This window comes from Lissotriton helveticus, chromosome 1_2, assembly GCF_964261635.1.
Source record: "Lissotriton helveticus chromosome 1_2, aLisHel1.1, whole genome shotgun sequence".
NCBI classification, from domain to species: Eukaryota; Metazoa; Chordata; class Amphibia; order Caudata; family Salamandridae; genus Lissotriton; species Lissotriton helveticus.
In genome coordinates, this window is record NC_136058.1 from 24598929 (window position 1) to 24743107 (window position 144179).

Sequence of the window (144179 nt, forward strand, 5' to 3'; positions counted from 1 at the left end):
CAAGCACACCTCCTTCTGATGATACGGATCAAAATTGGGAACCAGCACCACTGCCGTCTAAGAGTGAGGCACAATCAATCAATCAATCAATCACAGACATTTATAAAGCGCACTACTCACCCGGAGGGTCTCAAGGCACTTGGGGGGAGGGGGTCCGCTACTGCTCGAACAGCCAGGTCTTGAGCTTCTTCCTGAAGGAGAGGTGGTCCTGGGTCAGGCGCAGGTCAGTCGGGAGGGAGTTCCAGGTCTTGGCGGCCAGGTAGGAGAAGGACCTTCCTCCTGTTGTCGCTCTTCGGATGCGGGGGACGGCGACGAGGGCGTGACTGGTTGATCGGAGATGGCGTTTGGGAGCGTAGAAGTTGAGGCGGTTGTTGAGGTAACTCGGGCCTTGGTCGTGTAGGGCTTTGTGCGCGTGGGTGAGGAGACGGAAGGTGATTCTCTTGTTGACGGGGAGCCAGTGCAGGTCTCTCAGATGTCCGTAGATGTGGCTGCGTCGGGGGATGTCGAGGACGAGTCTGGCTGAGGCGTTCTGGATCCGCTGGAGTCTCTTCTGGAGCTTGGCGGTGGTTCCGGCGTAGAGGGCGTTGCCGTAGTCCAGTCGGCTGGTGACGAGGGCCTGGGTGACCGTCTTCCTGGTCTCGATGGGGATCCACCGGAAGATCTTCCGTAGCATGCGCTGGATGTTGAAGCACGACGAGGAGACGGCGTTGACTTGTCTGGTCATGGAGAGGGAGGAGTCCAGGATGAGGCCCAGGTTGCGTGCGTGGTCTGTAGGTTTGGGTGCGGTGCCCAAGGCGGGGGGCCACCAGGAGTCGTCCCAGGCGGAGGGCGAGGAGCCCAGGATGAGGACTTCCGTCTTGTCTGAGTTCAGTTTCAGGCGGCTGGTCGTCATCCACTCGGCTACGTCTTTCATCCCTTCGTGTAGGTTGGCTCTGGCGGCGTCGGGGTCGTTGGTCAGGGAGAGGATCAGCTGGGCGTCGTCGGCATAGGAGATGATGTTGAGGTTGTGTTGGCGTGCGATGGCCGCAAGAGGGCTCATGTAGACGTTTAAGAGGGTGGGGCTGAGCGAGGACCCTTGAGGGACGCCGCAGATGACTTTGGTGGCCTCTGACTTGTACGGTGGTAGGCAGACTCTCTGTGTCCTTCCGTCGAGGAAGGAGATGATCCATTCCAGTGCCTTCTCCTGGATTTTGACGTTGCTGAGGCGCTGCACTAGGGTGCGGTGGCAGACAGTGTCAAATGCTGCGGAGAGGTCTAGGAGGATGAGGGCCGCTGTTTCTCCGTTGTCCAGCAGGGCTCGGATGTCATCGGTGGCAGCGATGAGGGTGGTCTCGGTGCTGTGGTTGGCTCGGAAGCCAGACTGAGAGGGGTCGAGGGATCCATTCGTCTCGAGGAAGGCGGCCAGCTGCTTGTTGACGGTCTTCTCGATGACTTTGGCTGGAAACGGGAGGAGCGAGATGGGGCGGTAGTTCTTGAGTTCGGTGGGGTCCGCTGTTGGTTTCTTTAGTAGAGCGCTGAGTTCGGCGTTCTTCCAGCTCTCCGGGAAGGTGGCGGTGTCGAAGGAGGTGTTGATGATGTCCCGCAGGTGGGGAGCGATGACGGCGTCGGCCTTGTTGAAGACGTGGTGAGGGCAGGGGTCGGTCGGAGATCCGGAGTGGATAGAGTTCATCGTGCGGATGATGTCTTCTGTGTTGATCGGGGTCCAGGCGCTGAGGGTGGTGGTGGGGGGCGTTGGTGCGGTCGTGGGGAGCGTTGGTTGTGTGCTGAAGCTGTTGTGTATGTCGGCGCTCTTGTTGTGGAAGTAGGAGGCGAGGGAGTTGCAGAGGTCTTGCGATGGGGTGATGTCGTTGGATCCGGCGTTGGGGTTGGAGAGCTCTTTCACGATGTTGAAGAGTTCCTTGCAGTTGTGTGCGTTGTTGTCCAGCCGGTCCTTGAATGCTGTTTTCTTGGTGGCTTGGATCAGTTGATGGTGCTTTCGGGTGGCGATCTTGAGGGTGGTCATGTTGTCCGGTGTTGGCTCCCTTCTCCCGGCTTTCTCGAGGGCTCGGCAGTTCTTCTTGGAGCTCTTGAGTTCGTCTGTGAACCATGGGGCCTTCATGCTGCCGGGTCTGCTGGGCGGGGTCTTCAGTGGGGCGAGTTCGTCCGCGCAGTTGCTGATCCACTTCGTGAGGTTGTCGGCGGCCTGGCTTGGGTTCGCCGAGCTGGCGGGAGGGTGCTGGCTCAGGGAAGCGGCGAGCTGGTCGGCTGTGATCTTGTTCCAGCTTCTTCGTGCAGCCTGTTGCTGGTGGTGGTGGATCGTGGTTCTTCTGAAGGTGAAGTGGATGCAGCTGTGGTCCGTCCAGTGGAGTCCGGTGGCATGGCTGAAGGCGATGTGTTTGCTGGATGAGAAGACGGCGTCGAGTGTGTGTCCGGCGAGGTGGGTGGGGGTGGTCACCAGCTGCTTGAGTCCGAGGTTGGCGAGGTTGTCAAGCAGGGTGGTGGTGTTGCGGTCGTTGTCGTTCTCCAGGTGGAAGTTGATGTCCCCCAGGAGGATGTAGTCGGCGGAGGGGAGGGCGTGCGGGCTGATGAAGTCGGCGATGTCTTCGCTGAATGGTGTGCGTGGTCCCGGGGGTCGGTAGATCAGGGTGCCTCTGAGGGTGGTCTTGGGGTCGGTGTGGATCTGGAAGTGCAGGTGTTCGGCGATTGTCAGGGTGTCGTCTGTGTTGGTCGTGATGCGGATGGTGTCCCTGTGGATGATGGCGATGCCTCCTCCAGTCTGGTTGTCGCGGTCTTTCCGGGTGATCTTGTAGCCCTCTGGGATGGCGATGGCGATGTCGGGCGCTGAGGAGTCGTTCATCCAGGTTTCCATGAGGAAGGCAACGTCAGGAACTGTGGTGTCGAGGAGGTTCCAGAGTTCGATGGCGTGTCTGTGGACGAAGCGGGTGTTGAGCAGGATGCACTTGAGGTGGTTGCTGCTGGTGTTCGGCTTGGTGGGTGTAGGTCCGGATGCAGGTGAACTTGCAGGCGTGGCAGCTGAAGGGTCCGTGGGTGCGTCTTGGGGTGGCTCGGTAGCATCCCGGGATTCGGCCGGTGTTGAGTGCGTTGAGGGTGGCGGCGTCGTACGTCCGGTGGGTGGGGTGGCCTCCGCGGGGGCCAGGGGTCTTGACACTGGGCGCGATCCAGGCGCGGACATGCGCAGACGGGCTTACCTTTGGCGCGCCTTCGGCGCACAATCGTCGCGCCCGCTGCGCGTGCACGCTGCGCGTTCGCCACTCTGCCATATGAGGGGAGTGGGGGGGGGCGGAGCGAGAGAGGGGCAGCTGGGAGGGGGAGCGGGGTGGCGAATGGGGAGGGCGAGCGAGGGAAGGGGGCAGGGCCGCACGGGGGCAGCGGCGGGGAGGTGGCGGGAAACGTGGCCGGGGCTGGGCGAGAAAGAGGGGGGGAGCCCAGGGGGCAAGGGCAAACGGCGGGAAAAAGACGAAAAGGCACATGATCTGACAAAGGTAGTTAAGCGTAAAAGGAAGCTCGTCCAAAGTCTCAGAGTTATGGAGTGTGATGATGAGGCTCAACAAGAAGTGGCGGATACTGCTGCTGATGAAGACTCTGCCAACGACGACCCAGTCATCATAAAGGTCACTGCAGCCCCAGCAGGTATGCAGCAAACAAACATTTTGACCCTAGCCCGAAAAGCTGCTGAGCGTGATGATGATGATGTTGTCGACGAGGAGGCAGTGGAAACACCACAATCATTGGAGTTAAGTACACCAACTCGTACCGCTTCCATATTTCTTTCTCACAAGAAGGGACCTCCATCCACCTCGACCTTAATTAGTGGCGGTGAAAGTGCACAACGTACAAAAGTTGGGCAATCCAGATCCTCCTCTTCATCTGGCATTAGCAGCATGACCACCACCACCAGTATCGCCGCCTCCTCCAGGCCCCACAGACACTTCAAGTCCCCAGTTTGGGACTTCTTTACTGTTTGCCCAAAAAGGGAAAAGTTCGCCATTTGTACCCTTTGTAAGCTTGCAGTTAGTCTTGTTAAGTCAGGTACCAACTATGGTACCGGAGGCCAGAGAGGTCATCTTGAGAGACAGCACACTGTCCTATGGTTTGCGCACCTAAATGCGATCAAGGAAGCCCGAATTGGAAGTCAAGAAAACGTTGATGTTGCATCTGATGATGACAAGGAGGAAGAAGACGTGTCAAAAACTTCACTTACACCCAGTACCCCTGTCAGCAGCACACCCCATGTGAGGCACACTAAGAGTGTTGGAGCGAGTGAGACACCAACGCGCAAAAGTTCACCAGCGAGCATAATTGGGTCAACGAAGTCATTATCATCCCGTAAATGCTTGGTCCAGGGCAACATTAGAACCATGTTTTCTTCAGACGCGCCATATGAACGCAACCACCCACTGACGCGTCTGTATAACACTAAGCTGGCTAAAATGCTAGCTGTGGACCTTCTCCCTTTTTCTTTTGTAGAAGCGGTAGGTTTTCTAGAATTAGTGGCAACGCTCTGCCCTAAATGGAAGGTTCCTAGCCGGTTCTATTTTGCCAGAGTTGCGGTTCCAGCACTACATGAAGATGTGCTGGAGGCGATTGGGGCAGCTTTGCAGAAGAGTGCTGTTCACACAATACATCTGACAACAGACATGTGGACCAGTGGCGCAGGCGCTGATTACATGTGCATCACTGCACACTGGGTCTCTTTTTCAGGTGTTAAAGCAAAGCTAAACGCAGGTGTTGACCCGGACCAAGTTTTTAAAGCTGCTCGTAAACATGCAAAACTAGCCATGTTTGGCTTGGAGAAAAGTCACACATCACAAAACATTTTGGACGAGTTTAACAAAAAGGTCTTTCACTGGCTGTCCCCAAAAAAACGCAAGATTGGTTATGTTTCCACAGATAATGGCGCCAATGTAGTTAAGGCCATGGCGCTGGGTGACTATTTCAGAGTGCCGTGTTTGGCGTACTGTATCAACCTGGTAGTTCAAAAATTCTTGAGTGATAGAGACAGTCCAGCGTGCGAGGTAGTGGCCACCTGCCGCAAAATGTTCAACCATTTCAGCCATTCTTTTAAGGCCCGGAAGCATCTGAGGAGCCTGCTACTTGAACGTCGAATGCCAGTGAAAGCACTCATCCAGGAGGTGGCAACACGTTGGAACTCAACCTTCTACATGCTTGAGCATCTGTATGAGCAGTATACGGTACTCGATCACTATTTCTTAAAAGAGGGTCCAGCTCAGAAGGACCTGCGGATGGGTGCGGCGCAATGGGATATAGTTAAAAGCCTGACAGACATGCTTCGTCCTTTTGAGTTCTTCACGCGTGCAGTCAGCCAGGAGGACTGTAATTTGGGAAAAGCTATCCCATTGTTGTGCATGCTGGAGCACCAACTGAAGGCGGTGTCTTCTGAGTTAGAAAAAGATGAAAAAAACAAAGACCCTTTTCTTTTGTCGGAGAAATTATTAGAGCGCCTACGTGGTGATGAACGTCTTAAAAAGATCAACTCAGAACAGCATTACATTTGTGCTACTATTCTGGATCCACGCTACAAACAGGCGCTGACAGGCCAAGCATTCTTTCCTTTTGCTGATGAAGATGTTAAAAAGTACAAACGTTGGCTAGCCTGGTCAGCCAAGAGGTTTGAAAAAGAACGGCAGGATATTGAAGGAGAAGGCAGTACATCAGCATCAGCATCAGCAGGCCATCCCCAGTCAAAAGAATCCACTTCTGCACCTGTGGCTGTGGCACAAGTGACCTCTCAGCCATTAAAGACACGGCAACCGGATCATCTGCACCACACACAAGAGTAACAGAGGCTGCTGAAGCGGATTGGCTAACTTTGCTTGGGTATGGTTCTCAAAAAAAGGTCACAGGCACAGCAAAAAGTAAAGTAAGCAAAGTGGAGGAACCGTTGAGGACCTTGAGTCGATGGTGCAGGACTATCTGAATGACTCAACAGAGGTCTTTCTTAATGATGAGCCATTGCAGTATTGGCATGGGAAAAAACAATTGTGGCCACAGCTCTCCAACCTGGCTATAAACTATTTGTCTTGCCCACTCGCAAGTGTGTCTTCTGAACGTGTTTTCAGTGCTGCTGGTGGCATTGTAACTCCCAAACGGAGCCGCCTCTCGCCCAAAAATGTGGAGAGGCTAACAATGATCAAGATGAATCAGCACCTCATACCACCAGATTACAAAGTACGAGAAAGCACGCCGCATGAAGACGAGGAGGACGGCAACGTAGATGAGGGGATTTGTTATCTGTTCGGTGACGCTGACCTCATCCTGCCTGAATTCGCAGAGTATGATGACGAAATCTTCTTCTTATTCCCTGACACCGAGCCCTGACAATGAATCAATAACTTTCTTTTTTGTCCTTATTCACTTTTATTCCTGTGTGTCTGTCTTTCTTTGTTTTGCACAGTTAATTTAATTCAAACTTTAATCACCTAATCCCAAAAACAATCCCATCAGCAGAACTGTCTTCACTTGTTTGCTTATTGATTTGAAGGTGCCGCAGTCTACATTCCTCAGGTTCACAAGTTCAGAAGAACATGCTCCTCTATCCTCCTCCTCCTATTTCCCTCAAAGCAGAGTGCTGGATTACTCCCAATGAAGAAAGCCTCAGCACTTGTGGGGGTGTTCTACTTCTTTGCGGGTGAGTTGACGGCTCTGGGCCCATTGCTGTGAAGCTCTAATAACGGATAAAAGTGTTTTGGACCAAATATGAGGCGGAAATTTCTTGCCGTTTTTGCTGACTTGCTTGCCTTTGAAGTGCTCTTTGGTGGGGTTCCGGGTGTTTGTGGGTGACTTTTGGGGTCTGGGAGCACTGCTGCGACGGTCTAATCTTGATTGCATTTGCTTTTCAGGAAATCCGTGGTGGAAAACAGGAGTTATGATGATGACCTAGCTGCACAGCGCGTTTGGACCAAAGGCCGAGAGATATTGTAAGTATGAGATTTTGCTTTTTGGCTGTTTGGGGGTGTTGTCGCGTGCTTTTTTGCGGGTGGGTTGGCGGGTCTCTTGGGGCATTCCTGGGAAGGTCTAATACCGGATATAAGTGGTTTGGACAAAATCCATAAGGAAAAGCCTTTTGGCACTTTTTGTAACTTAGGGTTCGTTAGGGTTAGCCCTAGCAGCAGGATTGCATGTGTTTCGGGGTGTTCTAGATTTTTGCAACTGAGTTCTGGGGTCTTAGAGCACTCTTGGAGCGATGCTGGCTATGGATACTTTTGCTTGCTTGCAAGTGGTTTGAATACAATCCACGGTGGGTAAGGGTGTATTTGGGCCTACTTTTACTTTCAAAGTACGTTTGTCACCATTTTTCTGCTAGGCCTCGTTTTTTGAGATCTGATTGGGGGTCTTCTACATTTTTGCGACTGGCTTTAGTAAGGGTCTTGGTGGGAGCATTGCTGGGAAGGTCTAATTTTGTTCTAAAACACAGTTTACAGTACACCTAGCTTGAGGGGAAAGATCCGCTAAATTAATTTGGCCATACTTATTTATCCTTAAAAAGGTGACTCAGACAGATTACGCAATTTCAAAAATATTGTACTGTCTATTAGGAAAATCAAAGTGTGACTTTTTGCACCACACAGCGTACATACCTTATATTTATTTATCAGTGGTATTGTAATAGCACTTCCTGTTTTCCGTTCAATAATTACAGGCCGGGTTTCTGTCAACATCCGCCAGGCAGGCAGTGGACAGGATGTCTTCTGTCAGTGGTCACTGGTCACCGCCATTGATGGACGAAGCGTCAGCTGGAATGGAGGAGTGCCGCTAATAAGAGGAATTGTTTGCTGCATGCAACTTACTTACCAAATTCAACAGGACAACTCCAACAACATACAGAATACAGATACAGTATCCATTGTTTTCTTCTATGAGTGTGACTGCATCTGGTTAGCTTTAGTTTGTACCCAAAGATTTCTTTATCTTCAATTATTGTTTGTCCATGCTGTGCTTTTTTTTTTTCTTCTCTCAACAAAACCTACCCAAAAAGAAACCCCCATTCCCATCTATTTTCCAAACCCTAACCCTCTTCCCCCGGGCTGTGTGGTTTTGCTTGATGTCTGACTAAATGACATCAATAATTCCACACACTTGCAGGGGAGGATAAGGTCATAGCAACAGGCTGGTGAAGGAATACGAGGATATATTCTAGACTTACTCAGCTTCAGTACTATTTCTTGTAGTAGTAGGAGCCAATGTCAAATAAATTCAACGCAAGTACTAGTTATACTTGCAATACTTTACCATTTGTTAGGCTACATTGTGGCACTGTTCTAGTGTACTGTCACCTGCTATATTCTCTATCGTACCGTAACCATTGTAATGCTACAGTAAGGACAAACCAGGTTTCGTTTTGTTTTTTTCCATAGGCATGCAACTGCCACTGTGTCACACCACTAGTACCACCGCAACGAGGAAATTTCATCCGCCCAGGATTGCCAACCTTAATCCCCATTTCCCGTGGAGCCAGCCCTGGGCCTAGCCCTAATTTCTAACACAAATTACAGGTAAGATAAGCGTTTGGTGGGAGGTAGTATAATGGAGTATTAGGACTAGACGAGAGATTGACGGTAGTACTACTAAAGTCCTAGGACTCTTCAGGAAAACAAACTTACTGTTAAACCCCCACCCACCAGACTGAAAAGCAGTAAAAAACAGGTATGGTCAGATAAAGTTTAAAAAAGTATATTTATGTAGCCCTAACAAAATAATCTCCCTCAAGACCCTCCCTAACCCCAACGATTGTCTTTCAAAAGTCCCAAAAAGAACCCAACTCCCAAATCCCACCCCCCCCAAAAGTCTCTAAAAAAAGGGCAAGGGACACTCCACTACTGGAGGGTGCTGGTGAATTTTGCGGCCAGGGCATCATACTCCATGCGGAGGGTGGCATGGTCGAAGCGGAGGCCCTCCACCAAGTTCTTATAGTTATGGACCTCCTGCTCCAGGTACGACACTCTGAGTCCTAAGCGGCACTGGCATGCCTTGCAACTCCTGTGGGGGGCAGCTGGTCTTTTTGCTGCTTGGCGGTGGCGGTTGGCTTTGTTAGCCCGGCTCCATACCGCTGGAGCACTGCGCTGGCTGGCAGCCCGTGGGGGCACGGAGGAAGATGCAGCTGTCCCAGTGGAGGATGTTGTGGTTCCACCGGTTGACTGCGTGTCCTCCTCCTCCAGGGCCACCAGCCGCCGATATTTGGAGACAGTGGCATCCAGCCTCCGTTGCCGGGCCATTCGAGCCTGCTCCCTTCGTGATGTCGATTTGGAAGGAGCAACTATATGAAGAAAGAAAGACATAGTCTGTAACCAATGCTCCTTAACATTAATAAAACAAAGTGATTGAGCCGAAAGTTGTGTCACAGTACAAGTAGCAAATTGAAAGCACAGTACATAACTATTGAGGACAGTATCTATCTAACCTCCCACTTCTGCATCCTTGCTCTAACATTAGTGGGAGTTTAATGAACAAATTCTATGACCACTATGGACTTCCATTACAGTCGACTATGACAGTACACCAGTCTTCTTCTTCTTCTCTCTTGTTTAGGAAAATTGGTACGTTATCTTATGCAAGCCGGCAGAATGCCAGCGCAGTGAACTTGCACCCGAGAAAAACAGACGCACACCATGATGAGTGAGACAGACTTGCGTTACTGTACCGGTCCAGTACATGCAGGTGGTGAAGCTATTACTTTTCTATTACGGGTGGCACTGAGAATACTCTGTTACAAGGGCTACTGCTTAATTAATTTACCTTTCACCCTACAGTGCAAATGAGTACTAGAAAAGGAAAATGAAGAAGCTAAATAATTTGATTATCTATCACTTCACATGGGATGTATATGATGACATATGGGATGACTTTAGGTGCTTTGCTTATTATTGAGTGAACAGTGATACACCCACACATGAATGACGTACTACTACTAAACTAAAGTTATTACGAGAGGTACGGAGTGTCCACCGTAATAACCGGATATATGCTGTGCTTGCAGTTGCAATACAAACTACTGCTACTATTCATGGTAGTATTGGACAAATTTACAATTTCTTTTCCTTGCCTTCCCTACACTGGAACGGACGTGCGGGTGCGGTGTTACATGCTCTTCAAGGTAACACTTAGTTCATCCAGTGACCATCTACTCTCTCTAGATACACATGTGCTATCTAAGAGTCAGATAATACCATGCTCCAGGCATCCATCCATTCAAAGTATATGCACACATACAGTTTCTGTTTCACCCACCCAGGCTGTTGTCCTTCCACCCATCCTTGCTTCATCATTGACCCAGCCATGCACCATACCATATTCTTTCCTTCCCAGCCACCTCGGGGGCCAAGCAAACACATATCATTCTTCTTTGCCAGCCATCATAAAATTTCTCGTCCTTCCACACTTACTTACACCCTTCTTTCGCTTTTCGTTCATCCCATCCATCAAGTTCATCTAAGATCTTATTGGGATTCTTCTCACCAAAAACTTCACAGCTAAGTCGTAGTACATTTAGAGGAGGCTACTACCTGGTTGATTTATAATACACCCATGCGGAAAGCACACTATGCAGTCTTCAATCTCAATAAGTAAGGAATATATAGCTTACCTCTTCCCGCCACCACCGCGCGAACCCTCACAGGAACGTACGGCACTTGCACCGCCTCCTCCCCAGAGTCCTCGCCCAACACCACCACCTCCGCGCTGGCCCCGCCACCAGATGTTCCACCTACAAAGTACATTTAAGAATGTTAGAATACACCACTCACTACTATATAATATTTGGTCTAGGAGGAATAAACAAATGTTAAAAAAACGAAATACAATGTAATAATTTGTAACTGTCTACTCTACAGTAAAAATGTCCCTTTTTCCACAAGAAATATGTCCAATTAATCGTTAGCACTAAGCACTTTTCCATTTTCAGTTAAACGTTTACTTTTATGACAAATTTGATTTTAATAAATGTGTTTACTTTTAATAAAGCTTTTAAACTTAAATAGACTCTGTGGTTTTTGGTCCTCCAGACTAGAGTGGATGAGCTAAAGGTTTTGGAATTTTTGCAAGCATGAGTGCCTCTGGCACTTCTTGACTCTGACTCCGTACTCTTGTCCTGCGTTGGATAATCTAATGATCATTGGGGATCAATCATCGGTGACTTTGGGAGCTAAATGACTCTGCCACACTATCTAGTCAGTAAGGAGATTGGGGGTTCTTCAAAGTCTGATATCACTGAGGTATGTGGAAAGAAAGTCTACCTGCGCCTATTATAATTGATAAACAATGCACTATTTAGTGTTCATAGTTCAGTTTGTGCAGATTTGTCCCTGCAACAGTAGTAGAATGGATTGTCCTCCTATCCAAACCAAAAGTAAAGTAGTATCTTATTCATTCTTGGTGGTCATTCACCTTTTTATTGTTGGCAATTGTCAAAGCATAAACATTTAGAAGACTTGAAAAGACATTATGGACAATCCCAGAGGACTGCACTCAGTGCATAGAGCTATTGCTGACTAGAATGGGAGTCCAATGGAATTGCCAAATGTGCAATCTTAGTTAGCTACACAGACAGACTAATAAGAATAATCTAGTAATACCACAGGGAGTCATAGTCGAGGCAGGATAAGAATTTAGATCCAGTCTACAAGAAGATCAAAGACGATTTAGAAAAAAAAATCGAATGAGGAACGCAAGGAAAAAATAGGTACTCTATATTAAAATTAAAACTTACTGGGGCCAGCAAAGGAGCCCTTGCCTGCCCGATCCTGGCCTGCATCCTCCTGAACAGCACCCTCCTCCTCCTCCTGTGTCCTCTTGCCCTTGGGGGGAGCTGATGTACAACATGAAAGAAAGAAAGACCAGAAAACATGGATGAGATTTGTCAACCAAATCAAACATTTCAAAAGAACAATAACAAAATATTTTGGAAAAATAGCAAATAGATAGACAACTATTCCACGGGATATATTGACCTATCTCATGTGGTATACTACGTTATTCGTATTGCCTGATTTGCGGACCATTGACTTTGAAAGTTCCTATGTAACTCACTAAACAGACTACTAAAAAGGTTTGCCTAGGCCTGGCAGGCAGCAGTCCGCAGCACGCGAAGTGACAGACAAAGTCCATCCTGCTTGCAGATCAGTGAATACTCAAACTATCAATCCACCGACCACCACCACTATTTCTTCTTATAGCCATGTGTCTAAAGGAAGGACTGGACTTCAGTCTGTTGGGGCTGATTTAGAAGTCCCTTGCGGCTCATTTTCCTCCATTGTTGGTTGACTTTTGTGACGCAGCGGCAGAACAAAAGAGTCGCCATGGTGCGGCGTATATATAAAAAAAAACGCATATGGGAGATGCATCACGTTGTAAAGCCCTGCGCCATCAGGGGGCGTTCCGGCGCAAGGGAGGGCGTTCCTGCGCAGGAACGAATCCTAAAAGTGGCTGAGGGAAATCTACAAGATGTCAATCAGTCACTTTTAGGACAATGATGCGTGACTCAAACCCTGCGCCTGCTTGAAGCCGACGTACGGCTTGATGCAGCATTGGGGAGATAGGGCACCCCAGAGCATTGCTGGAGCTGCGCCATCGTTGGCACGCAACTCCAGCAATGCGCCGCCTTTACGGCACAGATGCGTAAGGCTTCTGTGATGTTTTGGGCCAATGGGTGGTGGTGGCATGGCGCACAATTACTGCTGCATCCCTGCTACTTTGCAGGGATGCGCCGGTAATTGAAAATATGACCCTTAGTGTCGAGCATTACGCAGTTCTTTACACTACACTCATACATAATTTCTCAGACCAATGAAATGAACACAAAATACAAACAAATAAGCATAGTGGCAAGCAAGGCTACTGAGAAGGAGAGCAGTGCACCTGAAATGCATAGAAGATTTTGAAATATAATTTACCTACAATGTAATCGGCAGCATTATTGCTCTTGGTAAAGAACAAAGATTTGCAAATAACAGAGCCGGATAAAACAGATTAGTGATGAAATAGCTACTACTACTCACCAAGCCCGGGGACCTCTACGCCGAGCGTGTACAGCAAGTCCCGTTCCCGGTCCATGACATCCGTCCAGCGGTGGGTGGCCTGGTTATAGGTGCGCCGGACCCCAGAGAGCTTAAACATGGCCCGGCACACCTTCTCCCACCGCTTCCGGCGCTCCCGGATGCCATAGCCGGTTGCGATCTTGCCGCCTCCCAGGATGGTCTCGGGGAGGCGGCCCTGGACGTGGAAGATGAGTGCGGCCACCTCCTCCGCGCTAAAGATCTCCCGTGGCATCACTAGCTCCCCCCTCAAACGCCCGCACAGGAGCCGGGCACGGGGTGCGGGACCCTTCCCCTTCTCAGGGTGCTTCCCGGCTCCCTTTAACATGGTCTGGGCAGAAATGAGTTAAATAATAAAGAAGAAATAGAATAGGGAAGAAGAAAAGAAAAGAGTTTAAAAAAGTAGTTTAAAAGTAACTAAAAGTAGCAGAAAACACAAAAATATAGAGCTAGAAAAATAGAGGGATAGATAATAAGTAAAATAGATCAAATAAACTTCAAACAAGCAAAGGATGGCAGAGAGTCACAGAGGATACAGAAAGCATGCCCAGAACCATAGCAATGAATGAGAAACAAGATGGCCGCGCCCATTCACGACCGCGTGGGTAAGTTCGCGCGAGATTTTCCTCGCGATCACACTAGCGAAATTGTACTAGCGAGCAGCACACTTTGCGAGATTACACATAGCGGCCGGAAACGGAATTACGTCACGCAAACAAGATGGCCGCGCCCGTGTATGACCGCTAGGGTAACTTCGCAAACGTATAGCTACAAGCGCCTTGCGAATACGCAACAAATCACGCGAACATACACGCCGCAAAAAAAAATAGTGTATTCGCACGCATTCGCGGCTTCCGAAATCGATCTCGCACGGATTCGCGCCCCGCAAATCGCGCGAAATTGCAGAAAAACGATTTTTGCTAAACTGAAAGCAATCAGCAGGTGCAAAAGTTCAAACTTAACATTAGTAACCATTCACTCTAGTGCTTTCTGAGGGGCCCCTCCAGAGTTCAGTTGCCTATTTGCAACTATTCCATGACCCTGCTATGACCCAAACAGCAGGCTCATAGAATAGCTACAAGTAGACCATAAAGGTCCTGTGAAAAAAAATTGCACTGCAACAGAAAGCAAATTACAGATAAGGAAGGAAGCAGGTGCCAGCCAGACTGGAAGTTTCAAAATTACTGACACATTAATCACCCCCTAATTAATTCATGGCAGTTGAAGAAGGGCAGGTGTGCTTGCTTTCACTGCAACAGAAAGCAAATTACAGATAAGGAAGGAAGCAGGTGCCAGCCAGACTGGAAGTTTAAAAATAAGTGACACATTAATCAACCCCAAATTAATTCATGGCAGTTGAAGCAGGGCAGGTGTGCTTGCTTTTTTTCACCCCCATAATCTACAGTGATAAACAAACATAATGGGTGGCAGTGAGGATGTACCAGAGGGTGGCATGGGTGTACCAGAGGGTGGGAGTGGTGAAACAGAGGGTGCTGTGAACCTGTGATGATAAACGAGACGTAGAAACAACATAGTCGCGGCCGCTGCGAGCCGAAAAGTAAGTTCGCAATTGCGAAATGGTCCACAAATCCTCGCGAACGCTCGCCAACACAAAAAACTTAAAAATCCGCTAATCCGCGAGAGTTTGCGGATTTTGCGGATTGCGAATTGCGAATCCGTAAATACGCAAATTCGCGTACGCGAGATCCGCTAGATCCGCCCATGCTTAACCGCCACCCCTCCTGCAGTGTCCCGGGATGACCACCCCTGGGACACTGTAGTTTGCTATGGCAGGGCAGGAGCCTCGCGGCTCCCGCTCTGCCATAGCAAACTTGGTTTGTAGTTTGAAAAAGAAAGCAAGGAAACCTGCTTTCTCAAAATTCAAACCAAATTGCTTTTCCACACGGGGAGCTGCATCTTAGCAGCTCCCCGTGTGGAAAAGCAATGCCGGCTCCCGAGGGAGGAGGGGAGCCGGCGGGACCGTGGGGGGTTTGGGGACCCCCCCACGGTCCCCAATGGAGAGGGCCAGCCCTGGGGGATGGGGTCCCTTGACTACAAGAGGGCCCCGGGGGCCACGTGTCAACACTCATCAAAATTTAATAAATACATACAAATTAAAATAAATAAAAAGCATTCCCCGGGGGATGGGGTCCCCAGGGCTATAAGTAGCCTGAGGAGGGGCAACGCAGCCCCCCTCCAAAAGATTAACAACAAAAAAGGCCATGCTCCAGGGGATGGGGTCCCTGGTGCAGATTAAAGCCTCTGGAGGGGGGCAACGTGGCCCCCTTCCATATTTCTTTGATTTAAAAAAAAATTGTGGGAAGGCCCTGGGGGATGGGGTCCCCAGGCCAATGAATTAGCAAAAGAAGGGGGACACAAGCCCCCTTCTTAAAAAATAAACAAATTAAAAGACCAGCATCACGCCGGAGGCCATGCCCCCTCCTTGGCGTCTTTGTAGATGGGGAATGAATTCCCCTTGAATACTGGGGGTCCCTGTGGGCCAACTAGCCCACCAGGAACCTCCAGTATGCACCAGGGGGTTGCAGAGAGGGGTTCTGAGGCCATGCCTCTTTTTACACCTCTCTGCAATGCAGCTCTGTGGCGCTTAATGGAGGTAGCTGGTGGGCTAGTTGTGCCCCAGGGACCCTCAGGATTTAAGGGGAGTTAATCCCCCAACTTAAAATGCGCCATGGGGCGCATTTGCACAGTGGTGAAGGGAGGGAGCGGGCCTGAGGTGACTTGTGTGCAAATACGCCCTGTGGCGCGTTCTAAGTTGAGGAATTAATACCTTGTCAATCCTGAGGGTCCCTGGTGGCAAACTAGCCTACCAAGTACCTTCAGTAAGCCCTACAGAGCTGTGATGCAGAGTATCATAAAAAGGGGCGTGGTGTTGGAACACCTCTCTGCAACTCTGGGTCCCTGGGGCCAACAAGCCCACCAGGTACCTCCAGTAAGCACTACAGAGCTGCATTTAAGAGAGGTGTAAAAAGGAGTGTGGCCTCTGAACACCTCTCTGCATTGCAGCTCTCTGGTGCATACTGGAGGTACCTGGTGGGCTAGTTGGACTCCGATTGACTCCAATGATCAAAAACACAGGCTCGTATGGGGAAAATGGGCGTCTGCAGAAAACCTTGCTCCCTGTGGCAGGCACCACACAATGGGTGGTTTTACAAGTGGGGTCCCTTAGGTAACCCCAAAGCCCCTAACCAGAGTCTCAGGATGAAGAGGAGAACCAGAACAAGGGGACCCTACTCACTAAGGATCCAGGGTAGTTAAATTATTATCAGAAAAAGTGGTTCCTGTGGAATAATACTGTCTATCTTGATAATAAGACGCGCAATCGCAATATAAAGGGTTAAAATATATACAATACCAAAAGGAAGTGAAACACAATTGAGCATAGTGTCCCCAGTAAAAACAGGATCCTAAAGTATTGGTGCTCAATTTGTGACAGTTTTTGTACAAGGTTTACCAAATTCTATGAAAAAGTCGGCCATTAAATGTATACAGGGTAAACAGCAGCTATATAAAGTGATATGCGCATGTTAATGGTTACCTTTTTCTTTGTGTGGATGACGTTTCGACCCTCTGTGCAGTGCCTGGTCTCATCAGGACCTAAGGATGTAGGGACATCTAGGAAGAAAAGAATAATATCATCAAAGGGCCCATTTACCAGCACAAATGCGACAGAAAAGAGATAATGTGGGAATAGAAAGTACCTGGTGATTTGACTGCGAAGCCCCCACACATGAGTGAAGGAAGAAAAAAGAAGATACTCACAATGAGACCCAGCCGGGTACTAATTGTGGGAGAAGGAGAAAGAAATGCATCAGTTGGAAAAGTGATGTTATAGCCTGTCCTAGATAAACTGTGGTGTTATCGGTAGTGGCAGCTAATTGGGATGAGTCACTTACCCCAAGAGTGAGTGGGGTAAGGGGCTGCCAGTCAAAGGATAGCACAACACTGGGATGCAGGTAATGATACACTACAGCATGTGTACACTGCTAGTGTAGTGGGGAACTCTGTTGAACAAGGGGAATTCATTAGGAACATATCTAAATGGTGTTGAATTATATAAAGAAACACAAGGCCTGTCTTTAGTACCAGAATGAAGGTGTTCGTGGGCCTAGAGAAACTCCAGTGTCCTCAATAATAAGGTTCATCAATTTCTATAACCTGAGAGAGTCAAGAAGTGCACAATTACTCTCTGTCATGCAGCTTGCCTTCTGCTCCATATGGACCGCCTATGTAGGGAATTCTTCTCTTACCTAATTGTATTTAGCATTCAGGATGGTCTGGCCGTAACCGTCATTGTTGCTGACTAATCGCTGAAGAACCATGTACTGTAGATAGCAGAAAATGTGATTAATTATGTGTGCCCACATGTGAGCGAGTTAGGGCAGTCATCTAGCTAATTCTCACCTGGTATGCAGATGCAAGAGTTCCATGCTAGAGTCTCCTAAGTCAGTTTCTGACAGCCTTTTTGTGTGGGACAGAATGAGTCGGAACGTCTGTCAGAATCCAACATCGTAATTGGTTGGTCGGAAATGCTGTCCGTAGAGCTGTACAAATTGCCTACGACTGATTCGGACTCTCTGAGTGCCGGTTGGAACCAATTCGGAATGACAGAATGGTTCCCCTTCCGACCGCGAGCATCGTAATTGGTCAGTCGGAACTGTTTCCTACCAAGTTGGGCAGATGGGTTCCGCCGCGGTCTAGGAGAATCTGACTGTCGGTTGGAAGCTTTCGGACCAACATCGTAATCAACCCCTAAGTGCTGCTACACCAAAGTCAACTGTATGAGTTAAGAATGTACCTACATAAAACGGGTGTGTTCTGTTATGGACCATTAGCTCACTGTGAATAATTTGCATTCTTTTTACTTTACTTTATTCATCTTTACTGTGGACCATAGAGCCATAGAAGTACATTAAAGCCATTATATTAAGTGCAAACATAATAAATTTGAAACCATTGTCCATTACAATGATATAAAATGATTAAGACATGCCTCGTTTTTTCCATGCTTTAATCATTTTAGCAACAGTAAATTCTACAAATTATTTCATTCTAGACTAAAAACAGATAAAATTAAGGTAATAAAATTGAAGCACATCAATTCATTATAATTGAAAATGGAACACAGTGTCATAACAATCTGCGGTGTGGCTAAATAGGCCAAGTACTGAATGAAAAACAATCACAAAAAACCTTTTCCATAAATACCACATTGACAATAAATATCTAGAGACACCAAAAACTAGTGGCTGTTGTGTATCAGTTTTCATAATCCTAAGTGCCTCCAAACAATGCAATGTACCTAAATTCCTGCAAAGTAGGACTAGTCATTTAGACCTGAATTTCTTATGAACTGGGCACAAATATAGAGCATAGGCTTCTATTTCCGCAGCTGTACCACAAGATTGATATTTCTAAACCAGTGCATGACCCACACCTCTCCAGCAGCTGTTGAATGTGCGCAGATGAATTGATCCATCCCTAAACTGAGTGTAGTTCTTCCTTGCTAGGGCCAATGGTACTTCATTCAAAAAATCCTCCAATCTGTAAGTGTCTTTATGCCCAATAAATCTTACTGTCAAAGATCCTGGAGAAGAACTAATAAAGAGGGGTGACAACTTAAGCCCCTTGTAGTATCTAGCAAGTTCCTATTTTGACACATACAAGCTGGCCTCAGCAGAATTTACCCATAAACGTGCTTTGCCTATGCTTTTTAGCGTTGCCCTAATGTGATGGAGCTAGGACAAATTGCCTAACCCATAGCATAACCCTAAAATCTCATCCGGTGCCAACCGATAAGGGATCAGCTAGGGGATGAGCCACATTCTCCTCCAAAATAGAAGGGGCCTAAAACCAATTCCCTCAGAGATAGGTCTAACACCTAGATCTAATCAATGCGGGACTGATGGGGTGGTGGAGGGGAGGTTCAACAATTGCCTGATTACACTATTCTAAATCTTCATAATGGCACTTACAGGTTTATGAACCCAAAGCTCAGCCCCATACATAGTAGTAACTAAAGGTTGTGATTTATAGATCTCAATGATGGGACTGATTAATTCAAAAAAGGACCCCCTATATACCCTGGAAAGCCTGCCTCTGAGCTTTATCAGTTCAAGCCTTTCCTTGGCAATATACGACTTCCAGTCCACATGTTCACTGAGGCTTATCCTTAGATAATCAAACATAGATACTCTCTGCAGAGGAATACCATTCAAACTAGGGTTTGGGCATGTATAGGGGGATGGATTCAAGACCAAAATGTTGGTCTTTGCAATGTTAATTTCAAAACCCCTTGACTTACAGAAAGCATTGAAATTATCCAGAATCCTTTGAATACCTTTTTGAGTTTTTGAAGAAGGAGGGTATCATCAGCAAACATCAATGTAGGCACCTTCTCAGAGGTAAGTCTAGGTGCATCATTATTAGTAGTATTCAGTGTGTCCATGAGGCCATTGATGTAGAAACTAAATAGTATTGCGCCAGCATGCAGCCCTGTGTGACCCCCCTGCTTACAATGAAGTTTCAGAAAGTTCCCTCAATTTGCCACCACAAACCTGTGCAAAATTCTTCTTGCGGATTCTCTTAAATATATGGTACAGGTACAACGCTACCCCCATATCGGCCAAAACTAAGCAAAGTCAATTTCTCTGGACCAAGTCAAAAGCTGACTTTAATTAAAAAAATACCAATTAGAGGCTACCACCCTCAAAAACAACAGTTATCCAATATAAAAGTTGTAATCTAAAGACATGGTCTATCATAGATGTGCGCTGCCTAAAACCTGCTTGAAAGGGGCTAAGAACCGATGTATGACGTTACAGCGCAAACTATTACAACGCATACTTTTACAACATGGTTTTTACAATGCAACTTCTATTACAACACATGCTATTACAAAACAAACCATTAAAATGCATGTACCATATAAATTACTATTGTAACTCTGCCAGGTGCTTGTCTCAGGGAAGGTGCTGGTCAGTGAGACATATGCGTTGTAATGGCAAGCATTGTAATAGCACGAGTTGTAATGGAACTTGCATTGTATTGGCTGCTTTGTAAAGGCATTGCCTTGTAATGCCTGTGTTGTAATGGATGTTTCCCACTAAGAACATTATTTTCCTGTATCCAGTCCTGTAGTCTCTCTAATATTACTCAAGAGAATATGTTTGCATCATAACTATCAGACTAATGGGTCTGTAGTTTCGAGGCAACAATGGGGAACCTGTCTTATAAATAGGGATGATTTCAACCCCTGCCCAAGAATAGGAGATGGGCATCCCCTCCATGATAGCGCTGAAGACTCCCCAAAAATAGGGGACACGGATGCCAGGTTCTGAAAGATAAAGGTCTCCAGGCATTTTATCAATGTCAGGGGCCCAGTGAGGGGGGCTTATTAATGGCTCTAAGCACTTTCAGGAGATTTATCACACAGTAATCCTTCCAAGCAAGCAAAAGCAACTCCCTTGTAAGCAGACCCTTGCCACTCGTTCCTGCCAAATGATCACCTTGTTCCTTTGGGGAACCATATAGGGACCGGTAGTGTTCATTCCATATACTCCAGAATGCCTTAGAATCCTTACAATAAGTGGTGCGCAGGAAAGAGTCCCGTTTTGCTAGTTCCCAATCTTTTTGGGCAGAGTTAATGGCATTTTGTAAGTGATTCTCGCAGTTCATATTAAATTACTGCCTTTTGTTTTTAGTGCCTCGAATAAAGCTAATTTATCAACTCTGCACTATTTATTAAAACATAAGGTTGGGGCCCCTAGAATGTACTTCTACATAGAATAGATCCTAAAGTGTGACAGCTAACATTGAATGTATCTCGGCCACCCTGCCTAATTGGGAGACTTTGCCATCAGATGTAATACCTTTGCTCAAATCTATAAGAGAAGAACTCACTGCATTATAGAGAGCTTCAATTGAATCAGAAGACTGCTCCAATGCACCCGTTGTATTCTACGTTTGGAGGAAGTCATTCTAAGTCCACCATCCAGCTGATCAATTCATGTCACCTGTGGGCTTCTATGGGCAGAGGTAAACTGAGGGACAGAGCGTTAGGATCGCTTTCATGTTCTTGACCTAATACTATGGGCCACAACCTTACATCAAAAAGGTTGTAATCTATTATGGATGAGCACCCTACCCGAGTAAACATATGGGCCCCCTGGCTGTCTGACTTAGTGGGCCCATTGCAAGCCTATAAAGATTAATTAAAAGTAACTGTGGTAATTTGAAGTGCCAGGGGGGACCATTTCTTAATGAGTGCTATAGACAACACTGGAGTAGCCCACAGCCTATCCTCGTCATACAAGGTATCATCATAGTTAGCATCAAGGCGCATAAAAGGATAGTTAAAATTGGTGTTGACAAAAGGTACATTAATTCCTCTACGGCCGTGGATTCATCGCCAATGCCCCTAGTCTACAGTAGATATTGACCAAATACACATCAACTCTGGGGATGAATGTTAATAAGACAAACAAAATGTCACCGGAGAAGGTCTCTATAATTTTTGCAGAGCATTCCAGGTGCGTGGCGACCCATGTAAACAACTCCCCTGATGGTCTGTCCCTCCCTTCTCTGATGCCTGCCTTAAAGACGGCTGATTAGCCTGAATGCTGGGCTCCCTCGGTCAGCCAGGTTTCTTGAAACAAGCAGATATCATACTGTTCTATGATTGACCCCCAATTACCACAATTCAATTTGCCCTTCAGCCCCGCAGTATTCCACAACACCACTTTAATAGGCTTTGTAAAAGGCAAGGGGCCAGATGTAGGTAATTCTATTTTACCGATTCATAAATACCGAATTTTACCGATTCGGTATTTATGAATCGGTAAAATAGGAGGGGGGAGATTTGGGTAAAATCGGTAATTGAATTACCGATTCTGTAAAAATCTGTATTTACCGAATCGGTAAATAACGATTCGGCACTGCCCATTGATTCCTATGGGCCTTGAAGCCCATAGGAATCAATGGGCAATACCCTTAGGGCATGTCTGTGTGCCACATGGCACACATGCCTGTATTCGGGGTGCTAGAGGGTGTCAAAGTGACACCCCCTGCACCCTTGCTGGATTCGGTATTTACCGAATCGGTAAATACCGAATCCAGCAAGGGTGCAGGGGGTGTCACTTTGACACCCTCTAGCACCCCGAATACAGGCATGTGTGCCATGTGGCACACAGACATGCCCTAAGGGCAAGTCTGGCTGTCACATGGCATAGGTGTGCATGCACACATGTGCATGCACACCTGGATTCGGTATTCTACCACCCAATTGGATTGGGTGGTAAAATACCGAATCTGAAAGGCCTTTGGGACTCAGAAGAGTCCCACCTACATCTGGAAGGTACCGAATGGGTAAAAATACCGATTCGGTATTTTACTGATTCTGTAAATTTACTGGATTCGGTAAAATTGGCCCCCTACATGCCAATTCCTAAATACCGGTCGGTAACGGCCGAAATCGGCCGTTACCGACCGGTATTTGGGTTCCTACATCTGGCTCAAGGTGCCTAGAGTTACCATAATACTCTCCAGAGCATTGGACTCAACCCATTGTATGGACACTTGACTTGTCCCCCCAAGTTATTTACAATACGGAGGGGCTCGCAAAAACCTGATTAACAACCCATCGCACTATTACCCCTTTTTCGGAGCAACCATCTCAATTAATGAAATCCTGGCAAGATGTAGGGGAATCTAAGGAGGTGTCTCACCCTCAGGATCTGATCAACAACTAAGGGCTCGTTTAGGATCGCGGTGAATCCGCATCCTCCGGGCCAGCGGAAGCCACCGCCGGCCCGGAGGATACGGATTCACCGCGGCGGACACATAAAAGACCCCCGGCCAGATTAGGATGGCTGGGGGTCATTTTTCCGTCCGCCGCTTTTCCGCCGCGGTCGCCTTCCGACCACGGCGGAAATGCTCTAATATGGTGGCGGTGTCTATCAGACACCGCCAGCCATATTAGGATGCCGGTGGAGACATGCTTTTCCACAGCGGGTTTTCCGCCATAGAAAAGCATGTAGAGTCTGAGTATGGGGGCCCATTGCGGGCCCCCAGGGGTGTTGGGGGGTGGGGGGTGCACATGGGGGTACCTATGGTACCCCCCTGCCTTTGCATGCATGAGCGGCAGGCACCACGCGGTGCCTGTCGTTTCGTGCATGCAAAGGAAAACATGCACATTTAGCAGCACCCGCCGCAATGTTAAATATAGGGGATGTGACCGCCAGGGTGGCGGTCACATCCTAATTCCGAGGGAGGGAACGCCACAGCCCCTGCAGACGGTCCCTCCACCTCGGGGGTGGCGGACGGACGCTGGTCCGTCCGCCATCCTAATCGGGCCCTTAGTTAGGATAAGCTGTTATGTGATCATGGCCCCACATATTGTCGTGCAAATGTGGAGTTCTAACCAAATGGGGTGAATTCTTGCATTTAGTACTTTTAAAACTTAACTTCGACCCCCCAATACAGTATTCTGACTCACCCAGAATAGACGTCCTGGGAGCATGGCCCGCTCTAGTGTTGCTAAGTCAGTCCATCCCCTCCAACACATCAAGTCTATTGGCCACAGGTACCTTAAAGTCAGGGCACCTGAGGAGCAGTAGAGCCATATTTGGGATGAAAACTCCAGGAATTAGAGGCCTGCTGGTGGAGTTTACCAGTAGAGGGAGGTCTATAAAAATGATCAAGAGGTAAGAGTGTTATGGTCAAACCTGGCTCCTGCATGGAAAGTTCACCGGTTAGAATACTGTACGCCCACTGTGGACTCCTATAGTTAAGCCTTATCGATGGGACCCTTTCCAATCCAGCTCACCCTACGAGTTAAACGAATACTGCCGGCCATATGAGGGGAAACGTTTCTCTATGTTGTAAGCCAATGCAGACATTTGTTAGTTAAATCCTTATGGGATTCCCTAGGTCGCGTTTTTAATCTGGAACCCATGATAAAAATCACAACACAGGGGCTAATGCCATGCAAAGATAGAATTGCTTGGCAGATCAGCAGATGCGAGACAGATATGCATTTGGCATTTACTCCTTATATATTGGGCAGAAAAAGGCAATAAATAATGGAATTCAGCCCAGGGGACTTTCAATTCATAAGTAATTAATCAAATGATAAAGCATTTCTCCTCCGTTTCACGAGTCTTAAAGCCAGAGGGTTATAACACCCATGCACATTGAATTCTTTAATGGTTCATTCTTCTTGCCCTTGGAGTTAAAACTGAGAGACTTGTACTACCACAGTATGAAAATATTGCCCATTGTTCACAATGTAATTACATTTTATGAAACGTCTAAAATTGTAAGTCATGTTAATAGCTTCCAATCTCTGGCTATGAATTTTGGAACAATATGCCATTCTAACTTTCTTTAATAGTTTCCCCGGAGTTCTTCGTTTGACTAAGAATAACATTCAGGCTAATAATGGCTATTAAGAATAATCTATAACGCAGATCAATAAAGTAAGCTTGAAATGGACAAGACGCACTTTGCATTTTAGAGCTATTTTAGCAAGATTTCCACGTGTTTTTTTCAAATCTCCGCCTGCAGAGGAAGAATGTATCTCTGCGTATTGAAATTCAAAACTCCGAAGTCTTTAGTGACAGAAAACTACTCTCTATGTGAAATTTGACCCCAGATGCAATCCTTTAATTGTTTAGAGGTATACCATGTCATTTGATATGTAAGAAAAACATAGTTTAACCTCAAATTCCTAACGCATACACATTAAGAACAAATTATGACTATTGAATGGAACCGGAGAAAATAATTTTTTCAGCCTGAGTGTGCTTGTGTGTGTACGTGTGTGTGTTTTCAATCACAAAGTGATATATTTTAAGAGGCATACTCAGTGTAACCAAGAAGTTTCCACTTCATATGCCTCTCCCTGCAGCGTCACACTGACAGACACAATTACGTTATCATGTCCCCCAATTTCTCTGTTCATTAATTTAAGTAGCAAATTTACTGAATGTATGTAACACTCCATAAACTTTCTACAACTCTAAGTTAATAACACCTTGAAAACAACTCAAACAATGATTGTCTCCGCCCGCGTACTGCAGACTTTTCATACTGTAAAACAATACATAATATCTATAGATTATTGCAACTAGTTAAATTCAATCGTGTCAGATCTTCCTATATTTAAGGTCTACCAGCGAACTGTCTCAGCATCCTCTCACTACCACTTTTATCCAAAACCTTCATGTGTCCTTTCCTGCATTGCCACATCAACCCCATGCCAACGTGGCAGACAGTACCAGGACATTGACAGACTGCACACGAAAGCAAAAAGGAAAAATATAGAAATGGGAATTTTCCATCCATATATTACGATAAGGCTCCTATCCGTATCGGAATCATCTGCTTCATTTAAATGATCGTGAATTGTACCTTTCTCACCATGTTTAGCGTTCCACCGCTTTCAAACTAACCTTGTGAGCTACTAATAGTTTTTCATATACACATTAATAAATAAATACATGCATACAGAAAATGAAAATGAAACAAAATAAAAATAAACTCTAACCCAATACCTTTACTACCCTCTAAAGATTTAAATATTTAAATAAATATATGGAAAACCATGTGCCCCCCACTCAACATTGGAAGTTCCATTACGAAATTAAAAGACAGAACCAGGCACTTGCAGTCCGATATTCTTTTAATGCCTGACGCGTTTCAGAGCCTTGTGTGCTCCTTCCTCTTAGGCTTCACTATGATGTAACAGACTTGCACACATACGTTTTCTCTCCTTTACCTCGTGAGAACTAATTGACCTCCAGTGGGCCTCAGGTGAGTTAAACATTTGTGCATCCTGGGAGCTGTAGTGAGTGCCTGCACATTAATCACTTTAGTAGGTTCTGTCTCCTCATTGTATTTGTAGTATTTTCCAGCCCTTCAGTGGACCTCAGACCGATCATCCTGTTCCTCAATCAGTCTTTCCAATGATCAGCTTCAGGCTCAGCTCAGATCCATGACTTCTGCCCCCTTTATTTTCTCGGGCGGGGCTATCTCTCACGGTGGAAACCCCGTGAAAATTTGGGGAAACAATGTGCCCTGCAGCAGAGACGCACTCAGCATTGGAAGTTCCATTAGGAAATTAAAAGACAGAACCAGGCACTTGCAGTCCTAAATTCTTTTAATGCCTGATGCGTTTCAGAACCTTGTGTGCGCCTTCCTCATAGGTTTCACTTTGAGGAAACAGAATTGCATGCACACGTTTTCTCTCCTCTGCCTCGTGACAACTAATTACCCTACAGTGGGCCTCAGGTGAGTTAAACCTTTGTGCATCCTGGGAGCTGTAGTGCGTGTCACGAGGCAGAGGAGAGAAAATGCATTCCTAATGGAACTTCCAATGCTGAGTCTGTCTCTGCTGCAGGGCACATTGTTTTCCAAACTTTTCATGGAAGACTCTCCAGAGTTGAAACGCGTAATGCATGTTACCTGTCATTGCCTGAATATATAACGTCTTTGGAGTATTTGGGGAAATAACGTGTCCCAACAAGCCCCAGTCTGATAGGCTGGGGCATCCTGCAGCATTGCCTTTTCATTTGGAATTAATGTACAGGATGCCAGCCAGCTGAACACAAACAATGTAGACAAAAAACGATGGAAGCAGGGCCAGCAAGGAATGCAGGCCAGCATGATTGAATTTTGGAAACTAGCAAATGGCAGCTAGGATCCGCAGGGGGTATTTTATCCTTGCACACTGTGCCTTTGAGAAAAGGAGTGAAAGGCAAAAGGATTTTAAATCAAGTAGACAGTTTTACAATGAGTGGCAAGACCGAAGCTTGTTTGCAATTCGACTCAGCCATGTATGCAATGCAATCCTTTAACAGGAAGAACGAGGAACAGCAAGTAAGGTCACATTAAATTCCTTTAATTAAGAACTGCAATTGAGGGAGATGAGAAAACACGGACTTGTATAACACCACTGATGCTTTATGGATAGTGTGGTCCCTTAATATTATGGAACGAATGTCAGTGCAAGTAATCATGAAGATAATTAAATGAACTGTTTAAAGATGTATATAAGGACAGTAAAAGATAAATTATGCACTGAATCCAAACATATTATGAGACATTTGTCAGAAAGGGACCACTACCATAAACACTGTTTCTTTAAAAATGTGATGAACTGAGTTAGTGTCACGTGACCCTCATTACTGCATTCTATCTGCCTTTACAAAGAAACTTAGAGGCTGCCACTTTGTTGAATGCATCTGAGGAAGACTCCCCAGAGCTGAAACGCGTAATGCATGTTACCTGTCATCGCCTGAATATAGTTGGTCACGAAGGACGGTGGTGTGGCTTGGTTGCTGAATCCTGAAGGGGAGAGCAACGTCTTTGGAGTATTTGGGGAAACAATATGTCCCAACAAGCCCAGGTCCGATAGGCTGAGGCATCCTGCAGCGTTGCCTTTTCAGTTGGAATATATATATATTTATATTTTACCTACTGGCAGTTGTCAGTAGGTAGCTACAGTTAGGACCTAGTTTCTATAGGAAAAGCGTTTTTTGTTTTCCCAATAACTTTGGCTCTGGTTGATGAATCTTCGCGCATTTTTCAAAACTAGTGATCAGCTGCCCGGTCAGCTCCTGTCTTGAAAGTTTTGGGGTGATTTGCCAAGCGGGGGCTGAGAAAAAAGGGGGGTTCAAAGACGTGTTTTCCCAATGTTTTTTTCTACAGGAAACTTTAGAAACGGCTACAGCCCGAACTGCTGAACGGAATTACACCAAAAAGGTAGCCATTGGTTTAGAAAGAGTCCTGTTTGTTAAACGGTGTAAATCCATTCAGTCGTTGCTGTGAAATTAAAAAAATAAAAGTCTGAACGTCAATTTCCCATAGGACACTTTAGCCAAGGCTACAGCCAGAACTGCTCAACGGAATTACACCAAATTTGGCAAAAAGGTAGGGCTTGATTCAGAAAGAGACCTTTTTCATAGCTGATGTAAATCCATTCAGTAGTTGCTGAGAAATTAAAAAAATAAAAGTTTCGAAATCTAGGGCAGCGGTGGAATTGCAAACCCTCCTGAGCACGAGCTTCACTGTGATTGGCTGCCAACGCTCCAAACCAGGAAGTGTTGGCAGCCATCTTGTGACACTGAAGAACCCAGTCACAAGAAAACAGTGAAACAAAGGTGAAAAAGAAAAAAAGGGGGCAAGGTAGAAACACCCTGAACCCCACAGTCCCCAACCATGAGGCCAGGTCCCAGGGGATGGGGTCCCCTGGGTCCAAAATGGCCGGGGAGGAGGGTGGTAGTCCCCTTCCTCCATTAAAAAAATGTATATATATATATATATATATATATATATATATATATATATATATATATATATATTTGCTCATGCATGGGGGATGGGGGCCCGGGGTGAATGGAAATGAATGAAAGTGGACATTTAAAAAAAAAAATTGGAGTTGAGAACCTAGCACGGTGCTCATCGCGGCCCCATAGTGTGTGAACGTTAGGTGCCCAGCTCTCAGCGTTACCCCTGGTGTGAACGCAATGGGTGCGCAGCTCTAAGGTGCGCTGGGTGCGCAAGTCCAAGCAAAAATATATTTTGTTATATAAACCTAGGTAATATGTTGTGTTATTGGGTGCTTCTAAAAAGAGCCCTTGTGTTTATTATGAGTTTCTTGCAGCTGCATGTAAGTGCGGATGCAGAGCTTTAGGTTGCTGAGAAACACTCTGTTCCCTTCATCAGTGAAGTGTACTCCGTCACTCCTGTAGAAGCCCTCCATACGAAAACATAGATTGTTGTTATACATGGAGCACATTCTATGGTCTCTGAGGTAAGCAGAAACAGCTTTATTGATATTTTTTCTAGCTTTCCCAATCTGAGGACAAAATTGATTAGACCACTTCAATTTCTGTCTTTGGCATATGCTAGAGTATACAAAGTCAGTTTGGGAGAAAAGCAACATCAATTCTGTAAAGGTGTCCTTCATAAGCATTTCCAGATCTACCCCAGTCAAAGTGCCTAGGTCATTGCCACCACAGTGCACAATCATGAGGTCAGGGGTTTGGAGATGCAAAAAGGTTTTAACAAAAGGCATCAATCGATGTCACTGTAATCCTCTCTGTTAATTTCATTTAATGTCTACATTTTGCAAAGCTAGGTTTTTGTCAATATCTCTGTGTTCAGCATACCCTTTGCACCAGAAAACATAGCTATGCCCAACAAGCCACACTGAAAGCATCTTGAAGTGATGACTGTAGGTAATGAAAATATGTCTGTAGCTGAGATAATCAGTTGGTAGAATGAGAGATATCTAAAATGGTGGACACAATTCTGTTTTAAAGAAATTAGAGATTTGATTGGCCATTTAAGAACATTTACATTCAAAAGTAGAGTTCATTTTACTTTGTTTAAAAAGCAAGTGTCCTATTGGTTAGTAACAAATGTTTGAAAGGTACAGCAGAAAGGATAAGATCATGTTTTGCAAAGCCAACCACACCAGCTGTTTGCATTTGCAACATTGTGGGGTGAACTTGAGAATATGGTGAACTTGTTACCTGTCAGTTAAGTTGAATGTTGCATGACCTGTTGCTATGGAAACTGCCATTATGCAGAAGGGGCGAAGAAGTCAGCTGAAAAGGGTTATTATCTATAACCTTTGATAATGTGTTTTTCAATTTGAAATTCTCTGGGAAGCAATGTCATTTATTGCTTATGTCTATTTGCATGGAGAAAAAAGAGAGGGAAACCTTGCCATTACTGGTTTCACCATGCAGAGGCTGGTGATTTATATTGACTGTGTGTAAAAGAAAATCCTATCTGAGTGTGAGATTTTTCATTCAACAGATTTATTTGCAAGGTGAGTTATATATTTTTGAATTTTTATTTAAAAAAGATTTGACATTATTCGAAAACTGTGTTGTTTGAATATATTATTAAATGTAGAGATGTATATTGGAATTAGTTTCATTGTACTTGAAGTTTGTTTAAAAAAACAGTCTGTACAGTAATATGTATAATATTAAGTCTGTTCAAAGGTATAGTTGAATGATGCCTCATATTTTTAGATGTTTGGTTAAAGATGCAGTACACGTGTACTTTGAAAGATGTTTATATAAGGTGTAGTGTATTAGGCTTTCTTTTTACTTCTCTCTACATAGTTTAATGATACTGCATAAGTATAGATAGTTTGGTAAAATGCAGCACAACTGTGCTGTTTCAAAGATGATCAGATAAGGGGTTTATAATTAATTTTCTGTTATTAGTGAGTACACCTGTAAGTGCTACCTATACAGTTTAGTAACCTCCCTGTTACTAGTTATGCTCTCTTCCAAATACCCAGGCAGTCCCATGTCATTATCCAATCACTCTGCCAAACATAAGTACTTATAAATTCCCAATGCACTCTCTTTGCATTTCATGTACTCATGCAATGACCCAAGCACTTACACATGCAGTGCTACAATCACATGTGCACTATCCATGCAGTCCTCTATCCAACAACTGATTCACTCCTCCAATGACCCAGGGAGTACCCATGCAGTCCAGCAATCACACTGCCACTCTCAATGCACTCCTCCAATCACTAAGCCAGTAGCATGTCCTAATCCAATCACTCTGCCAAAACACAAGCACTTATAAATTCACCATGGACTCTTCTAGCAGCACTCTAATCTTCCAGCCAGGACCAATGTACTCATGCAATTACCCAGGCACTAACTCATGCACTTCTACAATCCTTTGAGTGCTGCCTATACAGTTTAGTAATCTCCCTGTTTACTTAGCCAGTCCCATGTTCTTATCCAATCACTCTGCCACAATTCAAGCATTCATAAATTCACAATGTACTCTCCTTGCAGCATTGTAAGTATCCTTTCTCTATCCTTGTACTCATGCAATGACCCAGGTATTAACACAAGCAGTGCTACAATCACATGTGCACTATCAAGGCAGTCATTTAACCAACTATTGATTAATTCTTCCAAATACCCAAGTAGTACCCATGCAGTCCAGCAATCACACTGTCACTCCCTGTGCACTCCTAAAATCCGCCAGCCACTGCCATATACTAATCCAATCACTCCGCTAAAACACAAGCAGTTAGAAATTCACCACGCACTGTCCTTGTAGTACTCTAATCATCCAGTCAGTACCCATGCACTTGTGCAATTACCCAGGCACTAACTCATGCACTTCTACAAACCTTGAAGTGATACCTATACAGTTTAGTAATCTCCCTGGTACTAGTTATGCTCTTCTCCAATTACCCAGGCAGTCCCAAGTCTTTATAAAAACGTAAGTACCTATAAATTCACCATGCACTCTCTTTGTAGCACTCTAAGTATCCTGTTGCTATCCATGTACTCATGCCATGACCCAGGCACTTACACGTGCAGTGCTACAATAACATGTGCACTATCCATGCAGTCCTGTAAGCAACTATTGATTCACTCTTCCACTTAACCAGGGAGTACCCATGCAGTCCAGCAATCACACTGTCACTCCCTGTGCACTCCTCCAATCCCCCAGCCACTACAATGTACTAATCCAATCACTCCACCAAAACACAAGCAGTTCGAAATTCACCATGCACTCTCCTTGCAGTACTCTAATCATCGAGTCAGTACTCATGCAATTACCAAGGCACTAACTCACGCACTTCTACAATCCTTTGAGTGCTACCTATACAGCTTAGTAACCTCCCTGTTACTACCTATGCACTCCTGCAATTACTTAGCCAGTTCCTCTTCCTTATCTAATCACTCTGCCACAATCCAAGCACTTATAAATTCACCATTCACTCTCCTTGCAGCACTCTAAGTGTCCTGTCGCTATCCATGTACTCATGCAATGACCCAGGCACTAATGCATGCAGTGCTACAATCACATATTGTGAGACGTTGGCCTGGCATATGCTGCCCACTAGTTATAGTGGGCCCCTTGCACCACTCCAAACAACCCCATAGAGGTGATATGTTAAAGACAACCTTTATTGAAAGCTATCCTAGTGGTAGCTATGGAGAGTAGCCTTCAGACTAAGTCTTGGAGGAATGTTAAGCAGTTGTTTTACCAGTCTATAAACTTTTGAATGACCAAATGTAAGGAGAACCACACCAGGTATATATTTAAAATATGTGTATTTATTCTAAACACACCCTACTAGTCTCCTTATGAGACTAGAGGTAAAAGCACATACGTTACACTTAATATCACACAGTAAATAGGCACAATATATGTGGAGCACTACTACATTAGGAAAGTGGTATAAGAACAACAACTTGACTAGACACAAGGCCTAGAGCCTGTAGAATCACACTATCCCTGAGTCCTGTAAGCACCTACACATTACTCATTCACTCCTACAATTATCTAGTTAGTACCAGTGTACTGCAGTAAATGCATTGTGATTTCAAAACAAAGCGTTTACATGTTTTTTATGTAGAATGTATTTGTTTAGTAATAGAATGGTATATTTTATAGATTTCTATGAATAATTTTTCATTTTCATTTTTTTACCAGATATTCTTCATCATCATTAAAAAGGACTTATGCTGACTTAAAAAATCAGTAAAAAGGAAACAACAAAAGAAAAAGTTTTATATAAAGAAAAGACAATAGCAGGAATTAGTTGAACTACAGCATGTGGGAAAAAAGAAAAAGTCTTGCGGTAAGAGAACAAAAGAATTGATTAAAAGACTTTCAAAGGTTAGACACAGTTTGCACATTGTGGACAGTAGAAAGAATACCTCAACAACAAAAAAGAATAACAAGAAAAAAGGAGAAATTAATGGGAAATTACGTTTTCAAATAACAATCAATGGTAAAAGGAGAAAGAATCAATTTGATGAAATAAGGAAAACAATGTTTCACAATATAATAGTATTTAATTTATTAAAAGATGCCAAGAAATATAAAAAAAGATCAGCATTTTATAAAAAGAAGAAACAGTTTAAAACTATTGTTGAAAAAGCTTTTGAATTAAAAAGGAAATTATTTATTTTAGTTTTAACCAGAATTCGATCCTTAGATAAACCAATACATTTTATGAAGGCCAAAAGTAAAAATTAGAGAGTAATTAACAGAACTAACTTTTGTGATATTTTTTGGAGTGAATGGACACACAGTTCAAGTTCAGAGCCTTTTTTTAATTAAGAGAGATATTTTTAAACCAATACATTGATATATGCAGTTGAAACCAGTGGTCGTGCTTTTGAAGTGAAGAACAGTTGTCCAATTGAAAAAGAAAAGATGGTTCCTAGCAATGTCGAAGAAGTGATAGGTGATGAAGTTCTAGGGATATGTGGTAAAGCCCCAGTGTATACTTTGGATTGTAGTAGTATTTGTAATATACAAAAGGAGTCTATTGATATTTTACGAACTTACTTATGCGCATACAGTAACAAAAGTGTTAAAAGTTTAAGATGCTGCAAGGACTAGATCCTTGCAAAGTGAGAAAAAATATCGGATGGTAAGGTCATTCTCTGGAACGTCTTTCTAGAAAAGTCTGTGAAAGTGTTTTTCATCATTTCAGAATGTTAGCAGTACACCTCTCTCAAATGCGGAAGTTAGTCAGAAGATTGTATTACGCAAAAAGTCAAGCAATCATTTTAAGTGACTTAAACAGTGCTCTTTTGCATTGGTCAGTATCAGATGTAACAAAACTGATGAAATAGAGTTTTGTTACTTTGGTCCCGAATAAGAGTGTAGACAAAGTGAGACATTGATAGAAGTAGGTACTTAAGAAGATGTGGACTATAGCAATACTGAGAAGTTTGAAGAAGAAATTACGAAGTTTAAGGTAATTTTTTGTGAAAGACCAAATAATGGGGCCGATTAGGATGGCGGTTTTTCCGCATCCTCCGGGCCGGTGGAAGTGTCCGCCGGCCTGGAGGATGCGGAAAAACCGCGGCGGAGACTCCAAAGACCCACCGCCAAATTAGGATGGCTGGTGGGTCTGGAATTCCGTCCGCCGCTTTTCCGCCGCGGTCGGCTTCCGACCGCGGCGGAAAAGCTATAACATGGCAGGCGGTGTCAATGAGACACCGTCCGCCATATTATGATGTTGGTGTAAATATGCTTTTCCACGGCGGCTTTTCCGCCATGGAAAAGCATACGGACATTCACTTTGGGGGCCCGTTGCGGGCCCCCTGGGTGAATGGGGGGTGGGGGGTGCACATGGGGGGTACCTATGGTACCCCCCTGCATTTGCGTACACAAAGCAGCAGGCACCGTGCGGTGCCTGCCGCTTTGTGCATGTAAATGCAACACATGCATTTTTAACATTGTGGCGGGTGCAGCTTGAAGCTGCACCCACCGCAATGTTAAAAATAGAGGATGTGACCGCCACCCTGGCGGTCACATCCTAATTGCCATGGAGGGACCGCCGCTGCCCATGCGGACGGTCCCTCCTACTCAGGGGTGGCGGACGGACGCAAGTCCGTCCGCCATCCTAATCGGCCCCAATGTTTGTATTTGTTGTCGCCAAAATCACTATAAAAATCAGACTAAGAATGTTGATCTGTACTTAAAAAGTGAAAAAGAAAACAATAATAAGTGGAAGGAATTTGCAACTTAGTTGATTGTAGAAGATTGCTTTGATTTGGGTACTGATAAACATATTTGTAAATATTGCCATAACAAATTAGAGGACAACAAAATGCCAGCTAGAGCTGTATATAATAACCTAGAGTTGGTAGCCATTCCTCCAGAACTGGTAGATTTAAAAACATATGAGTCTTTTCTGATTTAATCTGTGCACCTGTTTCCGGCTATTGTTCGTATGGAGCCTAAAACAGGTAACTTGCCTCGCACATATTTACAGAGAGGATTAAAAGGAAGAGTTGGATATTTATCTTTAGATTTAAAGAAAAATATTGAATCTATTGGTGTAGAGAAAGAGGAAACTGAACTAGTAGTTATTCTAGTTAAAGGTGTTCCAATGAAGAGTCAGAAAATATGGCAAGAATTAGTAGATGTCATTAAAGTGCAAAAGGCAACGTTATATCTCATAAAAAACAATAATTACTACAAAGATTTGTATGTGGAAGAAGAAGAAATAGTTTTGGGAGATGTTAGCGAAAGGTCAAGTGGCCAAATTGAAAAAGTGGACATGTCCAAAAGTGAAAAAATGTATGAACATTATAGTGTACATCCTTTACATTCCAAAGAAGTGATGGGAAATACTATTTAATTATTCCAAATGAAGAAAGCGAAGAGGACATCTATGAGTGTTAGGGAAAAAAGTTTGGAAGCTCATTGTTATCCACAGCTCCTCCCCACTGGAAATAACGAACGACCAGTACAGATTCCCGCATCAGAATATCGGACATCAAGATTGTACTCAGAGGACCAAGATTTCGACTATGTATCCCATATATATTTCGTCTTTGGACTTTCATATGCAGTCAACCATATATCAAAAACAGGAGTTCATCTTCAAAATGTTTCTATAAAGGAACATATGGATAAAGTACATTAGAGAGATGATCATTTAGAATCTCAATTGATTAATTTGATGGCGAGTCAGCATGGTACTAATGAGTATTGGTATCGTCATCATGGAGAACTTAAATGCATGTTAAGGAACTTAGGATCTCCTACATGGTTTGTTACGCTAAGCTGTGCTGAATATGCATGGGACAATTTACTTAAATTTCTTCGAGAAGCAAATCCAAATATTAAAAACATTGAACTCAAGATACCTCGAGAACTGTGATCCTTGGATCCTGTAAACGTGTGCAGATATTTTAATCATAGGTTTCAAGCTATGATGTCTTTTATCTGCAATAAAAACAATCCTCCTCTTGGAGAATTTATTGATTTCTTTTGGAGAAAGGAGTATCAAGCTAGAGGTTCTCCTCATATACATATGGTTTTATGGATCCACCCACATTTGGAACTGATTCAGATGAGACTGTTTTATCTTTTATTGCAGACTATGTTACATGTGCTATAACAAAAACAAGAGAAGAAAACATCTTAAGGCAACAAGTTTTACGGTGTCAAACTCATCGATGTGGCAAATACTGTCGACGGAAATTTAAGTTTAAAGAAAAGTTTTATACCAAATGTCGTATTGGATTTCCACATCCAGTGTTTCATGTCAGAAGTGAGAAATACCATCACTAGAAAATCTCCTAAAAATACTTACAATTTAAAAAGACGTGAGCAATCAAAGTATATTAATGATTATAATCCAGTCATTTTGTCGAAGTGGAATGCTAATATGTAAATCAAGTATGTTGCAGATAATTCCATTGCTGTTTCATGGTTTGTAATGTCATACATAACAAAATCAGAAAAGACGGAGTTGAAAGAAATGTGGGAAGAAATTTACCATGTGAAGAGTCTTAGTAAGAATTGGTACAACTTTAATTTGAAGATGCTGTTCCATCGAGAGATTGGATCCTATGAATGTTCGGATTGGTTGTCCTCTGCAAGTTTATATTCAAAGTCAAGAGGAATCATTTGGGTTAGTCTAGGTCTTCCTGCAACACGAAATCAAATACTTAAATCTATACAAAAAATCGAATATTTTGCATTAAATGAACTGGAAAGCACATATATTGTTAAAACAAACATGTTGGATACGTACTATCCACATAGAAGTTCAAATCTTAAAAACATATGTCTCTATGACGTGCTGCAATTTTACAGTTGTAAGAGAAATATGACAGAGAACATAAATAAAGAAAAATATGCAGTGATTGGTTCAGAAAGATGTTTGGTGAAACATAGTAAAGGAAATCTGATTAATCATTGACAACTGACTTGCAATACTCCTCATAAAAGAGAATTTTACTATTTAGCACTTCTGCAACTCTTCAAGCCTTGGCGTACAGAACTGGAATTACTTGGAGATTTTCAGTGTTATGAAAATTCTTTTAATACATGTAAAGATAGCATTAAATGCTGTTTATCAAAATTATCTTAAAATGTTGAATGAAGAAATTGATAAAGAAGCTACTATTGCAGTTGAGATTGCTAGAGGCAGTTCTCAAGACAGTCAAAGATCTGCTCCACTGAGTCAAGATCCACTAGGACAACCAATTGTTGAAAATGAAGCAGAAATCGCCATGAATGAGGTGGAAACAACAATGCATCAAGCTCAAGAAGATATTATGGACTTAGCCAACTTGGAAGCACAACTAAATGTTGAACATAAAGAAATTTATCAGCAAGTGAGACAACAGATTGACCATGGATTTCTTCATGAAAAGAAAAAATGCACATGCACATCATTTCAACCTATCCGAATGTATGTGAGTGGACAAACTGGAACAGGAAATCACCAGTTATCTGCAGAAAACTACTGGCTCACATTTGTCTTGTGTTGTAACTACTCCAACTGGGTTGGCAGCACACAAAATTAAAGGAATTACATTGCATTGTTTACTTATGCTACCTATGGAGCATGAAAACAAATTTGAATATCACAAGCTATCTGGAGAAGCTTGTAATGAAGTTTCAAGAGTACTAAAGAAAATGAAATTTCTGATTATTGATGAGGTAAGGCAAACGTAATGCCTGCCTTTGTGTATTTAAGAATGCAGCACATTTTAAAAACAGAATACGATGTCTTATTTGGAGGAAACATGTGATAGTTTTTGGCGATCTACTGCAACTTACTCCTGTAAAAGGGCAACCAGGGTTTAAAACACTTGTGCATGAAGACACCAGAAAGTGTTTGGGAAGTATTGGCAATGTGAAAATGTGATCAAATTTTGAATACAAAGAACTTATTAAAAATATGCTACAGGCAAGTGATGAAGACTGTGGGAGTATTCTTCAAGATATAAGAATTGGTGTATTGACAGAACATGATAAAGAAGCTTTGCAAATTCGGCTACTTACGAACTTGTTTTCAAATGAAGATGTTGCTCCAGAAATAATATACAAAATAATTGGAGAAAATAAATCTATAATCTGCCTAATGCCAACACTGTGAGAGTGTTCTCCATTCAATGAAGAACTTTTAAAGTTGGAAAAACAAGATATAATACAAATGGAAGCCATTGATAAAATAGAGCATGAAGGTATTACTATTATTTTGTCAGACAAATTAAAAACCAAATTGGATTCATTGGAATTTTTTTTATCTAGGACTGCTGGTTTAGAAAAGAATTTATATGTATGTGAAAACTGTCGGGTAATTTTAAGGCGTAATTTGGATATGGAAAAAGGTTTAGAAAACGGATCAATGGGAAAAGTTGTTGATTTTGTTAATTATCAAAATAGAGATGGAATTTAATTTTTAAAGATTAAATTTGATCAGATTGCAGAAGTAAAACAGATTGGACGTTGTTTTGTTCGTTTTTTGCTTTTTAAAGGGTTCTATGTTCGTAGATAACCGTTTCCTCTTTCTTTTGCATATGCGGTGACCGTTCATAAATCTCAAGGTTTAAGTGTAGACAGCGCTTTGGTAAACATTGGAAATACAGTGTTTAAAGAGAGAATGCCGTATGTTGCATTGTCTCGAGTCAGAACTTTATATGGGTTGTATTTGATTGGTTTTGATAAGAGGAAGATCAGTGCAAATGCAAATTGTGTAAGAGAGTATAATAGGTTAAGAAGACTGTATGCTCCCAATTCAGGTGAATATCCTGTATATGAAAAGTGTGTAGTAGGTCGAAAACGAATATATGAGAATCTCTGTAGTGAAGTTGAAAAGAAGAAAAAAAAAATCAAGACAATGTTGAGATTCTAAAGAAAAAGGACACTGTTGAAGTGATTGTAGGATATCAGTTAGAAAATAGTACAGATATCAACTGTATGCTAATGTAGTGGTGAATGTAGTATTTTTTCTAAAACAATCTCCAATGGTAAATTACGGAGAATAATGAAAAAAGGTTATGTTCTGGTTCGTCACAATTTACACTGAATGTACAACAATATGCTCAGAAATGTTTTATGCTTATCCTAGCAGTATTTGGAAGATGAAGGAATACAAATTGAAAATCTGGTTGGACTTTATTATAGAAAGGAACATGAATGTGAAAATTGTACATTTACTTGTACCACTAACATAGACACTGAAAGATTCATATATTTGGCAATACCAGATTGTAAAACAGTGTATTTTAACACATTAGTTAAATCATCTAATCAATATATGGAGTGTAGTCACTGCAAATCAGAAATGTTAGCAACATAATTTATAGAATGATTTGGACAATATACTATTTAATACTACAACGTTGTAGAGCAGATGGAAGAAAATTGGTACCAAGTCAACTATCAATATCAGGAAGAACTTTCATAGCAGTAACAATCATTTTTCATGGTGGACCATCTACAACATCTGGACACTACACTGTCTATTTAAAGGTGCAATAAAGGATGGACAGATTGTAATTATGTCCATTTGGTTTTCAAATATCTGTTGCCTAATGAATCACCAAATTCATACCTAATATTTTTAATGTCAAAGTTCTGAGAACATCGTTTGGCCTATTGGGAAAATGTTAATATGAATTAATGACAATATTTTGGATAATTTCAATACAACGGATTTTAGAAATATCATTCGGCCTAGTGGAAAGATTTAAATATGAATTAACAAGTGTCTTTTAGATATCCTCACTGCAAATGTTTTAAAGAACATCATTTAGACTATAGGGAAGATATGAAGAACTGCTGATTCAATTTTCTTTTCTGATCTTTGATATTGTATTTAGAAAATTGCCTTAGACAGAAGCATTTCATATATTTGATATTTGTATTATATACAATGTTATTGAGATTTTTTTTTAGGAAATGTGATAACATAGTTGACTTTGACCCCGGGGCTGCGGGGGGCCGTGTGTCCCTGCAAATAATTAATGAAAACCCTGGGGTGGCAGTCCCTGGGTTTGGGGGGGCCTTGGAGGCTCCCACATGCATTTTCAAATTAGCTCCGGGGGTGGCGGTCCCTGGGGCAGTGTGGAGGGAACTGTCCCCCCCACATTTTTATTTTTCACTGACTCTGGGACCTGGCCCACCCGTGGGCTTCAATCCAAGAAAGCGCGGGAGCCCGGGCTGTGTTTTTTTTATATTCTGGGCCGTATTCACGCACCCAGCATGAATTCGGCAGAATTTCTTTTTTAAATGTTTTTTTGGGCCCTGGGGGTCCTTGTGGGACCCCCTGAACATGCTCAGGGAGTCAGGGTGTTTCTACCTTGCCACCTTTTCTTGTTTTTCTGTTTTCTTGTTTTTCTGTTTTCTTGTGCCTCGGTTATCAAGTCAAAAGTTTCCTATGGGAAAATTGAAATTCTGACCTCTATTTTTTTAATTTCTCAGGAACTACTATACGGATTAACTTCATTTAAAAAAATGGTCTCTTTCTGAAACAAGGCCTACCTTTTTGCCAAATTTGGTGTATTTCTGTTCAGCAGTTCGAGTTGTAGCCGTGTCTAAAGTTTTCTATGGGAATCAACATGGAGAAAACACATTTGGGACCCCTCTTTTATCTCAGCCCCCCTTGCCGAATCCCCCAAAAACTTTTATGACAGGAGCTGACCGGAGCAGGCCTCAAGTTTTGAAAATTTCATGAAGATTCGTCATCCGGCGCCAAAGATATCAAGATTATGTCCTAACTATAACTACCTACTTGCGACCGCCAGTAGGTTATATTGATTGTAGGACTAGATGCAACAATATGCGCCGCATGATAAATTGGCTTGATGAAATTTGGTACTGAAGGTATTGACAGTACTGTGAATACGATTATGATAATAGCCCATCCAGGGCTCAATTATGTTCTCAAAAAAGTGCAAACAATATGTGATTAATTAATTTTTTTAAAATTCAGATGAATTCTTCTCTGATTTAATTAAGAGAATCACGAGGAGTATTGTAAATATGCACTCCATCATGGCGCCTAAAATGATGGTGAAGACGTAGTCCACTTTCTATGTTAATGGTGGCGCGGGAAATAATGTGAAGATTGTAAATAAAATGGCGCTTATTCATTTTGTACAATGATACAGCAGGAAGAAGGCGCGTATGCCGAAACGCGTTCTGTGTGAATTATTTGCTAAATAAAAATGTATTTGAATTGACACGACCACGCGAGTGCGGCCATTCCTTCCTTGGCCGTATTCGGGCACCCAGCATGAATTCGGCAGAATTTCTTTTTTAAATGCTTTTTTTTGGCCCTTGGGGTCCTTTTGGGACCCCCTGAGCAGGCCCAGGGGGTCAGGGTGTTTCTACCTTTCCCCCTTTTCTTGTTTTTCTGTTTTCTTGTGCCTCGGTTATCGAGGCACAAGATGGCTGCCAACGCTTCCTGGTTTGGAGTGTTGCGCAGATTCACTGCGCCTCTATATATTGAATCTTTTATTTTTCGATTTTCTCAGCAACTACTGAATGGATTTACACCATTTATATAACAGTCTCTTTCTGAACCAAGGGCTACCTTTTTGCCAATTTCGGTGTAATTCTGTTCAGCAGTTCAAGCTGTAACCGCGCCCTCCATCGTGGCGCCTAAAATGATGGTGAAGACGTAGTCCGCATTCTATGTTAAAGGTGGCGCTGGAAATAATGTGAAGATTGTAAATAAAATGGCGCTTATTCATTTTGCACAATGATACAGCAGGAAGAAGGCGAGTATGCCGAAACCCGTCCTGTGTCAATTATTTGCTAAATAAAAATTAATTTGAATTGACATGACCACGTGAGTGTGGCCATTCCTTCCTTGGTGGGGAGGAAGTATTGAGCAGATATATATATATATATATATATATATATTCACTGAAAAAACCATAGGTTTGACACCAGGTATAGTTAGCTGGAAATTTTACTGACATGAAACCATTGAAATTCCCACGTTATAGTTAGTTGGACTCACTATAACTTGCGCACCTGCAATGCACTGCTGATGACGTCACATATTACATCACTCATGACATGGTCAGTGACATCACTCATGACATCACTGATGTCACCATCCAGTGAATATGTGTCTTTCTGAAAAATAAATATGTTTTATATATGTATATGTAAAGGTCTGTATGGTTTGGTGGGGTATTACTTAACACATAGATGCATCAATGACTGACTCACTGTATGTGTTTTGAAGACAGAATATGTGCAGGACTGTATGGGTGGATGAGTGTGTATATGTGTGTGTTAGTGAGTGAATGACTGTCTCACTAGTGTCTTTATCAGTAACTACATATGTTTTAATCTAGTATATGTGAGTATTGATGTATATAAGTGAGCATATGTGAGAGTGAGAGATTGTAAGAGTTCCTGTTTAAATAAGTATGTGTTTCTATAAGTGATTGTTTAAGAGAGTAAGTATGTGTAAGTTTCCTTAGAAGTAAGGTGGTAGTGTGTGCATAGCTGTATATGCAAATAAATGGATGTTCAATAGTTTATTTGCATGTGTGAGTATGTATGTGAGTAACTTTTGGATGACTGTCGGTGTGTAACAGGATGTATAGGTGTATCACTACATATGATGAGTGAGTATATGTATGAGTGATTATATAAAACAGTTGGTGAATGAGTGGATGTGTATATAGATGGTGGAATTACTGAATTGGTTGTTGTAACTGGTATGGGTATCTCCATTTTTTTGAAAATTTTAGTTTCTATTTTTGAATATGTGTTTCAAGGGTTACATTACACTGAAAGGAGGTCTGTCACTCCGTCACAAGGATGCTGTCATCAGTGATGTCATGAGTGATGTCACTGACCATGTCATGAGTGATGTAATATGTGACGTCATCAGCAGTGCATTGCAGGCGCGCAAGTTATAGTGAATCCAACTAACTATAATGTGGGAATTTCAATGGTTTTATGTCAGTAAAATTTCCAGCTAACTATAACTGGTGTCAAACCTATGGTTTTTTCAATGAATTTAATAGGTTTTTTAAATGCTAATTCCTAACTATAACTGGTGTGAAACCTATGTTTTTTTCAGTGAATTTCATAGGTTTTGTAAATGCTAATTCCTAACTATATATAGGGCCTCTAACCTATGTTTTTTTCAGTGAATTTCAAAGGTTTTTTAATAGCAAATCTCTATAGCTATGAAATATAATATAATGAATTTTATATTGTATATTTATGTAATACTATTTTTTATGTATATTTTTCCTTTTTTTTTGCCCTGGAGCGCTCCCGGTGCGCGTACCGGTGAGCGCACCGGTAAGCGCAGTGTTGCGGCGCGCCCCGGTGCGCATACCGGTGAGTGTCCCGTTAGCGCCATTGCCGCGAACGAAAACATTATCGTGACGTATCGCGTAGCCGCGTGATGCGTCTTATGACGCACGGCGTAAGCGCACCCGGAAGCGCCCGAGCACATACGATCGTGCAACGTAAGCGCCCCCGGGCGCGCCCCGGGGCGCGTAGCGTAAGCGCGTCGGGTCATGTGACCTGAAAATAACACTTTTCATTGGTTCAGAACAGTTTTTTTTCCAAATGATGAAAGCCCCCACCTTTTTTCCTCATTCTCACTTTGTACTTTGACTGAGGAAGACCTGTTTCTAGTAAGTGAGAAATGGCTACAGTAGCAGCAGCAGCAGGAGCATCTCAACCACCACCACCACCACAAGGACCACCACAACACCACAGTGGTGGTGAAGAAGAAGAGGAGGAGAAGGAGGAGGAGGAGGAGGAGGAGGAGAGGCAGTTCCTGCCTGAAGATAATCCCCCCTATAAACCGAAGGTGCACATTGTGTGGGAGTTTTTTAAAATTCCAAGGGGACTAAAGAAAGTCAATGCGCCAAAAGTGACATGTCTGATCTGTGGCACTGTACTTTCCAGGGGGAACCCTGCAAAAAATATTCATTTGGCAACAATACCAAGATTCACCATATGCAACGCAGGCACCCAAACAACTATGCTGCGGCAGAGGTCAGAGAACTGACAAGGAACCCTCCCCAATCTTCTCCGAGCACCTCCAAAAGCAAACAACCCACTCCATCGGGTCCAGAGACAAGGGAGATGGTCCCAAGTATCCAACCCCAGTTTGGAGATTTTAAAATAGTTTGTATATTTTGCGGGACTACAATTTCATATGGAGAGCAAAGTATAAAACTCATCAACCGTGCTGGAGACAACCACAACTGCAGAAAGAAACCTTAATTTTTTCCAGATTTTTTTTGCTCCAGTTGAGCCGTTTACAATTCCCTGTTTTTTGTTTGTCCCCATACAAACTACAAAAAAAATATCAAATTGTTCATAAAAGCCAAAAAAAGTAAAAAATGTTCAAAAAAACAATAAAAAAAATATAAAACAACAAAAAGAATAAAAAAACTGTTCTTTTTCGAACTACCTCCAATTTATAAAAAAAATGCTACATTTTTATAAAACTCTGTCATTCTTTTTTTTCCAGGGTACGCTCCCCGGTACGCTCCCCGGTGCGCGTACCGGGCGCTCCCCCCCCCCCCCGCAAAAATCGAAAAAAAATAAATATTTGTTTTGCCCCGCGGGGCCCTTTTATGGCCCCCACATCAAACCTAGGGGGTCAGGGGGGTCTACCCTGTCCCCTTTTGGTCATTTCCCCCTTTGTTTTTGCCACCTCTTGTGTCTCGATCCTACCGAGACACAAGATGGCGGCCACTCCGGACTGTTTGGAATGTTGACAGACACCCGAGAGCCAATCAGCTTTCCGCTCGCGAACTCGAGTAGCGTGCTGGTGCGCGTCCCGGTGCGCGTCCCGGGACGCGCTCATAGATATATATATATTTTTTAACCTAAATTACTCAAAATCCACTGGAGCACATATCTTGAGACATAGCAAAGGCACATCGGGCTACCAGTCCCTACAATTTTGCCAAGTTTGGTGGAAATCCATTCAGCCGTTCGGGCTAAAAGTGAGTCCAACCGCCCTATGGAAATTAACATGGGGAAAACACGTTTTGGGACCCCCTTTTATCTCGGCCCCCGCTTGACGAATCCCCCCCCCCAAACTTTCAGGGAAGGAGCGGAGCGAAGCTGGCCATTCTCTTGGAGAAATTCAGCCAATTCCGTCCATCAACGCCAAAGTTATTCCCAATAGTATGTTGCGGATTTCCTATGGAAACTAGGTCCTAACTATAACTACCTACTGGCGACAGCCAGTAGGTAATATATATATATATATATATATATCCGATCCCCTCTTGCTTCCTCCTCCCTCATTCTCCCCCCTCACGGCCTTTCCTTTTTGTCCCCCACTCCCCCCCTCCCTCCCCTCTTCCCTCCTTTTTTCCCCCATTTTTCTCCCCTCCTTTCCCCCCCCTTTTTCCCACTCTTCCTGTCCTGGGTCCCCCTTCTCTGTCTTGAACTTCCTGAATTTGCCTCTTCTTTCTTCCGCTAGGACTTTCATTCACTCCATCTTTATGACAATAGAAGGTTACACATTGTACATTCAGACATATATAAACCCCTATATTTCCGTTTTTATGAATTTTATAACACGATTTTAACTAGGTTGTGAGAATGTTAAAATTAACTGTATTACTTTTTTTATCTTTAGTTGGAAAAGCACCGCTTCGAAAGTATGTCTCCACCAATCATAAGAGAGTAGTAAGCTTTTGAAATATCCTTTTTATATAAACGCTGAGTCTTGGTGTGCAAATTTCAATGTTCTTTTAATTGTCCATTTATAGAAAAAATACCAGCCAACGCGTTTCGTCCTGTCAAACAGAACTTCTTCAGGGCGCAATCTGTGTTTCAAGTTGTAGCAAGATTTTCCCATATATTTGGGAGTTTTCTGTATATGGATGTCCTACTCTTGTGGGACCAGGAATCTGATTGTTCCAAATCGGTTCTCAGAACTTTCTTATTCTCAAATTGTGATATTTAACCTTGTGTATTACCAAGGTTGATTCAATATTGTTAGTGCAGGTCCCCCCTCTTTTGTTCTTTGTAGGCAACCATAGATGTACGGCAAATATCTGTTCCGTCAATTTGAATAACTTCCAGTCGGCTTCCTCGTCTTTCGACCCACCAAACGTCTCCAATTTTGTGGTCCCACAAGAGTAGGACATCCATATACAGAAAACTCCCAAATATATGGGATGGTATAATATAAAGGAACCAATTGGAAAATCTTGCTACAACTTGAAACACAGATTGCGCCCTGAAGAAGTTCTGTTTGACAGGACGAAACGCGTTGGCTGGTATTTTTTCTATAAATGAACAATTAAAAGAACATTGAAATTTGCACACCAAGACTCAGCGTTTATATAAAAAGGATATTTCAAAAGCTTACTACTCTCTTATGATTGGTGGAGACATACTTTCGAAGCGGTGCTTTTCCAACTAAAGATAAAAACAGACTTTTCCCCAAGTATTGGGGGGTGCTCTTGGGACAGGGAGCATATGGATCGTGCACGCTGTTACATTGGAAATTGAACAATTTGGGTGATATCTGGATTGGTGCTGTGTTTTGTGTGTAAGCGGTCCACTGTCCAATTCGCATTGTAAAAATTAACTGTATTACCTTTTTGTCTTAGGGTACTTTACCATTATGTTTCTCTGCCTCAAAGAGTCATTACAAAAATGTATGTCCTAATAGGCCACTGAATAAGAACAGACTAGTAGGGTTAACAGTCTAGTCTATTTTTAATGAAATGAAGAAGAGACTTATGCACTTAACACTTTAAAATGACAGTTTAGACTGCAGGACTCTATGGTCCAGTTGAAGGCATCCGCCGAATCGCGTTGACCGTCCTCTTTGTTTTGCACAAAATGGTGTTGTTAAAAATTACCTCTACGTGAAGAAATCACGCTTTGGATTCCGTTTGTGCTGTGGTGTATCCGGACTGCTGAGCTGCGAACTGGAGCTCGGCAGGGTCCGTTCTTTGTCATAGGAATATATATATATATATATATATATTACCTACTGGCGGTCGCCAGTAGGTATATATAGTTAGGATTGATTTCCATAGGGAAATCGCAACATTCTATTGGGAATAACTTTGGCACCGATTGAGGAATCTGCCTGAATTTTTCAGCAACTTTGCCTCGCGGCGCTCCGGTCCTTCCCTGGGGGGGATTCGTCAAGCGGGGGCCGAGATAAAAGGGGGTCCCAAAACGTGTTTTCCCCATGTTAATTTCCATAGGGCGGTCGGTCGCACTTTTAGCTCGAACGGCTGAATGGATTTTCACCAAACTTGCCAAAATTGTAGGGACTGGTAGCCCGATGTGCCTTTGCTATGTCTCAAGATATGTGCTCCAGTGGATTTTGAGTAATTTAGGTTCAAAAAAATTTATATATCTATGGCAGCTTACCCGTGAGCTTACCCGTACGCTTACGGTACGCGCACGTACGCGTACCGTACGCGTACCTCTAGTGCGCGAGCTGCATTCTGATTGGCTGCCAATGTCTGTCAACACTCCAAAACAGAAACTGTTGGCAGCCATCTTGTGCCTCGGTAGACTGAGGTACAGGAAAGCAGAAAAACAAACGTGTAGAACTCAAAAAGGGGGCATGGTAGAAGCATCCTGACCCCCTAGGCCTGGTCAGGGGGTCCCACAAGGACCCCCAAGGGCCCAAAAAAAAAAAAAAAACGGAAAATCGCTGGGTACACTTACGGTACGCGTACCGGTACGCGTACCGTAAGCGTACCTCATTTTTTTACAAGAAAAAAAAAGATTTGGGGGCGTTGTAGAAACACTCTGACCCCCCTAGGGCTGTTCAGGTGGTCCCATACGGATATTAACATATACAAATTTTATCCGCTAATAGAATTAGCATTTAAAAAACCTTGCGAGTTCACTGAAAAAAACAAAGGTTTCAGGCCTTATATAGTTAGGAATTAGCATTTAAAAAACCTTTGAAATTCACTGAAAAAACCATAGGTTTCACACCAGTTATAGTTAGGAATTAGCATTTAAAAAACCTATGAAATTCTCTGAAACAACCATGGGTTTCACACCAGTTACAGTTAGGAATTAGAATTTAAAAAACCTATTAAATACACTGAGAAAACCATAGGTTTGACACCAATTATATTTAGCTGAACATTTTACTCATACACACACACACCCCACACACATACCCCACATACACACACCCCACACCCACCCCTCCCACACACACACCCACACATACCTCACACACCCACACCTCCACCCACACCCAAACACCCCACACACCCACACCCACACACACACCTTACACACCCACCCCCCCACCTACACCCACACACCCCACACACCCCTACCCACACACACCTCACTCCCCCCCACACACACACACCTCACAGACACACCCCACATATCCCCCACACACACACCTCACACCTCACCCCTCCCCCCCACACACACACACACCACAAACACACCTCTCTCACACACACACACCCACACCCACACACACACTCCTCACACACACACACACACTCCTACACAAACACCCACACACACTCCCCACACACACACAAACACATCCTACACACACACACCCCACACACATACCCCCCCCACACACACACCATCCCCCCCACACACACACCACACACACACACACACTTATTATTTTTTTTCTTTTTTGAGGGGGTGCCCCACACACATACCCCCACACACACCCCCCACCCCCACCCCCCGCATACACCCCCCACACATACCTCATACACCCACATCTCCACCCACACCCAAACACCCCACACACCCACACCCACACCTTACACACCCACACCCCCACCTATACCCACACACCCCACAACCCCACCCACACACACCTCACCCCCCACACACACCCCACAGACACACCCCACACATCCCCCACACACACCTCTGACACACACCTCACACACACACACACACACACACCACACACACCTCACACACAGACACACACACACACACACACACACCCACACACACACTCCTCTCACACACACACACACCCACCCACACCCCCCCACACACACACCCACACACACCCACACATCCTACACACACACACCCCACACACATACCCCCACACACACACCCCACACCCACCCCCCCACACACACACACCACACACACACTCATTATTTTTTTTATTTTGTTGAGGGGGTGCCCCGCACACATACCCCGACACACACACACCCCACACCCACCCCCCCCACACACACACACCCCACCATACCTCATACACTCACACCTCCACCCACACCCAAACACCCCACACACCCACACACACACCATATACCCCCACACCCCCACCTACACACCCCACATACCTCCACCCACACACACCTCACTCCCCCCCCCACACACACACACACACCTCACAGACACACCCCACACATCCCCCCCCACACCTCACCCCCCCACACACACACCTCTGACACCCCCCACACACACACCCCACACACACACCTCACACACACACACTCCCACACACACATTCCTCACCCCCACACACACCCACACACACCCCCACACACACCCACACATACACCCCAGACACAGACCCACACATCCTACACACACACACACCCCACACACATACCCCCCACACACACACCCCACGCCCACACACCCAAACACACACGCCACTCACACACACACTCATTATTAGTTTTTTTTTTTTGAGGTGGTGCGCGCCCCGGTACACGTATCGGTACACGTACCGGTACGCGTACCCTGGAGAAAAAAAGAAAGACAGAGTTTTTTAAAAATGTAGCATTTTTATATAAATTGGAGGTAGTTCTGAAAAGAACTATTTTTTTATTCTTATTGTTGTTTTATATTTTTGTTATTGTTTTTTTGTACCCCGCGACTTTTTAAAAAAAATATATATTTTTTTTTGCCTTGGGGGTCCTTGTGGGACCCCCTGAGCAGGCCTAGGGGGTCAGGGTGTTTCTACTCTGGCCCCTTTGCGTGTTTCACACCTTTGTTTCACTGCTTTATTGTGCCTTGGTTCGAACAAGGCACAAGATGGCTGCCAGGGACACCCAGTATGCAAGGGGAATTAGTTCCCCCTCTTCAAACATGCACGGGGGCTGCGTTGCAGAGAGGTGTAAAAAAGGGTGTGGCCTCATTACACCTCTATGCAATGCAGCCATTTGGCGCATACTGGAGGCTCCTGGTGGGCTAGTTGGCCCCCAGGGACCCCCATTATGCAAGGGGAATTAGTTCCCCCTCTGCAAACGCGCCAGGCGGCTGCGTTGCAGAGAGGTGTAACAAGGGGCATAGCCTCATTACACCTCTGCAATGCAGCCCCCTGGCGCATACTGGAGGTTCCAGGTGGGCTAGTTGGCCCCCAGGGGCCCCCATTATGCAGGGGGAATGAGTTCCCCCTCTTCAAACATGCACGGGGGCTGCATTGCAGAGAGGTATAAAAAGGGCAGTGGCTTAGTTACACCTCTCTGCAATGCAGTCCCCTGGTGCATACTGGAGATTCCTGGTGGGCTTTCAAGTCTTATATAGTTAGAAATTAGCATTAAAAAAACTTTGAAATTCACTGAAAAAATCATAGGTTTCAGGCCTTATATAGTTAGGAATTAGCATTTAAAAAACCTTTGACATTCACTGAAAAAAACAGGTTTCAGACCTCATATAGTTAGGAATTAGCATTTAAAAAAACCTTTGAAATTCACTGAAAACACCATAGGTTTCAGACCTTATATAGTTAGGAATTACCATTTAAAAAAACCTTTCAAATTCACTGAAAAAAACCATAGGTTTCAGGAGTTATATAGTTAGGAATTAGCTTTTACAAAACCTTTGAAATTCACTCAAAAAACTATAAGTTTTAGTGGTGTTATAGTTAGCTGGACATTTTACTCATACAAAACCATTGAAATTGCTCCTATATAGTTAGTTGTACTAAGTATATATCGCGCACCCGCAATCCACTGCTGATGATGTCACATATTAGATCATTCATGACATGGTCAGTGACATCACTGATGACATCTCAAATGACATCAAAGCTAATTCTAACAAATCGGAGGTGCTGTTCTTTGGCTGTTCCTTAGACCCTGATTGGCGGGCGTGGTGGCCAGTGGATATGTGCCCCCCTGCTCAGGCTTCCCAGGTGGCAAAAAATCTGGGAGTCAAGATTGACAATAATCTGACGCTGAGATCTCATATCCTTGGTCTGACGGGCATTTGCTTTGGCATTCTTAAGATGCTCCGGAAGTTTTTGCCTCTGCTCACAGAAGAGCATAGAAAGATCACTGTGCAAGCCTTAATTGGCTCCAGATTGGACTATGCCAACGTCATTTATTTAGGTCTTCCGGACTATGTTGTTCAGCGGCTGCAGGTTGTGCAGAACTCTGCGGCTCGCGCTATCTTTGGCCTTCATAGGCGAGCTAGAGCGTCCGGTTTGGTGCAGTCGCTTCACTGGCTGACCATCCGGAAGCGGATTATGTTCAAAGCATTGACCCTGGCTCACAAAGCGCTTTTTGGCGTTGGAGCAAAGTACTTGCAGCGCAGGCTTGTCTTTTATTGCCCGGTTCGTTCTCTGCGGTCGGAATCTTTGTTTCTGGCCGTGGTTCCCCGAGTGGCGAAGGCCCGTATCGGGGGGCGCTCCTTTAGTTTGAGGGCCCCTCAGCTTTGGAACTCTTTGCCTCTTGCCTTGCGACGTACATCTAATCTGCTCTTGTTCAGGAAGGGCCTTAAGACCTGGCTTTTTAACCTTTAGGGTGTCCTTTTGTCTCCTGTTTATGTTTGTTTTTATGGTGTTATGTTTTTTTTACTGAGCCGCCTAAATAAAGTGCCGGGACACTCTTATTGAGTAGCCGTGCGCTATAGAAATAAAATTTAACATAACATAACAGTCACACACCCTCCACCGAACCACACACACTTTCACACTCCCATACAAATACTCAGTTAACTAATCAATAACTAATATAGACTTTCACATAGCTAGTAACCAACTGTAGAATCAGTTTACACAACAACTGACAAAGTGATACAGATATTCACACAGTTTAGTCACTATCCACTATATTTAGTGAGACGGTGCCTGCCGATCTCTGCATACAAATGCAGGGGGGTACCATAGGTACCCCCCATGTGCACCCCCCACCCCCCCCTTCACCTAGGGGACCCGCAACGGGCCCCCGCAGTGAAGTACCACATGCTTTTCCACAGCGGAAAATCCACCGTGGAAAAGCATCTTTTCAGCCATTTCCTAATATGGTGGACGGTGTCTGAGAGACATCGCCACCATATTAGAGCTTTTCCGCCGCGGGACCGCGGCGGAAAAGCTGCGTACGGACTTCCCGACCCCCCTGCCATCCTAATCTGGCGGGGGGTCTTGTGAATCACCGCAGCGGTAAATCCGCATCCTCGGGGCCGGCGGTGGCTTCCGCCGGCCCCGAGGATGCGGATTCACCGCAATCATAATAGGCCCCTTAGTACAACTAACTATATAGGAGCAATTTCAATGGTTTTGAATGAGTAAAATGTCCAGCTAACTATAACACCACTAAAACTTATAGTTTTTTGAGTGAATTTCAAAGGTTTTGTAAAAGCTAATTCCTAACTATATAACTCCTGAAACCTATGGTTTTTTCAGTGAATTTCAAAGGTGTTTTTTAAAATGCTAATTCCTAACTATATAAGGCCTGAAACCTATGTTTTTTTCAGTGAATTTCAAAGGTTTTTTTTAAATGCTAATTCCTGTGTGATGTCATTTGAGATGTCATCAGTGATGTCATCAGTGATGTCATCAGTGATGTCACTGACCATGTCATGAATGATGTAATATGTGACATCATCAGCAGTGGATTGCGGGTGCGCGATATATAGTTAGTGCAACTAACTATATATGGAATTTCAATGGTTTTGTGTGAGTAAAATAAGGTTTTGTAAATGCTAATTCCTAACTATATATGGTCTATAACCTATGTTTTTTTCAGTGAATTTTCAAGGTTTTGTAAATGCTAATTCCTAACTATATATGGTCTATAACCTATGGTTTTTTCAGTGCATTTCAATGGTTTTTTAATAGCAAATATCAAAAGCTTTAAAATGTATTCTTCTTTAAATCGAAAAATAAATTTTATATGTTTTAAATACAATATTTTTACGTATTTTTTTTAATAATTTTTTTTGATTCGCTCCCGGTCTGCGAACCGGGCAGCTTCCCGTTAGCTCAATTTGGTGGCGCGACCCGGTCCGCGAATCGGTAAACATTCCGTTTGCGCAACTTCCACATTGTGACGTGTCGCGTAAGCGCGACGTATCGCATTGTCGCGTAATGCGTCATATGACGCTCCGCGTTAGCGCACCCGGAAGTGCTCCGGTGCGCAAAGCGAGGCGCGAAGCGCAGCTTCCCGGAAGCGATCCGGGACGCGGCGCGGATCGCGTAACGTAAGCGTAACAGGTCATGTGACCTGTAAATAACACTTTTCATTGGTTTAGAACTATTTTTTTTCCCAAATGATGAAAACCCATCCTTGTTTCCTCACTCTGACTTTCATCTTTGTGAGAGGAAGACCTTTTTTCATCACTTAGCGATGGCAAGTGTTGTAGCTTCAGCTGGTGCAACCCCACCACCACCACCACCTTTTAGAAAGAGAGGACCACCTCCTCAGGTTATGGTTGAGCAAGAGGAGGAAGAAGAGGAACAAGAGGAAGAGGAAGAAGAGGGGCATTTTTTGCCAGAAGAGCCTAGGAGGTCCCGAGTGAAAGAGAATTTTATTTGGCAATTTTTTAAATATCCCCGAGGCCCAAAAAAAGTGAATGCCCGCTACGTAACTTGCCTTATATGTAAAGATAATCTGTCCAGAGGGACAGATAAAAAATATAGTTATGGCAATTATACGATGCATCGCCATATGGAGAGGTGGCACCCTAACAACTACAGTGCTGCACAAGTACGTGACCTGCTCGATAACCCCCGTCCTGTGGCCAGTACATCACATCAACAGGCACTGACGGGACCAGAGGCGAGGGAGACGGTCCCAAATATTCAGCTGAAGTTTGGGGAAGTGAAATTTGTATGCATTTATTGCGAAAAATTGATTTGCTACAGAGAGAGTAGCGTAAATTTAATAAATGCTGCAATTGACAGTCACAACTGTCCAAAACGCCCCAGAAAATAAATTATCTTTTTTTTTTTGCTCCTGTTGAGCCCTTTATAATGAATCATTTTTGTTCCCCCCCCAAAAAACCCCAAAAAAATTTAAATCGTTCAAAAAATACAAAAAAGTAAAAAAATGTTCAGAAAAATAATAAAAAAAATATAAAACAACAAAAACAATTAAAAAAAAAGTTATTTTCAGAACTACCTCCCCTTTATAAAAAAATTGCTAGAATGTTTAGCACTCTGGCAACCTCTATTTCTTTTGGTTCACTTCCCGGTTCGCTCGCCGGTACGCGAACCGGAAGCGAACCAAAAAAAATAATTAAAAAAAAAGAAGAGTAATTATAAGGGAAGGAAACAGAGAGTAATGTTAAAAGAAAGACAGCTATAGGGAGTAAACCAGAGATACTGTTTAATAGATCTATTTACCGAAGAAAAGATGGAAGAGGGTATAATTGTGAAAAACAAAATAGATAAGGAAGTGAAAGAAAAAAAGAAGAGTAGAAGAATAATAAACAAGAGTTTCTTAGAGAATGTGAGTGAATGTTCAAAATAAGATTAAAACATGTGGAATAACAGAGAGAAAAAACAGAAAGCAGAAAAGAAGAAGTAACAGAAAAGGAATGATTGAAACAGCAAATAAATGTAAATAACATAGGGGCATATTATCAACATAGGCGATAAAATTATCGCTGCTTTTATCGGCAGAAATCTGCCGCTAAAGCCGCTTTTGCGGCAGAAAACTGCCGCTAAAGCCGCTTTTGCGGCAGTTTTCTGCCGATAATCACTGCTTTTATCGGCAGAAATCTGCCGCTAAAGCCGCTTTTGCGGCAGAAAACTGCCGCTAAAGCCGCTTTTGCAGCAGTTTTCTGCCGATAAAAGTAGCGATAATTTTATTGCCTGTGTTGATAATATGCCCCTTAGTGTGCTTGAACTACAGGGAGAAAGCATAATGAACAAGTAGTGAAAGAGTAATCAGTCAGAGACAGTGAGAGTAATAGAGACGGAGTGAGTGAAGAAGAGTGAGGAACTATGAGAACAGAGGGACTGAGAAAAGGAGTGGAAGGAGTAGAGTAAGTAAGTAATAGAGAAAGGAATGAGGGAAGTAGCAAAGGCAGGAAACTGAGGGTTAAAGAAATAAAGCAGTGGAACTAATAGAAGTTAAATGTGATAGAAATGTAATGAAAAGAGTACAAAACATTTACCTTATAATTGTCGTTAACTTAGTCACTTGTTATTTTTATACTTTCAATCTGTGAAGGAAAGAACAAAAATTTGAAAAATATTAAAACATGTATTTAAAAATTAGAAAAGACAAGGGAAAAGATTGAAGGACAAACAGTTTTTCAACAACTTTGACACTTACAGAAGCCTCTGCTTCTCCATGCCCCCTACACAGTCCTAAATATATACATTTTAAACTAACAGTATCTTGTTGCAGATGAAGTGAGGCCTATCTTGCAACATGGTGCATCTTTTGCATCACTGCTGCATCACATAAGTGACGCAACAGCGGCACAAAAGAGGCGCACGGCGCGCTCCCTGTCCATATTCGCTCCCTGGAGGACCTTTTTGTCTTTATAAAGGCTGTTAAAACTCATCTCTTTCCTCTGCCTTATTAACCTTCTTTTTTCCCTGTGTGTGTCATTAGTTGTGTTATCTGTTCCAATATAGCGCCGGGACGCCCCTTAGCTGGGGCAGCTGTGCGCTCAAAAATTTGAATAACATAACATAACATAAATCTGCCCCTAACATTTTAAATGATTGATTCAGGATGCCGATAAGGTGTGGCCTAGCCAGGGGTCTGTTTGAGGTGAGGCCTACTCAGGGTTACAGATGAAATTTAGGCTTGTTGAAGAGTACAGAGGAGATAATACATGTGCAGGCCTACCAATGAAGTGAGTCATGTCCACTGCACTCTTGAACAAAGGCCAGACCTCTTCTGTGTCCCTGGACAAGCCTAAACCTCATCTGCACAATGTGATTCGTAATGTTAGGAAACACAGGTAATGTAATTGAAAAACGTGCAATTTTTTTTGCTCATTCCACAATCACATCATCTGTATTCCCTCAGCTTAGGTATCTCATTGTGCAGATGTAGTCTAGCATATCCAAGAGTACGGAGAAGGTGAGGACTGTATGCAACAGAGCAATGTACATTACTCACCTCCCTTGACACTTACAGAAGCCTCAGTTTCTCCATGCCTCCTGCACAGTTCTCAATGTATATCATAAATACAAAAAGTACAGAATTAATTATACATGTTAAATGGTTTATTTTTGCTGTTCTCAGAATGTATCAAATTTCACTAAAAACAGTGAGTTGAAGGTATTCATCATATAACAGCGGGGAAAAAAAACACAATCAAAATGATTGTGTTTAAAAAACCCATATACCATAACCAATCAGAAATCAGAACTCCTTAAAAGTAACTTACTTTCCATGACGTCAAAGGATGTCCTATGAACAGCCTATACTCTGTTGTGCTGCTATTATTTTCAGCCCGCCACTTTCTGAAAGAAAAGCTCCATCGTTTTGACAAATATGTTACATACAATAAATGACTTCTCGCTCTCTACCGCACATTTCCTCAAGGCCAAATCGTGTAAGAGCCATTTATAACTCTTGGAATTCTTTTAAGCAAATCCCGTCATTTTCTTTTTCCGCAACTTTTAGAAAGAAAACGTTCAAGATCACTTTCACAATCCTGTACTAGTAATATCTCATCCTTCTTGCTCACTCATGTTCCACATTTCCACATTTAACTTTTTACTCTGTACTACACTTATCCTCAAGGCCAAATAGTGTAGGAGCCATTAGAACCTTTTGAAATTCCTCAGAGCAGATCCCGAGATTCTTTCCCTAAAATTTTGGTTTTAAAAACACCAGGTAAGAATTTTTAAGGTCAAAAGGCAATTTTTTTTAAAGTTAAAACAGAATCATTGCAGAATGACCAGCCGTTTCTAGACTTTAAATAAGCTGTGTAATGTCCTGATGTTGTTGAAGGACCATCATGATATATAATTGCTGCAGTTACAAACGTCCTTCCTGATATTGACAACTGCGAAGCCACAACATTTTTAATTAAAGTTGTAAATTTTGTTCCATCAGGCCTACATCGTTGGAACATTAAAATGACATACTGGCCATATGTTCGTATAAATAATGTGGACAGCATTGCTGACTTACATTGGCTACACTCCATGTTGTGATCGGCTGATTTTACTAGCTTATTAAAGGACACTGATTTACTGTCTGGCAAAGTTAAATATATAAATCTTTCTGAGTCTACACTAGTAGTACTTGATACCCTACAGTTCTCGCAGTCATGCTGCCATTGATAAGAAAGGCCAAACAGGTGATCTACATCTACACCTTCATCTTGCAATACATCAAGCATATACATTAAAAACTCCTGACAATCTTGCTGAATATTTTGAGAGAATTGCGTTTGACCTGAACATTTGTGTAACAGATTTTGAATTTCAGACACACTTTCTATTTTTGTTCTATCAGTGCTACATTTCCCTAACACAGAATTCAGCAAGCAGCAAAAACTTTGATCCGAATTGATCACAATCTGTTCTTTTAAAGTTTCTAGAGAAAAGACAACATTAACCACTACATTAGCATAGCAGTTGACACCAGAACTATTTTCAAATTGAAAACCAACAACATCTTCAACAGAATCCTTTTTCTTTTTGCTTATATTTTCAGGTTCATCGACTTTTCGTCTTTTTGCTACAACCTCCCTACTATTGGTCACATTTCTTCGTTTCCGGCCTACCACACGTTTCTCAAACAAAGGATATTGAGGCAAATGTGGCGCATACTCTCTTCTTAACCTATTGTATTCCTTAACACAATCTAGATCCGCACAAATGTTTGTGACATCACACTAAATGAAGTACAATCCCGATTAAGTTCTGACTCGTGACAATGCCACATATACCATACCCTCCTTGAACACAGAACTACCAATATTCACCAATGCACTGTCTACACTTAAACCTTGCGATTTATGGATTGTCACCGCATATGCCAAGCAAACAGGAAACTGCTTACGGCGAACATATAAGTCTTTTACAAGCAAAAACCTAGCAGAGCAACGACCAATTAGCTGTACTTCCTCAATGCCATCAAATTTAATTTTTAAAAATTCAATTCCATCTCTATTTCTGTATTTCACAAAATCAACAACATTACCCATTGATCCATTTACCAGACCTCTTTCAACATGTAAATTCTTCTTAAAATTATACGGCAATTTAAGCACACATTCAGAGTCTTTTCAAAACCTGCAGTTTTAGATATAGTCTTCTCTAATGAATCCAATTTTGATTTCAAATTCTCAGACAAAATAATTGTTGATCCCATATGCTCTACTCTGTCAATAGCTTCCAGTTTCACAATCTCTTGGTTTTCTAAATGCAACATTTTGTTGTTGAAGATGGCACATTTTGCAAGAGTTGGCATCAAACATATTCCAGATTTCTTCTCAGTAATTTTCCGAAAAATATTCTCAGGCACAACGTCTTCTTCTGGATACAAATTTGACAGTAATCGTGCATGTAAAGCTTCATTCCCATGCTCGGTCACTTTTCCGATTCTAACATCTTGTAGAATATTCTTGTAATCTTCATCCTTCGCCTGACGCATATTTTCACGCAGTTCAGCATAATTGAAGTTTAACCATATATTGACGTTGCCAATGCTCCCTAGGCACTTCCTGTATCTTCATGCGTGAGCATTTTGAACACAGGTTTTCCTTTCACTGGTGTCAGCTGCAGAAGATCACCGAAAACAATGATGTGTTTGCCACCAAATAACACATCATACTCTGTTTTGAGAACTTCTTGCATTCTCAAATGCACAAAGGCAAGCATGACATTGGAAACCATGCTTACTTCGTCAATGATAAGAAGTTTCATTTTCCTCAAGACTCTTGAAACTTCACAACAAGCATCTCCAGATAACTTGTGGTATTGTAATTTTTTTATCATGCTCCACTGGCAGCATCAGTAGACGATGCAAAGTAATACCTTTAATGTTATGTGCTGCCAGTCCAGTTGGAGCGGTGACAACACAAGACAGCGATGACTCAGTCCTTTTCTGCAAATAACATGAAATTGCTTTAATGAGGAAACTTTTTCCAGTTCCCGCTTCTCCACTCACGTACAGTCGGACAAGCTTCAACGACGTACATGAGCACTCTTTCTTCTCATGACTTAATCCATGATCTATTTGGTTGGTAACTTCGTCATATATTTTCCTCTGCTCAACGTTGAGTTGTCTTTCCAAGTCTTCTAAGTTAACCGCATCCTCCTGAGCATGTGCCATTTCTCTTTCCACTTCAATCATGGCAGTGGCAGCTTCATTTTCGATAACTGGTCCTCCTAGTGGATCCTGACTCAATGAAACAGAACTCTGACTGTCCTGAGAACTGTCTCTAGCAATCTCGGCTGCAATCGTTGCTTCCTGCTCGATTTCCGCATTCAACATTTCTAGATATTTGGGAAAAACAGGACATTCTATGGTCTCCTTGGCGGCATTGAAAGAGTCTTCGTAACAGAGGAAATCTCCAAGCAGTTCCTCTTCTGCACGCCAAGGCTTAAAAAGTTGCAAAAGTGCTAAATAGAAAAACTCTTTTCTTTCAGGAGATTCGCCACTCAATTTTCGATGGTTTACCAAGTGGCATTTTCTTTGCTTGACCAGACATCCCTCACTTCCAATTACAGCATACACTCCTTTATCAATATCTTCTTTGATGTTCCTCTTAAATATGTAATTTTGTAGAACCTCATACAGACAAACATTCTCGAGGTGACTGCTTCTATTTGGATAATATGTATCCAACATGTTGGTCTTCAAAATATCTGTACTGTTTGGCTCCTTTCCCGCCAAATACTCAATTTCTCGTACAGGTTTCAGAACTCGATTACGCGTTGCAGCAAGACCAAGACTCGCCCAAATGATACTCCTGGATTTGGCATAGAGACTTGCTGAAGACAACCGGTCAGAACATTCGTAAGCTCCGATTTCTCGATGCGACAACATCTTCAGACTGAAACTGTACAACTTCTTACTGAGGCTCTTTTAATGGGAAATGTCCTCCCACATATCCTTCAATTCTGTCTTTTCTTTTTTGGTGATGTAAGATGTCACATACCGAGCCACAGCCATACAGTTATCAGCCACAAACTGTATATCCATGTTAGCATTCCACATGGACAAAATCACTGGGTTGTAGTCGTTGATGTACTTGGACTCTTCGTTCCTTTTCAAATTGTACGTATTTTTGGGTGATTTCTTCATCACATTATGTCGCAGCGAAGACATCAAACTGTTCACTCTTCGTTTAGAAATCACCGGTCGTGGAAAGGCGAAACGACATTTTGTGTAGAACTTGTCCTTGTTTCTGAATTTACGACGACAGTACTTTCCACAACGATGGCTTTGGAAGCGTAAAACTTGTTCTCTTAGGCTTTTGTCTTCCTTTGCCTTTGGAACAGCACATGTAGAATACTGTTCTATGAAACTCATCACTAAGTCATCCGGATCTGTTCCAAAATTGGGTGCATCTTTGATCCACAGTAGCATATGTATATGAGGAGCACCTCTTGCTTGGTACTCCTTTCTCCAGAAGAAATCCAACACCTCTTCAAGAGGTGGATTTTTCTTGTTCATGATGAAAGACATCATAGCTTCAAATCTATGATTGAAGTACCTGCATACATTCACTGGATCCAAGGAGCACAGTTCTCCGGGTGTCTTGAATTCGATATTTTCAATGTTTCCATTTGCCTCTCGTAGAAATTCAAGTAAGTCTTCCCAGCCATACTCGGCACAGCTGAGAGTGAGGAACCATGTGGGAGTTCCTAAGTTCCTCAGCATACATTTTAAATCACCATGACGACGGTACCAGTACTCATTAGTACCACGCTGACACGCCATGAGATTAATCAAGTGAGAATCCAAAATACTGTCTTGCACATTGACTTTATCCATAAAGTCACTTGCTGAAATATTTTGCATGTGTACACCACTTTTCAAGATGTGGTTCACTGCATATGACAGTCCAGACAGATCGCTTTCAAACAGTAGATGAAACAAATAGGGAATGCATTGACGAAACCTAGGATCTTCTGCATACAATCGTAAAGTCCGGTATTCAGAAGCCGGAATTTGATCAGGTCGCTCATCATATCTTCCTCCTTGACCTGTTGGAAATAGCTGTAGGAAACACAGAGCTTCCAAACTTTCCTCCCAAACACTAATGGGACTTCCTTTGGCTTGTTTCATTTGAAACAACTCAATAGCATTCCCCATGACTTCCTTGGAATGCAAAGGATGAACACTATAATGTTCATATATTTCTTCATTTTTAGAGGCTTCTACTTTCTCAATTTGATCAGCACACAAATCGCTATCCTCTTCTTCACTTACTTCCTCTTCTGCAACATATACATTCTTGTAGTACTTATTGTTTTTCTTCAAATACAATGTTGCCTTTTTGACTTTCCTAACATCCACTAAATCTTGCCAGATTTTCTTACTCTTTGTCGGAACCCCATTAACTAAGATAACCAGAGTTTCCTCTTCCACTTTCTCTACTCCAATGGTATTAATGTTTTTCTTCAAATCTAGAGGCAAATAAACAACTCTTCCCTTTAATCCTCTCTGTAAATCTGATGGAGGCAATTTCCCTGTCTTTGGCTCCATTCGTACAATAGCCTGAAAGGGATGGATACTTTGAATCAAAATAGATTCTTAAGTATTTAAATCCTTCAATTCAGAAGGAATCTCAACCAATTCCAGATTATTATGAACCGCTCTAGCAGGCATCCGGTTTTGATTTAATTTGTTACAACAATAAGTACACACACGTTGATCCAATCCCAAATCAAAACAATTTTCTACCATCAAGTATGTTGCAAAATCCTTCCATTCACTATTATTTTCACTTTCACTTTTCGCATATAAATCCACTAACTTAGTCTGATTCTTATAATAAGTGCGTCGACAACACACACAAGTAAAATTAGGCCTCTCACTTGATTTCACCTGAAACGTGGCAATTTCTTTCTGAAAATTATCTGTACTGGAAACCTGTACACTATCCTCCACATTACCTTCTTCTTCTGGGTCAATTTCAACATTCTCCTCTTTACTTGCAAAGTAACAAAACTCAATTTCTTCACAAATATTCTTCACATCTACTTCAGAACCATGCAAAAGAGCAGTGCATAATTGTTTAAGCATAATTGCTGGACTCTTAGCATAATACAACATTCTAACTAATTTCCTCACTTTATTATAATGCACTGCTAGCATCCTGAAATGATGAAAAACACTCTGGCATACTCTCCTGGAAAGACAAGCCAGTGAATGACCATGCAAACCTGTCACTTCTCTCACTCTGCAAGGATCTAATTCTTGCAACAACTTCATTTTCTGTTTTAAAGTTTTCTTATTAAATGTCCGTACAAAATCACAAAGCAAATTGATGGAATCCTGTCGCACACTGCAAATACTACTACACTTCCAGATATACACTGGTCCCTTAGGATGTCTTCCTAAAACCTCATTACCTAACACCTCTTCTGCCTCTGTTGCCACAAGTTTTTCTTTTTCAACTGGACAACCATCTTTCACCTCATAAGCTCGACCACTTGTGTCAACTGCATGCACCAAATCATTATCCTGGAAATGACTCTCCTCATTAAAAAATGCCTCACAACTTGAACTATGCATCCATTCTCCTGAAAAAACTTCACAAAAATTACTACGATTAACTGTTCTCTTCCATCTACTATTTCTTTTGAAATCATAAATTGCCTTGTTTAGCTTCCTAATTCTATTGATTATCAAAATAAATAACTTTCGCTTAATTTCAAATGCCTGATCAATAATTTTCTCAACTTTTTTTTTTCTCTTATAAAAAACCACTTTCTTTTGACCTTTCTTAATATTTTTTAACAAATTGCCAATTATCCTGTTGCGGAACATTCGTCTACGAATGTCCCTAAACTGATTTTTCCTTCTACTACCATGCACAGAGTTATCTCCTGCTCTAGCAGTAACATTTTTGATTGGCCTTTCCTTTCCGTTTAAATTGGTTCTCTTTTTCTGGACTAAAACATTTTCTGTAGTACTACTTTTTTTTCTACAAATGTTTCTTAGGAATGATTTCGTTGTCTTACCCGGAGCTTTCTTGGTGACTTGACGAGTTTTTCTTGTAGAGGACTGCTGCAAGCATTTAGTAAGCTGCTGTCTTTGACGTTTTGTAGCCTTTCGGTTTCGTTCTTTAGATGGCATTATGTACTTTTGAAATGATCTGCAGTTGAATCTGTGGTAAAATATAATTAAAAATATTATTAACCACTATTACCAAACAGTAAATTTATAACAGTCGTCAAAAATTTAACACACTACTTGTCATTTTTACATACAATAATTTTTAGTGCATTGGCAAATTTAGTAGTCACAAATAGTAGCAAAGAAATGGAATGCTTCTACATTTGACCTGTGCTGTTTTATATGTGAATCTGAACTAATTTTATGAGCATATTTGACTATTTTATTAAAGACACTACACACAAGCTGTTTTTGAAGTTGTGTTTAATTTTAAATGAAACGGTTTACATGTTTACTTTTCATTTCCAGTAACTTTTAAAAATAAATGTTTATAGTTCCATAGGCTCAAGCAGGTCAGCTTCCCACCCTATGTCATACAATTCTGACAAATCGGCATTCTCATCATGTTCTTCATCATCCTCAGGATTTAAATCATCCAAGGGATCTACTTCCACTGATGTTTCAATCACAATTTCAATGATAATATCGAGATCAACAGATTGCTCATTATCACTCATGCTTGATGTTGTCGTTATCTTTAAAGAAAGAGAACAACAATGAGATGTTGCAGAGTAAGAGACAAATCTCAGAGACTATAATTGTAAAATTGTTTGACAAGAGTAACATTTTGCAGATATTATTTAACCATGTCCAGCGATGCTGTTTCAAACAGGTGTAAGGATTTGATTCAGCAATGCCATAAATGTGACTCAGTGAAATCTTCTTAATTTTACTGTGTTAGTTTTACAGGGCTTTCATGCAAATGACTGGCCACCCTACAACAAAACGCTCACATGAAATCTGACGCAGGTTTCATGTGGCACAGGACTTTACAGGATGACACATCTGCCTAGATGCATCAAGTTGTAAATATGTCGCAACATAGCAAATCTTTTGCACCGCCGCTGCGTCACAAAAGTGACGCCCAGCGGCGCAAAAGAGGCACACGGCTATCATAAATCTGTCCCTAACATTTTATTTATTTATTTATTTTTTTTATTTTTTTTTATTTTTTTTTATTGGAACACAACAAGGAGAACACAAAAAAAAGCCCTTGAACATACAGAATACACAAGATAACCATTACAGAATTCATAATTCAAAACAAATTTACATCCTGGGCGGGATAGAACACACAAGCAAACCAACTCAAATAAGATGCAACTAACGGATACGAGGATGATGAAGGACAAAAATAAGAGAAATACACAACTATAACCGCTACATTATACATTCTTAAGTCTCATAAAAATCAGAAAAAGCCCCCCAAATTTTCAATCCTAATCTTTTTTTCCGTCTTGATTCAGATAGCGAGAAGAGACTCCACTCTAGCTTATACAGTTTATATAATCGAGCTTGCCATTGTTGAAATAAAGGAGGTTTTTCTTGAAGCCATTCTGCCGCAATACATATCCTAGCGACTGTCATTATAACAAAAATAAACTGTCGAGAGCCGGTGATTTCCTTATTATGACCATCCTCCGGCATCCATCCTAACATCATCATTGAAGGAGTGATTTTTAGATCGACCTTAAAGATGATAGATACAAACTTTTCAATATCTTGAATGAATTTCCCTAATATGGGACAAGAAAAAAAAATATGTATACTGTCGGCATTATTCATTTGACAGCGAAAACATTTGCCATCGTGGCCTCTTCCCCACTTTAGCATTCGAGCCGGTGTATAATATAAATCAAAAAGGCTTTTGAAAAATTGCGCTTTCAAGTTAGCGGACATCAGTAAATCGTTAGACATCAAAATCAAATTTCCCACCTCAATATCATTATCTCCCAATAGTTCCCTCCATTTTCCTTGTACTTTATCCAGATCATCAGTTTTGCCTTCCAAAAACATCCGATAGAGAGCCCCTATCTTAACTTGCTGTGTTATACCTTCTACGATTTTATGTGCCCTTAAAGAGATTTTGTGTCTATTAAAATAATCTCGTATCTGTAAAAACTTGAAAAAAAAATCCCTGGTCAACCCATATTCTTCTGTCATTTCTGAAAACGATTTACATACTCCTGTATTCGAGAAAAAGTCTCCCAGCCTAAATACCCCTTTTCTTTGTAATTTCAGAGCAACTCCATCCCTAAATATAGTGGGTAAGAAACTAGCGGAGCAATAAGGTGTATAATATGAGACTTTTCTTACATCAATGAGACGGGCCACGAATTTCCACACTTTGTGAGCACCTATAAGAACCTTAAATCGTGTCCTTTTGTAGTAGTTGCCATCTAATTCATTAAAAAACACTAGTTTGGATTGTGACCCCATCAAAATCTCAAATATAGAGGGACGGTTATGCATATCCTCCTGAGCATCTCTTATTAACAAAAATCTCATTTTTAACAGAAAACATACTACATAATACAAGAAAAAATCAGGTACCCCCAATCCACCCCTTTCAATTGGTAATGTAAGATATTTCATTGCCCGCCGGGGTTTCCCGGGATGCCAAATGAATTTACCACAAAGAGATTGTAGCGCCTGCAATTTAGATTTCGGAAAATTCAAAGGTATAGATCGAAATAAATACAGAATTTTTGGAAGAACATTCATTTTGATAATGTTAGTCCTACCAATGATAGTCAAATATAACCGCTCCCATTTCTCCAATGAATTTTTGATTTTATGAAAAACATTACTCCAGTTAACATTGACCAACTCATCCATGTCCGTTTTGATGCGTATTCCTAAATATGTGACTTCATCAACCACCCTTTCGTCCCCCCACGTTATTGCACTGGAGCAAAGTATTTGAGTTTTAGAAGCGTTAAGCTTATAACCCGTTATCTTGCCGAACTCTTTAGCTAACCTCTCAATTTCCAAACTGGCAGTTTCCGGGTTTTCCGTCACAACTGCAATGTCATCCGCATATGCGAAGACAGAAAAAGAAAAGTCTGCAACTATAAAGGGGGGGATTAACATATTCTGACTTAATAACTCAATAAAAGGGTTGATATATAATGCAAATAATAGAGGGGAGCATGGGCAGCCTTGACGGGTCCCTCTAGTGATATTAATCACATCGGACAATCCGCCCAAAGTGGATATCCTAGCTTTAGGTTGGAGATAAAGTGTTTTGATGGCCTTGACATATCTCGGACCAAAACCCATTTTTTCCATTAAAATCCATAAATACCCCCATGCCACCCGATCAAACGCTTTTTCAGCATCTAATAAAAAAAGAGCTAATTTTTTTTTGTGTACTGCAGCCAAATCAAACAGGGTGATAACTTTATTAATGTGCTCAGTTGTGCTTCTTCTAGGAATGAACCCATGCTGATGTCTGGACACTAGAGATGACACTACCGCGGACAGTCGACTAGCCAGAATCTTAGAGTAAATCTTGTTGTCAACGTTCAACAAGGAAATAGGTCTATAAGACCCTACCCTATCCGCAGGTTTATCTTTTTTGCAAAACACTACAATTGTAGCTTCGGCCCATGTAGCAGGTGGACTGCCACTCTGAGCAGCTAAAATTACCCGGTGTAACTCATCCTTAATATTAAGCATAAAGCGTTTGTATACTTCTGCAGGCAACCTATCGGGCCCTGCAGCTTTGCCCAGAGCTAAACTATTCACAGCCATTTCCACTTCCCCCAAGGTTATCGGTTGCTCAAGTTCATCTTCCATGGCAGGGTCTAATTTTTTCAAATCTGTGAGCATCCTGTCATACCATTGCTCCTCTGGCACTACAATGTCTTCCCTCGCATACAGTTGTGCATAATAAGTTTTGAAAATTCCCAATATACTTTCTTGATCATGATATATATTGCCATGAGAGTCTTCCATTGCCTTTATATATTCCACAGACTGTTTCATTCGGATTTTTGTCGCCAAAATCCGACCTATCCTTTCACCGTACTCATGGCTTGTCACTTTAGACGTTAAAAACTTTCTGGCGATTTCTTTGTCCCAGAATCCCAGGATGTTGGACCTGGCCTTAATAACCCCATTCTCCTCTTCCACCAATTCCACTTTACCTGATGCAATTTTTCTGGTTAAAGAAAACTCAGCATTTCTCAGCACCTCATATAGCTTATCCATTTCCCTTTTTAATTTCTTGCGTTGGCCAAAAGCAAAATTAATACATTCTCCCCTAAACCCTGCTTTAAATGTATCCCATACCACAGAGATGCTAGCCGTACCACGATTTTCATTAAAAAAGGTTTGGATCCAACCCTGCATGTGTGAAATAAATTCAATATTTACACCCAATTTGCGATCATATGAAAAACTAGTTGGTATCTTACTTTTGGATAAGTGGTGTATATCTACCACTAGTGGAGAGTGGTCCGAAGAAATTCGGGGGAAAGTTCTGATCTTCGTACCTTCAATCAAGTTTCGGGGTAAAAAAAAATAATCCAATCTAACTAATTTCTTGTGTGGATAAGAGTAGAATGTATATCCAGAATCCATATTTCTTAGGACCCCCCAAGCATCTACCATCCCTTGATCCTGTAATAAATTCCTAAGGGCAATATATACCTTACGCTTGCGACCCTGATATACTATTTGTGCTTCTCCTAATGCACTCGTACTCAAATTAATATTAATATCCCCACAGATCACTATCGGGTGTTGAAAATTAACAAGCTCCTGATTGATCTCTATCAATGGCTCAGGGTCATCCAAATTTGCCCCATATACCGAAACCAGCGTAACCTGTCTGTTTCCAAACTTCAACTCAGCAATGGCCCAACGCCCCTTCTTGTCTTCCAGCTTGCGCCCGACAACCACGGAGGTGTCTCTGACCAAAATAGCCACCCCCCGTATCATACTCGATTGTTTAGAGACAGATACAACTCTATAGCCAAGATCCTTCAAGAGATCCCTCTTGCTCCATGGGATATGCGTTTCTTGTATACAAGCCACATCAGGCTGAATATATTTTAACTCCGCTGCCACTTTATATCTTTTTATTACATTATTTAAACCAGATACATTCAGAGAACAAATCCTTAAACAATTCCCCGCCATATTGAGTTCGACCGTCTTATCCAAGATGGTTTAACCAGGCTTAATACAAAAGAAAAATTAAATGATAACATGTCTAAGTCCAAATTCCGCACCCTATATCTTGTGTCAATTTTTACTGCGCTCACTAGTCGTGTTCCAGATTTTTTCCCCCTTTTAATTACACCCACCCGTGCCGAAGCCCCCCCTAGTACCCCCCCCCCACTCTGACCCCCCCACCCCCCCCCCCTTTGCTGAGGCTTTGGGACCAATGGTCCTGAGATGAGAAGTTTGTCCCCCCTCCCCTGCCGTCCCCCAACAGTATTTTCACAACACTATAATAAACAGCCGATCAATACTGCCGGTGAGAAAACCCCAAAAAAAATCCAAAAAAAATCCAAACTATTAAACATTGGTATAGGAAAGTACAAATCAATACTGCAGATAGTACTACCAATGGCATAAATCCAGACAAGCAAAATTATTTAGCCATTTTGCAACTCATATCCCAATATCAAATTGAAAGCAGAAATTCTTTGGCGGCAGACTCAGTGGTAAAAAATCTAGTGCGTTCCTTGTGCGTAACCTTAAGTTTTGCGGGGAACATCAGATAAGCCAACGCACCCTTGCTTTGAAACTGAGCTATAAGCTGTCGAAACTGCCACCGTAATTCCACAGACTGCTTACACAAATCAGGCCTAACAAAAAATTCACAGTCAAGACCTTTACATTTTTTATCTGGGCGAGCCTTTAAAAAAATCTCCTCCCTGGCTTGAAAACTATTAAACGCTACTAGAATTGCACGTGGTTTTTTATCTCTGGGATTCACCCTAAATGGGAATCGGTGGGCCCTTTCGACCTCCCTATCCCAATCCCATCTCTCAGATTGCAGCATAACAGATTTTAACAATGCAACTATAAAACCACGTGTATCAGAGCCCTCCTTTCCTTCTTCAATTTGCAAAAATCTTAAATTGTTTCTGCGGGCTCAGTTTTCAATATCCGTCAGTTTCCAATTAATATCTTGTTTGGTTGCTAGTTGTGTTTCAATCGTTTTCCGCTGTTGACCCATCTCATCTTCCAGTGAAGATATACGTGCTTCAGCTTCAGTTGCTCTAGTAAGAAATTCATTATGTGACTTAACCAGCCTCCTGACCGAATTTTGTAATTTCTTGCAAGAGCTTTGAACCTTCATGCTGTCCTCTCGGTTCTCCTCCCTATGTAACATCATGGTCTGATATATCAAATCTAATGATATATCCTCAGAGCACTCTCCATCTTTATTACCACTGACAGTGTCTCCTAGATGCAGCTCTTTATCATTTTTGTCCAGTCTAAGCCTTCGAACAGTGCTTGCGCCAGTGGACTCTTTATCCATATTCTCCCCCGGGCTACTGTTAAGACTACAGCCAAGTTCTTCATCCACCGCATCGTCCGGGCCCTCATCCTCCATGCTCATTCGATTTACATACAACTCGACCAGGCTTTCAGATGAAGACATAGAATGCTCCGATAAAGAAAAGAAATCCGCAGATTCATTGTCTACAGCCATTAAGTGAGTCGCCTCGACACAGCCTGCTTTCTCATGTATCCCTTCACATAGAAGCCCTTCATCGTTCACCTGTGCCTGTGCCTGTAATTGTGCCTGTAATTGTGCCTGTGTTTGTGCGGCCGCTCCTGTTGCATTCCAAGCTGCACCGGTGTTCACAGGGGTATTAGAATCTGCCACAGGCCCATGCTCATTTCCCAATACCTCCGCCACCACTCTTAAACTTGGAGCCTAGGTCCCTAACATTTTAAATGATTGATTCAGGATGACGATAAGGTGTGGCCTATCCAGAGGTTTGTTTGAGGTGAGGCCTACTCAGAGTTCCAGATGAAATTTAGGCTTGTTGAAGAGTACAGAGGAGATAATACATGTGCAGGCCTACCAATGAAGTGAGTCATGTCCACTTCACTCTTGAACAAAGGCCAGACCTCTTCTGTGTCCGTGGACAGGCCTAAACCTCATCTGCACAATGTGATTCGTAAAGTTAGGAAACACAGGTGATGTAATTGAAAAATGTGGAATTTCTTTTCCTCATTTCACAATCACATCACCTGTGTTTCCTTTGCTTAAGTATCTCATAGTGCAGATGGAGTCTAGCATATCAAAGAGTACACAGAAGTTGAGCACTGTATACAACAATTTTGACATTTACAGAAGATTCAGCTTCTCCATGCCCCCTACACAGTCCTAAATGTTTACATTTTAAACTGACGGTATCTTGTTGGAGATGAAGGGAGGCCTGTCTTGCAACATGGTGCATCTTTTGCATCACTGCTGCATTGGTTTCATTTGGCACAGGACTTTACAGCATGACACATCTGCCTAGATGCATCAAGTTGTAAATATGTCGCAACATAGCAAATCTTTTGCACCACCACTGCGTCACAAAAGTGACGCACAGCGGCGCAAAAGAGGCACACGGCTATCATAAATCTGTCCCTAACATTTTAAATGATTGATTCAGGATGACGATAAGGTGTGGCCTATCCAGAGGTTTGTTTGAGGTGAGGCCTACTCAGGGTTGCAGATGAAATTTAGGCTTGTTGAAGAGTACAGAGGAGATAATACATGTGCAGGCCTACCAATGAAGTGAGTCATGTCCACTTCACTCTTGAACAAAGGCCAGACCTCTTCTGTGTCCGTGGACAGGCCTAAACCTCATCTGCACAATGTGATTCGTAATGTTAGAAAACACAGGTGATGTAATTCAAAAATGTGGAATTTCTTTTGCTCATTTAACAATCACATCACCTGTGTTTCCTTTGCTTAGATATCTCATTGTGCAGATGGAGTCTAGCATATCAAAGACTACGCAGAAGGTGAGCACTGTATGGAACATGGCTATGTAACTCAAAGAATCAAAATCTAAATTTGCCAAGCACACATGGGGGCGTATTTTCAAGGACCTTGCACCACGGGGAAATGTCTTAAATTAAAATGGGAAAAATAACATCAAAGGGACTCAAAGGCCTTGTAAATATGCCCCGAGCAACCTATGAAACTCTAGCAGTACATATCAAGAAACCTAATTGATTTCAAAAAACTTTTTAAACACATCATGTAAAGCAAATATATACCTACATTCATGGGGAAGTGACTTAAAATGCTCTAAGACACATGAAAGCGTTTTTTTAAGGCCCTTGCACCATTTTTGCGTCACTTTTAACATGGCTATGTAACTCAAAGAATCAAAATCTAAATTTGCCAAGCACACATGGGGGCGTATTTACAAGGACCTTCCACCACGGGGAAATGTCTTAAATTAAAATGGGAAAAATAACATCAAAGGGACTCAAATGCCTTTTAAATATACCCCAAGCAACCTATGAAACTCTAGCAGTACATATCAAGAAACCTAATTGATTTCAAAAAACGTTTTTAAACACATCATGTAAATCAATTATATACCTACATTCAAGGGGAAGTGACTTAAAATGCCCTAAGACACATGAAAGCGTTTTTTTAAGGCCCTTGCACCATTTTGTGTCACTTTTAACATGGCTATGCAACTCAAAGAATCAAAATCTAAATTTTCCAAGCACAGATGGGGGCGTATTTACAAGGACCTTGCACCACGGGGAAATGTCTTAAATTAAAATGGGAAAAATAACATCAGAGAGACTCAAAGGCCTTGTAAATATGCCCCAAGCAACCTATGAAACTCTAGCAGTACATATCAAGAAACCTAATTGATTTAAAAAAACGTTTTTAAACACATCATGTAAAGCAATTATAGACCTACATTCATGGGGAAGTGACTTAAAATGCCCTAAGACACATGAAAGCGTTTTTTTAAGGCCCTTGCACCATTTTTGCGTCACTTTTAACATGGCTATGTAACTCAAAGAATCAAAATCTAAATTTGCCAAGCACACATGGGGGCGTATTTACAAGAACCTTGCACCACAAGGAAATGTCTTAAATTAAAATGGGAAAAATAACATCAAAGGAACTCAAAGGCCTTGTAAATATGCCCCAAGCAACCTATGAAACTCCAGCAGTACATATCAAGAAACCTAATTGATTTCGAAAAACGTTCTTAAACACATCATGTAAACTAATTATATACCTACATTCATGGGGAAGTGTCTTAAAATGCCCTAAGACACATGAAAGCATTTTTTAAGGCCCTTGCACCATTTTTGCGTCACTTTTAACATGCCTATGTAACATGGCTATGTAACTCAAAGAAACAAAATCTATTTGTAAAACACTTTACACAAAGCAACATTTTAAATACACAACTTTCTTCATAATTTTCTCCTTAAAGCATACTGTTCTCTATTTAAATTAAATGAATCTTTTCTCACCTTAGCAAATACTTTTTGAGTTTCAAAACAGTCTCAGACACACACCAATTTGTCTTCAGCAGAGCAAAAGGTATGCACTCCAGAGGCTGCAACCAACAATGGCACAGAAATGCTGTAATTCATCACACATATCTCTCATGTCACCCAATCAAAACTCTTCCCGCAATCTTTCATAAAATGATTTTTTCTTGACCATTCAAATTACATCTTTCAAAGAACTCATCCATGCACCCTAACTTTCTGTTTTCAGCAATCAAAATCCACCAATCACTGCTACTTATTAATTACTACAGAAACTCCACAGTTTTTTTCATTACATACTCCTACTGTTTCAACTGCCATTTCTTTACCACACTTCATCTGACTGCAGCAGAACCTCCTCTCAACATGTTTTCTGTCTGGATTGTTGGACATAGTTACATCCACTGGGCTCAAAGGTATACTGATAACAGAAATTTACACAACCTCAATTTACAAAATGTGGAAATCAACTGGATTGGCCACAGAGGATTAAGATGTCACCAATTGATACCATTGGTGAAAACCTTTTTGCATTTGCCAAAACCTGACCTGTTAATTGTGCACTGTGGAGGAAATGACTTGGGCACTTTGACTGGGGTAGGTCTGGAAATGCTTTTAAAGGACACCTTTGAGCAATTGATGGCACTCTTTCCTCAAACTGCCTTGGTATATTCAAATATATGCCAAAGACAGAAATGGAGGTGGTCCAACCAATTTTGTCCACAAATTGAGAAATCGAGGAAGCATGTAAATAAATCTGTTTCAGCTTACATGAGAGACCATGGAATGGTCTCCATCTACAACAATAACTTGCGTTACTACATGCAAGATATCTACAGAGCAGATGGAGTTCACTTCTCAGATGAGGGGAACAGAATTTTCATCCTCAATTTAAGACTGTGCATTGGTACCTACTTGTAGGTACCTACATCAGCCACAGGACCCAAAAGCTCTTTTCAGAGCTACCCTACATCTGATCACTCACAATTATTATTTTACTCTAACTTTTTTCACTAATTTTCACCAAAGTACGCTCCCCGGAGCGTTACCCGGTACGCGCACCGGACGCTAACCGCGCGAAAATTTGAAAAAAAATGTTTTTTTTTCTCGCACATATGGGCCTCCTCAGCCACCCTCAGAAAACCTAGGGGGTCAGGATACGTCTACCGTGCCCCCTTCTACCCATTCTGAACATTATTTGCCCTCCATCTTGTATCTCAATTCTACCGAAACACAACATGGAGGACTCCCGTAACGCTTCCGGTTCGCGTACCGGGTGCGCACCGGGAAGCGCTCGCTCAAAAAAGGTGGGAAAGTAATATACAGAAAAACCACTGGAGACACTTTCACCAAATATATAATTTAGCTCATACTACATACCAATCCCTACCATTTTCACAAATTTGATTGGAATTCCATTTAGCCATTTAGCCTGTAGACCTCTCTAAATACCCTGAGGTAAATTACTTCACAAAACACATCTGAAGTGTTGGAATTGACAACCAATTAAAATGTTACTTCCATTTTATACTTTTTTTACCTGACATTTGATTAGTTATGTACCTGAATATATATAAAGAAAGAGCGAGAAACACAGCCATTTTGACTACTACTTCCTGAACTACATTGCAAAATCATTTTCACTGACAACTTAAACTTGTTTTTAAAAGGTAAGATGTTATTTTATAAATTTGAAAACATTTTCAGATAGTTATATACTATCCCTCTGTAAGAGTTAGACATTGAGAAAGGCTTGTTTATTATAATTATGGATTGATTTAGGTTTCTGTGGTATAATTATGAATTTTTCACAGGCACTTTTTAATAGTACTACTTCACGCCTGAAAAGTACCTGTCTGAACTTAAACCCAACAGTGCCCTATCTCTACTGATATATTTATTTTTTATGCAAATTTCAGCACAAAAATGGAAGGAGAACAGAATGTTTCCTTTGAAATTGTCCTAGAGATGAACAATGAGGAAATCATTGAACCCATTGACTTGGAATTCATGGATGAATCACGGTACCATGAACTTTTACAATGTGTAGAATCTGTGGATTTCTTACTTCAATATGAGGACGGTCAAATGTGGGAAGTTATGTTCAGTCAAAAAGAAGACATATCGGACAGTCAAATGTTAGACGTTCTGTTACATTTTGAAAAAGAATCAGAAAAATAAAATTATATTTAATAATAAAAAATTGTTTGAGTCTTTAATCATTTTTATATGTAATTTATAAACTAGTACCAAATTGATTATAATGTAAAGTCAGACTTATAGTATACTGTGCACAATCACAAAAATAAATTGATATTTAATAATCATAAATACTGCTACTTAAATAAAAAAAACAAAAAAAACAACAAAAAGAACAATCAATAAACATACAATATTTCAAAATATCATAGTCTATCATTCTTTTTTCCTTATAGTACGCTCCCCAGACCGCTTCCCGGTGCGCGTACTGGGCGCTCCCCACGCAAAAAAACCAAAAACATTGTTTTGCCCCGCGGGGCCCTTTTAAAGCCTCCACATCAAACCTAGGGGGTTGAGGAAAATGAAATTTTGCCTGAACAATGTGTCCCCTGCGTGTTCCCTATGTTATACATACATGTCACCCATGCATATTTCTCTTAGTGGCCTGAATCACAAGGCCTCTGCAATCACGTCCTGCTTTAGGATGCCAGTAATTAAGTCTCCCATGTAACAAAGTTAAGTTAGCATTTATGGCCCATGTATTTGCATTGTGCACTTTTAAATAAATCATGATGAAACCTTTTTGTGGTTCAGCCTGAGCCACTTTTTGAAATAAGGGTTTTTTATGACTCCTGACACACTGAAGGCTGCAGTTACGTATCTCTGACCTCGCATGCTTCTAGCTCAGCCGAAAGAAATCCAGCAAGGGCTGCCAAGACAGTATATTTTGCTTAACAGTTATCTGCATGCCCGGTGAAAAAGGTAAACAGAACCCGTCTGCTGAGATAGGGCCCAGCTTTTCTGTCTCTGTTTAAATGAAATTACAGTACTTGCATCTGTAAAAAGCCGACAGCCCCACGCAATGAACGAAGAAATATATGCTTTTTCTGATTCCTAGTGACGAGCAACTTTTGCTTCAGATAATACATCCCCTGACTTAAGATATCAGTTAGTACCAGATGTGCTGGTCGCCTTGACACTAAAGATCTCTCTACTAGACTGAAAGTCAGCTCTCCTCCCAGTTACACGTCAATTGCACGTCATGCTCAAATTGCGTGCACAAGTAGGGCAAAGTTCCAGCCTGCCATGTAACTCCTCCTCTATGTAGCCACCCACCTATCACCCACCTGTGACTCATCAAGTGTACACCCTCATGCACGCCCACATGCTCTTATCTCTTTCTTTCATGCTCTGCCTGGAGCGCTCCTCCCTATGTACAAGGAGAAATGTATATATGTGTTGTTCTCTGTAAATAATGTTAGAAGACCCTTCCTGAACCTCAGTGGTGATGGAACAGATTCTCCCTTAACTCGAGTTATTGGAATAAAGCCCTTTTAACTTGGACACCACGGACTCTCTGCCTCTCATTTGATACATGCTAATTGTTAATGCCTAGAAATTATGCCAGGGTAATATTTTTATTTACCACATTAATTTGGCGCCCGAATAGGGACTATCCCTTTCCCCACACGCCGGCGACGTAGGTCCAGCTTTTGCCCCCTTCTACAGCCGTGACGGACTCCGAAGTGCACGCAGCGGGATTTCCTGCTTACTCCCTCAGGCCCACGGAGGAGACGGACTGCGACCAGGCGTCCACACGAGGCGGTGAGGATCGCGGATCATCCCAACCAGAGCCCAACCCGTGAGAGAGCAAGGTCCGAGGTTTCCAGAGGTCCACCTGTTCCAAGGCGCATGCGTAGAAGTAGAAGCATAGTATGAAGTTTCCGAGGCCTTCAAGTCCTGCTTCCCGGTGAGTACCACTATGGGGAATGCATAAAGTTCAAGACGGGTTCACGTTATACGTGATCACGGTAAAGACGTGTCCGTTCACACGGGCATGGTAAAGACGTGTCTCATTTCTAATAGCACGGTAAAGACGTGTCCATTCATATGTTCACGGTAAAGACAGGTTTGTTCACACGAGCACGGTCAAGACGTGTCTCATTTTTGAGACCGGTATGGTTGTACTGTATTCCAGTGCATATAGTTTTTCAAGTACATGTTTAGTTCTCTGTATTGGTTTAGATCATGCTTGTTTTAATGTTATGATGTTTTAGTGTGAATGATTGTTGATTGTTTCAGTCTATTTTTGTGTATTGTATTTCCATTGTGTTGGTTTCAACATGCCACTGTTTTCAAAATTGCGTCAGATAAGGACCAGAAAAGGTATACTAGAAGAGTCAGTTAACATCCCGCCTAGAGACACACCTGGTCATTATATGTATAATAAGCATGGATTAGACGCCATTTTGTTTTTAGATTTATGGGTAGACTATACAAAGGACCTGGAGGAAAAGTATAGATGGCCTATCTCAGGAACATGGGATTCAGAATGCATTATGAGAGTAGAGGAAGCGCTATGGAAAAGGAAGTCAAGACCCTCTCAGAAAAATGCCATCGAATTGTGGCGCAAAGAGTCACATAGGAGAATAGAGAAAGAATTTAATAAAGTAGAGAGAACTAAACAAGCAGCGGAAAAAGCAAAAGAAAAAGAACTAGCTAGAGTGACCACCTCAGAAACACCCAGTAGGTCGCGAACGCCACCACCTGTACCCTTTAGAGTATGTAGAAAGAAGCTGACAGCATCAGAGTTCCTTGTAAATAGCTACTTGTAAATATGGTTTATGAAGAGCATGTCATTATTATAACTTGTTGAGTTTCTTGTGAATATGGCTTGTGAATAGCGCCATGTGGTTATGGTTTGTGCAGAGCTTGTTATCATTACGTTAGGCAGGAGAGAGCTGGATCTCTTTCAAGTGCTTGGAGAAAACGTTTTGAAGATGTCCGTACGTGTTATGTGATAACGTGGAGAGATGAGTTCATGACTTTCCCATGTACTGCAGTCATTTAATTTAATTTAATTGTGGGTTTATATAGCGCTAGGAATCGACTCCCGGAGGAGTATCTCCACGCTTCGACCGCTGGGGAACCCGTCCTGGCTCACCCTGAGAGAAGGTCCCTGATGGATATCTCTAAGGTGCGACCAAGCATCCCCAGCGGTCTGGGGGGCCGTTGTGAAGATGAGGCAAGCTGATGCCCAGAGTTGCCGAGTGTGGTTTCTGACTAGAGTAGGCACCGAGGCGAGAATTGTCGAGTCCGCTGACCCTGGTCCACGACCCTGCCGCGTCGGGAATCGAACCCTGGTCCCGGGCCGTTCTCTGCTTACGGGTCTGCCGCCTCTAACCAGTGAGCCACACTTCTCATTGGGGAAAGATTGTGCTTCAGCTGCCAAAGAGTTAATATCTTGTATTGAGAAGGCAGTATTTGTTTTAACATGCTGTTTAACAAAGTGTTAAGGGGTTTTGGCGTTTTTGGTCGAGATTTGGCCGATTTATGGCCGTTTTTGGTGTTTGCGGGGGGCGTGTTTTTGAGCGGAAATTTGTACCCGTTCCAGTGGATGGATTTGGTTGCTTTTTAGTGAGGATTTGGGGGATCGCTTGGACTACTGTGATGCCAAATTTGAAAAGGATCTGAGCTGTGGAAGTGGTGGAAAAAGCATGTTTTGTGCGGAGGTGCGATTTGCCATGTTATCCAATAGGCGTTTTTCTGAAAATTGAGAAATTATTTTGGGGGTGTTCCAGGTGCGCTAGGGGCCCGGGGGTTGGATCAGCGGTAGAGGAGGTGGATGGCCAGGTGTGCTGAATTTTGGGGATTTTTGGCTTGGGCGGAAGGGTGTGTTTGGCTAATGTGTATTTTTGGAAAATTGAGCTGTTTTGATTTGTGCGTGCTTTTAGACCGAGATTTCGTAGTGTGCTAAGTAGTTCTTAACTGAGTCTGCGGGATCGGCTGAAACTTGGGAGTGTCTAGTTTTGCGGCAAAGTAGTTTGAAGGAAATTGGTGGAGGGGAAGGTGTCTTTTTGGCGTAGTTTGGAAGTGCGTTTTGGCACGATTTCATGGCTGTGTAGCTCACATGCATGGTTATGTGAGCTGACACTAAAAGTCAGTGATTGATGGTTTGATTTAACTTTTTTCATTGGTTGATGGGTCTGCCTATGTGCTTTGTCAGTTTGCTGACTGAATGGTAACATCTTGCATGGAGAGTAAAGAAGTGTTCATTTAACATTCTATTTCAAATGCGTCCGTGTATGTGTGTAGGTTTGCCTTGGAACACTTGATTTAATGTGTTTTGACTCAGAGGTCGGTAAGCTGTAAATAAACCAGTCGGATTGAGATAAGGGTTTGCACGGAGGGTGCTTTAATGTTTTCACGGTTGAGAAGGAAATATAAAACAGACCCATCTTAGAATGTGTTTTTAATTAGTGTAATGCAACCGTGTGTTGTTTTTTTTTTAAATTAAAATTTGTTCTAAAAAATATACATTATTATTTCCCAATGCAAGCTGCCCTTTAGTATAGCGTATGACAGTTAATCCACTCAATTAGACAACATGGTTTTTTTAACATCAATTAGAAAACATGGTTCTTTGAAAAATGATGAATCTGGCCCTTTTAATAGGTAGAATAGAAGAGCTTGCACACTTAATTATGAAAATCTTGGTTCTGCAATGCAAAATTATGGAGTTTTCACATGTTATTTTCAAAAAGTAAAATGTGATGTGTTTCCATGTCATGTTCTGTTTCTTTTTTATTTCCTTTGCAGCTAGTAACAATATTTTATGATATAATTATTTTAAAATGCTAGCATGTGTCTAGGTTACAAAAATAAAATATGTCCTTATTAATTACTGATTTTAGGATGCTTTTTATCACGTTTTTAATTTGTTTCAGTTAAGTTAGAGAATGTTGATTAGCTCCCTGGCATGGGTACAGATATGTTTTGAATTACAGAGAATGTGTTTTTCGGCCTTGAAGTGGTCTGACTCCCGGGGAAAGATATTTTGTAAAGGGAGGGCTTTTCCCTCTTGGAGCTCCGAGCAGTGCCTGTCTTGTTTTCATTGGCCATATTCCAATTCTTTTTCGCAGACACTTGGCAGCTGTTCTTAGCTCTCAGAGTTTTGAAAGGGTGGAGGAACAGCCACGTGGGAGAGAGCATGCTTACAAATGAATAGTTTTTCCCTCATAGTGTAAACAGAATAATTGGCAGGGGTTTCGCTCTTGCAATGAGTCCTAGCATTTACAGTCAGGCATTAAAAAGACAGCCAGGGCCCTGCAGCCCAGTCTCACACACCCTTCAGCCCTGGAGCTCAGTCTCAGTTAGAGCCCTGAGTGAGGTGCATCAGTCTCGCCCCCCCGCTCTGCAGCTCACTCAGTTAGAGCCGTGCGTCCTGTAGTGCGGTCTCACACACGCTCAGTCTCATTACGCAGACAGTATTTATATGCCTCCCAACACTGCCCTACTACAGTACGTAGATGACATCCTAATTACAGCACGTTCAGGACCAGAATGCGCAATTGCATCACTGACAGTTTTACATTTCCCCTTCAAAGTTGCAATTCTGTGAAAAGCAAGTGGTGTACCTTGGACACTTACTTTCCAAGGAGGGTAGACAGCTAACACAAGCCTTTCATTCAGTTAATTTCTAGCCTTTCACAGCCCAAGACACAGAAAGAAGTACGGGCCTTCCTTGGCCTCACTTCATACTATAGGCAATGGATTCCCCAGTATGCCTATCTAGCCAAACCACTCATACAATTGACAACAAAGGAGGCAGCCAATTCGACTGTCCTCCCTTGGACACAAGAACATACCTTGGCATTTGAGGAATTAAAAAGAGCATTATGTCAAGCGCCAGTTTTTATTTTTTAGTGTACCACATGCAGTGGAAGTTCTCTTAAACAGGACACAGACACAACATTTGACTATAGCAAGACTGACAGGATATGAAATGACATTATTTCAACCACACATAGAGATCAGACGTTGTAATATTCTAAATCCTGCAACACTTTTGCCCTCAAGTACAGTAAATGCACCACCACATGACTGTGTGGAAGTAATGAATATAGTGACAAAACCAAGACAAGACCTGACAGATATTGCACTTCCAGACCCAGACTTAACGCTCTATGTAGATGGATCATGCATGAGAACAAGTGCAGGAGAGTTAGTAGCAGCAGCATATGCCGTGACCACTACTACTGAAGTCATAGAGACACAGAAAATAGACACACTATCAGCACAAGCAGCAGAGCTCATCGCTCTGACACAAGCCTGCATAAGAGCTAAGCACTTGAAAGTAAACATTTATACAGATTCACAATATTCCTTTGGCGTAGTTCATGATTTCGGGGTACTTTGGAGGGAAAGAGGTTTCTTGACCTCCCATGGAACCAAGATTCAGCACGGCCCGCTTATTCAAGCCTTGTTAGAAGCAATACATTTACCTACAGCCATAGCTATCCTGAAATGCAAAGCTCACACCACAGTTACAGACACCATTTCCCAGGGTAATGACCTGGCAGACCGAACAGCTAAACTTACAGCCCAGACACCAACAGACACGACAAGGACAGAGGTACCATTACTGACAACATGTATGACAGTCAGGGATCCCACTCAAGATGTACTCGACATACAGACACATGCCACTGCAGATGAGATAAAGAAATAGACTGAACAAGGAGGGGTCCAGACTGAACAAGGTTGGATGACTAAGGGAAAAGGTACATGGTTTCTTCCAGATTCTATGGTACAAGTAATCATAAACACAGCACATAGTCCAGCACACTTGGGAGAAAAGGCAATGATAGACAGCTTACAGAATATCTGGTTTAACAAGCACATGCGTGCAGCAGCGAAGCAGAAAGTACGAACATGTATGATCTGTTGCCAGTTCAATCCAGGTAAAGGCATTCCGGTGGAACAAGGCGGATTTCATCCTCCTGACCACCCTTTTGAGGTCCTCCAGATGGATTATATCCAAATGAACAGATGTAGAGGTTACAAGTATGTCTTGGTAGTTGTGTGTGCACTATCTAGATGGACAGAAGCATATCCAGTTCCAGATTATACTGCTGTGACAACTGCCAGGCAAATGGTGCGCAAATTCTTTCATCCACTCAGACAATGGTCAGCCATTTTTCTCTGAATTAATGAAACAAGTGTCTCTTCTGTTAGGATATAATTGGAAATTCCATTGTGTAAGACACCCAGAAGCAGCAGGCCTTGTAGAAAGACATAATCAGACAATTAAGACAAAGCTTGCCAAGATATGTGCAGAAAAAGGCGTGGATTGGATGGTAGCTTTACCGGTTGCCCTCTTTTACATGCGTATGGTAGCTCATTCCAGAACAGGCCTATCCCCGTATGAAGTAGTCTTCGGTAGACCGCCAAATATGTGGGGTACGCCTATGCCAAAAAAAAATAACTGATGTTGACAGTAACATGCTGACAGATTACCTGGCTTCCTTGATGTTTGCACTACTCTCTTGTCGTTCACAGGTTGCTGCCGCCTTCCCTGACAACACCCAGGTCAAGGAACACGCCATAGTCCCTGGGGACTTCGTTTGTGTCTGGAACTTTGATCGATCAAGCCCCCTTGAGCCACGTTGGAAGACGCCGAAGTTGGTGCTACTGACCACGAGGACCGCAATAAAAGTCGAAGGACGCAAGGGAAACTTCACGCTCAACATTGCAAAAAGACACTTTGGACAATCTGGAACTTTGGAAAATACAGACTTTGCACCGCTTGCGCCGCCTGCGCCGCCTTTACTAGAAAAGACTCCACAGCAGGAGTATAAATCTAAGTTAAGATCTAGTAAGTCAGACGTAGTTTAATTGTCTAAGTCCACTCGGTGGTGAATCGGTTAGACTAGATTTCTGACATGTATAAGATCACATACGAGAATAGTAAGAAGAGCAAAATGAGAGAAAAGTACTGCAAGTTATTACGCAGTAGATGTATAGTTACTTTGATCATTCTTTTTATTCTGTGCATTGTTATAATCTGTGTCAGTTTATTACTACATGTTTTCTTTCCTATTTCCTCACATATACACTCTTCCAGTAACAGCACCATAGAGCATACATTTAGTGAACTGCCACCTCATGAATTGTCATATCGACTTGCATTGCGTAACAATACTTTTATTCGAATGTTACACCATTCTCATCAGACCAGCAATGCGACTCATTGCTGGGTATGTGGCCAACTGCCACCTTATCAAAAGGCGAAGGGAGTTCTGCCCTTCTATCCTCTACCGTTCTCACACAATGGTTCATGTGGAGCATGGTTTGCCTTAATGACCTCAATAGATAGAAAATACATAGCTTATCCAGGTGGCTGGAAATATGGAAACCTGAATAAAGTAATGAATGAAGCATGTTTTCCAGACAAAGACGGATTTCCTCAAAGGAAGGGAACCGATCTAGAGAATGAAGAGTATGAGCAGGGAAATGCATCCGGTAATTTTATAATGTTAAATGTTCAGCCCAAGCAAAATACAGGTCCACCGTCTATTTCAGTTCTACCAGCAAAAGGTGATTTATGTGTTAGAAAGAAAGGTTCAGTACATATGGGACACAGCGAGTGTAAAGTTGTAGTAGAGTTTAATGATGAAGGACTTTCTTCTTTCAAAACATCACGCCATACCTATTTCATTTGCGGTCAGACAGCCTATGTACATCTGCCCTTGGACTGGGGTGGGACTTGTTATATAGCATTCTTATTGCCACCTGTATTCTTGGCCCCATCTCATTATCATAGAGATTCACGACTAGAACATGTTAGAGTAAGGAGAGAGACAGATGCCTCAGGGATTGATCAGACTAAAACAGCTTGGGAGCAATATACAGATTTCAACAAAGGATTCTTTTTCTTCATAGGTCCCGTCCAAAACAGTAAACTGATACGCAAGTTAACAAGGACTCTTGAGGCAGTAGTGAATGTGACTGCATCTGCCCTGGCGAACTTGACCCAGGAGCAGTCTGCCATTAGACTTGTCGTTCTTCAAAATCGCCTCGTCCTAGACGTCATCTTGGCGGATAGGGGCGGAGCTTGTAGCGTGATCCGATCTAGTTGTTGCGTTTTCATCCCAAATATCGCGCCATCTGTGTATGCAGCGATAACGAGGCTCCACAAGATTGCTCATGGCATACATCAAGACCCAGGCACATGGACTTGGTCCAGTTGGCTCTGGGGTGTGATATCTGCTTGGGGATGGAAAGTGTTGTCCTTCCTAGGAATGATCCTACTCATGATATTTGGTTGCTGTCTCTGTCTGTGGCCCGGCCATTTGCGGCCTGTGTGCAACTGCATGTGTTCCACATCCAAGTATACAAAGGATCAAAGATGAACAAATGATGCTGTATGATCAACTATACGGTCTCATGAATATAGATGTATCCTAAAGGGTTACGTAGGGGACAAGGAGGGAATGAGGAAAATGAAATTTTGCCTGACCAATGTGTCCCCTGCGTGTTCCCTATGTTATACATATGTGCATGTCACCCATGCATATTTCTCTTAGTGGCCTGAATCACAAGGCCTCTGCAATCACGTCCTGCTTTAGGATGCCAGTAATTAAGTCTCCCATGTAACAAAGTTAAGTTAGCATTTATGGCCCATGTATTTGCATTGTGCACTTTTAAATAAATCACAATGAAACCTTTTTGTGGTTCAGCCTGAGCCACTTTTTGAAATAAGGGTTTTTTATGACTCCTGACACACTGAAGGCTGCAGTTACGTATCTCTGACCTCGCATGCTTCTAGCTCAGCCGAAAGAAATCCAGCAAGGGCTGCCAAGACAGTATATTTTGCTTAACAGTTATCTGCATGCCCGGTGAAAAAGGTAAACAGAACCCGTCTGCTGAGATAGGGCCCAGCTTTTCTGTCTCTGTTTAAATGAAATTACAGTACTTGCATCTGTAAAAAGCCGACAGCCCCACGCAATGAACGAAGAAATATATGCTTTTTCTGATTCCTAGTGACGAGCAACTTTTGCTTCAGATAATACATCCCCTGACTTAAGATATCAGTTAGTACCAGATGTGCTGGTCGCCTTGACACTAAAGATCTCTCTACTAGACTGAAAGTCAGCTCTCCTCCCAGTTACACGTCAATTGCACGTCATGCTCAAATTGCGTGCACAAGTAGGGCAAAGTTCCAGCCTGACATGTAACTCCTCCTCTATGTAGCCACCCACCTATCACCCACCTGTGACTCATCAAGTGTACACCCTCATGCACGCCCAAATGCTCTTATCTCTTTCTTTCATGCTCTGCCTGGAGCGCTCCTCCCTATGTACAAGGAGAAATGTATATATGTGTTGTTCTCTGTAAATAATGTTAGAAGACCCTTCCTGAACCTCAGTGGTGATGGAACAGATTCTCCCTTAACTCGAGTTATTGGAATAAAGCCCTTTTAACTTGGACACCACGGACTCTCTGCCTCTCATTTGATACATGCTAATTGTTAATGCCTAGAAATTATGCCTGGGTAATATTTTTATTTACCACAGGGTCAGGGAGGATCTACTATGCCCCCTTATGGTCATTTCTCCCTTTGTTTTGGCCTCCTCTTGTCTCTCGATCCTACCAAGAGACAAGATGGTGGCCGCTCCGGACTGTTTAGAATGTTGACAGACACCGGAGAGCCAATCAGCTTCGCTTCGCGAAGTTCCGTTACGCGTCAGGTACGCGAACCGGGGCGCTGCCCGGATCGCGCTTACAGATATATATATTTTTTTGAACGCTAATTTCTCAAAATCCACTGGAGCACATATATTGAGACCTAGCAAAGGCACATCGGGCTACCAGTCCCTACAATTTTGCCAAGTTTCGTGAAAATCCATTCAGCCGTTCGAGCTAAAAGTGAGGCCAACCGCCCTGTGGAAAATTGCATGGGAAAAACACGTTTTGGGACCCCCTTTTTTCTCGGCCCCCCTTGACAAAATCCCCCGAATTTTTAAGGGCTGCTCAGAAACAAAATGTGCCATTTTCCTGAAAATTTCAGCCAATTCCGTCCTCAAACGCCAAAGTTATTCGACATAGAATTTTCAAAAATCCCATAGAGAAAAAATCCTAACTATATATATACCTACTGGCGACTGCCAGTAGGTAATATATATATATATATATATATATATATATATATATATATATATATATATATATATATATATATATATGTATATATATATATATATATATATATATATATATATATATATATTCACTGAAAAAAACATAGGTTTCACACCAGTTATAGTTAGGAATTAGCATTTAAAAAACCTATTAAATTCACTGAAAAAACCATAGGTTTCACACCAGTTATAGTTAGGTGGAAATTTTACTCGCATAAAACCATTGAAATTCCCACGTTATAGTTAGTTGGACTCACTATAACTTGCGCGTGCAATGCACTGCTGATGACGTCACGTATTACATCACTCATGACATGGTCAGTGACATCACTCATGACATCACTGATGACATCTCAAATGACATTACTGATGACATCATCCAGTGAATGTGTATCTTTCTGAAAAATAAATATTTTTTATATATGTATATCTAAAGGTTGATGGAAGAATAAATGGGTAAATAAATGTCTAAATGGATTTTTTTTTGTGTAAAATCGATTGGTTAACAGACTTATTAAATGTATCTTAGTGAATACATATATTAGCGAGTAATGTTTAAATATTTAAATATCTGTATCTGTGTCTCACTTTGTGTATAAGTGGCTGCATGGGTTGGTGAGTAGCTACATGAGTGTGCATATGGGGATTATGTATTTTGAAGACAGCATGTGTGCAAGACTGTATGGGTGGATGATTGTGTGTATGGGTGGGTTAGTGAGTATGTGTTTTTATAATTGATTGTTTAAGAGAGTAAATATGTTTCCGTTTCTGTAGAAGTATGTGTAGTGGTGTGTATATAGCAGTATAATCAAGTAAATGGTTTTTTGATAGTTTATTTGCATGTGTGAATTTGTGTGTGAGTAACTATATGGATGAGTATTAGTGTGTAACAGGATGTATAGGTGTATGAGTACATATGATGAGTAAGTACATGCATGAGTGACTATATAGAACTGTTGGTGAATGAGTGGATGTGTATGTAGATGTTGGAATTACCTAATAAGTTGTTGTAATTGGTATTGGTTTCTACTTTTTTAAGAAAATGTTAGTTTCTATTTTTGAATGTGTGTGTCAAAGGTTATTTTATGCTGATAGGAGGTCTGCCACTTTGTCACACGGATGTTGTCATCAGTGATGTCATTTGAGATGTCATCAGGGATGTCATGAGTGATGTCACTGACCATGTCATGAGTGATGTAATATGTGACGTCATCAGCAGTGCATTGCACGCGCAAGTTATAGTGAGTCCAACTAACTATAACGTGGGAATTTCAATGGTTTTATGCGAGTAAAATTTCCACCTAACTATAACTGGTGTGAAACCTATGGTTTTTTCAGTGAATTTAATAGGTTTCTTAAATGCTAATTCCTAACTATAACTGGTGTGAAACCTATGGTTTTTTCATATATATATATATATATATATATATATATATATATATATATATATATATATATATATTACCTACTGGCGGTCGCCAGTAGGTATATATAGTTAGGATTTTTTCTCTATGGGATTTTTGAAAATTCTATGTCTAATAACTTTGGCGTTTGTGGACGGAATTGGCTGACATTTTCAGGAAAATGGCACATTTTGTTTCTGAGCAGCCCTTGAAAATTTGGGGGGGGGTTCGTCAAGGGGGGGCCGAGAAAAAAGGGGGGTCCCAAAACGTGTTTTTAACATTGAGTTTTCCATAGGGCGGTTGGCCTCACTTTTAGCCCGAACGGCTGAATGGATTTGCACGAAACTTGGCAAAATTGTAGGGACTGGTAGCCCGATGTGCCTTTTGTAGGTCTCAATATATGTGCTCCAGTGGATTTTGAGAAATTAACGTTTAAAAAAAGATATATATCTGTAACAGCGGACCTGGCAGCGTCCCAGGACGCGTACTTTACGCGCAACGGAGCTTTGTGAAGCGAAGCTGATTGGTTCTCCGGCGTCTGTCAACATTCCAAAAAGTCCGTAGCGGCCGCCATCTTGTCTCTCGGTAGGATCGAGAGACAAGAGGAGGTCAAAACAAAGGGGGAAATAACTATAAGGGGGCATAGTAGATCCTCGCTGACCCCCTAGGTTTGATGTGGAGGTTTTAAAAGGGCCCCGCGGGGCAAAAAAAAATAATAATAATAATAATCAAACGGCTGAATGGATTTGCACGAAACTTAGCAAAATATTAGGGACTGGTAGCCCGATGTGCCTTTGCTAGGTCTCAATATATGTGCTCCAGTGGATTTTGAGAAATTAACGTTCAAAAAAAGATATATATCTGTAACAGCGCTCCGCTTCGCGTAACGGAGGTTTGCGAAGCTGATTGGTCATTCTGTCACTGGGCTATAGTTGGGCTACATCTGGCTGATATTTGGGCTACATTTGTTTTTTTGTGTGTCTGGCGGCCATCTTTGGGCTACATTGGGCTACATTGGGCTTCATTGGGCTACATTGGGCTACATTTGGGCTCCAACATATATATAGGCCAATGTAGCCCAATATATATTTTTCAAAGTTAATTTTCGTAAAAACCACTGGAGCATATATCTTGAGACATAGCAAAGGCACATCGGGCTACCAGTCCCTACAATTTTGCCAAGTTTCGTGGAAATCCATTCAGCCGTTCGAGCTAAAAGTGAGTCCAACCGCCCTATGGAAATGAAGGAAATGAATGGGTAATTTGTAATTAGCAAATAGCTCATCGCAAACTAGGAATGGTAAAGAATCGCTATTTATTCCTTAAAGTTCGCTATTTAGGAAATGCAAAAAACTTTGATGATACATATGGCGGTTCATCTCTAACAAGATAAGAAGCATAGGATAGGGATACATTTATGATGACTGGCGCATCACCAGGGATGTGTTAGTCATTCTGTGCCGCTGTTCCGTCACCTATGGTGTGCTGCATTTACAATGCGGCGCATCATGGGGCAAAAACAGCACAGATGCGTGATGTATCTGTGCCGTAAAGGTGGCACATTGCTGGAGTTGTATCGCAAGTGTAATGAAGCTCCAGCAAGGGTCGGGGGTGCCCCTGTCGCAGGGTTTCTGTTCTCACACAGAACTGTGGACAGAGGATTGGAACCTCGGCGAATTAGGGTGTCCCAAAACTCACGTTAGTAATCAAAAACTCCTTAGCAAGCTAGGTACAGTGTCACATTGGATATAACAAACTCTCAATGTTTAGACAATCCAGAATATGAACTTATAGTACCTCAGGATACGTGGAACTCATGAACAGTCGGTCGTTATATATTTCTTAGAAACCAGAACATGGAGTTAAGAAGAACACATGTGTATTTGAAATGTTTATTTACTAATGCCGTCTTCTCAGGCGTAGTATCTTAGATAATAGAAGTACACATATTATCAGTAGCAAAATTACCAGCATAGTTACTAGTACATAAAAAGCGAATGGTGATAGTATGTTAACATGCTGTAAATGAATAAGAGTTAGCAACACTTATAAGCAGCCGCGGGCCGTGGAGGGAGTTACGGTGAGGCAGGGAGGCGGGGAGGGGGAGAAGCAGGGTGGAGAATACAAGTACACATATTATCAGTAGCAAAATTACCAGCATAGTTACTAGTACATAAAAAGCGAATGGTGACAGTATGTTAACATGCTGTAAATGAATAAGAGTTAGCAACACTTATAAGCAGCCGCGGGCCGTGGAGGGAGTTACGGTGGGGCAGGGAGGCGGGGAGGGGGAGGGGCAAGGTAGAGAGGGCTCCACCCTGCTTCTCCCCCTCCCCGCCTCCCTGCCTCACCGTAACTCCCTCCACGGCCCGCGGCTGCTTATATCTCACCCTCCCTAATACACATATTATATTATTTGCTAAGAAGGTCTCTTTGTGTTGGTTTAGGGCGTGCCCATACTTTAGTGTCCTAGATTTGAAGGAATCACATCAGCATACACCAGCTCTCTCTTCATGTGAACCGCATCAACTGTTGTGTATGTGTGTTCGGCAAAGCAATATAAAACCCGCCTCATGCCCAGAATTGGCAGAAGTTGCACTTATGTTATGAGTATGAAGTCGTGGAGATCAGACCTCATAACAATTCTGTATCGTGTTGTTCTTGAAACTTTAGCACTCGCTGTACAGATATAGTTTAACAAGCAAAGCAGATAGTAGAGCAATAACATATTATTCTCATGTAAACCACGATGAACTACTAGGTGGAAAGCTAAAGCAACAACTAAGTGTCGTGTGCAGAAGTTGCAAAAAAGGAAAAATGGCATTTAAACCGGTAATGAGCCCATGCTAACTTAACACGGTGTAAAGATATCCAGGACCTAGATGACACCTCCCCATGATCCGGAAACGAACTGAATAAGATAATAGAAGTGCCATCTCATGAGAGCAGATTGCAAGTTTATATGTGGACGGTCCGCAAGGTAAAGCATTAAAAACTAGGAAAATTTAATGCTAAAGAAAAATAAAACAGCCAAGTACTTTATCGAGTCTTAAGCCAATAGGCAAGGTAAATAATAAAAACTTGACAAATAAGTCAATGAATTGTCAATGAAATGCTAGTACTCAGCATATCAAACATGAAAAAGGTCTATGACATAACTGTGTATGCAAAATAAGCTGCAACAGCCTCCAATAGGAAGTCACCGTCTTCATCCGAAAACAGTTCAGCCATCCAATTTAAAAGCGGAAAAGAACATACGTGCTCTCCCAGCACCGGATCCTCTATCACCAGCAGAGGACAGCTCGGTGGGTTTTCAAGAAAGCTCTGTTCCAAGAAAGACTGTGCTGCCGCCAGTAAATTCCAGGGACCAAGTAGTCCATGCATCAATGCCACAGCCATAATCCTTTCGCCAGGACAAACCAACTCGTGAGTAATGATAGGAGTCATCAGCTGATTAAAGTCGACGTCAGGAGAAACCGGTCCGCAGAGACACAAATCAATGGCCCAATCGAAATCACAGGTCAGGCAGTGAAATACAGGCTGGACACAGGTGAAGTAGGAGAATCGAAAAGATAATCCATATGCCGTGCTTAATATCGCCAACGGCATTGTGCCATAATATTCTAGCATGCGATTGCGGAACAGTGTCAGCAGCTGCAGGGTGGGAGGTTGCATAGGAGGGACATCCATATTTAAAAATGTAAAAAAGCACAAGAGCGTCCGCTGGTAATGCAAGTAAAAATGCCAATCCACGAACCAGAGTGGAGAAAATAGAATGAAAGGAAGCAGGGATGACTCCAAAGATTTTCTCAAATGAAGTCATGAGACCACTGGTAACAACTTTAAAAAAGTGCGCCAGGGTCTTTGTGGAGGATGCGTTAAAGATAGTCGGAACCATCTTGCTGAAATTGAAAGGCAAATCTGAATTAAAAGTATTCCTTTTATCGTAACAGTAAGTGAACGGGTTATTTGCTGCAGAAATGTTCTATTTCCTCCCACACATGAACATAGGGAGTTTTCAATCTGGCCACAAATACCAACCTTGGGACAGATTTCAACGGCATGGCAAGAATAAGAGCTCTTTTGTCTCAGAGAGAGGTGGCCTTGAGTTCGGCCCGTGAAACTTTCGTGCTTAACATAGCGAACACCCGTACAGAAGTGCAGACCCTTTTCAATTAACTCAGAACAATCTTCATTATTGAGCATCAAATAACTACCATTTTCCAACAACTTGAACGTGGGGATGATAGCAGGAACTGGCGTGCCTTGCAACACGCAAGCCATATTTGGTCGGTGTTTGTTGCATGAACCGTGTAACTGTATGTGCCTACACATTAGTGAATGATCTGGCGTCTCAGTGCATTCCTCTCCATTCAGATAAACTTCTTGATCATCTTTGAAACATCTGTATGTGTATGGAAGCGACCAGACCTCATGAAGAAAAGCACTACCTAAAGGTTCATAACGACCTATTGGTATATATTTCATACAATTTGAAAACTTATATAAAGCAAAAGGCAGCGTTATTAAACCGTGGATAAGGCACGTTGCCAAAAAACCCGCAATCCTCTGCTGATGATGTCACTGAGCATGTCATGAATGATGTAATATGGGACATCATCAGCAGTGGATTACGGGTAATAGTATCTCTAGTTTACTCCCCTATAGCTGTCTTTCTTTTAACATAAGTGTCTGTTTCCTTCCCTTATACTTACTGTTTTTGGTTCGCTTCTAGTTCGCGTACCGGCGAGCGAACTGGGAAGCGAACTAAGAGAAATAGAGGTTGGCACAGTTCCAAATATTGTACCAATTTTTTAATAACGGGGAGGTAGTTCTGAAAAGAACTTTTTTTTTATTGTTTTTGTTGTTTTATATTTTTTTTATTATTTTTCGGAACATTTTTTTACTTTTTTTGAATTTTTCTGAAGTTTTATATTTTTTGGGGTTTTTCTTGGAGGGGGCAATGAAAACGATTCATTGTAAAGGGCTCAACAGGAGCAACAAAACAAAAAAAGAAGTATTTATTATTTTGGGCGTTTCGTACAAACTTGCATATGATAGTCAATAGCTCTGTTGATCAGAGTGATGCTTTTTTCTCCGTAGGAAATGAATCCATCGCAAAATACGCAGGTGTGTTTTACTTCACCAAATTTCATTTGTATATTTGGCACCATCTCCCTGCCCTCTGGTCCCGTTACTTCCGGTACAACAGATCTTCTGGCCATAATAGGGAGATTATCTAGGTCGTTCCAAAACTGTGCAGCACTGTAGTTGTTAGGATGCCACCTAGTCATATGGCGATGCATTGTGTAGTTTCCGAAACTGTATTTTTTCTCGGTTCCTCTGGACAGTCTATCTTGACATATAAGGCAAGTTACGTATCTTGCATTTACTTTTTTCTGACCTTTGGGAATTTTAAAAAATTGCCAAATGAAGTTTTCTTTCCGGTGAGACGTCCTGGGCTGCTCAGGCAAAAACTGCCTCTCTTCGTGCTCGTCGTCCTGTTCCTCTTCTTCTTCTTCTTGTTGAATTATAACTTGAGCAGGTGGTCCACTCTTCCTTGGATGTGGTGGAGGTGGTGGGGAAGCACCAGCTGAAGCTACTAAAGAAGCCATTGCTCAGTGATCACAAAGGGTCTTTCTCTCACAATGATGAAAGTCAGAGTGAGGAAAGAAGGAGGGATTTTCATCATTTGGGAAAAACAAGAGTTCTCAACCAATCAAAAGTGTTCATTTTAGATTATATGACCTAGTCTTACATCATTAGGAAACCAAAAGTGAAATGAACCAATGAAAAGTGTTATTACCAAGTCACATGACTTGCTGTGTTTACGTTAAGCGCTTTGCAGGGCCTCCCGGTTTGCTTCCAGAAACCTGCGCTTTGCGACTCGCTTCGCGTACCAGTTCGCTAACGTAGCACGTCATATGACGTATCACGCGACAACGTGAAACGTCATGCGGACGGGAGGCGTCACGATGTTGTTTTCTAACGCGGCACTTGCGGTAAAGAAACGTTTACCGGCTCGCGGTCTATTTCGCGGCATCAAGGTCAGCTAACGGGAAGCTTCCCGATTCGCGAAGCGGGAACGAAGAAAAAAAAATATTAAAAAAAAAAATTATTCATAAACATATAAAATATATTTTTGGATTTAAAGAAGAATACATTTTACAGCTACAGATATTAGCTGTTAAAAAACCAATGAAATTCACAGAAAAAACCATAGGTTATAGACCATATATAGTTAGGAATTAGCATTTACAAAACCTTGAAAATTCACTGAAAAAACCATAGGTTATAGACCATATATAGTTAGGAATTAGCATTTAGAAAACCTTATTTTACTCACACAAAACCATTGAAATTCCATATATAGTTAGTTGCACTAACTATATATCGCGCACCCGCAATCCACTGCTGATGATGTCACATATTACATCATTCATGACATGGTCAGTGGGGGTGGGACCGTGAGCAAGATCTCAGTGAGAGATTAAAATGCGTTGGTGGCTGCAAGTTTGGATTTCCCTGTTAACTAAATAATAAAATGTTGGAATCTATCTCTGGAGTGCGACCCAATTCTTTCCTGTGATAGGAAAGGGTGTGAAGATATATATATATATATATATATATATTGTTCTCCAACTTGAAAAACGGCAGCGCCTCTGCCCGTTTCCCCAGCGCGCAAACAACAATAATCGTCCCGAGTCAGGCTTGTAATATATATATATATATATATATATATATATATATATATATATATATATATATTACCTACTGGCAGTCGCCAGTAGGTAGTTATAGTTAGGACCTAGTTTCCATAGGAAATCCACAACATTCTATTTGGAATAACTTTGGCGCCGGTGGACGAATCTTTGTGAATTTCTCTGAGAAAAGGGCCTGCTCGGTTCCGCTCCTTCCCTAAAAGTTTGGGGGTGATTCGTCAAGTGGGGGATGAGAAAAAAGGGGGTCCCAAAACGTGTTTTCCTCATGCAATTTTCCATAGGAACCTTTAGCCAGGGCTACAGCCCGAACGGCTGAACGGAATTACACGAAATTTGGCAGAGTGGTAGAGTTCTATTCGCAGATTGTGCTTTTTGTTAAATGGTGTAAATCCGTTCAGTAGTTTCTGAGAAAATTGCAATTAAAATCATAGCGATATCTAGAGACGGAGTTCAGCACGCGTACGGAAATCTGTTCAATTACGAGCGCGAGCTGCATGCTGATTGGCTTTGAACTGTCTGTCAACACGAAACCAGGAGGTGTTGGTGGCCATCTTGTGCTTTGCTAGAACCGAGTCACAAGAAAACAGTAAAGTAAAATTGAGAAATAAGGAAAGGGGGTAGGCTACAAACATGCTGACCCTCTAGGCTTGCTCAGGGGGTCGTACATGGATGTTTAGGCTCCATTTTCAATTTTGATTTTTTTAAAGAAAAATCGTGGCGTACGCTTATGGAAATACGTACAATTACGAGCAGGAACTGCACCATGATTGACTGTCAATACTCCAAAACAGGAAATGATGGCAGCCATCTTGTTTGTCATGAGAGCCGAGTCACAAGAAAACAGTTAAACAAAGTTGAGAAATAAGGAAAGGTGGCAGGGTAGAAACATTCTGACCCTATAGTCTTGGTCACCGGGTGGTATATGCATCTTTAGGCTCAATTTTTATTTTAAATAAAATAAAAAATGGCTGGGTACATGTGCAGTACTTGTACGCGGTGGAAAAGGTGAAAAAAAACTAGAAGTCCGTTTTGTTTATTAGGTCCCAGGGGGGCAAATTACTGGGGCAATTTTTAAAGCTATATTTCTATGACAGTATGTAAAACTTTCCATTTTTATCCTGCATCAGTTGTACTCTCTACGCATGCGCAGACTTGTTTGCAAGTTCACTTTATTTTCTTTTTCTTCAAGTTCGCCAAGCAAACCTCTCCTGATTTTAGATATTAAATTTGCCGGTTTCTTCTCCCGGGTCATGTGTGTCATCCGGTGCTATACTTTTGTAATATATTATTAAACATATTGTATGTATATTTATTTGAAATGTAGTGTCGAGGCACAAACGTTGATTACATACTCCGTCCAACCGCCATTTTAGTAGTTTTTCTTTGTTATTTTTATTACACCTGTTACTTTCATTTTACCCTGTGCATATTTTTTCTGTGATCAATGAGATTTCGTGCCACAGATACCACAATGTTTGTCCTTGGTCTCCGATCTTATCAGACTTGGTCACACGTATAGCTAGAAACTAATTTGAAGGACGTAAGGCACAGGCATTACAACACGTGTTTTCCCCATGCAATTTTCCATAGGGACCTTTAGCCAGGGCTATAGCCCGAACGGCTGAACGGAATTACACAAAATTTGGCAGAGAGGTAGAGTTCTGTTCGCAGATTTTGCTATTACTTAAATGGTGTATATCCGTTCAGTAGTTTCTGAGAAAATTGCAAGTAAAATCATAGCAATATCTTGAGTTGGAGTTCAGTACGCGTACTGAAATCTGTTCAATTACGAGCGCAAGCTGCATGCTGATTGGCTGTGAACTGTCTGTCAACACTTGAAACCAGGAAGTTTTGGCGGACATCTTGTGCCTCGCTAGAACCGAGTCACAAGAAAACAGTAAAACAAAGTTAAGAAATAAGGGAAGGGGGTAGGGTAGAGATATTCTGACCCTCTAGGCTTGCTCAGGGGGTTGTACATGGATGTTTAGGCTCTATTTTTTATTTAATTTTTTTAAAGAAAAATCGTGGCGTACGCGTATGTAAATACCTACAATTACGAGCAGGAGCTGCATGCTGATTGGCTGTCAATACTCCAAACTAGGAAGTATTGGCAGCCATGTTGTTTGTTGGAAGAGCAGAGTCACAAGAAAACAGTAAAACAAAGTTGAGAAATAAGGAAAGGGGGCAGGGTAGAAACATTCTGAGCCTATAGCCTTGGTCAGGGGGTGGTACATGGATCTATAGGCTCAATTTTTATTTAAAAAAAATAAAAAATGGCGGGTTACTCGTGCAGTACTTGTATGCGGTGGAAAAGGTGAAAATTAGGTCCCGGGTGTAAATTACGGGGGCAATTTTTCTGCATAATGGGGGCTTGTAAGGTGCCCGAGCACTGGGGCACGGCACTCCTTTGGTTTTAATTTGAAGTATACGGGGGGTTACGGTCCTACTCCCCGCAGTCTCGGGGAACGGTACCCCTCGGGTCTTTTTAAAAAGAAATATGTTTTGAGCTCTCTCTCTCTCTCCCCGTACACGTCACGGGGAACGCCACCTTTCTGGGGCAGTGATATTTAAAATGACCTTCCAGCTCCGGGTACCTGCATGGTCTGGAGTTTTTTATTAATGTTGTGAGGATAGGCTTCATAATGTGTCCTCGTAAATTCCCAAAGAAGCCTATGTTCTGGTGCTAACATGGAGTTCTATGGGAAATAACAAGGCCGTATTATGAAGCTCATTATCGATGTTTTATCAGCAGTTTCTTGCCAATAAAACTGCGATAATTTTAACACCGGTCCTTGATAATATGCATCTAAGTTTACTGGTAAAAAAAAAGAGCAATGGTCTATATTGTCAACAAAAGGCGATACATTATCGTCGCATTTATTGACAGGAAACTGCCGATAAAGCGGAGATAATAGACTTGATAATATGTACTTGTGAATAACCATAGCAGCCTAGCTTAGGATAAGAACCTGGGCTGCAATGGGAAGTTACAAGGGCCTATTATCAAGCACATTAACGCTGCTTTATTGGCAGTTTCCTGTCGATAAAAGCGGCGATAATGTATCGCCTTTTGTATGTAAAGCTTTCCTTTTTTTTGGTGTAGCAGTTGTACTCTCTTCGCATGCTCAGCGTCGTTTCAAAGTTCACGTTTTTTTCTTCAAGTTCAACAACCAAACCTTTCTTTATATCAGTTAGTAAATCTGTTGCTTTCTTTTCCCAGTTCATGTGATTCATCCGGTGCTATACTTTTGTACAGAATTAATAGTCATATTTTTTATATATTTATTTGAAAGATAGTGCCGAGGCGCCAAACGTTGATTACGTACTCCGTCCATCGCCATTTTAGTAGTTTCTCACCATTGTATTTATTATATCAGTTAGTTAGAAATCAGTTGTTTTCAATCCTAGTCTTGAATATCTTACTATAGTATTTCAACATTATTTTTATTGTGGACCGTCAGACCACTCCCCCACAAAATAAAAGAAGTATGTATTTTTTTAATTAACTTTTATTAAACAATACATATAAACAAAACTCAATTAACTTTTAATAAACAATAAATATAAACAAAACTCAATTATAACTATATTAGAACTGGCAATATAAGTTAAACAATGTTATAAAGAAATTGTGAAATGGATTCCAAAAGGTGTCCGATTGGTAATCTGCAAAAGAAAAAAAGAAAATTAGAGTTTAGAATTATGTAGATGTGAGTAAATGAGCTGAAGCATTAAAAGTTGTGGTAACTCTACAGTTTTACATGTGCAGTGTGACTCGTATATTCCTGTTCTGTTATAGTGCCGCATTCAAGTGGTGTCTATATGGAAGTGCCTACTGCGTTACTGACGCCCGTTATGCCGAATTATTTCTAATGCATTCCTATGAAGGATTTGTAGATCTAGGGTGCTGTGCTTACCTTGTATAAAGAGTGCGGCCACCGGAGTTCAACATTCGACTTGAAGTCTGCTTCTATACGTCAAAGTATATTCAATAAGTTGCAGAGAATTCCATTGCTGTTGCTCGATAGGCCTTGGTTGCTTCTGAACGATGTTTGGTGAAGGAAAGAATAGGACATTTTGATTAGTCATCGTAAACTGAGTTGCGTAACTACTATCAAAAGTGAATTTTAATGTGGGTTCCTAATATTCCGTAGTTAAGACTGTTGCTGCTCCAGCAAAAAAAGGAAGATCAATAAGTTAATAGAGGCCTGGGACGGCCTTGTGACGCAGAAAAGAAAATAGTATCATGGTCGCACAATGAATAATTATAGAGGCCTAAGCACGTGGCGTAGTACAGAAATACGACACAGAAATGTATGCACACATAATTTTTAAGATTAGAGGTGTATAGGACCTCATGACTTATAAAGAAATATTTCAATTATGTGCATACAATTTAAAACCATTGAGAGGTGGGAAAGCCATATGAAGGATAACAAAATAGTATTATGCATATACAATTTACAGTGGAGGCTGATGTTGTGACATCTTCTCTTACCTTTGTTTCTGTCGTCGTATGTTGTGTCTTGAAAGGCTTTGGTTTTGCTGAGTCCGGGGTGTTTTTAACAGTCTGTCTGTCATCGCAGCAGGGGCAGGCAAAAGAGAGCGTGCTCACGTCAGTGCCCGCATTATATGGGAACCGCGGGGACTGACCAAACCAAGCCCAGGGCCGTCATTGGTAGATATTTCACGGTCTGCAAGAATGATGGCCCTGGGGGACATCACATTGGCTAATGTATTGATTTCCAGGCTTAGTGATAGCAAGCATGCTTAGTGGTGGCATGTGGGTAGTGTGGACGGGTGTGCACCGCGCATGTGCAAGTATGAGTGTGTGCACCAACAATTAACAACAGAGAGAAATGGGGGCGGTGTTATAATGTGCGCAGAGGCAGGCCCAGAATCGGATCTGCAATGAGTCAGCACTTCTAATCATTCTCCTTAGCGCGCCCTGAGCTCTGATTTGTCACTGAGAGGGTGATCGCACCATAGTTTGTACTGCTTACCATACTCAGCGTGTACCCGCGCATACGGTACGAATATACTTTGACGTTATGCGTCGCAATAAAGCTTCGTTGTGACGTCATGTACGGCGTTCTGTACGCGAAAGGGGGCAATGTTTCTGCTTGGTTTAAAACATGTATGTATTTAATATAGATACTAAGGGCAGACATTTGGGATAACTGATTTAAAAAAAATACTTTTAATAATCCTATATTAGTTTTAAAAAGAATTGCACAAATCGTGGTAGAAGATCATGCGTACTCGTATTGAAAGAGCTGCACAAGCGCATGATAAGCGTACGCAAAGCCATGTGACTTTAAAAGTAGAGATTTGATTGGTTCGTAACTTTTCCTATTGCAAGTGTTGAAAGTTCCGTCCCATTATAATTATTCGACTTTGACTTTCTAAGAAGAAGCATTTGTTGTGAGAATCTTCTCAAATAGAAGGTAGATCACCATAATAGGAGCAATGGAGTCATCTTCCAGCAGTTCTTCAGAGGGAAATTTTATTCCTGAAGAACGTTCAAAGAAGAAGAAAGAAGCTCTAATTTGGAGGTTTTTCACTTTTCCAGAAGGTCAAAAAAAGGTTAATGCTGCAAAAGTAACCTGTAAAATTTGCCAAACAACTCTTTCAAGGGGTGATCCATGTAAAAAATACTCCTTTGGCACAGCAAATATGGTGCGACACGTGAAGAACTTGCACCCCAAGAACTTTGCTCAAGCTGAAAGACGGAGGTTGCACGAGAACCCACCTGCTGCTACACTAAGAACATCATCTGCGGCAGTATTTTCAGCAAGCAGTCCACACCCACATATTGATTCTGACTTTGCTTAAGTTAAATTTCTTTTTTTGTGTTATGGGGAACAGTCTATCGACCTGATAAAACGCAGGATACAGGATCATTGCTGTCCTCGACATTAGTTGTTCCTCTTTTCATTCATTCTCTTGTTCCGCTTGTTCCGCTTGGAATTTGTTGAGAAAACACAAATAAAATATAAAGCAAAAAAACAGTTATTTTAAGAACTACCTTCACTAGTCAAAGAAAGAACTATATTTCTATGGTAGTTTGTAAAAGTTTGTCAGAATGAATGTGTAGTTCATAAATGAATGAATATATGTTACTAGTGTATGGAAAATGTGTGAAAGTGCAGAACTATAAGGGACTGCTACAGCATAAATCTATAAGGTGTTTATCTATAGTATACTGTAGTATGACCAAAGCACTTGAATGTATCATATGTACATAAATATGTTACAAGTGTATGCTTCAATTTACTCTGCTGGTGAAAGTGCCTGGGTGAATTTATATGTGTGAGGGGCATATTTACAATCCCCTTGTGCCTCTTTTACACAGCAGTTGCATCCCTTTTGTGACACAGCGGTGGTACAAAAGATGTGCCATGGTGTGTGCTATTAACAATGTGATGTGTCTGGAGGGTGTATTACATTGTAAAGTGCTGCGTTTTCTTGTACAGAATGGAGTGCAGCACGGCCTCGTAAAAGTGACTGAGTGAAATGTATAACATTTTATTCAGTGACTTTTGAGCGTATGCTGCGTCAAAACCTTGCACATGCTCGAAGCAGGTGTAAGGATTGATACAGCATTGTGAGCATAGGGTCCCAAGAGAATTGCTGGAGCTGTGTTATACTTGCAACCGACGTCAAGCAATAATTCATCCAAAAATTACTTTGCAATTTAGTTTTGTTATTATAATAAGGATATGAAATCTAATCTAAAAAATAAAATACATATAAATATTTATATTAAAAATATAAGAAATTTGTATAAAAAGAAAGACATAATAATTAATACATTTATAAATTATCATTTACAAAACCTTTGAAATTCACTGAAAAAACCATAGGTTTCACACACGTTATAGTTAGGGATTAGCATTTAAAAAACCTTGCAAATTCATTGAAAAAACCATAGGTTTCACACACGTTATAGTTAGATGAACATTTCTCTCATACAAAACCTTTGAAATTCCTCTGTTATAGTTAGCTCAGCTAACTATAACTTGCGCGCCCACTGCTGATGACGTCACATATTACATCACTCATGACATGGTCAGTGACATCACTCATGGCATCACTCATGACATCTCAAATGACATCCCTGATGACATCACTGATGACATTATCCTTGTGGCAGACCTCCTCTTACTATAATATGAACTTTGATACACACAAACAAGAATAAAAAATAACATTTTCAAAAAAATGGAGATACCAATTCCAACCTATTGAGTAATCCCAAAATCTACATACGCATCCACTCATTCATCAACAGTTCTATATAGTCACTCATACATGTACTCACTCATCATATGTACTCATACACCTATGTATCCTGTTATACACCGTTACTCACATACATACTCCCACATCAAATATCCATTTACTTGCATATACAGCTATACATCCACCACTACACTAACTTCTACAGAATCGTAGACATACTTACTCTCTTAAACAATCACTTATAGAAACACATACTTATTTATACAGGAAGTCTTAGAATCTCTCGCTCTCAGATATACTCACTTATATACATCAATACTAACATATACTAGTTTAAAACATATGTATTTACTCATAAAGATACTATTGAGACAGTCATTCACTCACTAACACACCCATACACACACTCATCCACCCATACAGTCCTGCACACATACTGTCTTCAAAACACATACAAACAGTGAGTCAGTCATTTATGCATCTGTGTGCTAAGTAATACTCCCCACCGAACCATACAAACATTCATTTTGGTACTCAAAAAACTAACTAATAACCAATATACACACTCATGTAGCTACTCACCAACCCATGCAGCCACTTATATACAAAGTGAGACACTGATACAGATATTTAAAGATTTAAAGATTACTCGCTAGTACACCTATTCACTAAGATATACTTAATAAGTCAGTTATACAATCAATTTTACAAATAAAACATCCATTTAGACACTTATTCACCCATGTATTCTTTCATTGATATATATATATATATATATATATTCACTGAAAAAACCATAGGTTATAGACCATATATAGTTAGGAATTAGCATTTAAAAAACCTTATTTTACTCACACAAAACCATTGAAATTCCATATATAGTTAGTTGTACTAACTATATATCGCGCACCCGCAATCCACTGCTGATGATGTCACATATTACATCATTCATGACATGGTCAGTGACATCACTGATGACATCACTGATGACATCTCAAATGACATCACTGATGACATCACTGATGACATCTCATTTGACATTACTCATGACATCATTCATGTGATGATACGATGAACCTCTTCAGACTCTAATATAACCGTAGATACACTCAGTGTAAACAGACACTCACAGACTGTCACTCATCCATGGAGTTACTCACACACCTAATCAGTCTTGCAAAGAATCAATCACACCTCCATTTGCTCAACTATATCGTTAAACACACCTTACTTATTGAAACATATAATAACACATATTTACTCTGTTATACAATCCCTGATACAAGTTCACAATAATCCATACAGCCACTCACACATTCACTGGCTCTTATGCACAGTTATTTATATATGTCAACTACCACATGTACTGTGTTTTACATATGTACTTACTTTGACATGTAGCACTGAGATATCCATTCACTCACCAATACACTCATGCACACAGTAAACCGCCCATACAGCTGTTTCCACATGCACTTTTGAACCCATACATCTATGCACAGAGTCATACACCTCCCAGCCACCCACACACACTCTCAGTCTCCAATACAAATGCTTGGGCAACCAATCAATAACCCATATAGTTACTCATATAGCTAATGATCAACACATGCAGCAGTTTACAGAACAACAGACATAATGATGCACAAATTAAGACAGTTTAGTCACTAACCCATGCGCTCAGTGAGACACATTTAACCACTCACTCATACAGTCAGTCATGCACCTACTAAATTCATCATCCAGACACTTATACATCCACTCATTCTTCAATATATAAGACATATTTTAACTTTACAGAAACATACAGTCACTGGATGTTGTCATCAGTGATGTCATCAGTGATGTCATTTGAGATGTCATCAGTGATGTCATCAGTGATGTCACTGACCATGTCATGAATGATGTAATATGTGACATCATCAGCAGTGGATTGCGGGTGCGCGATATATAGTTAGTACAACTAACTATATATGGAATTTCAATGGTTTTGTGTGAGTAAAATAAGGTTTTTTAAATGCTAATTCCTAACTATATATGGTCTATAACCTATGGTTTTTTCAGTGAATTTTCAAGGTTTTGTAAATGCTAATTCCTAACTATATATGGTCTATAACCTATGGTTTTTTCAGTGAATTTCATAGGTTTTTTAATAGCAAATCTTTATAAAAATAATACATTTTAAATCTAATTTTATATTTTATAATTTTTTTATTTTTTTTTTAATATTATTTTTAGTGCGCTCCCGGGGCGCGGACAGGTGAACGCACGGGTAAGCGCAATCTTGCGGCGCGCCCCAGGGCGCGTACTAATGCGCGTCCCAGAAGCGCTATTGCCGAGAACGAAAACAACATTGTGACGTATCGCGTAGCCGCCACGCCTTGCGTCATAAGACACGTATCGCGTAGCCGCGAGATGCGTCTTATGACGCACCGCGTAAGCGCACCCGGAAGCGCATACGATCGCGCAACGTAAGCGCCCCGATGCGCTTACGATACACGCCCGGGACGCGCCCCGGGGCGCGTAGCGTAAGCGCGTCAAACCATGTGACTTTAAAATAACACTTTTCATTGGTTCAGAACTTTTTTTTTCCAAATTGTGTGAAACCCACCCATTTCTCTCACTATTGCTTTGTACTTGGAGAGAGCAAGAGCTGTTGTGTCTACTCTATCTCCTACTTTTCTGATCTCCAGCAATGGCTGCAAGAGAGTCATCCAGCAGTGATTCAGAGGGATTTTTAGATGAGGACCCTCCTCAGCAAAAGAAAAAAACCCATTTCATCTGGAAATTTTACGAAATCCCAGAAGGACAGAAAAAAGTCAACGCTCCCAAAGTAACATGCAAAATATGTGGGAGTAGTTTATCCAGAGGCAATCCTCTGAAAAAATATAGTTTTGGGAATGCTAATTTGATCCGGCATGTTAAAAGAAGACACCCTAACAACTTTGCCAGGGAGAGTGTCAGAGAGCTGGCACGGAATGCACCCACAGATGGCGGCAGCACCTCCACTGGTGGAGCAACACCTTCGGGACCACCCCGTGGAAGAATGGTCCCTAACATTCAGCCGGTGTTTGCGGGCATCAAATTTTCGTGCACAGAGTGTGACGAACTGCTCTGCTATGGGGAGCAGAGTGTTGAACTGATTGCCCTAAAGAAGCAGCAACACCGCTGCTCTGCCAGTCCCTAAATTTTCAAATTTTTTTGCTCCTGTTGAGCAGTTTTGCAATCCTTGTTTTTGTTTTTTCCCTTGAAAAAAATCCAAAAAAAATATAAAATTGTTTTTAAAAAGTCTAAAAAAATATAAAACAACAAAAACAAAAAAAAATATATAAAACAACAAAATCAAAAAAAAAGTTCTTTTCAGAACTACCTCCAATTTTTAAAAAGAAGCTTTATTTTTTTAAAAGTCTGTCATTTTTAATCTCCATGGTACGCTCCCCCGTACGCTCCCCGGTGCGCGTACCGAGCGCTCACCCCCGCGAAAATCGTTTTTAAAAAAAAAAAAATGTTCACCCGCGGGAGCCTTTTATGGCCCCCACATGAAACCTAGGGGGTCAGGGGGTGTGTACCCTGCCCCCTCTTGCTCATTTCCCCCTTCGATTTTTGCCACCTCTTGTGTCTCAATCCTACCGAGACACAAGATGGCGGCCGCTGCGGACTGTTTCGAATGTTTACAGACACCCGAGAACCAATCAGCTTGCCGTGCGCAAGTCGCGTTGCGCGCCTGGAGCGCTCCCCGGTACGCGTACGGAGGAGCGCTCCAGGCGCGGCTCTAGATATATATCTTTTTTGGAACGTTAATTTCTCAAAATCCACTGTAGCACATATATTGAGACCTACAAAAGGCACATCGGGCTACCAGTCCCTACAATTTTGCCAAGTTTCATGCAAATCCATTCAGCCGTTCGGGCTAAAAGTGAGGCCAACCGCCCTATGGAAAACTCAATGTTAAAAACACGTTTTGGGACCCCCCTTTTTTCTCGGCCCCCCCTTGACGAACCCCCCCCAAATTTTCAAGGGCTGCTCAGAAACAAAATGTTCCATTTTCCTGAAAATTTCAGCCAATTCCGTCTACAAACGCCAAAGTTATTAGACATAGAATTTTCAAAAATCCCATAGGGAAAAAATCCTAACTATATATACCTACTGGCGACCGCCAGTAGGTAATATATATATATATATATATATATATATATATATATATATATATATATGTGTATATGTAGTTATAGTTAGGACCTAGCTACCTAGCTACCGCAAAATTCTATTGGGAATAACTTTGGCGCCGGTTGAGGAATTTGCGTGTAATTTTCCAAACGTTTGGCCAGCTCCGCTCCGCTCCTTCCCTCCAAGTTTCGGGGGGATTCGTGAAGTGGGGGCTGAGAAAAAAGAAGGGTCCCAAAATGTGTTTTCCCCATGTTAATTTCCATAGGGCGAATTGACAAGGCTACAGCCTGAACCGCTGAACGGAATTACGCCAAACTTTGCAAAATTGTAGGGATTGGTACGCAGAAGTGCATTTGCTATATTTGGTGAAAATTGCTCCAGTGGTTTTTTCGAAAATTAACTTCAAAAACATATATATATCTATAGGTGCGTCCCGAGCGCTCTCCGGTACGCGTACCAGGGAGCGCACCCGGAGTGCTACGGGAGTGCGCAAGCGGAAAGCTGATTGGCAGTCGGGTGTCTGTCAACATTCTAAACAGTCTGGAGAGTCTTTCATCTTGTGTCTCGGTAGAATCGAGACACAAGAGGTGAAAATTAAAAGGTGAAAATGATTAAAAGGGGGCAGGGTGGACATCCCCTGACACCCTAGGTTTTCTGAGGGGGGCCTAGAAGGACCCTGAAGGGCAAAAAAACTTTTTTTTGTTTTTAAATTTTCACAGGGTAAGCGCTGGGTGCATTCCAAGGTACGCTCACCGGTGCACGCACCCTGAGCGCACCACGGGGGAAAACAGTGTAAAAAATTAGACTAAAAAAATAATTTAGAGTGCTTAGAGGTAGGGTAGCTCTGAAAAGAGCTGTTGTGTTATGTGGGTGTTTTTTGTACCTACAAGTAGGTACCAATGCAGAGTCTCAAATTCAAGAGGAAGACTCTATTCCCCTCATCTGTAAAATGTACACCATCTCTCCAATAGATGCCTTGCATGTTTTAATGCAAGTTGTTGTGGTATATGGAACCCATACCATAGTCTCTGAGGAAAGCAGAAACAGCTTTATTCACATGTTTCCTTGCTTTCTCAATCTGTGGACAAAATTGATTGGACCAGTTCCATTTTTGCCTTTGGCATATATTTGAAAATATCAAGGCAGTTTTTGGAAAAAGTGACATCAATTGCCCAAAGGTGTACTTTAAAAGCATTTCCAGACCTACCCCAGTCAAAGTGCCCAGGTCATTTCCACCACAGTGCACAATTATGAGGTAAGGCTGTGGTAGATGCATGGTGGGCGTAGTTCGCGAAGTAGCGCTACGCGAAGCTACGCAAAGTGCACTTCGCACTGCGCGAACTTCATGTAGCACTACGCGAGCTGCGTAGTAGCATGTTTGCACTGTGCAAGATGCATTTTCAATGATTGCACAGTGCGAACAAGCATCGGGCACTGTGCAATCATTGAAAACGGCATCTTGCACAATGCGAGCTGTAGTTTTACGCCGCTTGAGTAGATTTTTACTCGAGCGGCAGCTTTCTCAACGCGAACTGGTATTTTCTCATCACGAGCGGTCGCGAGCATGCAAGACCCCTCGCAATGGGAAACCTGACCTCCCCGCGTTGAGAGTCTCGCTGGGATGTCATTTTGCTTGCTCGCGGTCGCGAACATGATGTTGAGGACCGCGAAAAAGCAAAACATTACCACTACGCGTGTTCGCACTGTGCTACGTGCAGCTCACGTAGTGCGAAGTTGCGCAAACTTCACAAACTACGCGAGCGTAGCATAGTGCTTCACCCAGGGTTAGATTTTATCAATGGTATCACTTGGTGACATCTCAATTCTCTCTGTCTAATCCACACAATGTCCACATTTGGTAAATCAAGGTTGTAAATACCTCTGTTACTTGCACATTTTTCACTCCAGTAGACAAAGCTATGACCCACAAACCAGACTTTTGGCATCTTGAAGGTAGATGTGCTTCTATTCAGATGAGTTGTGGAAATTAAATGGCAGTTTGAAAGTAAGAATTATGAAAAAAAGTGGTTGAGATTCAGTGAACTTGAAAAACAAGAAATCATTGGTGCTTTCTTAAAATTCATCACTGAAAATTAGGGTGCATGCTTTTTTTTTTAAAGAAGTAATTTTAATGGTTGAGAAAAGTTCATTTAAAGAAACATTGCACATGATTAGCTAGTACATTGAGAGGTCAAACACCCTTGCTGGATTCTTTTGCAACATACTATGATGAACTTTTGAACTGTGTGCTGGGTTAGGTGGGAGTTACCATGGTAACAGGGTGAATGAGCACGGGGGGATGGGTGAATATTATGTGAGTTTCAACGTTTTGAAATGTACAACCAATTAAAATGTGCAGTTTGGTTTTGAATTTGTGTGGGAAGAATGTTGATTGGTTATGTACAAGAATATGGGTCTGAAATGAGAGGGAATCTGTGCCATTAACATGTTTTTTTAAAGTCAGTTAGGCTTTAGCATATGTACTAGTAGGGAATCTGAGGCAGCTTGTCTGTTAGGCCTCTTACTTCACAATTTTAATTTAAGCTCTGCCTCCAGTATGTGTGTCTCTGCTCATACTATTTCACTGTCTCTACTGGCACAAAACAGACCACAAATATATAAGTAAGACATAACATTCCTTTTTCATTTCAAAGGCACACCCTGGATCTTGATTGCACAGCTTAGAGCCTATTTTTGAAGTAATAGGCCTAACAGACATGCTGCCTAAGATTCCCAACTAGTACATATGCTAAAGCCTAACTGACTTTAACAAAACATGTATTCCCATATTTTTAAACACATCAACTAACCAAAATATTCTCCCAGATCCATTAAAAATCAAGCTTGACTCACAGTGTGATCTTAGGCACATGAGACACATGTCATGACACACACACAAAGAGAGAAATGACACACAGAAAAAGAGAGATCATGCACGTGCAAAGTGACATGAGACACAGGCACAGAGTACCTTTTAAGCTAAGAGAGGCAAACTGTTAGAAGGCACAGGTGACATTGAAAAATGTGAAAATGTAATTCCTTATTTCACACAGACACTCAATGTGATCCTTGACCAAAATTTAAAAGCCAGACATTTTACCAGAAAACATTTTCCATAGTAAATCGTTTTTAACACAAAGCACAGCACATGTAATGTAAATCAGGCTTATGTTGTAAACTAGTGTTTATATCGTTTACTTATTGTAATTGCTATGTAATATGTTTGTAGTGGTCTATAATATGTTATTTTTTCTTTACCACAGATTATAATCATCTATAGAAAGATAAAAGAATATGCCATCAAAGGAAAGACGTCAAAAAAAGTACAAAAAGGATTTAAGGTCCAAGAAAACAGAAATACAAGATTCATCCAAAACAAAATCTTCAGTGAAAAAAAATAATGCTCCTGGTAAGCAAACTAAGGATTTTTTCAAGAAGTTATTGAAATGTCAAAAAAAAGATGTTGTTTCAAAGTAGATGATATTGTCTATAGCAATAGAAGGAGAAATCAATGTATTGAAATTCATAGACGAATGTTTTATAACAGAATAGTGTCTAATTTATTAAAAAATGTAAAGAGGTATCAAAAAAAGACCGCTTTTTACAAGAAAAAAAAAAGCAAAGTTAAGATTGTGGATGAAGCATTTAAAGTGAAAAATAAATTATATAGTTTAGTAATGAATAGAATTCGTACACTAGATAAGGTAATCAATGTGTTCAAATCAAAATGTAAGTGGAAAAGAGTATAATCGGCCTAATTTTTGTGATGTTTTTTCTGGAGAATGGAAGCATAGTTCAAGTTGTGAGCCATTTTTTAATGAAGAAAGTTACTTTCAGGATAATGGTTTGGTGCATGCAGTTGACACCAGTGGTCGAGCATATGAGGTGAAGGACGGTTGTCCGGTTCAAAAAGAAAAGATTGTGCCTATAAATACAGAAAAGGTGTTAGCTGATGAAGTTTTAGGGAGATGTCCTAAGGCTCCAGTGTATACTTGGAATTGTAGTAGTATTTGTAGTGTGCGACAGGATTCAATTGATTTGTTTCGCAGTTTCTTATGGACATATACTAAGAAAAGTCTAAAACAAAAAATGAAAATTTTGCAAGAGTTAGATCCTTGTAGAGTAAGAGAAACAACTGGTTTGCAAGGGCATTCACTGGCTTGTCTTTCAAGAAAAGTACGTCAGAGTGTTTTTCACCATTTTAGGATGTTAGCAGTGCATCATAATAAAGTGAGGAAATTAGTGAGAAGGTTGTATTATGCAAAAAGTCCAGCACTTAAACTAAAACAGTTAAACAGTGCTCTTTTGCATGGAACTGAATTAGATGTGAAGAACATTTGTGAAGAAATTGAGTTTTGTTACTTTGGTGAAAAAGAGGACAGTGCAGAAACTGATACAGTAATAGAAGGTAATGTGGAAGAGAATGTAGAGATTTCAAGTACAGAATAATTTGAACATGAAATTACAAAGTTTAAGGTCAATTCAAGTGAAAGGCCTAATTTTACTTGTGTGTGTTGTCGACGAACTCATTATAAGAATCAGACTAGATTAGTTGATTTATATGTAAAAAGCGAAAAGGTAAATAATAATGAGTGGAAGGATTTTGCAACTTATTTGTTGGTAGAAAATAGTTTTGATTTGGGTTCTGATCAACGTATTTGTAAATATTGTTATAATAAATTAAATGAAAACAGAATGCCTGCTAGAGCTGTTCATAATAATCTGGAGTTGGTAGACATTCCTTTTGAATTGATGGATTTTTAAATACCTATGAGTCTATTCTGATTCAATTATGTGCATCCTTTTCAGGCTATTGTTGGCATGGAGCCTAAGACAGGGAAATTGCCTCCTTCAAATTTACAGAGAGGATTAAAGGGAAGAGTTGTTTATTTGCCTCTAGATTTTAAGAAAAATATTGATACAATTGGTGTAGAAAAAGTAGTGGAGGAAACTCTGGTTATTCTAGTTAATGGTGTTCCGACAAAGAGTAAGAAAATCTGGCAAGAATTAGTGGATGTTAGCAAAGTCAAAAAGGCAACGTTGTATCTGGTAAAATATAGTCAGTACTATATAAAAATGTGTATGTGGGAGAAGAGGAAACAACTGTAGAAGAGGACAGTGATTTCTCAGCTGGGCAAATTGAAAAAGTTGATGTCTCTAGAAGTGAAGAAATGTATGAACATTATAGTGTTCATCCATTGCATTACAAAGAAGTAATGGGGTATGCTATTGACTTGTTTCAAATGAAAGAAGCAAAAGGAAGTCCCATTAGTGTATGGGAAGAAAGTTTGGAAGCTCGTTGTTTTCCACTGTTATTTCCAACAGGAGAAGGTGGACGATATGACGACCGACCTGTTTAAATTCCTGCATCTGAATACCGGACTTCAAGATTATATGCAGAAGATCCAAGGTTTCGTCAATGCATTCCATATTTGTTCCATCTACTGTTTGAGAGTGACTTGTCTGGACTTACCTATGCAGTGAACCATATACTGAAAAGTGGAATACATCTACAAAATGTTTAGGCAAGGGACTTTATGGATAAAGTGAAACTGCAAGACAGTGTTTTGGAATCTCAGCTAATTAATCTCATGGCATGTCAGCGTGGTACTAACGAGTATTGGTACCGTCGTCATGGGGAATTGAAATGTATGCTAAGAAACTTAGGAACTCCTACATTGTTCCTCACTCTTAGCTGTGCTGAGTATGCTTGGGAAGACTTACTTGAATTTCTACAAGAGGCAAATAAAAACATTGAAAATATTGAATACAAGACAACTGGAGAACTGTGCTCTTTGGATCTAGTTAATGTATGCAGGTATTTCAATCATAGGTTTGAAGCTATGATGTCTTTAATTACAAACAAACAAAAATCCTCCGCTTAGAGACGTGTTGGATTTCTTTTGGAGAAAGGAGTATCAAGCAAGAGGTGCTCCTCACATACATATGCTGCTATGGATTAAAGATGCACCAAAATTTGGAACAGATTCAGAGGAGAAAGTGATGAGTTTCATTGAGCTGTTCCTAAAAGTACAGAAGAAAACAATTTAAGACATCAAGTTTTACGCTTTCAAACTCATCGTTGTGGAAAATACTGTCGTCGAAAATACAAATCCAAGGACAAGTTCTACACGAAATGTCGTTTTGCATTTCCACGTCCAGTAACATCGAAAGGAAGAGTGAACAATTTTATGTCTTTTCTGCGACATACTGTGACAAGAAAATCACCTTAAAATACATACAACCTAAGAAGAAATGAGGAGTCCAAATACATAAATGACTCCAACCCAGTCATTTTGTCCATGTGGAATGCTAACATGGATATTCAATATGTTGCTGACAACTCTATTGCTGTTGCTCGATATGTGACGTCTTACATCACAAAATCAGAAAAGACGGAACTGAAGGAAATGTCTGAGGAAATTTCACATGAAAAGAGTATAAGCAAGAAATTATACAGAGCATATGAATGTTCTGATCGGTTATCATCAGCAAGTCTATATGCCAAATCTAGAACCATCATTTGGGTGAGTCTAGGTCTTGCTGCAACACGAAACCGAGTTTTTAAATCTGTACAAGAAATTAAGTATTTGGCGGAGAAAGAACCAGACAGTACAGATATTTTGAAGACAAACATGTTGGATACATTCTATCCAAATAGAAGTAGTCATCATGAGAACGTTTGTCTCTATGAAGTTCTGCAAACCTATACTTTTAAGAGGAACGTCACAGAAGATATCAATAAAGGTGTATATGCTGTAATTGGATGTGAAGGCTGTCTGGTGAAACAAAGAAAAGGCCATTTGATTAATCATCGAAAATTGAGTTGTGAATCTCCAGACAAAAGGGAATTTTATTACTTGGCTCTTCTGCAACTCTTTAAGTCTTGGCGTACAGCAGAGGAACTACTTGGAGATGTTCTTACTTATGAAGATTCGTTCAATGCAACCAAGGATACCATAGAATGTCCTGTTTTTTCAAATTATCTGCAGATGTTGAACGAAGAAATACAGCAAGAAGCTACAATTGCAGCAGAGATTGCTAGAGACAGTTCTCAAGACAGTCAGAGCTCTGCTTCATTGAGTCAGAATCCACTAGGAGGACCAATTATACAAAATGAAGCTGCCACTGCCATGGATGAAGTTGAAAGAACTATGGAACAAGCTCAGGAGGATGTAGTTAACTTAGAAGATTTGGAAAAAGAACTAAACGTTGAGCAGAGACAAATATATGACGAAGTCACAGAACAGATTGAGCATGGTTTATCTCATGAGAAAAAAGAGTGCTCATGTACATCATTTATACCTGTCCGACTGTACATGAGTGGAGAAGCAGGAACTGGAAAAAGATTTCTGATTAAAGCAATTGCAACGTATCTGTAGCAAATAACGGAGTCATCGCTGTCTTGTGTTGTTACCGCTCCAACTGGGTTGGCAGCACACAAAATTAAAGGGATTACTTTACATCGCTTATTGATGCTGCCAGTAGAGCATGATAATAAATTACAATACCACAAGCCATCTGGAGAAGCTTGTTGTGAAGTTTCAAGAGTCCTAAAGAAAATGAAACTTCTTATCATTGATGAGGTAAGCATGGTATTAAATGTAATGCTTGCTTTTGTGCATTTAAGAATGCTAGAAATTCTTAAAACAGACTATGATGTGTTATTTGGAGGCAAACACATCATTGTTTTTGGAGATCTACTGCAGCTAACTCCAGTGAAAGGACAACCAGTGTTTAAAATGCTTACACATGAAGATACAAGGAAGTGCCTAAGAAGCATTGGAAATGTTAACATATGGTTAAATTTCAAATATGCAGAACTGCTACAAAATATGTGACAGGCAAAGGATGAAGATTATAAAAATATTCTACAATATGTAAGAATTGGAAAAGTAAGTGAGCATGGGAAATCAGCTTTCCATGCACGATTAATTTCAAATTTGTTTCCAAACTAAAACATTCTCCCAGAGAATATTTTTAAGAAAATTCCTGAAAACAAATCTGTCATATGCTTGATGCCAACTCTGCAAGAATGTTAAATCTTCTACAACAAAATGTTAAAGTTGGAAAATCAAGATATTGTGAAACTGGAAGCTATTGATAAAATAGAGCATGAAGGAGCAACTATTATTTTGTCAGAAAAGTTGAAATCAAAATTGGATTCTTTAGAGAAGACAATATCTAAAACTGCTGGTTTGGAAAAATGTTCGTATAATTTTACGACGTAATTTACATGTGGAAAGAGGTTTAGTAAATGGAGCAATGGGTCATGTTGTTGATTTTGTGAATTACCAAAATAGAGATGGAATTGAATTTATAAAAATTAAATTTAATGGTATTGAAGAAGTACAACAAATCAGTTGTTGTTCTGCCCGATTTTTGCTTGTGAAAGATTTATATGTCCGCAGAAAACAGTTTCATGTTTCTTTGGCATATGCAGTGACTATTCATAAATCTCAAGGTTTAAGTGTAGATAGTGCTTTGGTGAATATTGGAAGTTCTGTGTTCAAGGAGGGTATGGCATATGTTGCTTTATCTCAAGTCAGAACTTTATCTGGATTGTACTTGATTGATTTTGATGAGACAAAGATTAATGCTGATCTAAATTGTGTAAAAGAATATAATAGGTTAAGAAGAGAGTATGCTCCAAATTTACCTCAATATTCTCTATTTGAATAGCGTTTGGTAGGCCGAAAAAGAAGAAATGAGAAAAATTGTAGAGAAGCTAGAGCAAAGAGAAAAAAAGTAGATGAACCAGTAATTGTAAGCAGAAAGGAAAAGGATTTAGTTAAAGATGTTGTTGGATTTCAGTTTGAAAACAGTTCTGGTGTCAACTGCTATGCTAATGTAGTGGTTAATGTTTTTTTCTCCAAACTGTACAAGAACAGATTGCTGAAAATCGAGATCAAAGATTTTGTTCTTTGTTGAATTCTGTGTTTGAGAAATGTAGCAATGATAGAACAAAAATACAAAGTGTTTCTGAAATTCTTAATGTTTTAGACATATGTTCTGGTCTAAATCAATTTTCACAGAATATTCAGCAAGATTGTCAGGAATTTCTAATGTATATGCTTGTTGTATTGCAAGAAGAAGGTGTAGATATAGAAAATCTTTTTGGCCTTTCTTATAAATGGCAACATGACTGCGACAATTGTTCCTTTTCAAGTGTTACTACAATAGACACTGAAAGAGTTATATATTTGACTTTACCAGACTCCAAATCAGTGTCTTTTAATAATCTAGTTAGAGAAGAAAATCAAAACATGGTCTGTACTCGATGTAAATCTACAATGCTATCAACATTATTTATACAAAGATATAGACAGTATGTAATTTTAATGTTCCAACGATGTAGACCTAATGGAACTAAATTGATAACTTTAATTAAAAATGTTGTGGCTTCTCAATTATCAATTTCAGGAAGAACCTTTGCAACTGCAGCAATTATTTACCATGAGCGTCCTTCAACAACATCAGGACATTACACAGCTTATTTAAAATGTCAAAAAGGCTGGAGTAATTGTAATGATACTCATTTGAATTTCACACAACGTTTGCCTTATCAGTTACCAAATTCTTACCTAGTATTGTTACAACCGAAAATTTAGGAAAAGTAATTGGCCTATGAAGATTGGAGCAGTTAATAAAACTTAGTCTGCTGTTCAAAATTACTTTGTGAGTGAGAGTGATCAAGATAATAAAAAACTTGTAGTTGTCATAGAGGTAGTGTAAGTGTATCACATAGTGAGTGATATGAGTATTATAGGAAATGTTAATCATAAGTAAGCCAGAGGTGGAAATATAACTATTGTTTCATAATGTAAAAGATGTTGGAGCTTTTCTTTCAAAAACTCGGGTCAATGAAAGATTAAGAATACTATTGAGTAATTTCCAAAGAAAAGGACTTTCCATATACTATTTGGCCTCGTGGAAAAGTACGTGGATCAAAAGTTACTTAATATAAGTTTTTTCAAAATGTTACATTATTTATTGAAACGTTGTATGGGTTTTTTAAACACAATCATTTTGATTGTGTCTTTTTTGCCCGCTGTCATATGATGAGTAGTATTGAAAGTCACTGTTTTAAGTGAAATTCAATATATTCTGAAAACAGCAAAAATAAACCATATACCATGTTGTACAAATTATTTTGTATTATCAAATATATATTATTCTCCCCTAGTCGTATGCTCACTCACCTTTTTCCTCCCTCTATCACTCCTCTTAACTCACCCTCACTGGCCTTCTCTCACTCTCCCTCACCTCCCTTTCCTTATTCCGCTTCCCTCACTTATCCTCATTCTCCATGTCTTCACTGTTCTTTCCCTCTCTCCCATCCACCACTTTCCAGCTCTCAGTCACTCAACTTGACTCCCCCTCCCCTTCGTTCCTTTCTTTGCTCCCTGAATAATTCCCGTTCTCTTACTAACCTTACTCCACTTCACTCACTCCTTCTTTCACTCCCTCTGTCCTCTCACATCCTCACTCCCCTTCCCTCACTCCCTCTCTCTTAACCTCACTCTCTCGGTCCCCTCACTCTCTCACTCCTCTTCCATCATGCTCACTCCCTATAACTCACCCAAACTCCCTCACTTACCTTTCTTTGCTCCCTTACTCAGTCCTTGTCTCTCACTCTTTCCTTCACTACCTCTATGTCCTCACTCCCTCAGTCCCCTTGTTTTACAATCACTCGCCTTTATCCATCCTCTATCACTCCTCTTTCCTCAACCTCACTGCCCTTCTTTCAGTCTACATCACCCCCGTTCCCTTACTTCACTTCCCTCAGTTATTTTCATTCCTCATGTTTACTGCCCTTTCCCTAACTTCCCTCCCACACTCAACTTCTTTCAGTCTCCCTTCTTCACTTCCCTTCCCCTCTCTTTCTTCCCTTTGCTCCCTCACTCATTATTCTTCCTTTACTCACCTTACTCAAATTCTCTCACTCCTTAAGTCACTCCCTCTGTCCTCTCACTTCCTCAGTCTCCTTCCCTCAGTCCCTCTCTTTTAGCCTTACTTTCTCCGTCCCTTCAGTCTCTCACTTCTCTTTTGTCTCGCTCACTCCCTATAAATGTAAATGTAAATGTAAATGTGGGATTCTTGTAAAGCGCACTGTTACTCTACCCGAGTGTCCTGGCGCTGTAGACCGCTGGGGAACCCGTCCTGGTTTTCCCTGTGAGATGGTCCCTTTCTGGGTATATCCAGGGTGAAACCAGGCATCCCCGGCGTCTGTGGGGGGCCGTTGTAGAGATGAGGCAAGTTTAATGCCCAGAGTTGCCGAGTGTGTTCCCTGGATAGAGTAGGCACTGAGGCGACAATTATCGAGTCCGTTGACCCTGGTCCCAGATCCTGCGGCGTCGGGAATTGAACCCAAATAACTCACCCACACTCTCTCACTTACCTTTCTTTGCTCTCTCACTCAGCCCTTTCTGTCTCTCTTTCTTTCACTACCTCTATGTCCTCACTCCTTCACTCCCCTTGTCTCATGCTCACTTGCCTTTATCCTCTATCTTCCCTCTTTCCTCAACCTCACTGCTCTTCACTCACCCGCCCTTACCCTTGTTCCCTTACTCCGGTTCCCTCAGTTATCCTCATTCATCATCCTTAACTCCCCTTCCTCTTTCTCTCCTTAAGCACTCACCTTTTCCCAGTCCATTTGCTTCACTTCTCTTCCCCTTCTTTCCTTCCTTTGCTCCCTCAGTCATTCCCCTTCCCTCACTCACCTAACTCCCCTTTACTCACTCTTTTTCTCACTCCCTCTATTCTCTCATATTCTCACTTGTCTTCCCTCACTCCCTCTCTGTTACCCTCATTCCCATTGTCCCCTCACTGTCTTACAACCCTACATTCACCCTCACTCACCCTCAATGTCGTGAATCCACCATCACTCACTCCTGCTTCCTTGTCACTCACTCCCCTTTCTTTACTCCCCTTTCTTTCTTTAGTTTTCCTAATGCACATTCCTTTAGTATCTTACTCACTTTCACTTCATTTCTCTCTCCTTCTCTTGTTCTCTGTCACTGAATGTATCCATGACATTATCCTCTTAGTAATTTGCTCTCCCTCTATTTCTTTTTCACTCTCTCTAACTTTCACCATTCCTTTGTTTTCCTTTCTGAGTCCTTCACTCCTACTTTATCTCTTACTACCCTTTCATGACTTTTAATCTCCTGCTTTCTCTTTTGTATTGTGAAATATATATTATAAATATTATAACTTACTTTTTTTTCTCTTCCACAGATATTACATTTACTGGAAATATGTAATTAAGTTTACATTACTTATAAGGTAAGTTTGACGTACAAAATGTAGTTTCTCAACACTCTTTTCCTTAACCTCACTACTCTTCTCTCACCCACCCACACCCCCGTTCCCTTACTGCGCTTCCCTCACTTATTCTCAATCCCCATGTTTACTCCCCTTTTCCTCACTCCCCTCCCACACTCACCTTCTTTCAGACCTTCTCCTTCATTTCTCTTCCTTTCTATTCCCTTCCTTCGCTCCTTCACTCTTTTCCCTTCCCTTACTCTCCTTACTCCACTTTACTAACTCCTTCTCTTACTCCCTCTGTCCTCTTACTTCTACACTCCCCTTCCCTCATTCTCTCTCTGTTAGCGTCATTCTCTCCGTCCTCTTAGTTTCTCACTCCTCTTCTGTCACGCTCACTCCCTATAACTCAGCCACACTCCCACTCTCACTTTCTTTTAGATCTCCTGTTTCACTTCCCTTCCTCTCTCTTCCCTTCCTTCGCTCCTTCACTCTTTTCCCTTCCGTTACTCTCCTTGGTCCACTTCACTAACTCCTTCTCTCACTTCCTCTGTCGTCTTACTTCCTCACTCCCCTTCCCTCACTCTCTCTCTCTCTTACCCCATTCTCTCTGTCCTCTTAGTCTCTCACTCCTCTTCTGTCACACTCACTCCCTATAACTCAGCCACACTCCCTCACTTACCTTTCTTTTCTCCCTCACTCAGTCCCTTACTGTCACTCTTTCCTTCAGTACCACTATCCCCTCACTTCCTCACTCCCTTTGTCTTACCCTCACTCACTTTTATCCACCCTCTTTCATCCCTCTTTACTCATGCTCTCTGCAGTTCTTTCACTCCCATTCTCTTAGTCTGGTTCCCTCACTACCCCTCATTCCCTATCTTTCTTTCCCTTTACTTTCATCCCCCACTCACCTTCTCTCAGTACCTATGCTTCAGTCCTCTTCCCCTCTATCCCCTTCATTCGCTTACTCACTCATCCCCCTTACCTGACTTACCTTACTCCACTTCACTCACTCTTTTTCTCACTACCTCTGTCCTGTCACATCCTCATTCTCCTTCCCTCAGTCCATCTCTCTTAGCTTCACTACCTCCATCCCCTCACTCTCTCACTCCTCTTCCGTCACGCTTACTCCCTATAACTCACCCACACTCCCTCACTTACCTTTCTTTGTTCTCTCACTCAGTCCCTTTCTGTCTCTTTCTTTCACTACCTCTATGTCCTCACTCCTTCACTCCCCTTGTCTCATGCTCACTTGCCTTTATCCTCCCTCTATCTTCCCCTCTTTCCTCAACCTCACTGCTCTTCACTCACCCTCCTCACCCTTGTTCCCTTACTCCGGTTCCCTCAGTTATCCTCATTCATCATCCTTAACTCCCCTTCCTCCTTCTCTCCTCAAGCACTCACCTTTTCCCAGTCCATTTGCTTCACTTCTCTTCCCCTTCTTTCCTTCCTTTGCTCCCTCAGTCATTCCCCTTCCCTCACTCACCTAACTCCCCTTTACTCACTCTTTTTCTCACTCCCTCTATTCTCTCATATTCTCACTTGTCTTCCCTCACTCCCTCTCTGTTACCCTCACTCCCATTGTCCCCTCACTGTCTTACGACCCTACATTCACCCTAAATCACTTTCCATCCCTCAATGTCATGAATCCAACAACACTCACTCCTGCTTCCCTGTCACTCACTCTCCTTTCTTTACTCCCCTTTCTTTCTTTAGTTTTCTTAATGCACATTCCTTTAGTATCTTACTCACTTTCGCTTCATTTCTCTCTCCTTCTCTTGTTCTCTGTCACTGAATGTATCCATGTCATTATCCTCTTAGTCATTTGCTCTCCCTCTATTCCTTTTTCACTCTCTCTGACCTTCACCATTCCTTTGTTTTCCTTTCTGAGTACTTCCCTCCTACTTTATCTCTTACTACCCTTTTATGACTTTTAATCTCCTGCTTTCTCTCTTGTATTGTGAAATATATATTATAAATATTTTCTCTTCCACAGATATTAAATTTACTGAAAATATGTAATTAAGTTTACATTACTTATAAGGTAAGTTTGACGTACAAAATGTAGTTTCTCAACACTCTTTTCCTTAACCTCACTACTCTTCTCCAACCCACCCACACCCCCGTTCCCTTACTGCACTTCCCTCACTTATTCTCAATCCCCATGTTTACTCCCCTTTTCCTCACTCCCCTCCCACACTCACCTTCTTTCAGACCTTCTCCTTAATTTCTCTTCCTTTCTCTTCCTTTCCTTCGCTCCTTCACTCTTTTCCCTTCCCTTACTCTCCTTACTCCACTTGACTAACTCCTTCTCTTACTCCCTTTGTCCTCTTACTTCTACACTCCCCTTCCCTCATTCTCTCTCTGTTAGCCTCATTCTCTCCATCCTCTTATTCTCTCACTCCTCTTCTGTCACGCTCACTCCCTATAACTCAGCCACACTCCCACACTCACTTTCTTTCAGCTCTCCTGTTTTACTTCCCTTCCTGTCTCTTTCCTTATGTTACTCTCCATACTCTACTTCACTAACTCCTTCTTCTACTCCCTTTGTCCTCTTACTTCTATACTTCCCTTCTCTCATTCTCTCTCTGTTAGGCTCATTCTCTCCGTCTATTTAGCCTCTCACTCCTCTTCTGTCACGCTCACTCCCTATAACTCAGCCACACTCCCACACTCACTTTCTTTCAGCTCTCCTGTTTTACTTCCCTTCCTTCGCTCCTTCACTCTTTTCCCTTTGGTTACTCTCCTTACTCCACTTCAGTAACTCCTTCTCTCAATCCCTCTGTCCTCTTACTTACTCCCCTTCCCTCACTCTCTCTTTTTTACCACCATTCTCTCCGTCCTCTTAGTCTCTCACTCCTCTTCTGTTACGCTCACTCCCTATAACTCAGCCACACTCCCTCACTTATCTTTCTTTGCTCCCTCACTCAGTCCTCTTCTCTCACTCTTTCCTTCACTTCCTCTGTCTCCTCACTCCCTCACTCCCCTTGTCTCACGCTCACTTGCCTTTATCCTCTCTCTATCACCACTCTTTCCTCAACCTCACTGCTCTTCTCTTACCCTTCCTCACCCCGTTCCCTTACTCCGCTTTCCTCACTTATCCTCATTCCCCTTGTTCACTCCCCTTCCCCTCACTCACCTCCCACACTCACCTTCTTTCAATCCCCCTACTTCACTTCCCTTCCCCTCTCGTTCCTTTCTTTGCTCCCTCACTCATTTTCCTTTCCTCTCTCACTGCACTCCACTTCACTCACTCCTTTTGAATTTGTAAAGAATACAGCTCTTTTTGGAGAATTGGAGGTAGTTCTAAAAAGAACTGTTTTTTTTCTTCTTTTTTAGTTTTTTTTTTTTTTACTTTTTCCGAACGTTTTAAAAAAAAAATGGTATTTTTTCAGAACAAAAACAAAAATAGGGAATGTCAAACTGCTCAACAGGAGCAAAAAAAAGGGGAAAAATTAGGGCTGTGAAGGGCAGCGATGTTCTTCCCTTAAACGTACAATTAGCAGAATACTCTGCTCTCCGTAACAAAGCAGTTTGTCACACTACTTACACTTAATTGTGATGTCCGTAAAAACAGGTTGAATATTTGGAATTAACTCAACTGGTCTTCCTCTCACGGATGTTGTTGGTCCTCCGGTGGAAGTTGAGGCACCATCTCTCGGGGGATTACGTGCCAGGTCCCTGACACAGGCATAGTTCTGGGGGTGCCTCCTTTGCACATGCCTTATCATCGTGGAGTTTCCAAAACTATATTTTCTTCTGGGGTCACCCCGTGAAAGAACAGTTTGGCAAATTTTGCACTCCACCTTTGGAGCATTTACCTTTTTCTCTCCTGGTGGAATGGTAAAAAATTTCCATATGAAGTGCTCCTTCACCTTTGGCTGAGGAGGGTCCTCTTGAAGAAACTCATCAGAGTCCCCACTGCTGCTTGGGGGTCTTGGAGCCATTCTTTCTAAAGAATTGAAGAGCAGAAGGGAATAGGTCTTGCTCTCTCCAAAGTGAAAGAGGTAGTGAAGGAAATGGGTGAGGTTTTCATTAGTTGTAAAAAAAACTGTTAACAACCAATGAAAAGTGTTATTTTAAGGTCACATGACTTGACGCGCTTACGCTGCACGCACCGGAGCGCTTCCGGGGGCGCTTACGAGGCACGAACGTAGGCGCTTCCGGGGGCGCTTACGCGGCGCGCCTGAATGACGTTTAGTTGGTAATAGGAGATAGCGATGTTAGCGACTGTTTCCAGTCGCTAACATCTTGGCATGCCCACTTTGCATGTCATTAGTGATAAATATCACTGACATGCAAAGTGGAGCCCAAGATGGTCGCTATCTCCTACTAGCGGTTGCTAACTGGTGTTAGCGACAGCTACGTAATACGGAGATAATTTTATCTCCGCTTTCTTGGCTTTTAAAGCCAAAAAAGCGGAGATAAACCCCCTTGATAATATGCCCCGTGATCTCTCCCACACTACCGGTCCCCCTGGGCTTAAACGCCGAGATGGTAGGGACTGCATCCCGTGGAGATAGGCCGACACGTCACTCAGCAGAAAAACAAGTCTATAAACATACAATAAGTTAAAAGTCAATCATTCTTTTTTCCTTGTAGTACGCTCCCCAGTCCACTTCCCGTTACGCTAACCGGGCGCACCCCACCAAAAAAACGTTTTTTTTTTTTTTTTTGCCCCTCCAAAAAGAACCAATTTTTGCACTCTATACTATAAGTCTTTTTTTATACTACAATCACTTCGCTACAACCTCATAAATTAAAAATAAAAATGAATAATGTCTCAAACAATTTTTGATTTCTAAATATAAATTTATTCTTCTGAATTTTCATAATTTGAAAGAACTAGTAACATGTCCTCATCAGGAATTTCCTCTTCAATCATCTCATCAGAAATCTCCTCATGAAAAGTCTGCAATGATGATTCTTGTAACTCTATGGTCTCCAAACATTCGATAAATTCGCCGTCAAGAGATTGAGCAAAAAAATCATTCAAGTCATCTCCTCCTTGTGAGAATATTTCATTATTGGTGCTGTCAATTTCAATAAATGTAGTGGATAATTCAAAAGAAATTGCCACGGTCTCTTCATTGTGATCCATTTTATTTTGAAATTTCTTGCTGTAAATTGCAGAAAAAAATAATCACTTTCATTTATCGTTTTTAGTAATACATAATATAAAACTAACTTTATCAAGTATTTAGTATAACAGAAGGACTGAAAATGAATAACAGAAAACATTTTTCAAATTATCTTAAAGTGTACAACATAGTTCCCCTTACAAATTAACAACTCACCTTTTTGAAAGTAGGAGAAGTGTTAGTACTGTGTAAATCAAACACCAGAAATTGAGCACCAAAAATTCCTCACAAATGTACCTCAGACAGTAGTATCACAAAATGGCTGTGGTTTCCTCTCATTTTTGATATATACATAACCAATTAACTTTCATCACACACAAATACAAAACCAAAGTAACATTTTAATTGGTTCTAAATTTCAACACTTTCAAATGTGTTTTCCCCATGCAATTTTCCATAGGACATTTAGATACGTCTACAGCCTGAATGGCTGAACGGAATTACACCAAATTTGGCAAAATGGTACATCAAACCTAAGAGGTCAGTGAGGATCTACTATGCCCCCTTATGGTCATTTGCCCCTTCGCTTTGGCCTCCTCTTGTCTCTCCATCCTACCGAGAGACAAGATGGCGGCCGCTACGGACTGTTTGGAATGTTTACAGACGCCGGAGAACCAATCAGCTTCGCAAAGCTACGTAACGCGAAAAGTACGCGAAGCGGAGCGCTGTTACAGATATATATCTTTTTTTTGAACGTTAATTTCTCAAAATCCACTGGAGCACATATATTGAGACCTAGCAAAGGCACATCGGGCTACCAGTCCCTACAATTTTGCCAAGTTTCGTGCAAATCCATTCAGCCGTTCGATTATTATATATTTTCTTTTTGCCCCGCGGGGCCCTTTTAAAACCTCCACATCAAACCTAGGGGGTCAGGGAGGATCTACTATGCCCCCTTATGGTCATTTGCCCCTTCGCTTTGGCCTCCTCTTGTCTCTCGATCCTACCGAGAGACAAGATGGCGGCCGCTACGGACTGTTTGGAATGTTTACAGACGCCGGAGAACCAATCAGCTTCGCTTCACAAAGCTCCGTAACGCGAAAAGTACGTGAACTGGAGCGCTGCCTGGTCCGCTGTTACAGATATATATCTTTTTTTGAACGTTAATTTCTCAAAATCCACTGGAGCACATATATTGAGACCTAGCAAAGGCACATCGGGCTACCAGTCCCTACAATTTTGCCAAGTTTCGTGCAAATCCATTCAGCCGTTCGGGCTAAAAGTGAGGCCAACCGCCCTATGGAAAACTCAATGTTAAAAACACGTTTTGGGACCCCCCTTTTTTCTCGGCCCCCCCTTGACGAAACCCCCCCATATTTTCAGGGGCTGCTCAGGAACAAAATGTTCCATTTCCCTGAAAATTGCAGCCAATTCCGTCCACAAACGCCAAAGTTATTAGACATAGAATTTTCAAAAATCCCATAGAGAAAAAATCCTAACTATATATACCTACTGGCGACCGCCAGTAGGTAATATATCTATATATATATATATATAGATATATATATATATATATCTATATATATATATATAGATATATATAGATATATACATATGCACTCCCAGGTATTCTTTTCCAATTACAGCCATACACCAGAGTTAGTAGGTCGGTTTGAATTTATTTTTCTTTTATCAGCAAGCCAGCAACACCCTGTATCTATCAACGTGTACTTGTATCAGTGATTGTAAAAGAGAGTAAGTATGTGTTAGTCTATTTTTGAATAAGTAAGGTTTTGTGTGTATAACTGTATAGATGAGAAAATGGGAGTGTGATTGATTCTTTGCATGACTGACTAGGTGTGTGAGTATCTCCATGGATGAGTGCCAGTGTGTGAGTGTCTGTATAGGTATATGAGTGCATATGATAGTGTTGTATTGATGAGTGTTTGTATGTATTAGGGATTGTATGTGTGAATGTCATCATGATGTCATCAGTGATGTCATTTGAGATGTCATCAGTGATGTCATCACTGATGTCATTTGAGGTGTCATCAGTGATGTCACTGACCATGTCATGAATGATGTAATATGTGACATCCTCAGCAGTGGATTGCGGGCGCGCAAGTTATAGTGAGTCCAACTAACTATAACGTGGGAATTTCAATGGTTTTGTATGAGTAAAATGTACAGCTAACTATAACTGATGTGAAACCTATGGTTTTTTCAGTGAATTTCAAAGGTTTTTTAAATGCTAATTCCTAACTATAACGATTGTGAAACCTATGTTTTTTTTAGTGAATTTCAAAGGTTTTTTAAATGCTAATTCCTAACTATAACGATTGTGAAACCTATGGTTTTTTTCAGTGAATTTCAAAGGTTTTTTAAAAGCAAATTCCTTGCTATATCGAGTTTGTAACCTACGATTTTTAAAGTAAATTATTACGTTTTTTTAGCAGCTGTTTTTTATAACTATTAATTATTTTTTTTTTCAAAAAATTAATTTTTCAATGTATTTTTCATGTTTTTTTTTATCATTTTGTCTCGGAGTGCTCAGGGTACACGCACAGGTAAGCTCACCCGAGAGCGCTATTCCTGTGTGCGGAAAAAAAAAAGTATGTATTTTAACTTTAAACGCATTTCCGAAAAGCTAGCTAAACGTTTGGCTCATCCGGTGGGGCAGGCCTTGGCGTGTGGTGCCTCTCCTGGGCCTTTCGTGCAGTGGCCTCTCCACTCCCAGGCCCTCCATGGATGCTGGCCCAGACTGGGAGAGAGAGGGTCTAACCTGCACTTCTCCAGGGTTACCGCCACCGCGGCCGGATCCCGTCGGCCTCGGCCTCTGGTTGATGGTGGCCGGACTGGGAGAGAGAGGGGAGGGTCGAGGACACAGACATTCCCCCCCTTGCAACTCTCCAGGGTGGTCGTAGCAATCCCCCTGGACGGGTGCCATTGGCCTCGGCCTTTCCTCCGGCTACACCCTACGTGATGATCTTCTGCCGACGGTTGGCAGCAGGACCCGCCTTATATGTGTTGCTTCCGGCTGGGCGTAGCCGGAAACCTGTTGCACTTTGGAAGTTTCCAGAATGGGGCGGATGTCTGCTGACTTGTATCTTTCCCAGTTTGCCGTTATTTGGCCGTGGCAGGCGGTGGGACAGACACGTTTTGGGGCAGTGAGGGGCGATGAAGCCTCGTTGCCTTGTGGCCGTTGCAATGTCACACTTGGTTTCTCTTACTGTTTTCAGGTTTCTTATTACGGGCTTACTTCTAACGTTTCTTGTTTGTAGGACAATAATAGGTTTTATCATTACGTATTGTTATCGTTTCTTTGTTTGTTATTTAATAAAAAGTTCATCAGTGGCCTACTGATTTTCGTTTTCCTATTCCTTTCTTTCCAGGTTGTTTCATGCTAAAGTTTCTGTGAACAGGATACAGTGATCATTTCGTTATTATTGCATATGTCCTTTTCACTAGGGGTGCTCTCTGGTCGGGCCAGATGACCTATCTCTAGTAAATGGTCCGGGTGACACAGGTGCATCAATCAGTGGGGAGTAGATAGGCATGACAGATTACAACGGGGGAGAAAGGTCCGCATTACCTACCCTTTCACTACTTGCAAAGATTTTCCTACGTTTATTTGCAAACAGGGAATACCTCCAAAAAGAACCAATTCCCAAACAGTCAATGTTCGGGCAAACAATCAATCAATGAGGAACGAAATAGGCACGATGTGTTAAAGGTTTGCGTTACCTACCCTTCACTATCTGCAAAGGGAGAGAGAATATTCCTATTCTTCCCCGTTTGCAGGCAGAGAAGATCCTTAAGAGAACCAACTTCGAACAATTCAATGCTCGATTCAATCAATCAATCAATGGAGAGAAAAATAGGTATGACGGATTACAATGGGGACAAAAGTCTGCATTTACCTATCCTTCACTATCTGCAAAGACTAAACAGAGTATGGCGATTCTGTGCTTGTTTGCAAATGCTTGGATACCAATCAATCAAATAGAGACAGAAGCAGGCACGACGGATTACAACGGGGGCAAAGGCCTGCGTTAACTAACCTTCACTATCTGGAAAGAGAGAGTACTCCTAATAGAAATGAGGGGGGGGGCAGCATTGAAAGCAGATCAGTGTGCATAAACACGAAAATGTTTTTTCTTACCACGTACTTGACAATCGACAGCTTATGATATTTGCTATTAAAAAACCATTGAAATTCACTGAAAAAACCATAGGTTATAGACCATATATAGTTAGGAATTAGCATTTACAAAACCTTGAAAATTCACTGAAAAAACCATAGGTTATAGACCATATATAGTTAGGAATTAGCATTTAAAAAACCTTATTTTACTCACACAAAACCATTGAAATTCCATATATAGTTAGTAGTACTAACTATATATCGCGCACCCGCAATCCACTGCTGATGATGTCACATATTACATCATTCATGACATGGTCAGTGACATCACTGATGGCATCACTGATGACATCTCAAATGACATCACTGATGACATCACTTATGACATCTCAAATGACATCACTGATGACATCACTGATGACATCTCAAATGACATCACTGATGACAACATCCAGTGACTGTGTATTTCTGTAAAGTTAAAATATGTCTTACATATTGAAGAATGAGTGGATGTAGAAGTGTCTGGATGAAGGATTTAGTAGGTGCATGCCTGACTGTATGAGTGAGTGGTTAAATGTGTCTCACTGAGTGCATGGGTTAGTGACGAACTGTCTTAATTTGTGCATCATTATGTTTGTTGTTCTGTAAACTGCTGCATGTGTTGATCAGTAGCTATATGAGTAGGTATATGGGTTATTGATTGGTTGCTCAAGTATTTGTATGGGAGACTGAGTGTGTGTGTGGGTGGCTGGGAGGTGTATGACTCTGTGCATAGATGTGTGAGCAGTTGATTCACTAGATGTATGGGTTCAAAAGTGCATGTGGATACAGCTGTATGGGTGGTTGACTGTGTGCATGAGTGCATTGGTGAGTGAATGGATATCTCAGTGCTACATGTCAAAGTAAGTACATATGTAAAACACAGTACATGTGAGAATTGGCATATATAAATAACTGTGCATAAGAGTCAGTGAATGTGTGAGTGGCTGTATGGATCATTGTGAACTTGTATCAGGGATTGTAAAAGAGAGTAAATATGTGTTAGTATATGTTTGAATAAGTAAGGTGTGTATAACTGTATAGTTGAGGAAATTGAGGTGTGATTGATTCTTTGCATGACTGACTAGGTGTGTAAGTAACTCCATGGATGAGTGACAGTCTGTGAGTGTCTGTTTACACTGAGTGTATCTAAGGTTATATTAGAGTCTGAAGAGGTTCATCGTATTATCACATGCATGATGTCATCAGTGATGTGATCAGTAATGTCAAATGAGATGTCATCAGTGATGTCATTTGAGATGTCATCAGTGATGTCATCAGTGATGTCATCAGTGATGTCATTTGAGATGTCATCAGTGATGTCATCAGTGATGTCATTTGAGATGTCATCAGTGATGTCATCAGTGATGTCATTTGAGATGTCATCAGTGATGTCACTGACCATGTCATGAATGATGTAATATGTTACATCATCAGCAGTGGATTGCGGGTACGCGATATATAGTTAGTACTACTAACTATATATGGAATTTCAATGGTTTTGTGTGAGTAAAATAAGGTTTTTTAAATGCTAATTCCTAACTATATATGGTCTATAACCTATGGTTTTTTCAGTGAATATATATATATATACATATATCCTACCAGCAGTCGCCAGTAGGTAGTTATAGTTAGGACCTAGCTACCATAGGAAATCCGCAACATTCTATTGGGAATAACTTTGGCGCCGGTTGAGGAATTTCCATGTAATTTTCCAAAATTTAGACCAGCTCTGCTGCGCTCCTTCCCTGAAAGTTTTGGGGGGATTCGTGAAGTGGGGGGCGAGAAAAAAGGGAGTCCCAAAACGTGTTTTCCCCATGTTAATTTCCATAGGACGAATAGACAAGGCTACAGCCCGAACCGCTGAACGGAATTACACCAAACTTTGCAAAATTATAGGGACTGGTACTCAGAAGGGCCTTTTCTATATTTGGTGAAAATTGCTCCAGTGGTTTTTACGAAAATTAACTTTAAAAAAATATATATATCTATATGCGCGCTTCAAGCGCATATAAGATTCAGATGGAAATGACTACTTCTGGGTTTGTCAGAAAGAGGATTGGTGGTAGACCTTTAACTGATTTTACAGCCCTGCCCCATTTTCTGATGTTCTATATACATGTCACCTTATTCTTTTATAACTAAACAGGTGAGTAATTTCATACCCACATCTGTGACTGCATATGTTGCATTGATTAAGATGGCTCATATCCAGTGACAAGATTAGATTGTTTTTTCGGCTTTTGTTAATATTTTATTACCCTTGTAGCTCACCCAGATTCTTTCCTTGTTCACAGACGACTAATATTTCCTCATTGTATAACATCTGGTGAGGTCATACACAGACATGATTCATAAATAAATCAAAAAGTTTAGTGTATTGCATCCACGTTAGTTTTGGGTGTGTTTTCCGAGTCCACACTTATATCTCGCCACCATCTTTCTGGCCTAGTGTCATCACTTAGTTATCAATATGTGTGTTGTATCTCGGATGTCTGTTGAGCATTATGTAGGCAGTGGTAAAATAGCCTGCTCATATAAGACAGTGGCTGAGGGTTTTAGTTTATTTTCTATTGCCTTAGGAAAACGTAAATCATAGCAAGTTCTCTTGAGTAATTCCCTCAAGATGGTGACGGAAAATGTAGTCCATTCTTTAGTTTTATCGCCTTGCACAAGTGGAAGTAGGGAGGAGTGACTTACGTTACACCAACACAGGTGTTGCACGGCGAGAGTGATTCCAGCATGTATTTAAAGAAGAGGTCTTTTGCTAATGGCGTACTGTGAGGTGATCTGCGGTCGGATGCCGGGGCGACTACCTTCTGTGAACTCAATAAAGTTTTTAAAAAGTCAGTGATCATGAAGAAGTAATCTAATACGATATATAGATTCTAGATAGGTTCCTATATTAATGCCTGCATCGCTAAGTGAGTCTCTAGCAGGCTAAAAAAAAAACACGGTCCACTTTTTGTATTACTACTTTCTGGTTACATTGTTTAGCCGCACCTCTTTTTTTGAGCTCACCGGATATTACCACGTGACCTTTGTTTTGATCTTACTCGAAATTATCGTAGCAACCATTACAAACCATTTTGGTTTGAAGAAATTAAGGAAGGTTTGCGTCTTGCGAGACTTTTTTTATTCGTTGTATTATTTACCATTCATCAATACAAGTAGAATTTGTGGGCATAATTTTTTTCCTTTGATTATGAGTTATACGCTTCTTACCCGATATGAGCCACATTAGCATAATTCTGGTCTCATCGGTAGGTAGCTCCTCTTATATTTTGAATATGTTTCTTCTTTTAATAGGTATTGCTCGATTTCACTCCATAAGGAAAATTGAAGGTGTCCCGCACCACGTAATTTACTGCTAAATACATCATACTAGGAAGTAAGTATACCGAACAAATGTGCGCTACAAGCTGTGACTACATGCATTATTTCGGGTAGGCTAAAACTGATAGACTTTTGTTCATTCATAGGTGTGGTGTCTCTTCCTACCTTTATAAGAAGAGTGATCCTCTTTCGTACGAGGAATGGACTATGTCGTGTTTCTCGTGCTTTTTGTGCATATCAGCAAGGTAACTTTAGTTGCTGTCAGTTGGCAGTCATAAAGTAAGTCAGCCATCTAGAAACGCAAATAGTAACGGACCGTTTTTGTTGTATTCTTTTCAGTAATAAATCCCCCAGCTCTCAGACAACAGGATCCCGCATAATCCTTCTCACAGTATCTATCATACTTAGTGGACTGCGAACTTTAGGTATCTTAGGCTTGTGATTTGTTCACATCCTTCTGCTGTGCACTATTTAGACATATGCCATATCTTAGGGTCATCATGTTTCTTTATACTCTCCCTGTAATTAGACTGAGGACTGGTCAATCGCAGCCCAGTACGACAAGATAAATTCTCTGTGTTTCCTTGATGAGTGAAATATTTACTATGTTGTGACAGAGTTTGAAAAAGAGGTACATGTTGTTTAGCTTACGATCATTCTAGCTTTCTCTTTTTTCCTATTCCTTGATGTGTTGTGGCAATACATATAGATCTACTTTTACTTGGGGTTATAAGGTAATACAATTTGGTGATAGTTTGTGAGAGATGGATGGTTCATTGTGGTGGTCCACATTGTTGTCTCAAGTGTAATTGTATTTTGTAAATGTAAGGGCATACCAGTTATACTTTTTTGTACATATCTTTTCAGATTTTAAATCCAGGTCTAGAGATCCATTGTTGAATTGTTTCTGGTGGGTCCTGATGAAGGTGGTCTCCATTGCTGTTCTTCCACCGAAACGCGTTGGCCATTTTTCTCTTAATTTAGATCAAACAACTATGGTTGTATACTGGACGACAGATATAATGCGACAGGATGTTTATTGGATGCTGTGAAGTGATGCATGTTTAGATTGTATGTTGTGAGTGTGTGTGTTCTTGGGTTCTCTACCTGGTTTAGTAGAATGGGCTTTTGTTTTTAGAATATATGAATTTGTGCAATCAATGTATGAAATGTATATTTATGGTCAGAATTTAAAAAGTTTTGTATAATGTATATGAAATGTCTTTCTGTACTTAGTAAAATGATATAAAGAAATATGAAAGAAAAAAAGATTTCCAAAAATACAATAAATGAGTAAATCCAAAAAAAGTGATGATATGTTTTGTGTATGCCGGTGTTAATAGAGGCAATTCCTGTAGTAAAAGTATATATAGGTCATGAGATAGTTTCTTGGCTGCGGGAAGCGCACCCGGCACACTACGGGAGTGCGCAAGCGGAAAGCTGATTGGCTCCCGGGTGTCTGTCAACATTCTAAACAGTCCGGAGAGTCCGCCATCTTGTGTCTCGGTAGAATCGAGACACAAGAGGTGAAAATAAAAAGGGGGAAATGATTAAAAGGGGGCAGGGTAGACCCCCCTGACCCCCTAGGTTTTCTGAGGGGGGCCTAGAAGGACCCTGAAGGCCAAAAAAAGTTAAAAAAAAATAAATAAATTGCGGGGTAAGCGCTGGGTGCGTTCCCATGTACGCTTCCCGGTACGCGTACCCTGAGCGCACCACGGGGAAAAACAGAGTAAAAAACTAGGGCAAAATAAGAATTTAGAGTGCTTAGAGGTAGGGTAGCACTGAAAAGAGCTGTTGTGTTATGTGGGTGTTTTTTGTACCTACAAGTAGGTACCGATGCAGAGTCTAAAATTTAAGAGGAAGACTCTATTCCCCTCATCTGTAAAATGTACACCATCTCTCCTATAGATGCCTTGCATGTTATAAAGCAAGTTGTTGTGGTATATGGAACCCATACCATAGTCTCTGAGGAAAGCAGAAACAGATTTATTCACATGTTTCCTTGCTTTCTCAATCCGTGGACAAAATTGGTTGGACCAGTTCCATTTTTGCCTTTCGTATATATTGGGATATACCAAGGCAGTTTTTGGAAAAAGTGACATCAATTGCCCAAAGATGTCCTCTAAAAGCATTTCCAGACCTACCCCAGTCAAAGTGCCCAGGTCATTTCCACTACAGTGCACAATTATGAGGTCAGGGTGTGGTAGATGCATAAAGGATTTTACTAATGGTATCAATTGGTGACATCTCAATCCTCTCTGGCCAATCCACATAATGTCCACATTTGATAAATCAAGGTTGGAAATTCCTCTGTTAGCTGCATATTTTTCACTCCAGTGAACAAAGCTATGACCCGCAATCCAGACTTTTGGCATCTTCAAGGTAGATGTGGTTGTATTCAGATGAGTTGTGGAAATGAAATGGCAGTTTGAAAGTAGGAGTTATGAAAAAAAGTGGTTGAGATGCAGTGTCCGTGTAAGAGAAGAAATTATTGGTGATTTTTAAAGTTTTCCACTGAAAATTAGGGTGCATGCTTTTGTTTTTTGAAAGAAGTAATTCTAATGGTTGAGAAAAAGTCATTGAAAGAAACATTGCACATGATTAGCTAGTACATTTAGAGGTCAAACACCCTTGCTGGATGTATTTGCAACATAGTATGATGAACTTTTCAACTGTGTGCTGAGTTAGGTGGGAGTTACCATGGTAACAGGCTGAATGAGCACTGGGGGGATGGGTGAATATTATGTGAGTTTGAAAGTGTTGAAATATAGAACCAATTAAAATGTCAGTTTGGTTTTGAAATAGTGTGGGAAGAATGTTTATTGGTTAAGTCCAGGGATATGTGTGACTGACACTGTTCTATATCTTCTAAAGCATTTTTAAAGGAGAGTAATGATTCATTTAATAAAGATAGACTGCTGTATGCACTATGAGGATTAAGAAGCATATTGTGCTTCTTTATTCTTGCATTGTGTGTCATGTTTTTTTGTAATGTTGGTAAAAAATGTATTGGTGCATATTGGAAATGTATTTTGGAAATGAGTCAGGTTTCTGCCTTGTAATGTACTGATTCTTTAAATGGGCTGTGCTCTGTGTGTAAAACAATTTACTATGCTACATGTTTTTGATAAAATGTAAGATGGTGATTGATGGTGAGATGGTATGAGCACAAACACACATATTGCATGCAGAGACAGACATGGTAGATTACATATAACATCCTGGTCATGTGACTAAGATCACACTGTGAGTCAAGCTTGATTTTAAATGAATCTGGATGAATAATTTGCTTAGTTGATGTGTTTAAAAATATGGGAATACATGTAAGTCAGTTAGACTTTAGGATATGTGGTAGTAGAGAATCTTAGGCAGCTTGTCTCTTAGGCCTCTTACTTCACAAATAGGCTCTAAGCTGTGCAATAAAGATCCAGGGTGTGCCGTTGAAATGAAAAAGGAATGTTATGTCTTGCTTATTTATATGTGGTCTGTTTTTTGCCAGTAGAGACAGTGAAATAGTATGAGCAGAGACACACATATTGCATGCAGAGACAGACATGGTAGATTACATGTAACATCCTGGTCATGTGCCTAAGATCACACTGTGAGTCAAGCTTGATTTTAAATGGATCTGCGTGAATAATGTGCTTAGTTGATGTGTTTAAAATATGGGAATACATATATTCTTGAAGTCAGTTAGACTTTAGGATATGTAGTAGTAGAGAATCTTAGGCAGCATGTCTGTTAGGCCTCTTACTTCACAAATAGGCTCTAAGCTGTGCAATAAAGATCCAGGGTGTGCGGTTGAAATGAAAAAGGAATGTTATGTCTTGCTTATATATATGTGGTCTGTTTTTTGCCAGTAGAGACAGTAGAATAGTATGAGCAGAGACACACATATTGCATGCAGAGACAGACATGGTAGATTACATGTAACATCCTGGTCATGTGCCTAAGATCACACTGTGAGTCAAGCTTCATTTTAAATGGATCTGCGTGAATAATTTGCTTAGTTGATGTGTTTAAAAATATGGGAATACATATATTCTTGAAGTCAGTTAGACTTTAGGATATGTAGTAGTGGAGAATCTTAGGTAGCATGTCTGTTAGGCCTCTTACTTCACAAATAGGCTCTAAGCTGTGCAATAAAGATCCAGTGTGTGCCGTTGAAATGAAAAAGGAATGTTATGTCTTGCTTATATATATATGTGGTCTGTTTTTTTGCCAGTAGAAACAGTGAAATAGTATGAGCAGAGACACACATATTGCATGCAGAGACAGACATGGTAGATTACATGTAACATCCTGGTCATTTGCCTAAGATCACACTGTGAGCCAAGCTTGATTTTAAATGGATCTGGGTAAATAATTTGCTTAGTTGATGTGTTTTAAAATACGGGAATACATGTATTCTTGAAGTCAGTTAGGCTTTAGGATATGTACTAGTAGATGAGAGTGAGAGAGATGGGGCAGGCACTGAGTGAGATGCAAACTGTGAGCAGACACAGGTGACATTATTGAAAAATGTGAAAATATAATTCCTTATTTCATACAGACATTCAGTGTGATCCTTGTAAAAAAAAACATACATTTTATGAAATGACACACACAAAGAGAGAGAGATGGGGCAGGCACAGAGTGAGGTGAGACACAGGCACAAAGTATCCTTTAACCTTAGAAATGCAAACTGAGAGCAGACACAGGTGACATTATTGCCAAATGTGAAAATATAATTCCTTATTTCATACAGACACCAGTGTGATCCTTGTCAAAAATGTTAAAGCCATACTTTTTAGCATAAAACATTTACCAGAGTGAGATGAGACACACACAAACAGACAAATGACACACACAAAGAGAGAGAGATGGGGCAGGCACAGAGTGAGATGGCACACAGGCACAGAGTGAAGTGAGACACAGGCACAGAGTATCCTTTAAGCTTAGAGATGCAAACTGTGAGCAGACACAGGTGACATTATTGACAAATGTGAAAATATAATTCCTTATTTTATTCAGACACTCAGTGTGATCCTTGTCAAAATTGTTAAAGCCATTCTTATTACCATAAAACATTTACCAGAGTAAGATGAGACACACGCAAACAGACAAATGACACACACAAAGAGAGAGTGATGGGGCAGGCACAGAGTGAGAAGACACACAGGCACAGAGTAAGGTGAGACATAGGCACAGAGTACCCTTTAAGCTTAGAGATGTAAACTGTGAGCACACACAGGTGACATTATTGCCAAATGTGAAAATATAATTCCTTATTTCATACAGACACTCAGTGTGATCCTTGTCAAAAATGTTAAAGCCATACTTTTTACCATAAAACATTTACCAGAGTGAGATGAGACACACGCAAAAAGACAAATGACACACACAAATAGAGAGAGATGGGGCAGGCACAGAGTGAGATGACACACAGGCACAGAGTGAGGTGAGACACAGGCACAGAGTGAGATGAGGCACAGGCATAGAGTGAGATGAGACACGCAAAGAGAGAAATGACACACACAAAGAGAGAGATGGGGCAGGCACAGACTGAGATGAGACACAGGCACAGGGTGAGATGAGACACAGGCACAGAGTGAGATGAGACACAGGCACATAGTGACATAAGACACAGGCACAGATTGAGATGGTGCAGGCAGAGAGTGAGATTAATAGTTAAACTGTACTGCACTGTTGCTGTGACAGAGTTGCTGTGGTATAAACATACTTATGTTGTAAACTAGTGTTTATATCGTTTACTTATTGTAATTGCTATGTAGTATGTTTGTAGTGGAACAAACAAGATGATGGACGGAATGATGCACAATGGCAAAGCATTCACCCCCAGTCACAGATCTGGGTTTAATCCATCGTTATTTTGCTCACCAAGCCACCCCAGTTCAGACATGGCCATATGCAAATCAGTCTTGACCCTGTGCCTCATGGGAACAGTCCAGCCCGAACTGCCAAGCCATGTCTTTCCTGGACCGGAATCAAGCATCCTAGGACCGGTTTCTGGCTATCAGCCGTCTTCAGCCAGGATAGCTTGACTCCAGTGGTTTAGTGAGCACGGGACCCACGTCTGGGCATTCCCTTCTCACATAGGGTGAACAGCAAAACAAACAAGATGATGGACGGAATGTTGCACAATGGCAAAACATTCACCCCCAGTCACAGATCTGGGTTTAATCCATCGTTATTTTGCTCACCAAGCCACTCCAGTTCAGACATGGCCATATGCAAATCAGTCTTGACCCTGTGCCTCATGGGAACAGTCCAGCCCGAACTGCCAAGCCATGTCTTTCCTGGACCGGAATCAAGCATCCTAGGACCGGTTTCTGGCTATCAGCCGTCTTCAGCCAGGATAGCTTGACCCCAGTGGCTTAGTGAGCACGGGACCCAAGTCTGGGCATTCCCTTCCCACATAGGGTGAACAGCAAAACAAACAAGATGATGGACGGAATGTTGCACAATGGCAAAGCATTCACCCCCAGTCACAGATCTGGGTTTAATCCATCGTTATTTTGCTCACCAAGCCACCCCAGTTCAGACATGGCCATATGCAAATCAGTCTTGACCCTGTGCCTCATGTTTGTAGTGGTCTATAATATGTAATTTTTTCTTTACCACAGATGGTAATCATCTATAGAAAGAGAAGAGAATATGCCGACGAAGGAAAGATGACAAAAATTATATAAACATGATTTATGGTCCAAGAAAACAGAAATTCAAGATTTATCCAAAACACAATGTTCAGTGAAAAAAAAGAATGCTCCTGGTAAGCAAACTAAGGACTTTTGAAGGAAATTAATGAAATGTCAAAAAAAAGATGTTCTTTCAAAGAAAAAAAACCCTTCTCTAAATAGAAAGAAAAAACTGTGCCCCTCACAAAATGTTAGGTCTGTAGAAGGAGATGATATTCTCCATAGCAATAGAAGGAGAAATCAATTTATTGACATTCATAGACGAATGTTTTATAACAGAATAGTTTCAAATTTATTAAAAAATTTTAAGATGTATAAAAAAAGAGTGCTTTTTACAATTAAAAAAAACATAGTGATGATTGTGGATCAGGCATTTAAAGTGAAAAATAAATTATATAGTTTAGTAGTCAATAAAATTCGTACACTAGATAAGGTAATCAGTGTTTTCAAATAAAAATGTAAGTGGAAAAGAGTAATTAATCGGACTAATTTTTGTAATGTTTTTTCTGGAGAATGGAAGCATAGTTCAAGTTGTGAGACATTTTTTAATGAAGAAAGTTACTTTCAGGATAATGATTTGGTGCATGCAGTTGACACCAGTGGTCGAGCATATGAGGTGAAGGACGGTTGTCCGGTTGAAAAAGAAAAAATTGTGCCTAGAAATACAGAAGAGGTGTTAGCTGATGAAGTTTTAGGGAGATGTCCTAAGGCTCCAGTGTATACTTGGAATTGTAGTAGTATTTGTAGGTGCGACAGGATTCAATTGATTTTTTTCGCAGTTTCTTACGGACATATACTAAGAAAAGTCTAAAACCAAAAATGAAAGTTTTGCAAGAGTTAGATCCTTGTAGAGTGAGAGAAAAAATAGGTTTGCATGGGCATTCACTGGCTTGTCTTTCAAGAAAAGTATGTCAGAGTGTTTTTCACCATTTTAGGATGTTAGCAGTGCATCATAATAAAGTGAGGAAATTAGTGAGAAGGTTGAATTATGCAAAAAATCGACCACTTAAGCTAAAACAGTTAATTAGTGCTCTTTTGCATAGAACTGAACTAGATGTGAACAACATTTCTGAAGAAATTGAGTTGTGTTACTTTGGTGAAAAAGAGGACAGTGCAGAAACTGATACAGTAAAAGAAGGTAATGTGGAAGAGAATGTACAGATTTCAAGTACAGAACATTTTGAACATGAAATTACAAAGTTTAAGGTGAATTCAAGTGAAAGGCCTAATTTTACTTGTGTGTGTTGTTGACAAACGTATTATAAGGATCAGACTAGATTAATTGATTTATATGTAAAAAGTTAAATGGAAAATAATGATGAGTGGAAGGTTTTTGCAACTTATTTGTTGGTAGAAAATTGTTTTGATTTGGGTTCTGATCAACGTATTTGTAATTATTGTTATAATAAATTGAATGAAAACAGAATGCCTGCTAGAGGTGTTCATAATAATCTGGAGTTGGTAGACATTCCTTCTGAATTGATGGATTTAAATACCTATGAGTCTATTCTGATTCAAGGTGTATATCCTTTTCAGGCTATTGTTCGCATGGATCCTAAGACAGGGAAATTGCCTCCTTCAGATTTACAAAGAGGATTAAAGGGAAGAGTTGTTTATTTGCCTCTAGCTCTAGATTTTAAGAAAATATTGATACAATTGGTGTAGAAAAAGTAGAAGAGGAACCTCTGGTTATTCTAGTTATTGGTGTTCCGACAAAGAGTAAGAAAATCTGGCAAGAATTAGTGGATGTTAGGAAAGTCAAAAAGGCAACGTTGTATTTGGTAAAAAACAATCACTACTACCAAAATGTATATGTTGGAGAAGAGGAAAGAACTGTAGAAGAGGACAGTGATTTCTCAGCTGGGCAAATTGAAAATGTTGATGTCTATTATAGTGAAGAAATTTATGAACATTATAGTGTTCATCCATTGCATTCCAAAGCAGTAATGGGGAATGCTATTGACTTGTTTCAAATGAAAGAAGCAAAAGGAAGTCCCATTAGTGTATGGGAAGAAAGTTTGGAAGCTCGTTGTTTTCCACAGTTATTTCCAACAGGCCAAGGTGGACGATATGACGACCGACCTGTTCAAATTCCTGCATCTGAAGACCGGACTTTAAGATTATATGCAGAAGATCCAAGGTTTTGTCAATGCATTCCATATTTGTTCCATCTACTGTTTGAGAGTGACTTGTCTGGACTTTCTTATGCAGTGAACCATATACTGAAAAGTGGAATACATCTGCAAAATGTTTCGGCAAGGGACTTTATGGATAAAGTCAAACTGCAAGACAGTGTTTTGGAATCTCAGCTAATTAATCTCATGGCATGTCAGCGTGGTACTAACGAGTATTGGTACCGTCGTCATGGGGAATTGAAATGCATGCTAAGAAACTTAGCAACTCCTACATGGTTCCTCACTCTTAGCTGTGCTGAGTATGCTTGGGAAGACTTACTTCAATTTCTACGAGAGGCAAATAAAAACATTGAAAATATTGAATACAAGACACCTGGAGAACTGTGCTCTTTGGATCGAGTTATTGTATGCAGGTATTTCAATCATAGGTTTGAAGCTATGATGTCTTTTATCACAAACAAAAAAAAATCCTCCGCTTGAGAGGTTTTGGATTTCTTTTGGAGAAAGGAGTATCAAGCAAGAGGTGCTTCTCACATACATATGCTGTTATGGATCAAAGATTCACCCAAATTTGGATCAGATTCAGATGAGAAAGTGATGAGTTTCATTGAACAGTATTCTACATGTGCTGTTCCGAAAAGTACAGAAGAAAACAATTTAAGACATCAAGTTTTATGCTTTCAAACCCATCGTTGTGGAAAATACTGTTGTAGAAAATACAAATCCAAGGACAAGTTCTACACAAAATGTCGTTTTGCATTTCCACGTCCATTAATATCGAAAGGAAGAGTGAACAATTTTATGTCTTCTCTGCGACATACTGTGACAAGAAAATCACAGAAAAATACATACAACCTAAGAAGAAATGAAGAATCGAAATACATAAATGACTACAACCCAGTCATTTTGTCCATGTGGAATGCTAACATGGATATTCAATATGTTGCTGACAACTCTATTGCTGTTGCTCGATATGTGACGTCTTACATCACAAAATCAGAAAAGTCGGAACTGAAGGAAATGTGGGAGGAAATTTCCCATGAAAAGAGTCTAAGTAAGAAATTATACAGTTACAGTCTGAAGATGTTGTCGCATCAAGAAATTGGAGCATATGAATGTTCTGATCGGTTATCATCAGCAAGTCTATATGCCAAATCTCAAACAATCATTTGGGTGAGTCTAGGTCTTGCTGCAACACGAAACTGAGTTTTGAAATCTGTACAAGAAATTGAGTATTTGGCTGAGAAAGAACCAAACAGTACAGATATTTTAAAGACAAACATGTTGGATACATACTATCCAAATAGAAGTAGTCATCTTGAGAACGTTTGTCTCTATGAAGTTCTGCAAACCTATACTTTTAAGAGGAACATCACAGAAGATATCAATCAAGGTGTATATGCTGTAATTGGATGTGAAGGGTGTCTGGTGAAACAAAGAAAAGGCAATTTGATTAATCATCGAAAATTGAGTTGTGAATCTCCAGACAAAAGGGAATTTTACTATTTAGCTCTTTTGCAACTCTTTAAGCCATGGCGTACAGAAGAGGAACTACTTGGAGATTTTCTCAGTTATGAAGATTCGTTCAATGCAACCAAGGATACCATAGAATGTCCTGTTTTTTCAAATTATCTGCAAATGTTGAACGAGGAAATACAGCAAGAAGCTACAATTGCAGCAGAGATTGCTAGAGACAGTTCTCAAGACAGTCAGAGTTCTGCTTCATTGAGTCAGGATCCACTAGGAGGACCAATTATCCAAAATGTAGCTGCCACTGCCATGAATGAAGTGGAAAGAGCCATGGAACAATCTCAGGAGGATATTGTTAACTTATAAGATTTGGAAAAAGAACTAAACATTGAGCAGAGACAAATATATGACGAAGTCACAGAACAGATTGAGCATGGTTTATCTCATGAGAAAAAAGAGTGCTCATGTACATCATTTAAACCTGTCCGACTGTACGTGAGTGGAGAAGCAGAAACTGGAAAAAAATTCTGATTAAAGCAATTGCAACTTATCTGCAGAAAACAATGGAGTCATCGCTGTCCTGTGTTGTTACCGCTTCAACTGGGTTGGCAGCACATAACATTAAAGGGATTACTTTACATCGCTCATTGATGCTGCCAGTGGAGCATGATAATAAATTACAATACCATAAGCTATCTGGAGAAGCTTGTTGTGAAGTTTCAAGAGTCCTAAAGAAAATGAAACTTCTCATCATTGATGAGGTAAGCATGGTATCAAATGTAATGCTTGCTTTTGTGCATTTAAGAATGCAAGAACTTCTCAAAAAAGAGTATGATGTGTTATTTGGAGGCAAACACATCATTGTTTTTGGAGATCTACTGCAGCTAACTCCAGTTTAAGGACAACCAGTTTTTAAAATGCTGACGCATGAAGATACCAGGAAGTGCCTAGGAAGCATTGGAAATGTTAACATATGGTTAGATTTCAAATATGCAGAACTGCTTCAAAATATGCGGCAGGCAAAGGATGAAGATTATAAAAATATTCTACAAGATGTAAGAATTGGAAAAGTAAGTGAGCATGGCAAAGAAGCTTTACAAGCCCGATTAATTTCAAATTTGTTTCCACACGAAAACATTCTCCCAGAGAATATTTTTAAGAAAATTCCTGAAAACAAATCTGTCATATGCTTGATGCCAACTTTGCAAGAATGTTCAATCTTCAACAACAAAATGTTAAAGTTAGAAAATGAAGAGATTGTGAAACAGGAAGCTATTGATAAATAGAGCATGAAGGAGCAACTATTATTTTGTCAGAAAAGTTGGAATCAAAATTGAATTCTTTAGAGAAGACAATATCTAAAACTGCTGGTTTGGAAAAGACTCTGTATGCATCTTTAAATTGTCGTATAATTTTACGACGTAATTTACATGTGGAAAGAAGTTTAGTAAATGGAGCAATGGGTCATGTTGTTGATTTTGTGAATTACCGAAATAGAGATGGAATTGAATTTCTAAAAATTTAATTTGATGGTATTGAAGAAGTACAACAAATCAGTCGTTGTTCTACTCGATTTTTGCTTGTGAAAGATTTATATGTCCACCGAAAACAGTTTCCTGTTTCTTTGGCATATGCAGTGACTATTCATAAATCTCAAGGTTTAAGTGTAGATAGTGCCTCGGTAAATATTGGAAGTTATGTGTTCAAGGAGGGTATGGCATATGTTGCTTTATCTCGAGTCAGAACTTTATCTGGATTGTACTTGATTGATTTTGATGAGACAAAGATTAGTGCAGATCTAAATTGTGTAAAAGAATATAATAGGTTAAGAAGAGAGTATGCTCCAAATTTACCTCAAAGCCCTCTATTTGAAAAGCGTGTAGTAGGCCGAAAAAGAAGAAATGAGAAAAATTGTAGTGAAGTTGTAGCAAAAAGAAAAAAAGTAGATGAACTAGTAATTGTAAGCAGAAAGGAAAAGGATTCAGTTAAAGATGTTGTTGGATTTCAGTTTGAAAAAAGTTCTGGTGTCAACTGCTATGCTAATGTAGTGGTTAATGTTGTTTTTTTTTCTCCAAACTGTACAAGAACAGATTATTGAAAATCATGATCAACGATTGTGTTGTTTGTTGAATTCTGTGTTTGAGAAATGTAGCAGTGATAGAACAAAAATACAAAGTGTTTCTGAAATTCGAAATGTTTTAGACATATGTTCTGGTCTAAATCAATTTTCACAGAATATTCAGCAAGATTGTCAGGAATTTCTAATGTATATGCTTGTTGTATTGCAAGATGAAGGTGTAGATGTAGAAAATCTTTTTGGCCTTTCTTATAGATGGCAACATGACTGCGACAATTGTTCCTTTTCAAGTACTACTACAATAGACACTGAAAGATTTATATATTTGACTTTACCAGACTGCAAATCAGTGTCTTTTAATAATCTAGTTAGAGAAGCAAATCAAAACATGGTCTGTACTCAATGTAAATCTGCAATGCTATCAACATTATTTATAGAAAGATATGGACAGTATGTAATTTTAATGTTCCAACAATGTAGATCTGATGGAACTAAATTGACAACTTTAATTAAAAAAATTGTGGCTTCTCAATTATCAATTTCAGGAAGAACCTTTGCAACTGCAGCAATTATTTTCCATGATGGTCCTTCGACAACATCAGGACATTACACAGCTTATTTAAAATGTCAAAAAGGCTGAACTAATTGTAATGATACTCATTTGAATTTCACACAACGTTTCCCTTATCAGTTACCAAATTCTTACCTAGTATTGTTACAACCAAAAATTTAGGAAAAGTAATTGGCCTATGAAGATTGAAGCAGTTAATAAAACTTAGTCTGCTGTTCAAAATTACTTTGTGAGTGAGAGTGATCAAGATAATAAAAAACTTGTAGTTGTCATAGAGGTAGTGTAAGTGTATCACATAGTGAGTGATATGAGTATTATAGGAAATGTTAATCATAAGTAAGCCAGAGGTGGAAATATATTTATTGTTTCATAATGTAAAAGATGTTGGAGCTTTTCTTTCAAAAACTCGGGTCAATGAAAGATTAAGAATACTATTGAGTAATTTCCAAAGAAAAGGACTTTCCATATACTATTTGGCCTCGTGGAAAAGTACGTGGATCAAAAGTGAGTTAGGATGTGTTTTTTCTAAATTTTACATTATTTATTAAAACTTTGTGTGGGTTTTTTAAACACAATCTTTTTGATTGTGTTTTTTTTTGCCCGCTGTCATATGATGAGTAGTATTGAAGTCACTGTTTTGAGTGAAATTCAATATATTCGGAGAACAGCAAAAATAAACCATATAACATGTTGTACAAATTATTTTGTATTTTGTATTATAAAATATATATTATTCTCCCCTTGTCTCACACTCACTCACCTTTTACCACCCTCTATCACTCCTCTTAAATAACCCTCACAGCCCTTCTCTCACTCTCCCTCACCTCCCTTCCCTTATTCCACTTCCCTCACTTATCCTCGTTCCCCATTCCTTCACTGCCCTTTCCCTCTCTCCCATCCACCACTTTCCAGCTGTCAGTCACTCTACTTCACTCCCCTTCCCCTT